At 35.5% G+C, this 144,179-nt stretch overlaps 5 protein-coding genes across 18 annotated transcripts in view; all 5 read right to left on the bottom strand.

Moving 5' to 3' along the window:
* si:dkey-13n15.11 overlaps positions 1–90 on the bottom strand; it is a 25,432-nt gene extending 25,342 nt beyond the window's left edge. For all 6 annotated transcript variants that reach the window (XR_012406808.1, XR_012406809.1, XM_009301436.5 and 3 more), the window contains exon 1: positions 1–90. This exon is cut by the window's left edge. The gene's annotated coding sequence lies outside the window, so the exon portion shown is untranslated.
* Positions 91–10,145: 10,055 nt separating this feature from the next.
* bmp10 (bone morphogenetic protein 10) lies at positions 10,146–13,382 on the bottom strand. Its single transcript, NM_001130600.1, has 2 exons — positions 12,936–13,382; positions 10,146–11,227 (listed from the first exon to the last, which is right to left on the bottom strand). Exons 1-2 carry the CDS (start codon positions 13,333–13,335, stop codon positions 10,170–10,172), a joined length of 1,458 nt encoding a protein of 485 aa, NP_001124072.1. The 5' UTR covers positions 13,336–13,382; the 3' UTR covers positions 10,146–10,169.
* A 3,192-nt stretch (positions 13,383–16,574) lies between these two features.
* On the bottom strand, positions 16,575–50,126 carry arhgap25 (Rho GTPase activating protein 25). 8 transcript variants are annotated; one of them, XR_012406019.1, is made up of 13 exons: positions 50,071–50,126; positions 49,874–49,939; positions 43,374–43,573; positions 42,648–42,729; positions 37,122–37,238; positions 34,033–34,237; positions 30,880–31,012; positions 30,724–30,797; positions 30,512–30,633; positions 26,959–27,113; positions 23,450–24,039; positions 19,932–20,602; positions 16,575–16,724 (listed from the first exon to the last, which is right to left on the bottom strand). XR_012406019.1 is itself a non-coding variant. In XM_073950652.1 (12 exons), exons 2-12 carry the CDS (start codon positions 49,935–49,937, stop codon positions 20,401–20,403), a joined length of 1,944 nt encoding a protein of 647 aa, XP_073806753.1. In that variant the 5' UTR covers positions 49,938–49,939; positions 50,071–50,126; the 3' UTR covers positions 16,575–20,400. The 8 variants fall into 8 exon arrangements, 5 of the variants coding, with proteins under 5 accessions (XP_073806753.1, XP_073806755.1, XP_005165226.1 ...); XR_012406018.1 differs by having other exon boundaries at positions 49,874–50,126; XR_012406020.1 differs by having other exon boundaries at positions 37,122–37,235; positions 49,874–50,126.
* A 2,226-nt stretch (positions 50,127–52,352) lies between these two features.
* cds2 (CDP-diacylglycerol synthase (phosphatidate cytidylyltransferase) 2) lies at positions 52,353–80,283 on the bottom strand. Its single transcript, NM_201186.1, is given in 13 exon segments — positions 52,353–53,862; positions 55,330–55,433; positions 55,637–55,756; positions 56,074–56,226; positions 56,388–56,456; positions 58,136–58,223; positions 58,354–58,436; positions 60,557–60,615; positions 62,450–62,589; positions 66,157–66,254; positions 70,090–70,186; positions 71,044–71,168; positions 80,108–80,283. Coding segments are annotated over 13 exon segments (1,335 nt in total). The 5' UTR covers positions 80,174–80,283; the 3' UTR covers positions 52,353–53,729.
* Positions 80,284–83,461: 3,178 nt separating this feature from the next.
* Positions 83,462–124,302, bottom strand: hs3st1l2 (heparan sulfate (glucosamine) 3-O-sulfotransferase 1-like 2). Of its 2 annotated transcripts, XM_068221238.2 has the most exons (3): positions 123,941–124,302; positions 111,740–111,849; positions 83,462–85,186 (listed from the first exon to the last, which is right to left on the bottom strand). In XM_068221238.2, exon 3 carries the CDS (start codon positions 85,081–85,083, stop codon positions 84,172–84,174), a length of 912 nt encoding a protein of 303 aa, XP_068077339.1. In that variant the 5' UTR covers positions 85,084–85,186; positions 111,740–111,849; positions 123,941–124,302; the 3' UTR covers positions 83,462–84,171. The 2 variants fall into 2 exon arrangements, with proteins under 2 accessions (XP_068077339.1, NP_001035015.1); NM_001039926.1 differs by lacking the exon at positions 111,740–111,849 and having other exon boundaries at positions 123,941–124,128.
* Between the last annotated feature and the right edge of the window lie 19,877 nt (positions 124,303–144,179).

Below are 144,179 nucleotides of genomic sequence, written 5' to 3'. Positions count from 1 at the left end.
AAGTGTTAGCATATACCGTCCTCTTTAAAAGTTCATAAGTGTTAAAGATGAAAAACCTGCTCATGTTTGTTTCTATAGTACAGTTAACTGGACACGTCCGGTTTACTAGTCGGTTAAAAGTGGCTTACATTATAGAGCCCTCTAAAGGCAACAACACGTAATAGCATGTAGATTAACGTTACGTAAAAAGCAATGCACATTCTGTGAACAAATATATGAGTATTATTTTTAGTCTTCATCAGGCCTACAGTATCATAGTGTTTGAGAGATGAGCTAAATGATGCAGTGCCAGCATTTTAACTCTGACTAATAATTATTAGTCAAATTCATGACAATATTAATTTATTAATAATTTACTATAAAAACATGTATAAAAACAATATTATTCATTAATTTTCTTTTCAGCTTAGTCCCTATTAATCTGGGGTCATCACAGCGGAATGAACCGCCAACTTATCCAGCATATGTTTTATGCAGCGAATGCCCTTCCAGCTGCAACCCATCTCTGGGAAACATCCATATACTCAATTTCACACACTACGGACAATTTAGCCTACCCAATTCACCTGTACCACATGTCTTTGGACTGTGGGGGAAACCGGAGCACCCGGAGGAAACCCACGCAAATGCGGGGAGAACATGCAAACTCCACACAGACATGCCAACTGACCCAGCCGAGGCTTTAACCAGCGACCTTCTTGCTGTGAGGCGACAGCACTACCTACAGTGCCACCGCCTTGCCACACAATTTAATATGTCTATTAAAAATATGTTTAACAAAAGAATTAAAAATAAATTTCTTTAATCTGGGAGATGTCTCTTCAATTTAAGTCGGTTTAACCAAGACTCTGAAGACTCTAAAGGTTCATAAAAAGATACGAACAGAACTAGCGAATTTTAATTTCCTAACCAGCAAATTTTACCTTGACCTTGACCTTGACCAGAACATCCATGTATTTCTTTTTATCCATATAATATACAAACACATGCATCTCAAATGGCCTGACAACACATGAATCTTAACAATCCTAACACATGTGCATTCATTCATTCATTCATTCATTCATTCAAGGATTTTCCTTCGGCTTAGTCCCTTTATTATTCAGGGGTCAGGTCGCCACAGTGGGATGAACTGCCAACTTATTCAGCATATCCAGCCGAGGCTCGAACCAGCAACCTTCTTGCTGTGAGGTGACAGCGCTATCCACTGTGCCACCACGCCGCCCGCAACCAATCATGAAAAAGGATATTTTAGATAGCTGATTATTACTAGTTCTGCTTCTCCTTATTGAGAACCAGAAAGTAGCAATATGGAAATCTCACAATAACTTTCTAATGACCTAATAACTAGGAAAAATCAGCAACTTGAATTAGGACAAGGATACAAACTCTCACAAAGGTTCAAAGGTTCTATCTTTACCGTCAAAAATATATAGAGAAATTTAGGCCACAGGAACAGTTCTTATGAAGGAAATATGTGTTAGACCAAGAAAGATATTTTAAAGGCAAAGACGAAGAATGGTTAGAATGGTCACAAAACACCTCCAAAGAGCTCCAGACATCTCGCTTCTGATAATGTCATTGTACATGATTCCACAGTATAGCGCACTCTTCACAAAGAACAGCTCAATGGAAGGGTGATGCAGAAAAAAAAAACTTTTTTTTACCAGTATTTGACTCTTGAGAAAAAAAAAATCTGGAATCTGTCAAGAGGCTGAAGGTACTTCAGGGTTTGATGCTTCAGCAGGACAATGACCCAAAGCACAACTCCAGATCTACCAAGTAATTTATGCTCGGACATAATACAATATTCTAGAATGACCATCCCAGTCCCCAGACTTGAACATTATCAAAAACCTATGCACTGATTTGAAAAGGGCTCTTCATGCCACGTGAATCTGACTGAATTGGAAATATTTTGCAAGAAAGAATGGTTCAAAATGCCTTCAGCTAAAATTCAGGGACTTATCCTTGGCTACAAGAAGCATCTACAGGCTGTTATTTCAGCAAAAGATGGCTCTGCAAAATTTTGATATCATTATTCAGTTGGGGTGCCCAAATTTATGCACCTGTCTGTTTTAGTTTGCATCTGTTCATTAAATAAGTGTTATGTCAGAACTGAAGTGTTGCTTTTCCATATGGGTATAAAATATATTCAAAAGAAGTTGCTGCTGTGCATAAAACTATATATTTAAAGTTTCTTAGTGTTTCCACCACTGATTTGGTAAATCTTGTACAATTGGAAAATCCTCAGATGCAGTACAACAGGTCATAGAATTTAACTACGAACACAGTTTTTCTTTTTACGAAAACATGTACTGTGTGTTCACAGTAAGTGCACAATAAAAAAGTTTCATATAATGCTGTTACCATCTGGGTATATTTACCATAAATATCATCCTAGAATTTTATATAATCCAAATGTACAAATCTTATTTTCAAAACAAAGTAAAAAGAAAGAGAGCATCGAAGAAACTTTGTATTATTGCATTATTGTATAAAATTTTCTTTCTAATGCACATTATTTGTTGCTTCTATGTTACATGTTGTCCTGCTAACAGTTAAAACTACACTTCCACTAAATTATCAAGCAATGGAACTCACTGGGCCATTTGTAGCTTGTGATGTTTATTCCTTTAAGACACTTGGCTTTAATATGATGCAATCAATTGTGTCTGGTATATCATCACCACGAGGTGGAGCCAAACATCAGGTATTTGCTTGTTGACACCGTGTCCATTGACCAAAATTATGTTAACAACAATTTGTTTTGCATCCATATTAAAATACATGGATAATTTTAATTAGCTTATAATTATTATTATTTTCCAGATAAAAAATATTTATCATTGTTTTTTATTTAAACAACAGACTGTGAGGCAGTATTTTGATACCTGTACAAATGTTACCCATGGAGTGAAACTGTGGGAATGTTAGCTGATATCTCTCCAAGCAAACAAATGAACAAATGAATTATTTTGATTTAGACAATCAGCCTCTGATTAAGTAAAATAATCAATAACATTAAAATGAGCTTAAATTTCCAACATGATTGCTGGTGACTTTCTAATATGTTTGTCTGTAAAAATATTGTGTCATTTTTAGATTTTCTTTAATACTTTTTATCTTGACATTTTTATATGAAACCAACTGTAGTGAAACGCTTGGTTTAATCCAAACAAAAATATATATTTGTTAAAAGACATATAACAAGTGACACATGTCTTTTTCACACAAAAACAAGTGACACATGTCTTTTATTTTTACTAACAATAGTATGCCTGTTATCACCACATGCTAATAACTTCCTCTGTCAACACAATAAATGAATTCCCAGAATTAGTTGACAAATTCCAGACGCAATTGCTTGTAAATAGCTCATTAATGGGCCGCAGCTCAAAGGCTTGTATGTATTTGGTCAGGAGGTCCTGAACGGTCATCATTTAAACTCAATAAACACACTGGAGGGTCTACATTGTTTCCCATCCACGATTTAAAGGGATAGTTCCCCCAAAAATAAAATGAATTTCATTTACTCATTTAGTCACTCGCTTAGTTCCTTTTTTCATCAGGGGTCGCCACAGCGGAATGAATGGCCATTGATATCCATTAGAGGTAAAAAAATAAAAACCTTGAGTACATTTCTCATTATTATTCATAGCGGAGATTTCTTATCCTATGAGAAGAGCCTGCTTCTTAATTCTTCATAAAAAAAAGAATTGGGATCAGAAGACATGGGATCAGCTTTCACTGCTATGCAGATGATACTTATTTATATATTTCAACTAAACCTGATGAGATGTCTAAACTGTCTAAGCTAACTGAGTGTATTAAAGATATTAAAGACTGGATGACCAACAATTTTCTTCTCTTAAACTCAGACAAAACAGAATTATTACATATTGGGCCTAAATCCTGTACACAGTAGATACACAAGTATCTGTACAAGTAGAGGGATACAAAGTTAGCATTAGCGCTACTATAAGAGATCTGTGTGTCATATTAGACAGCAATTTAACTTTTGAAAACTATATATCCCATGTTACAAAAACTGCTTTCTTTCATCTGAGATATATCGCTAAGTTACGAAGTATGCTATCCAAAAGCTAGTCCATGCTTTTATCACGTCTAGGCTCGACTTCTGTTTGCTGGGTGCGCAGCATCCTTTATTAACAAACTTTAGCTATTACAAAATGCAGCTGCCAGAGTTCTTACCAGGTCAAAAAAATATGATCATATCACCACAATTTTATCCTCCTTACACTGGCTGCCTGTTAAGTTTCGTATTGATTTTAAAATATTGCTTCTTACCTATAAAGCTGTAAAAAATCTAGCTCCTGTTTATCTAACCAACCTTTTGTCTCGCTACAATCCAACCTGCTCTTTAAGATCTCAAAACTCAAGGCTTCTGGTACCTACAATAGCAAAGTCGAGTAAAGGAGGTCGAGCCTTCTCATTTATGGCTCCTAAACTCTGGAATAGCCTTCCTAATAATGTCCGAGGCTCAGACACACTCTCTCAGTTCAAAACTAGATTAAAGACCGATCTTTTTAGTAAAGGACACACTAAGTGCATCACTTAGCTGTATGATACATAAATGTGCTCCACGCAGGTTTTTGAATCTCGTTTATATGCACTATAAACAGAAGCTACGCTAATTATTCTCTTTATACTTTATTTTTACCTGGGGATACTCATCCCGAGGCCCTCAGACTATGCAACGCCACTGATTCAATCCAAGACCAGCGACGAGAAGATCCCAAGGTTTACATACCCTGGACCAGACCGTATCCTGAACAACTGCTGTGGTGGTCATGGAGGAGTGGAGAGCATGAGACTGATTCCTGTGACGCTCCAGGGACAGACGAGTCTTAGCTGAGGTCCAGCTTTCTCCAGCCTCCGGTGCCTAGACTGCAGCTCTGCACAAGATGTTTGGCCATAGGAGAAATGGTCATGCCCAACTGGGCCTGGTTTCTCTTTTTTTACTTTCACCAATTGGTGAAGGTTTTTTTTCAGCACTGGCTTGCACGGTTCGAGATCTGTAGAGCTGCGCATCGATGGATTTGCTCTATAGTGTTTGGACTCTCAGTAGTGATTATTAACCACGCTGAACTGAGCTAAAGCAGCCTGATCTCACGAGAAAACATAAGTAATTAAGGTTTTGTCAGTTTAGTGGCTAATTCGAGTTCAGTTGTACGAAAATGTACGATTTTAAAAAGGAGGGGTGGCACCCAACCCAACTCAACCCCACCCCTAACCCCAACCGTCATTGGGTGATAAGCAAATCGTACTAAATTGTACGAATTAGATTGTACGAATTAGCCACTAAATCAAAAAGTTATGAATTGCCGTGAGATTGCGTTAGCTAAATTGAACTAAACCTAAACACTGAAAACTGAACTGACATTGTTTCAATTTACTATGATCTTCTATGTGAAGCTGCTTTGACACTATCTACATTGTAAGAGGGCTATACGAATTAAGGTGGATTGAATTGAATTGAATAAAAGCACATGCTTTCTGAAGGCAATGCAGATCGGCCAAGCTGTGAGACCTAATGACTGGGTGAGACCGTCTTCGTATTACACAGTATTTAGCTGATCATGAAGGTTTGTATTTGTTTATTTTCATGATCCACAGGGTTTGTTGCATGTTTTTCATGTTTTTGTCACAATGCTGTCAGGGCCGACACAGCAAAAGTGTACAGAGAGAGGTCTGACAGGTACATCTGACAGGTCCATTTGTGATACCACCCTCCCAATGGATATTGGATAAGATAAAATGGCCAATCATTCAGCCCCAGTCTCATTGAAACTCCAAGTGATTTTACAAAAAAGAAGTTAAAGGCCTACAAGTCTTTGGATGACAACAATTTTGTTTTGTGTGGTCATGTGCAAGAAATAATGTTCCATGATTCCCAGATTCAAAACCATGTAGTGCTAAAAACTGAGGTTCTGCCCCGCCAAAGACAGGCAAAGAAGACAGAACTGTACAAGGCCTGCGTAATCATCAACAAGCAAAACTACTGCATTCTGGCAGTGAACTGCACTTGTATGGCAGGGTATGTGAACTTAGAGTTTTACATTTTATTCTTAGCATTCAGTGTTCGCAGTTTAATTCACAATATTTAACAGTTTTTGTTAAAATCATTGCTGCAATCAAAAACGAGTAATGTGTACGATTCAGCATACCATGAATTAACCTGATATAAAATAGGAAGTGCAGTCAAGCATTTTAAATAGGTCCTCACTCCATTCAGCTCTTATGATGGCTGTTAGCCAAAGACGTCTGCAGTTGGCATTAAAAGCAGTGTGATGTATAGTAAAGTTTAAGTTTTCTATTTTTGGACTTTGAATTTGGCATCTCACCAATTTGGCATTGCAACCGGTCTTTTTTGCAACCAGTATTCGCGTTTGAAACCCGTGTGACATCATGTGTGATGTAGGTTTGGTAATTCTCCTATTCCTTTAACACTCCTGTCATGGCTTTAGTGACAATAAATGAGAGTTTGAACAGTAACAAGCTTATTAATTAATACTATTTGAGAGCTATTCTGGCGAAATTCAAGAGAAAAATGTGTTGAAAATTATGCTGGTTCACAAAGCAAGCCACACATACAGTTTCTTCAAAATATAATTTTATTTACACCTTCTGTGCGTTTGTACATGGCAAAATAAATTGTTTTACAATGGCACCTGGCATTTACAAACTTCACATCTTAAATACACAGTGAAAAAGTTAAAGATGTCCCCAGTCCAAACCACTCCAAAAACAGAAGGAAAAAAAAAAGAAGAAGAAACAAATACGTCTGCACAGTCTCAAGCCTCATAGCAGATGAGCCTGTGTGGTCATTAGTTTCCAGTCAGCTTCCCATGGATGTGGATCTGTTTGACACATGTAAACTATGGGCCTTTGAGCTGCTGGTCTTCAATGGGAAGTTACATTTATGAATTGCTCCCACACCCAATGTCTAAACAGCGAGCTCTGGACTGATCGTGGCTAAATATATCTTGTTAAGGAGTTCTGGAGTGTCTGGGTGCAAGGGACAAAAGGATCAACAACCTATTTAAAGATATACACAAATCATAACAAGACGTCAGTGCTTTAAAAGTAATTGATTAAACCATGCTTGAGTATTTCGACACAAACTAGATGAGGAAAGGATAAATTATTACAATTAGTAAATTGATTTTAAATTAATTTATATACTTGTATACCCATACTCTGCAAAACAAGATCTTACAGTGTCATTTTCTCTGTATAGTCTACGCAGTCATACTGTATGTACAGTATTGCAATACAAAGTCACCTAAATAACAACAAAAACAAATAAATTAATCAATAAATAAGCTTTATGATAAGTCAAAGCAGCAGAACACAAATTGTACTTCAACGACAGTGAAGTTAGTAGTGACAAAGTCAGTAATGCGAAGTATGCGTCAGGCATGGGAATAATCCTGGCAGAAATTATCAGTCTGAAAAGTCTTGTGAGGGATATCTGTGGGTGGCATGACCTCGCGAGAGTTTCCATTCATTCTCCTGGTCTAGTGGTGATAAGGGTCCGAAAGGAGGAGAGGGATGACAGAGGAGTACAGGAGGAGAGCGATGGGGAGTAAATGATGCGCCTTCGCTTTAGGGTAGATTGGGGTCATCCAAACGTTGATATGATATAAAAGCTGCCTCTCGTTGCCAGGAATCACAGAGTCTGTCTCTCACCCTCAGCGCAGCTTGGAATTGTCTTTGGTGCGCACACAAATGTTTTTTTCAGTCCTGACACCTTCTTATCACGTTCGTGCTCAGGGCACGGAAGCACAGCTCGCACGGCATGTGGAGCAGGAGGGGGTGAGCGCCCCTTCGACATCCCCCTTACTCATGCTGCCTGTCGCAGATGGAACGAGGTTTCCTTTTCAATGTCCCATTCTTACATCCAAGTAGTGATTCATGACATACAGACAAGGGTTAAAAAAAAGGGAAAAATGTAACCCAGAGAAAATATAAACAGCTTAATTCTGGATGGTTTTCAGAAAAGACTTTTTAAAAGTTCATACAAAACTTTCCCATTGACTCCCTATTTATTGTTTCATTTTTTGCAATTAGTGTCATTCACCGATCAAGGAGTCAAGAAGATCAAGAAGGTAATTAATTAAAGGGAATAATGTTTCAAATAATGTTCGGTTTCGTGCACAAACAAATGGAGTTGATTTATAAGATCTCAAAGTACACTACATGTAGACTTGAGGTATTAATATTTTTGGGCTTGACTGTATCAGTAAGAGTCACAAGTATTCATTTTGTTTTTTGACTCGATAAACTTTTGACCTACAGTTGAAGTCAGAATTATTAGCCCCCCTTTGAATTTCTTTTTCTTTTTTGAATATTTCCTAAATGATGATGAACAGAGCAAGGACATTTTTACAGTATGTCTGATAATATTTTTTTCTTCAGGAGAAAGCTTTATTTGGTTTTTTTTTTTTGGCTAGAATAAAAGCAGTTTTTAATTTTTTAAGAACCCTTTTAGGGACAAAATTATTTGCCACTTTAAGCAAATTTTTTTCTCGATAGTCTACAGAACAAACCATCGTTATACAATAACTTGCCTAATTACCCTAACCTGCCTAGTTAACCTAATTGACCTAGTTAAGCCTTTAAATGTCACTTTAAGCTGTATAGAAGTGTCTAGAAAAATATCCAGTTAAATATTATTTACTGTCATCATGGCAAAGATAGAATAAATCAATTATTAGAAATGAGTTAATAAAAATATTATGTTCAGAGTGTGTTGAAAAAATCTGCTCTCCATTAAACAGAAATTGGGGAAAAAATTAAACAGGGTGGCAAATAATTCAGGGGGGCTAATAATTCTGACTTCAACTGTACATTTTGAGATGGAGTTACTAAATTCAATGAAAATGCTTTATTTTAGGGGGAAACTATCCCTTTAATGAATTTCAGTGAAGTTTCAAAATAAGAGGCCAAATGCCCAAATTTTCATAAGTTGTCATTAAACACACGCAAACCAGTTGCTTTCCACATTAATCTTCAATTAAAGCCTTTTGTGATTCTCAAAAACAAACCTACTGTATGAGGAGCAAATGTCAAATCTCAAAACCACTTCAAACACCTAATACAGACCCAGATTATAGAACTCTCATAAGTCAGCTGGCATGTTCCTTGTCTATGAAAATCTATTTAAGATGAAGTATCTATATATTTAAAATGCCATCATTCATCAAGTGCATGTGATTTTTGCTAACGTGTGGTTCCAGTTTTTTCTGAATAATTGCTGAAGTACTGAAGTTAACATATGAATTATAAGAAAAACCATATGCTGGATAAGTTGGCTGTTCATTCGGCTGTGGTGACCCCTGATAAATAAAGGGACTAAGCCGTAGGAAAATGAATGAATGACTAACAAAACTGTACACTGATCACATATGAATTCTGCTACAGCCGCACTTGATGAATGAAACTTATTGTCCCTATTAGTGTTTACATAAGTCAGACTGCTAACCCGGATACATTCAGAAGTCCAGACTGGTCCATTCTGGTCTGTTTTACCCCTTCCAAGACTCTTCAGATAACACTTTGACTTATCCTTGGACAGTTTGTATCAAATGTATTCTGTTAGGCAGGAAACGGCGTATTGACTTGGTGGTGTCACGATACGGAGCTTGGTGGAAACTGGAAACAGGCAGTTTCACAGGCTTTTAGCCTCTGATAGGGTCACTGGACTGACCCGTGGTGCTTGAGTTCGCTGCCATCCCCACGAAACACCCACTTAGCTAGGACTCTGCTGACGCAAAACGATATGGCCAAGTATGTAACGAGTTGGAGTTGATATAATCTCTGACTTAAACTTCAGTCTCTACTGATAAGAACAGCTCATTTATCCCGAGGCGTGTCAGTGGTTCAATTATTGTCTTATGTTCCACCCAATCCTTATTCAGCAGGGATAAATTGGCCACCGTTCCCACTAAATCTTGCATTGTGGCTCCTTGTCACGTGGCTGATTCCACAACTGATATCATGACTCCTGCTAACTCCTGTTAAGGTTGGGAGTAAGTGCTCATCCACTGCCGCTTGGAATGTAGGCTATAGACAATGAATGTCTTTTAGTCTCCTTACAATCAATACTAAGCTTCACCCCACTTCCCCATGTCCATTAAATACTATCTGCATCCACACTTGGCCACTACCATTCCTTCAAATTTATACTGATACGTGACCACACCTGCGTCATCTAGGTAGAGCAGGGAGATGGGATCTAGTTCAGTGGGCACGCAACAAGCCCTGGACACAACTTGTGGACTTTTCAGACTAACCAACGTTTGTATAACTGCATGTTTTGTAGGTGTAACGTCTTTGGTTAAAGGGTATGTGCACACCCCTGTACACTCGAAGGCTTCATAACCAGTCGGCGCCAAGATCCAGCTGTCCCAGCCAATGTCTTTGAAGTCCACATAGAGGGAGCTCTTTTTACATTGGTTGCCTTTGGCATTGCGTCTGATTCTAGATGCTGTGTCATAGATGAGGTTGGAGCGCATCTGTAGGAGAGCCTCCTCGCTCTGCTCATCTTCTTCAATGCCATCTTTTTGTCCCAGGTCACCCCAGAGGCCCGTCATCTCCAGCTCAAGGTTGTCTTGAAGGCCTGGCCTGTTGGTCTCGTGCTGGATCAGCTCGTTCAGCTCTCGTTTTGCTCCACGATGGTCTCTGCTCTGGTCATCAGAGTACACAATCATTAAGGGTTTGTGTTTGTCCTCAGGGCTGGTGTCAATGTCCATGTCTCCCCCTATGGCATTGCTTATATTTTCACCTTCGGCCACACTCTGAGAGTCCAAACTTGCTATGTGGACCTCCAGCTTGTGCGTGGTCCCATAGTCTGATTTCCGCCAAAGGTGGACGGCTGCGGTCATGTCAAAGGATTCCCATGCATTATCTGTACCATAAACCTGTCGAGATGCTAACTCCACCAGCTCCGTTTTACTCGCTTGATCTCCTCCATCAACATCGTCTCCTCTTACTTGCTGGCTGCTGTTCGTTTCAAGCAGTTTGACCTCATATATGGTCACTTTTCGGTCAACACCAGCATATTTGTTGCGGTCAGTCTGGACCAGAGTGTACAGTCGGAGTTCAGCTGTGGTGACTCTCTCATGGTGTGGGATTGATACGTTGAAGAGAAGTGGGTGTCGTCTCACTCCACTAGGTCCCATACTGTATGAGGAGGAGTCTGGAGAGAACAAGACAGACAAATGTTAGGAATTCTAATTGCCACAACTTCATGCGTGTGAAAAACGTCTAAAATTATTACAAAATAAAAACTAATTTACATTTATGTAAAAAGAAAAAGTAGAACATAAAATTGTTTTATGTTTATCAATGTATACAATTTGTACATGTGAATTTAGACAATCTTTATGGTGTAGGTCAGTGGTTCTCAAAGTGGGGGTCGGGACCCCCCCGAGGGGTCGCGGGGCAATGAAGGGGGGGGTCGCCTGGTGATTTCCAAAAATCTATTTATGGTTATAAAACCATAAGAATTAACATATTTTATCCATAACTATACTGAAAATAAAAATAGTAGTTTATAGTTACTATACACTATATAGTTACTATAGTAGCTTATAGTTACTAGTTCTATTGGATTGCGACCCCTGGGGTAATTACATTATATTAAAGGCAGCAATAGCGTCAGATGCATTTTGATTTTATAACATCAGGTTATACTTTCTGGCACATTTAAAGCACTGACACAAATTTAATTGGTGTGTCTGCGTCATTGCATGCAAGGTTTCTGTATTTATAACCACCTCAGAGGATATTGGGGGTCGCGAGTCACTAGCATTGTTATTTTGGGGGTCGCAGACTGAAAAGTTTGGGAACCCCTGGTGTAGGTAACAAAAACGATAGCGAGTATGTTGGTAATAGACAACACAAGAATATTTCATTTAAATTGCTGCACAACAAAGCGCTTAAAGCCTCTTTTTAATTACCAAAAAAGCCACTATCGTCTCTATAAATTGCTCATAATTCAGCATGCATGAATCACAGTGCAATTATTTACTACAGTGCACAACCAAAAATGCTTTAAGACTCATTCATTCATTTTCTTTTTGGCTTAGTCCTTTTATTAATCAGTGGTTGACACAGTGGAATGAACCGCCAGCTTATCCAGCATTTGTTTTATGCAGCAGATGCCCTTCCACCTGCAACTCATCACTGGGTAACACCCATACACTCTCATTCACACACATACACTATAAAGACAATTTAGCTTAACCAATTCACCAATAGCACATCTATTGCAGCAAACTCCACACATAAATGTCAACTAACCCAGCCGTGTCTTGAATCAGCACCCTTTTTGCTGTGTGGTGATTGTGCCACCACACCGCCCTTTTTAAGACTCTTTATATATATATATATATATATATATATATATATATATATATATATATATATATATATATATATATATATATATATTTTTTTTTTTTTTTTTTTTCTTTCAGCAGAAACATTTGTCTTTCCCAGCTACATTTTTCACGAATTTTCAAGTAATCACAAATTACTTCATATTATTACTTGCATATTTAATTAATTACATTGCAACTAAATCTCATTGGATTATAAGTATTATAAGATTATTACAATGGGGCTAGGGTTACTGTAAGTTGACTTGTACTTGCAAAATTTCTTATAGTCAGTTAAATATCTGTTGAATGTTAAGCAGACAGTCTACTAATACTCAAATGGACTATCAAAATAAAGTGTTACCGTTACATTTATTATTATTATTTTGGAAACCATTATTTATCACATAAACAGTCGAAAAATAAGTTGTTGTTTTTTTCTTTTTTTCTTTTACAAAAAAATAACAAATTCCTACGATACAAATGATTATAATGCCCTCATTGAATAGGAAAATATGCAGTTACCTTCATTTTTAAAGCTGCGTATGATGTTTGCCGAAGGCATTGCTGTTCGGTCATTGGCGAATCGGTTGTAGAGTTCCAGCATATACTCAGGTGGCTCTACACGAGTGGCCCCTTGATGCGCAGGAGAGCTGGGACGGGTCAGATTGAAAGTCTGCAGAAACTGTCCCTTCAGGGTCTCCATCAAGCTCTGCATGTTCGCCTCACTGTCCTGCTCCAAGAGTGAAGGATCCAAAACGCCTCCATGTCCATCATCCAACCCTGGAGCAGTGCGGTGCCTCTCCGGGGAGCTGATGGGGCTACTTTGCACACAGAAAGGCCCCCAGAAAAGCAGGAAAAAGGCCAATAAAGCAGACGTGGCAGATGAAAATATAATCCAAAAGTGATTTCTGCTACCAGCCATGACGCAAGACAAATGTGTATTAGCTATAGGTGCAGGAGGTGAGATCTATAGATCCACTATCAAAAGCACTTAATTTCAGTACACAACTTTTCCTGGACAGAAGTTTAGTTGACGCTCCACTGCAAAACTTAAGATAGTAGACTTGTCCTTGCTGTTCTGGTTCAATATGTAGCCTCACACTGATGCCTGCAATAAAGTGCCTCTATTCCTGAACTCTGAGCATTTATTCTTCTTCTCACCTTTTGATGTCTGAAAAGTTTGAGGGTGGTTTCAGTACGTGAAAGAGATGTCCCTCTGTGCCATCTCTTTTCAAATGTTTTTTCCTCTCTCTCTCTTTCTCTCTCACTCTTGCTCTCTACTTTCTCTCTCTGTCCCTTATCTGCAAACTAGGAAGCTCTGCATTTCTAGTGTTCATAGTGTGTGTGTGTGTGTGTGTGTGTGTGTGTGTGCACCGTTATCGGCTTTCTTTTCCTTAATGAGGACTTTGTAAACATCTCTCTGATACGTGCAGAAGCCCCTTCCTTTGTTTGGGTGGGTGAGCCAGGGCAGATTTTGGGCCTAGTGTTTATTTGTTTTTCCTATGACTTCCTATGAGTGCTGGGACCTAAGTTCATTGACCGTTTCTTTTTGACAAACGTCTGAAGAGTGCCTCCGTATCTTTGATGCGACGGAAATTGAATTGCAATGAGGTGTAAGACGTTGCTGGATTGACTGAAAGCAGCTACTTTTATTGCCACTATAGTGCTGTTATCGGAATATCTGTCTGCCTCTGTAAGAATCTGGAAAGTATCCATTACAATGAAATACGTTTGCAGTACTTGAACAAAATTAAATATTTCCTTGTGGAAGAGGACACTCAAACTGTTCACAGATTACTATAACTCCAACACTAACCAATCATGCCAAAAATTCCGTACAACATTTTGTTTGCATTTTCACTGACTTCTGGAGCATCTTATCATCTGTAGAAGGGTGCCTGCTGAAGAGCTTCTGTGCTCGTGGCAAAAACAAACCGCTCATTCGGAAATGGAGAGAAGCCCTTATCACTGGCTCTGAGAGGTTGACACAGCTCCCTGGCCAATGGAAATGTCTCAGGAGGCTTAGGATGACAGTACGCAATAGATGGTCTTCATACAGTAGCACATCCCAATCAGACAAAACAGTATTGAGGCAACTTCCAGAGTAATGCTTCAGTACACTGTACTTTCCACTTACAATACCTCCCCCAAGATCAAGACCAGGCACAGGATCTACAAAACTAGTTCTTTTTATCTTCAAGATGCTTCATCATCCACAACAATAAGGTCTTTCTGTGGTCAACATTTGTTTTTAACCCTTGTGAACCCATAGAACTCAATATAAAAGCTACAAACTTTTTTCTAAAGGGCTAATAATGTCAACTGATGATCAAGTAAAAATTACACATTTTAACCACCAAGAATGTATGACTATATTCTGTCATGGCTTTGTAATAAAAAATGTCATTAAAAACAAAGTCAATGGGGGCAAATAAGTCACAAACATAATGAAAGTGTAGTCGATTTGAACAGCATGCAAGAGTTAATCTTAGAACACCAGTTTTCTGTCATTTAAAATAGGTAACCAAAACAGCATTGAATTAAATTTCATAACGTTCATGTTGAGACGGTTTTCAGAGATGTTCTACAGGATCACCATCCGTTTCATTTGTTTGTTTCCTGGAGAGGATTCTGGATAAAGGTGTCATTGAGTGAAGCAATGCTCACAGAAAAAATATTTGAAACCCAGCAGCTTTTCTATCAGTCAGTGTGGAGAATCTGCAGGACTTGGTAAGGTAGCAAACATTTTTCACTCTCACTCAAAAAACCGCAATCTAATTTGTAATAATTTGGTAGTTGGAATTAGGCGTTATACCAATACTGGCATATGAGAAGTTTAATACAGCTGAAAATAAGTCAAATTTGCTTTTTAGATAACTGAAGCCACCAATTTAATGTTATTCTAGTGATATTAAGACTCCCTGCATGTTTAAAATCCACTCTTTACTGCATTCAATCATCTTTAAAGCTCCAGTAAAAGGGCTAAAGGAACAATCAATCAATGCAAATTGAAAATGGTTTACTCACCAACATATTCTCCCAAGCCTCTTTTCTTTTATCTTGTCATGGAATACAAAAGAAGAAATTCTGAAGAATGAACACACCTACAGTACATTACATACAAACTGTTCACTGTTAAACGTTTAACCATTTGTTAATCATTTGGACAATTTACCCATATTATTTAATGATTTGTATTTGTTCTGTTTTCGAACAAAAAAAAACGTGTGTTTAAAAACGTGTTTGTGCATTACAGATAAGAATATCATTGAAAAAACAAACAAAAGTTACCTTAAATTGTAGCACTGAAACGTGTTTTTGTTTAATACAAATGGCAATCAACAAATAAAAAACCTTGTTTACTATATTAAACCATGCACTGTAAAAAATGCTAAGTTCCACACAATTAATATGTGTTAGGCCAACCTGAAAGAATTAAGTTAACTCATTAGTTTTTACAAATTTATGTGGATTAAACATAAAATTAAGCTGTCCCAAAAAAAGAAAAACCTCAATAATTGTGTTGCTTCAACTCATTTTAAACATGTAGTCTGAACAAACAGCAAATGTCATTTTGTTAATTGTGGTTAATTTTCTTTAAGCTAGGTTTATGTGTATGGGCACGAAATGTTGACCCAGTAACCAGTGGTGTCACATGCTGTAATGTTCACTCTGGCTCTTTTCCTCTTCAGATAATCTTTCCTGTATAGGAAATACACTTGATGACGGTGTTGTTTATCTTTGCAACTGCCATTACAGCAAGTGCACAAGAGAAACATCTGGTACTGTCCATCGAACAGCCCTACAGAACAAACTAGAATTCATGAATGATCCTGATCATATACCTAAAATCAACTTGCCGATTTAACGGCTCAATTTCTGTATAATCAAGACAGATCGGAAATAGGAAATTCCTTCCCTATCGTTTAATTATGACAGCTGACAGACACAATGCTATCTGGTCCTCTCTTCCTTACGTAATGCCCCGTGTCTCTTTACCCCTTCCTCTCTCTAAAACACACATGGTCTCTTGAGTGAATACTGATCTGAAAGCATTCTTCCAATTTCTCTCTCACACTCTGTCACGTTTTATCTCTTCTGACACACTATCTCTTTGTGACTGCAACCAGACAACAGAAGTGAAGGTGCAGGAAAGAAAAGCCAGATAAAAGCTGTTTATTTACTGACAGTAATCCCCATTCAGAGCATTTTGTCCTTTTCGCCAAATTGTTCACAGTGTAATACACTCCAGTGATCACATAAATAACACAACTTTTAAACTTCTCCGCACATTTTCAGTTGAAATCAGAAGTTTACATACACCATATAAAAGGCACATAATTATATATGTTTTTAAATGCCAGATGTTAAATTTGACTAAACTTTTTCTCTTTTAGGTAAATTTGGATTATCAAAAAACTTTTTTATTTGCTTAATAGCAAAATTTTGAGAGAGAAAGCTTTTGAGAATTGTTTAGAACTTTGTTTAGAAGTCAAAAGTTTACATACAAGAAAATGACCATGCCTTTGAAAAAGCCCAGATGATGCTGTCAATGTTTTGGATGTTTCTGTTTGTCTAATCGGCTTGTTAAGTGGTGACGTGTTTGTGACGTATGTAATACTGTTTCCGGGTCCAAGCCGCCATTCATTTGAGTGGAGAAATCATTCGTTTATGATCACGTTTTATTCCTATCACACATTAAAGTTAATTTTATATAAAATCATCGTGTACACAACAATTTCTGGCCTTGCTGCATAACAAATACCAAAATTTTACAATTTATAAAACAATGAATCACTTTTTGGTCATCGGATATTAGGCATGGACATACATACTGCGATCATGTATTTCGAAAGCCTTAAATCACTTTGTAAACGTTTATTATTACCATTTCATGAGTTTCCCCATTCAGTTGAATAGAGCGCTTGGACTCGGAAGCCGCTTCGCGTGACGTCACACTTAACAAGCGGATTGACAACATTCGAGTTAATTGGAGACACAACTGTAAACTGGTATTTAAGGTATTTAAGGAAAACCTCAAACACACTGCTTCCTTGTGTGAAAACATGGGGAAATCAAAAGAAATCTGCCAAGATATCAGAAAGTGAATTGTGGACCTCCACAAGTCTGATTCTTCTTTGGGTACAATTTCTAGATGCCTAATGGTGCCATGATCATTGGTTCAAACAATTATACGCAAGTATAAACAACATGGGAATGTCCAGCCATCATACCGCTCAGGAAGGAGAAAGATTCTGTTTCGCCAAAGACTTTAAACCGTGTCTCATTTCAGAGGCTGTATCCTCCGAAGGATGGATGAAATTTGTTCACTGTAACTTGTTTGTAACTTATTATAAGCAATCTGAAGGCAAATCAAGGTATACAGAAGCTGGAAAAAAAATTTTTTTGATCCATACATGTACACATAAACATGTAAACTGTCTATAAAATCCCTCTTTAGTTAGACATGTCATACTGTTTTTGTTTTTTAACATTGAGATATCAAAGTAAAAAAAAAACTGAATTCATACATTTCATCCAGAGTTTTCTTTTAAAAACGTCCTGCCATAATCAGTGCGCAATTAATTTTGGGACGTTCAAGGCCATGAAGGATCATGTATGAAGTTGATGAAGTTGAAATGAAGGCAATGAAGTTGTGTCCTTCATTATCGGGGAAACGAAGGACGTATTTTGAGGCTGCGTTTGAAGGAGCCTTTCGAAATTTTTTTAAACGACACAGCCTTCATCGTGCCGCGATGCCGCAGCGCACTTCACATGCATCTTTCGGAAGATGCAGCCTCTGAAATGAGACACAGCTATAGAATACACAAGACGTGTCACTCGTATACTTTTGAATGGGGAAAAGTGTAAATGTCAATATGGCAAACGAAGCCACGCCATCTAGTGCAGGAGCCGATTAGTGATTGCTATATGGCAAATAAAACCTATCTTCCAGTACAGGAGCCAATTAGTGATTGCTTTATGGCGAATAAAACCTGCCTTCTAGCACAGGAGCCAGTCAGCGATCACTATAGAATGACAATTTTCCGGGGGAGGGATTAGGACCAGACGCGAGTTTCTGCAGATTTTGTGTGATACGAACATTTAGAAACAAAACTAAATAGACAGATGTTGTTTCATTTTATTATTTATTTGTAATATGAAATGTAATTGTAAACTTGGCAAGTAGTTTTGGAGAATTTGATGTTTCCCCATTCAAACAGAATGCCTGAGCATACTGCCCGATAGGTGTTTCAAAGATGGCCGCCGAGAATTGAAATGATTTGCCTTAAAGCAGGGGTGTCCTGGAGAGTTTAGCTCCAACCCTAATCAAACACACCTGAACCAGCTAATCAAGCTCTTACTGGGTGTACTAGAAGGTCTCCAGGCTGGTATGTTGAAGCAAGTTGGAAACTAAAGTCAGCAGGACACCGGCCCTCCAGGACCGACTTTGGACACCCCTTCCCTAAAGGGACTTTGGTTTCGCAGAGTTGAACGTGCTATGGTGCGAACTGTGTGTATCAACCCCAGAACAAAAGCAAAAGACTCTGACTGCAGCTGGTAAGAGATTCATTATCCACAGTGAAATGAGTCCTGTACCGACATAGGCTGAAAGGCCACTCGGCAAAAAAGAATCCATTACTCCAAAAGCACCATAAAACAAGCCAGATTACAATTTGTAAAATCACACTGGGGAAAAGACTTTACTTTTACATGTTCTGTGGATGGAACTAAATTTGAACTGTTTGGCCATAAAAACCAGCTTTGCATTTGGAGGACAAAGGGGGAAGCTTACAAGCCTAGGAACACTATTCCAACTGTGAAGTTAGTGCATCATGGTGTGGGGCTGTTTTGCTTCATGAGGGACTGGTTCACTTCACGTCAGATGGCATCAGGAAGAAAGAACATCATGTAGAAATATTGAAGCAACATCTCCAGACGTCAGCCAGGAAATTAAAGCTTGGCCACAGATGGGTTTTCCAAACGGACCATGACCCTAGGCATACTGCCAAATTAGTTAAAATGTGCTTTGAGGACAACAAAGTAAATGTTTTGGAGTGGCCATCACAAAGCCCTGATGTAATTCCTATAGAAAATTTGTGGGCAGAGCTGAAAAAGAGTGTGCAAGACAGCCTACAAATCTGACTCAGTTACACCAGTTCTCTCAGGAGGAATGGGCTAAAATTCAAGCAAACTATTGTGAGAAGCTTGTGGAAGGATACCCAAAACGTTTCCCCCAAGTTATACAATTTAAAGGCAAAGCTAAAAAATACTAAGGAAATGTATGTAAACTTTTGACTATCGAGAAATTTATGAAAAAATCCCAAAATAAAAAATGATCTCGGTATTCTGGCATTTGGCAAAAGTAAATCATTTTGTTAAAATAGTAATAATCACCTAAAATAGTATATGACTAGTATGATTTAACATCAGACATTTAAAAGAATGGTTATGTGCCTATGTTTAGAGTGTATGTAAACTTCTGGTTTCAACTGTATGCTTGATTGTATATATAATGTTTAATCTTTAGTATATATTATTAATTTACTTCAAAATGACTATAAACAAGTTAATGTGTAAAAGATACCCTTTGGAAAAAATTTGCTCACTTGAAAAACTCTTCTCATCATTATTATTGTTATTATTATTAGGATCTTTTTTAAGATACTGTGCTAATTTAAATAAAATGTCATTAAATATTCTTTATAAAATCTCTACTGTTCAGTCCAATACTGCATCACTTCAGAGTTCAGATCTTGCCTTCTTGCGGAGCACAATCCCATTGTGTATGGAATAACCAGATCAACTCTGTCATTTCTGTACATAAGGTGTCATTTACTGTAGCGTCTTTACTGGACATGGACACATCTATCTTTGACCTTTCATTTTGAAGGTTCTCTGAGGAAATTGCTAGAGATATCCAGATTGCTGATCTTGTACAGCTAAAAAATGACTAAGCTGGCACTTTGTTCATTAAACAGTCTCACTATGACGGTCCAGCAGTCGGTTTGTTCAGGAACTCCTGGATCTCTCTGTTCAGCTGCTGATTGCGTGTGAGAGCTTCATCCCTGCTGCGCTCTGCATTGCGCAGTAAGATCTCTAATGCAGATTTAGAGCGCCGCTCAGCCTCTAGTGCTGCCTGCAACTCTGCCACTGTAGCACTCAGCTCTTTGTTCTTCTGCTGGAGACTGAAGGCAGAAAAATGTATTAACAGACATGTCTGCAATTTTTTTGCCATAATTTTATTTTCAACCAGGATGCATTCAATTGGTCAAAAGTAGCAGAAAATACATTTATAAGATTTTCAGTTTTTCCTGTAATTCTTTTAAATGTTCTATTCTTTAAAGAATCCTAAAAAAAACGAAACCATCAAAACTGATAATAATACATGTTTCAAGAGTTCACACTCAGCTGATGATTGATTATAAAGTGTGTTTGACATGTTCTCATAAGATCCTCGAGCCCAGGGCTCCCTCCTGTTTGCAGGGTGAGAGGGGAGTTCAAGCTCAGGTAGGTCCCAAGAACTGCCCTTCGGTCGCAATCTAGTGTGCAATTAGGGATTAAAGACATTACTAATTCCTAGGAGTGCCGATTGGATTAGTCAGTTAACTAAAGTTGTATGTTTCTGGATAGTGAGAGGAAACTAGGGCACCCGAGGGAAACCCACGCAAGCATAGGGAGAACGTGTACTCCGAACAGAAACGTTGATTGGCCTGGTAAGCACTAGAACCATTGACATTCTTGGTGTGGGGCAACAGTGCAAACCACTGGGCCGCCATGCCAACCATCTAGGAAAGGACTCTTCAAAACGAAAAGGGCTATGTTTTGGAACTTAGGTTATTTATGGAGACTTAGGAATCGTCTGATTGGTGAATCCTAAATTGATTAATGCGGGACCGGCCATGAGCAATCATAAGCATGTGATCCTCTCGAAATTAGTTATAAAAAATAAACTTCACTTCTTGAGCAGAAATTAACAAATGAACTGATTTTTTTTCACAGTTTGTCATTAGTGTCATTGCGTAAAATTTGTTATTTTGTGTAAAATTGGTGTAATCTGTTGTTTTATCATAAATTATACATACTTAGTCATACTTTTTTGCTCTTAATTTTGCTTTTGAAATAAAGATTAGTAAGGCTGTAATGCACCTTGAAACCAGTTGGCAAAATAATAGTTTATTCATTAATTTCATTTATTGACTTTCCTTTAGCTTAGTCCCTTTATTTATCAGGGGTCGCCACAATGAACGACTATCTTATCCAGCATATGTTTTACACCGCGGATGCCCTTCCATTTGCAACCCAGTACTGGGAAACACCTATACACACTCATTCACACACATACATTTAGTTTATTCAAACCACCTACACTGCATGTCTTTGAACTGTGGTGGAAATCAGAGCACCCAGTGCTAACCCCTTAGCCACCATGTCGCTGTAAATAATATACAATACTTTTAAAAGATCTCTATATGTGTCAGTGGACCACAAAACCTTAAATAGCACAATTATACTTTTAGAAGTAGCCAAAAAACATTGTATGTGTAAAAGTTAGTATTTGTTTTATTACACTAATCAATATTTATATAAAATATTAAGCATACTATTATTAATAAAGTTATTTAGTAAATTTCCTACTGTAAATTTTTCAAAACTTATTTTTTGATTAGTAGTATGCACTGCTTAGAGCAGAGACGAGTCCCTTGGCCTTGAGCAAGGCACCAATCCCCCGAACTGCAGCAATGCTGTCTACTGCTCTATGTGTCTGGGTGTGTGTTCATTATGTATGTGTGTGTGTGTGTGTGTGTGTGTGTGTGTGTGTGTACTTGAGTGGGTTAAATGCAGACCACAAATTCCGAGTATGTGTCACTGTACTAGAACACATGTCACAACTTCCCTTCTTTTTCCTTCCGTAATCTAAGAAAGGAATTTTAACAAAATGTAGATTTCCCCTTTTTTATAAAACTCAATTAAAAAAATTGCAAACATCACTTGTTTTGTGGTACAGGGTCACATACTGTATGGAAAAAAAAAAGGAGAAAAGACTTCTGAAAAAAGCGCTGCTAAAACAGTGGAAGGACCACATAATGTGCACTTTAATGATACTGTTTTCAGCATGTTTAGACATTATAATAAAAAACTGAATGAAGTTTGTATTGTGCAGCCGAGGCCAGTTAATCAGTGTGAAAATATCCATAAATTAGCAGTTTTCTATATTTTTTGATTCATGTATTTATTTTTCCACATTTATTCATGCTTTTAAATTGCATTATGGGAGACTAATCTTTCTTCCAACAACTTTTAACCTTGAAAAGTTTGAAAAAGATTTTCATTTATAAGACATTTACAGTAATATATCGTCTGGGATAGTGTTGTATATTATGAAAGAAAAACCTTGTACTAAACTTCCAGTACATTTTCTGTTATTCTACAGACTAATTTCTCTATATATGATTTCTTATACATTACATTATTCCAAACTGCTGAAATGTCAATAAAAGTCACTTTGTTAAACTGTACAATTGTATTTTCAAGATCAAACATTAATGGAACAGAAATCAAGGTCCCATAATGTACAGCAATTCACAACTGTAAATTGTGATAAACACTTGTGAATCACAAACTTAAGGAAAGTGTTATTTAACAGATAGTTATCACAGTGTAGTGAAAAGCTCTGCAAGTAAACCTCACTCACTCACATTTCAAAAGGTGCTCTATTGACAGACGCTAGAGTAATACGTAATATGTGATAAGTAATATGCAATTGTAACCCACCGGTCCCACAACACATCTACTCGGTCCTAGCTCGGAGCAAGTGGGGGGTGTAGAACTGGCGGGTTACAATGATATATTACAAATTTTCACTTCTGAAAAAAATCGATATTGTTTACAGAGTTAAAAACAAATACAGGTGAATTGACTAGATAATATTTAACCACTTTGCATGTAAAAAAAAAATGTCTGTTTGTTCAAATCCCTGACCCCACTTCTCAATGGAAGGAAAATAATTAGCACTTATATATATTGAGCCATACCTGTTAATGATGCTGGTTGAGTCTGTGTTTTCTGGTTGTACTGCACTGCTTGTCTGTTGAGCTGGATTCTCTTTACTCGAAGCTGCTGGACTCAACACTATTCTTGCCTGGGGTTTGGGCACAGGCGCCGTGTTCTGTGCCTGTGCTTTTGGAGCATCTATCTGTTGGACTACAACATCACTATCTGTCTTACTCCAGTCTGTGTTGTCTTTGTCCTTCTGTCCTTTTTCCTCTTTTTCATTTTCACTCTTCTGCACTTCAGAAAACAGTGTGACTTTCTGCAGGTCGAGGAGCTTAAAGATGTCCTCAGATAATGTTTTTTCATCATTCTCATTAAAGCTCTCAGGGAACCTGCTCCAGCGATCCCAAGCAGGCTCTCGGGCTATTCTTGCTACTGGTGGACAACCTAAACTGGGTAGAGTTTGTGTCCGCTTTCTAGGGCTCTCGGGCCATGTGTCTGTTGTGACCGAAAACTCAGTGGGAGAAAGAGTTGTGCTTTCTGACTCAGATGACCGTAGTTCTTTCCTTTGTTCTTCAGGGGTGTCCACTTCTTCTTCCTCAGGTGATTCAGACAGAGAGGACACCTCACACTGTGAGATATAGAAGAGAGATGCAATCAGATGAAACACACAGATGTGGAAGTAACAAGTGCATGTGCATCTACTCCCAATTTCAATAAAAAATGTGCAGCTATTTTGATCTCTTGAATTTGTGAAATAAATGACAATACATTATACATGATGTATAAATAAAACAATATCATGTAACTGCTTAGATTTTCTGAAGAACACATACAAAATGCTTTAATAAACTTTAAAACATTTATTACTTCTGAGAAGTAGTATTGTTTTCTTTTCTACTACAGCAGTAATGTCTTGACAGTCAAACATTTAATTAACAAAAGGTTTCTATTACAATCAAATTTCTGGAAAAAATATATAATAGCTTTTACATAAAAGCAAATCAGCATATTCTTATGATTTCTGGATGATCACATAACTTGATGCTGAAACTTGACATAGAAATAAATGTATGAAATATACTTAAAATGTGTACAGTTATTCATTTCTTAACAATATTGTTTTACAGCACCTTTTATTAACCATTGTGAGATTTTTAAATATACATGTTTTTATCTAATAAAACATACCAACCAAAAAACTATTAACTTTAAAAATATGAATTACTTCTGAGGATAAATACAAATTTGCATATAAAATCTATAGACACTAGCTTTTAACAGGCAAAGTGAGAGGTAGTATTATCTTCTTTTTTTAAGTAGTACTACAGCAAGAATGCATCTATAATGCTACAGATAGTTTCTATTACAATCAAACTTCTGGGAAAAAAATATATAATATATAGTTTCTACAAAAATAATTAATGCTTCTACAGAAGCAAATCAGCATATTGTTATGATTTCTGAATGATCACATAACTAGATGCTGAACATTGAACATCACAGAAATAAATATATTTTTTAAATTGACTGAAAAATGTTATTCATTACTTAACACTATTGTTTAACTGAACATTCACAAACTGCGTGGCAAACTTGGGCACTTGCAACTACCCCTCTGGAGCTGTAGTTAGAAACATAGTTCCTGGCTGGGTTCTATTGCCAGTTGTATGTTACGTCTTTAAAGCTTGTGAAAACTAAAAAAACATAGCATACATTAATACTTTTAATTTATAGTAGGTTCTTTATTAAGTATCTGTACTGTATATAATAAATAAATAAACAATATCCTACTCAATGATAATAATCATCATCATTAATATTTTATTTTTATTAAAGTAGGATTATAAATAATAAATATTAAATTTTATCTCTTAAAAAAAGCCTAGTTATTTATATGATTTATATATGATATTAGAATATGTGTTAGCTTTTGTATGTCATGTTCTCAATAATATTTGTAAGGAAAACATTGGCCCTATATGTGCCATTGACATATATTTTTTAATAAATATGGAAAGCGAGTGCATGTTTTTACCGAAGCTAATATTGGACTTTTTTTTTTAAATGTGTGTGCGTGTAAAACAATATAATTTGCAAAAAGAAATCATGTGGTTCTTCTCTAAAGAAGTTGTTAACACGCTGTTTAGAGCATCACTGTGAGCGTTTTACGTTATAATTAACATGGTTTAAGCGATGGATCTGCGACAGAGAAACTATTGGTTTTGGGAAACACTCGTCACTACATCGTTCTTTTTTTCCAAACGATGCATTGTAAAATGATATTTCAGCTGTGAGTTACATCATTGTTTGGGAAACGCACCCCAGTGTGAGAATTTATTTAACATTTTATTTAATAAAATATACCAACTAAAAAAAATATATTATATAAAATTATATATATATATAAAATTATAAAATATATATAAGGAGCAAGGAAATTTTCACAGTATTTCTGATAATATTTTTTCTTCTGGAGAAAGTCTTATTTGTTTTATTTCGGCTAGAATAAAAGCAGCTTTTAATTTTTTAAACACCATTTTAGGGACAAAATTATTAGCCCCTTTAAGCTATATTTTTATTTCGATTGTCTTCTACAGAACAAACCATCATTATACAATAACTGGCCTAATTACCCTAACCTGCCTAGTTAACCTAATTAACATAGTTAAGCCTTTAAATGTCACTTTAAGCTGTCTAGAAGTATCTTGAATAATATCTAGTAAAATATTTTTTAGTCATGATGGTAAAGGTAAAATAAATCCATTATTAGAAATGAGTTTTTAAAACTATTATGTTTAGAAATGAGTTGAAAAAATCTGCTCTCTGTTAAACAGAAATTGGTGAAAAAATAAACAAGCGGTTTAATAATTCAAGGGGGCTAATAATTCTGACTTCAACTGTATATGAGTATATATTTATATTATGAATTATAAATGATTGCATGATTGGATGCTGAAAATTTACATCCCAGAAATAACTAATGATATTCATTACTCAACTTTTTTTTTTTTACTGCACCTTTTACTAACCAGTGTAAGGAAAAAAATACCAGTATATATTTATTTTATTTAATAAAAACATACCAACCAAAAGTATTATACATTCATTTATTTTCCTTTTGGCTTAGTCCCTTTATTTTAACAATGAATGGCCGACTTATGCAGCATATGTTTTAAGCAGCAGATGCCTTTCCATCCACAACCCAGACCTAGGAAACACCCATAAACACTCATTGACACGCATACACTATGGCTAACATAGTTTATTAAATTCACCTATAGCGCATGTCTTTGGACAACAGGGGAACCGGAGCACCCGGAGGAAACCCACACAAACACGGGGAGAACATGCAAACTCCACACAGAAATGCCAACTGACCAGCTCGAACCAGCAACCTTTTTAGCTGTGAGGTGACAGTGCTAACCACTGAGCCACTAAATCACCCAGTTTTATAAAATTGTAACAATTTAAATAGCTTTGTATAATTGAAGTATTCTCTAGGTAAAATCAAAATTTTCCCACATAATTTTACAATAAACAGGAATACCTCTGCAGACTCCCATCCCACAAAACTGTTGCTGGTCTTCTTGCTCTTGTTCTTTCTGCTGGGAAGTGGAGAAGGCTTCATGTCTTTGGAAGGTGGGAAAAGCAGCTCATGGTGTCTGATCATAACTGTCATCACTTTCTGTATCATGGGAGTTCCTGTGTATGCGGCGAGAACATTGATCAATACCACAACAACGTGTTAACCAATAACACCTTACGATAATCACATTCACACATTTGTGCAGTTCCATTGAAATACACGATGAATGCATGTTTTCCTGTTACCGTATTTTGTGTTGAAACAGGAAGATGGAGTGAGGCAAGTTAAACAACAAAATATCATCATTAGTTTAAAGCATACACCTAGCTGATCATTTTATTGTACAAAATACTAATACTTTTAGCAAAAATGTGTGTATCATTTTACCAGAAACGACTCTGTAATAATGAACTGTTTGTATGCTATATAGACTCATTGGCCACTTTATTAGGTGTGGTACAATATGGCTGCTGGTGATTTCTCAGAAAGCTTTGATTAACTGAGATTTTCATGCAAAACTCTAGCTTAAAAAAAAAAGAAAATTTCCAGTAAGTGGCATTTCTGCAGACAAATATGCCTTGATGCCAGATATTAGACAGACAAGACAACCACTCCATACAAACAAATACCAGTGGTGTAAAGTGACAAATTTCCAATATAATACAATGATAATCCAATGACTATAATTTAGTTTTTTTTTGCTCAGGAATTACTTCACTAAGCAGTTTTTCAAATTTGTACTTTTACTTGAGTACATTTTAAGTGCCGCACTGGTACTTTTACAGTGCTATTTTCCTCACTTTGTAGTAAATACTTCATTTTTTTCTAGTCTACAGAAACAAATGATTGGGTAAGTAGAACACTCAGTCCTGGGATTCCCATCAAGTTGCACATAGAAAAAAAAGCATTCGCATGTCAGACAGGCCTCAAAACACTAACATTTTCATAAATGCAGTTTAGATATGTACAGTGTGCAAGCATCAACAGTGTCTAAGAAGATGCAAAGTCATTACACACGATAACTGAAGACATTTTAGACCAGGGGTTCCCAACCACTGTGTTGCGACCCTGTTGACTAGTATTGATCCAGTACAGAGTTTCTACCTGGCCACAAGAATGCAAAATTACTCCCACTTTATTATGATTTACCCGTTAAGTAACCAATATCCATAGTTCCATACAGTATATGTGAATATTGCAGACTGATGCAAATACATTGTGCCACTCCAATAATATAATTTGAAATATTTCTAAATGTTTTCTACTAGGTTATGTCCCGGTGGACAGCATTTGGCATCTATATGTGTTGGGATTGTTATAAGTACATATATTAATGTAATGTGATTTTTACGTTAAATTAATCTCACATTTTAAATTTATAGTGAATGACTGGAAAATAACTGAACATTAACTTAGAAACACACTTAAAAGAAAACGAGGCTGATATGAGCTACATTTTTAAATCGCAGGATATAAGGTGGAATCATTTTCAGTTTAATTCTCACTACTCTTGAGCACTTTTAGAGAGGCTAGTAACTAGTAAAGTTTTTGGCAAGTAATGGCAGTTTTACTTGGGTGTGATTTTGCAGTGCTCTTTACACCACTGCTGTATGCACAACACATCTAACCTTGAAGCAGATGAGCTACAGCACCGGGGCAGCACTCGGCATCTATTTGTGTTAGCAACATATTTACATATTTAGCAACATATTTACAATGTGGGGCGCAGTGCCTATCTTCATTCAATTCAGTTACAACAGCATGAGAGGGAAAAAAAGAGTCTCTCTATCTATTATGGTGATTTGTATTAGTTTGATGTAGTTTGTAAATTGTAATTTCACCTAAATACCAATCAAAATACATTGCCTAACACCCCTCCTAGGTCTGCAGAAAATGTATACAAACACCTGTCTGTGCTACGAAAAAGGTTGCAGATCCCTGGTTAGGGCTACTTGTATGTCACTGATGAAGAAGATAAGGAATGCTACTGTATGATGAAATCATGAAATGCCCTTAAACATTAGCTAAATGCACTACAGAATGTTCCTTTTACAAATTGCACAAATTTCATGTTTTCTATTAGCGGTGCATGAGCTTGGTTTGTAGCTCCAACTGCTGAACACTCTTATCTTGTTAGTTAGGGTTTAAAGAGCATTTACATATCACCACAGGTAGATTTTTGCCCCTATACCGAGATTTTGCTCCACCTGCTTAACGTATCAACCTGCTTTCTGTTGGCTTATTATAGGTACATATATTAATGTAATGTGATTTCACATTAAACTCATCTCACATTTTAAATTATTGATTGATTATTAAATAATTGAACTTTAATTTAGAAACACACTTTAATGGAAATAGTACTGATGTAAGCTACATTTTTAATTTGCAAGATAAAACATGAAATAATTTTCAGTGTAATTCTCACTACTCTTGAATACTTTTAGAGGCGCTATCTTTTGAGTAATTAGAAAAGGTGCTTTTACTTGTGTTTGATTTTTCAGTTCTCTTTACACCACTGCTGTATATACAACACATCAAACATTGAAGCAGATGAACACACCATTGTCACTTCATATGATCAATCTGCAACATTTCTTCTGGGACATATGGTTGCTTGGGCAAGCATTTACATAAGCAGCTTGTAAGCGAGTGGAGGTATTCTTAAAACATTTTGTATTAATAGTATTAGTATTAACCGAGCATCATTTATAAAACACAGACAACCTGAGTTGTTGATCATAACCATCCATTTATCATGCTAGTGAGTTTTTTTCAACATGACTGAGTTCGTAAGTTTATTATACCAAAATGTCCTCTACAGTCACCTAAAGTCAATCCAGTAGAGCACCTTTGGAATGTGTTGGAAAATTACAGAAAATCTGCTGTATGATGCTGTCATATTAATATGGGTAAAATATTTAATGAATGTTTTCAGCATCTTTCTTAATTTAAATAAAGACAGTACTAGCTAAATGTAAGTAATAGGGTGACCTAACGTCATCTTTTCCCCAGACATGTCCTCTATTTTAGGCTAAAAAAATGTGTTCAACCAGGATTTCTAAATCTCCACACATTTCTGAGATTCGGCTTTTGCCTTGTAAAATTGTCATTAATTGTATGGATCAGCTTTTACCTGTTCGTGGGTGCCAGGTGGTATATAGCTCCTGAGTAGTGTAAAAGTACTAAATAAAATAGTGGATTTTTGTTTATTTCTTCATTTCTTTTATATTTTAGTGTTTCTTTTTCAACAGGTTCGATGTCTTTAAGTTCAAAGCTGTTAAATACGTAAAAAAAAATTACAAATTAGTTTGTTGTATATTATTGGGGACCAAAAGTTGAATGGAAAGTTTGTTATTACTTTATGTATTTAAGTCGCTTAAATACAGTTTCATAATTTGTTTAAGTGCAAGTATTTTACAGCTCAAACAAGCAATTTAGTCTAGGAGTAACCTTAAGCCATGTCTGTAAAGCTTGGCTATAATATTTTATCCATTTTAGGATGATAACTGACCTTTCATCATACTAATAGCATCCTCGACTTGTGGTTTGAACAAGTTCACTCCCATCACTGTGGCCAAATTCTCAACACTCATCTTATTCACCTTTGAGTTTTGCTGGACCTCAAAAAGGAATCTGCAATAACAAACATGACCATACGTCATACGAGGCAGATGTTAATGTTATCAGTGCATTTTCTTTTTACATTTTTAGAATGATTCATACCTGCAGATGTAACTCAGGAGGTTGTAGTTCACTTTTGGCAGTAAACTAATTTGTTTCTCCAGCTTCTCTTTGCCCTTGGATTGATCAGATTAAATGCAGTTAGTCGTAAAATCAACACTCATCTGAAAGACAATGTTTTGTGAAGGTGATTCTCACAGCTGCGGTGGTGGCATCCAGCATCAGAGTGCTGTCAAGAAAGTCCTGATATTGAGTCCAGGGCACAACGGGTTCAGGAAGCTCTCTCAGGTACAGCTTGAGTAATGACGCCACCGTGTGGACATCAGTGTCACTGCATCCAAAAAGGTTTGAACGAACTTTTAATTTGATATTGATGTCTATGAACGTTGTTTTTTCAGTCTAAATATATGTTCATGTTTAGGATTGCAGTGGTTTGATATCTGATATGTGCGTGCGTTGAATGGCAAGATCTTTGTTAGTCAGGACAGGATGTGGCTCAGCCACAGTTCAATGCATAGAAGGTTCCTCTGAAACACTCTGCATTTGTATCTCCCTCTCAATCATTTTACCCAGCATTCGTTCTCTTGCTTTCACATGTCACTCTCTCTCTCCCTTGCTCAAATCTAGAACAAACTTTTTGGGTCAAACCCTTTACCTACACTACTTCCTCTTAAAAGCAGTCTGCATTGTGTTTCACCATAAATGGTCATGTAGTGTGTGGTTATCCACATAAAAGCCCCATTCTCATGCAAGCTTAAAAAAAAAAAAAATTTTTAAAAATAGAAGACTGTAAACACTGGCCATCTGACATAAAAAAAGAGGTGTGAAACATTTTAGAAGATGGTGATTGTTTCTTGATTTCTTGTTAGAAATTAATTTAATTATTTGTGTAATTTCCTCTTGACCAGGGAGGACTAATCCAACACAATTCAAAACAAATTAACTGTCAAATTTTTTAATACTATAACCAGATAAACAGTCATATCAATAAACTAATGGGGGAAAGAACAATGAAAGCATGTCAAGCTGAATGGGGCAAGAAAATGAAACAAGAAATCCATAACTGTAACAGCAGTGTACAAGACAATCATAATGTTTTATAACTGATCATTTTACATTAACTCTTCACTTTTGAGAATGATAATATGCATACTTCATATGCAGTATCAAGGTTTTTAAAATCAAATATATGCTTCCTATTGAACTTTCTCCTTATTAAAGAATCCAGACTATACAAAAATGAAAATAGTTTTCAACATTGATCGAAATCAGAAAACATGCAAAGTAGAAGAATCATGTGACATTGAAGACTGCAGTAATAAATATTTGAAGAGTTCAGATGCAAAAACATCTAAATGCCTTCTGAAATATGGCCTAAAATGACAACTTTTTTCAAGTTTATGTTCAGTTATTTCACCTGAAAGTCAATGAAAATAACTTGTTCGTCACTATAAAAGTAAAATTACTGAGCAACTGAGAAAAACTATAATTTTAGAAGAAAATATCAAATGGCTTTTAGAGGTTTTTGCATCTCTTCATTTATTGATGAAAAATGAATTCAAATTTTAAAATACTAAAATGGAAAATAGCTATTGAAAAGACTCAGACTCAACTTTATTATCACGTGTAGGGAAACTAAAACTGCAGCAAGGTGCTGTGACACAGACGAACTTCCATGTACACATTGATAAAATATTACCCCACAACATACAATAAATCACATTGTAGGTGCATCTCCCTCCCCCTGGACTCATTTAATGACCTAGTGGTCACTATTATAAAAGAATTTCTAACTCTATTTGTCCTACAAACTCTAAAATGACGTCCTGATGGCTAAAACACAGAGTACAAAGGGTGATCCAGGGTGCATAGGATACCCTGGGTTCTCTTTTAAACACCAGTATGGTAAATTACCGTTGGACCAGTTTGGTTAAAACCAATGATCTTCACTGCCACCTTCACCACGCTACTTAACCTGTTCTTGTTTAACACACTTAGATTACTGTACCAAGCTACAATGCAGAAAGATAAAACAGATTCAATTAATTGTTTCTGAAAAATGTCATCATAGAGGTACAAACCTGAAAAGATCCGAGTTTCCTCAGAAAAAAACAGTCTTTGTTGGACTTTTTATAAACAGCCTGAGTGTTAGGTTGAAATGTCAACATATTGTCAATAACAACCCCTAGATATATATGTGTGTCCACAATTTCAATGTCCAAGCCTTTAAGTTTTGTTATGTTGGGGGTAGGAGAAGCCTTCCTGTAATCTATCACCATGTCTTTTGTTTTATTTACATTCAACTGGAGAGAAAATCTATCACACCAGGAAGTAAATTCTTCTACAACAGGACCATGCCCCAAAATCCTGATCGCGGAGGAGACTCACAATCACCGAATCATCAGCATACTTTATGATATGACAGTTCCCGTACAGTATATACTCCGACAATCATTAATACACATGACGAACAGAAGAGGTGAGAGGCAACAACCTTGAGGGAACCCAGTAGAACAATACTGTAAGTTAGAAAGAGCACCATTGTCTCTGACACACTGCAAGCGTCTTACTAAAAAATCCAGAAACCATTCACAAACATTAAAATCCAAGTTAAAAAGAGAAATTAATTTCTCAACCAACAAATGTGGCTTCATAGTATTAAAAGCAGAAGAGAAATTAATAAACAACAATCTGGCATGGGTCTTAGACTTCACCAGATGATTAAACAGGTCATTTAACAGTGTAAGATTAGCATCTTCAACCCCCCTGCTCTGTCTGAATGCAAACTGCAATGAATTAAATTTGTCCTTTGACTGCAATAAAATCTCACCTTTAATAATTCTCTCGAAACACTTCATAACTAATGAGGTACGGGCAACAGGTCTGAAATCATTTGACTCCCGGGAAACTTACTTTTAGCTATAGGAACGATAACAGATTTCTTCCAAATTGTCATGTATAGATGTAATACTATTTAACAATATTTTTGATGAAATAAATGCAGCCATGGCAAGAGACATGAAAAATCTTACTGACCCAAACTGAACCCAAATAGTAGTGCAACATGGTAGTATCATGGTATTCTTTGAAGTACATTGTAAATGTCAGGATACATGACATTATATATTATAAATTATATATTATAAATTATATATATATATATATATATATATATATATATATATATATATATATATATATATATATATATATATATATATATATATATATATATATATATATTACTGGACAAGCAATACAGCAATATTTTGTTAATAAAATTCTAATTAGTTTTCTACACACATCTCTGAGTAATTTTGCACAAAGTCACCTAGACATGTGCAACTTTACCTGGGGAATGAGGGTCTTTCTCCAGCGTCAAAGGCTTCTCTGAACTGCTTCACCTGGTTGTCCTGTCCTGGCAGGCGGAAGATGCCCTCCTCAACCAGACCATGCTCTCTGATGAATTCAGCACACTTCTCTACCAGGATGGGCACCAGACGAGCCCCAAATTTTCTCTCATACACCATGATGTCTGAAAGGCTTTTCCCAAATACTTTGAAGAAAGAAAAAACCATTTTATTGCATTGCAGGCTTAGCCCTAAAAGGGGCAAAATTGATTTTGTTTATAAAAACTATAACGTTTTCTTTTAAAGTTAAGTGTTATCTAATCATGTGTATGCATATTTGTTTTAATAAATGTGTACATTATTCATAATATAGCTTTAAATGTTTGAATCTCAGGGAATACATAAACCCTTTTAGGGTTAAATCTATAAAAAGTCAAAACGTTGGTCCCAGACTAAAATAAAAGTCAGATTTTTTTATTTCAGACAAAAGAAACTTGCACAGACTGATCTTGCACGGACTGATCTACATACTACTCATTAAGTTTGTTTTGGATGGATACCAGTAATGTTTTTTCTAAGGAAAATTATTTTAAAAATGACTTAAGTGTCCTAACAGAACTATAGACTAATCCTGGCTTAGTCTAAGCCATGTTTGTGAAACCAGACTTTAGAGTATTACAACACAGCCAAGCTCTAGTTAACAAGAGCATATTTACATTAGGGATGCACAGATATGAGATAAGCACAAGATTTGGAAGATTTTAGCGCAAGATTTGGGCTAAAACCAGTAAACATTTTATTTGAAACTGATAACCGCTATATACTGTAGTCCGATAAAATATAATCATCTCTAAACCTAATTATGAAAGCAAAACTTGAACTGCAACAACTATATTTTTCTTTATTTTTTTTACAAAACCATTAACAAATTGCAATACAGATGTCCTATGTTTTTCATTGAAAAACTTGTATACTGCTGACATTGCGTTTTCTTCAAAAAAATCTTTTTTTAAATGCATGTTTGCTGGGTATAAAAATTTTATCATATGAAACACATCTAAATCGATTGAATAACCAGCGGAAATATCCCATCTTTTTAAATATTAAGAAAGAAGACTGGGCCAAAATAAAAACATTAAAAATAATAATTGAATGGATGGTACTGACATGCTGTCAATATTTTGTGCATACCTAATTTACATATATAATAAATTATTATAAACTGTAATGACAAACATGTATTTTAGGCTGGTCCAACTACTTCAAATTCATATTACAGTACATACCATACAAACAGGAGACTCACTAAAATGTAAGGTTCAGTTACAGCCAATATTATTAAGCATAGTTACAGTTCATTTGCTTACTGATTTGATAGATGAGGGGTTTTCATTGAATCATATTACAGTATAGAAGGGCTGGGCGATAATTCGATATCGATAACTATCAAGATATATAATTTTACGATAAACCGATAATGACAGTTCGATAATTGCTCGATAATATTTACGCACTATGCATAACGTTGTGCAAGCATTTTGCAGCTTGCCCTTCTGAATGTTGCACGCAGCCATACAGTGTTTGTTGCTCTTGAAGGAGTACGAAAAAAAATAAGGAAAAAAAGTCAGTCACAGACATTGTTGACAAGAAACGTCACTAGACTTCAGTAGCTCGGAGCTACTTAGTTTTTTGAAATCAACACAAAACAGAGCAACATGCACTGCGAACTGCGCAGACGACTTTTGCCTGCCATCAAAAGCAGGCAACACCACAAACCTGTTTCATCATTTAAAACAATACCACCCTTATGAAAATGCAAAGAAATTACAAACAACAAACATGTGTTGATAAACTAGCGCAACTACCCAGCAGAGTCTAATGTCATCATTTTCGAAAGCCGTGCCTTACAAGAAAAAAAACCCGTAAAGCCAGACGAAAGATATGACAGACAACACAGTCTCAAACACATCTCAATGAACACTTGATGATTACTGTGTTAAATCAGCTGCACAAAGGGATTGGCAGGTTAAAAATCTTATAAAATTGATAGATTTTTTTTATTTTACAGTTATCGCGATAATTATCGATATTGACCAATATGAAAAAAATTATTGTGATTTTTTTGTTGCCATATCGCCCAGCTCTACAGTATAGTGCATCATATTATATACTGTATATTAGCTTAAGTCCAGGTGAACCACAAGTAGCTGAGATTTTTATTTCAGTATGTTGACATTATTTGTTCAGTTCATTAACTTGCTCAGATTAATTGTTTGTGTTAAGAATAACAAAGTGCGCTAGCAAAATAAACATTGTAAATTTAGATTTTACACAGATTTTAACAATTCAGACTTTTATACACTCAAACACTAGTAAAAAGAGAGTTAATCCTATGCACTGTTAATATCTGCTTGTTAAGACATGATGAATTAAATTGGTTTCTGGGTCCAAGCCGCTACTCGGTTGAATTAAGGAAAGTTTTGTTAATGACCACACATTAAAGTGAATTTCTTATAAAGTCATGGTGTATACAACAGTCTCTGGACTTGATGCAACACACACAAAAATATTTATCAATTTCTGATTTTACAAAATCTAAATCGATCAAACTCTTTCTGGCCATCTGATTTTCAAAAGTATAACATCACTTTGTAAACATTTATTACTCCCATCTGTTAAGTCTCTCTGTAAAGTTTGGTAGAAGCTGCTTCACGTGACATTACACTTAACAAGCAGATACATTTTTTGCATAGATTTTTCCAAGGTTTTCCCCCTATTGATAAAAACACATACTGCAGTGTGTTTTAGATCCAAATAAAATATTAAAAATATGAGAGAGAACAGGCATATTTTCGAATTGAGTGTTTCTTAACCACGTTCCTGGAGGACCACAAACACTGCATGTTTTCGATGTCTCCTTTGTCTGTCACACCCATTACAGGTCCTTCAGTCTCTGCTAATGAGCTGATGATCTGAATCAGGTGTGTTTGGTTAAGGAATGTGGCTGAGAAACACTGTATTAGAACCTGCTCAATCAATGATAAACAACACAAATTGTTTGACGTTTTGTGTACGATGAACAACCGATACCTCCATTGGAGCGTGACCCTATGGCCTTGCGGATCCAGCGCACCCACTCTTCCATCTCACTCTGACTGGTTGCCATGAGAACATAAGCATCCCGTTCCCGATCCGTACTGCCACCTGCTGCATCACAGAAACAACAACTTTAAATAACTTTGCCCTGAAAATTTAGGAGCCCAAGAGAATGTAAACACTGTATTAATAACCAACACAGATATACTCACTTTACAGAGATGACAGTTCACACACAAATGAACATTTACTCACTATTAAATGATTTCAAGCTTTATTTGTTGAACTAAAAAGAAATATTTTGATGAATATCAGAATCTGCTAGCCATTGACATCCACAGAAAGACAAAAATTCTATTGAAGTCAATTACTTCTGGTTTCCAGCATTGTTCAAAAATTATTTTGTGTAGAACAGAAGAAAGAAACTCAAAGAGGTTTGAAACAAGTGAAGGGCGAGTAAATAATGAAAGAAGATTAAAATATTTGGATGAACTTTTCCTTTAAGGGGTTTGAAAACAATTAACCCAGGGTCATTGTATTCAGGATTTACAATGCACAATTCAAAAGACTGAGTACAAAAAAAATAACTTTAATTATTTTCATATTTAAAGTGTCTGTGAATGCACCATGCGACCTAGTTAAATAAAGACTCTAGTGTCAAACATCCTCATATTATTCCCAGGTAGCAAAGAATTCTGGACCAGATTTGGTATAAAGCTAACACAGCAAGCATTCATCTGGCACTGGCATACAGCATGTGGGCCAAACCTGGCCCAAGTTTGGCAAGATTTATGCCAGATGTAAAATGTAGTTTTTGGCCCAGATGGTAAAAATTGATAAGTGGTTCCCGTAAATTGATCCTGTCTTGACCCACATTTTTAAACTACATTTAAATTATTTTTGAGTAAAGAAAAAAATTCTACTATCAGGTCGTCTTAAGAAAAAGCATGGCTATAGTGTGCCTAAAGCGCAATGCTTCATGGGTTAGTTAATTTCATTTGCAATTGTGACACTCCAACCTTTCTGGCCCAGTTCAGGTCCAGTTATGAATTATTAACTCTGGAAGCCAGACTTGGTCCAAATATGTACCGCAATTCACTGCAGCATGTGGGCCAAGCAAAACCTGATTGTGTGGGCCATAGCTGGGCCAGAGAAATTTTGTTATGTGGGTTCCTGTACAGTTATATACTGCTATAGTGTTTCATTTTTTCCTTGAATTGACTTTTCTGACTATTAAAGTAAGAATGAGGCTTCCTCTTCATTACTGTTGGCAAGTTTGAGGAGATATTTATCTTTAAATAATAAGTGTTCCTGTAATTATCCAAAGCATGTGAACATGAGGCACATGACTGGCAGTATGTTTGGCACCACAGGTTAACAGCACAGAAACAAGGTGCTGACCATGCTAAATTTCAAGCATGAATAGCCGCATTTTCACTGTCGGCCAGTGCGAGCCAGGGCTTATATCGGGCCAGGTCATGCCAATAGCCCAGGAGCATGAGCAGTGAGGCTGAAATCATGTCGCATTTCCATGGTCGGGCTAGTAGCTTGCAGCGCATCACGCAAACCACGCCCCCAGAACATCCCCCGAATCAAATGTCACACAACCAATCCAGTTCAGCGGGATCAGGCAGGCAGATAAAGCACATCATCGCATCTTCACGAAACGATTAAAATGAAGACAACCGAAACAAACAAATGACACGTTACTGTACAGCATTACATTATATGTCATTATGTGTCTATACGCAGAGTTCTGTTTCCTTTACCCACAGTTACAAACTGTGTTTAGGCCATCAATCAATCCATCAATCAAATAAACTTTCCAAATAAATTAATGCAGTTCAAACTGCCTTAAATGCAGAAAATTGAACATTATTAATAGTAATAACACAAATTAACGCATAAAAAATAAAAATAGACACTACTAAAACTAAAAACAAAAACAAATATTAATAAGGTCAGTATAAATAAAGGCCACAATATCGATTAATAGGTTATTAAATAGGGTTTCAAATGTTGAAGATTTTCTGAACTCACTTACTCCAGGTTATTTCAGAGGCTAGGATTGAATCACCGAATTTCTTGGTTCTACTTTTTTTTTTTTTAAATAACAAGACAGTTTGAGAGTTCATCGAGTTTCATACACCGAAAGCAATTTTGACAGATAGTCTAGAGTAAAACCATGCCATGGCTTATAAACTAATAAAAGACTGGCTGCGTTTATTTGCACCAACTACTTTAGCAATGTGATGCTAAATTAAAAATAGGCATATTTTAATTCTATTTACAGCACATACAAACAGATACAGATGTAAGTGCAAATATCAAATTAAAGACCAAGTGAAAATAGCACTATTTTCTTAGCATGATTCAATTATTTATATACGGATATGTATTATTTAAACTACATGAAAAATTATATTATTCATTTGCAATTAGCAAGTTTATTTATATGACATATCTAGTGGAAGTAGTGGCAGATATCTGCATCAGTAATAAGGCTACATTATAAAATAGTATGTAGAAATATTATTTTCAGTCAGGGTTGCCAAGTCCATGATTTTTCCTGTTGAATTAGGCTAATTTTAACCATGCCGCAGGTTGTTTTTTTTTTTTTGTTTTTTTTTTTTGTGGTCAAAGTTCTGCATATTGCATCAATTACATTACTATGGTTGTGTTAAAATATTTTAATGTAACAGATTTATATTTCACCAATGATGAAAACCATAATATCATGAAGAAAGAGATTTAGCACACTTTTTGTATAGGTGCTACGAGACACTGTGGCTGTTTCTATTTCCACGATAATGTATTAGAAGGACTCTTTAGTATTGTTGCTAAAAAAATAACAAAAAAATTACATGTATTTTACAGAAGAAAGTTAATCAATTACAGTTAATTAGAAATATATTGATATTGAATTGACCTGCAATTAGAGGGATTCAAAGTTAGTATTAGCGCTACTGTAAAAGATCTAGGTGTTATATTAGAGAGCAAGTTAACTTTTAAAAATCATATCTTCCATGTCACAAAAACTGCCTTCTTTCATCTGAAAAATATTTTAAAGTTGCAGAGTATGCTATCCCTCACAGATGCAGAAAAGCTAGTTCATACTTTTATGACTTCTAGAATGGATTACTATAATGCTCTGTTTGCTGGTTGACCAGCATCCTCTATTAATAAACTTCAGTTAATGCAAAATGTACAGTTAAAGTCAGAATTATTAGCCCCCTTTGAATTGTTTTCTTCTTTTTAAAATATTTCCTAAATTATGTTTAACAGAGCAAGGACATTTTCACAGTATGTCTGATAATATTTATTCTTCTGGAGAAAGTCTGATTTGTTTTTTTTTTCGGCCAGAATAAAAGCAGTTTGAAATTTTTAAACACTATTTTAGGGACAAAATTATTAGCCCCTTTAAACAAATTTTTTTCTCGATAGTCTACAGAACAAACCATCGTTATACAATAACTTGCCTAATTACCCTAACCTGCCTAGTTAACCTAATTAACCTAGTTAAGCCTTTAAATGTCACTTTAAGCTGTATAGAAGTGTCTTGAAAAATATCTGGTAAAATATTATTTACTGTCATCATGCAAAGATAAAATGAATTCATTATTAAAAATGAGTAAATAAAACTATTATGTTTATAAATGTGCTGTAAAAATCTGCTCTCTGTTAAACAGAAATTGGGGAAAAAATAAACAAGCGGTCTAATAATTCAAGGGGGCTAATAATTCTGACTTCAACTTTAGATGCCAGAGTTCTTACCAGGTCAAAAAAATATGACCATATCACCCCAATTTTATCCCTCTTACACTGGCTGCCTGTTAAGTTCTGCATTTATTATAAAATACTGCTTCTAACCAATAAAGCTTTAAATAATCTAGCTCCTGTTTATCAAACCAACTTTCTGTCTCGCTACAATCCAGCCCGCTCTTTAAGATCTCAAAACTCAAGGCTTCTGTAGCACCTAGAACAGCACAGTCAAGTAAAGGAGGTAGAGCCTTCTCATTTATGGCTCCTAAACTCTGGAATAGCCTTCCTGATAATGTCTGAGGCTCAGTCACACTCTCTCAGTTCAAAACTAGAGTAAAAAGCTAATTTTTTAGAAAAGCATACACACAATGCATCACATAACGATATGATGTATGAATGTGCTTCACACAGGTGAGCGGGCTTGACAACCACCTGTAGGACACACTCCTCCTGTCTTAATGCACCAGACATTTTGTTAGAAACTCTCATATGCTTTACATGTTTGTTTTTATGTCTGTTTGCATAAGTACTGTTTTTAATTTGTAGCACTTCATTTTTGCATTTCATATTTAAAAAACACTATGAACAGCAGCTACGAAAACTATTTTCTTTATTCTCTATTTCCACCACGGGATACTCATACAGAGGCCCCTAGATATTATGCAGCACTATTAATGCTATCCAAGACCTTTGAAGAAATAATGACAAAGTATCCATAATCCTGGACCAGGCCGTATCCTGAGCTGATGCTGTGGTGGTCATGGAGAAGCGAGGTGCATGAAACCACAGTGACAGACGTCTTCTCATTGATCACGTGGGACAGCCTAAACACCTGCCGGTGACCTTTATACACCTGCAGTTCTCCACAATAAACGTCCAGCGTTCTCCTGCTTCCGGTGCCTAGACTGCAGCTCTGCACAAGAAGTTTGGCCAGAGAACAAATGGTCATGCCCAAAAGAGCCTGGTTTCTCTTGAGGTTTTTTTCTTCATTTCGTCAATTGGTGAAGTTTGATTCCTCAAAAATCTTGCCATTGGCTTACTTGTTGGGGACTTGTAGAGCTGCGCATCGGTGTATTTTCTCTTCAGTGTTTGGACTTTCAGCAGTGAAATTTAAACCACACTGAACTGAACTGAACTGAACTTCAACTCTGAAAACTGGACTGACACAATTTCAGTTTACTAAAACACCTATGTAAAGCTGCTTTGACACAATCTACATTGTAAAAACGCTATAGAAAATAAACATAATTTGAATTGAATCTTAATTAAAAATTTTAGATTCAAACCATGGATGGGTCATATTGTAAGGCTTGGTATTATTGGGCTAGTTTTGATTGGCCATTGGAATAGTTTTGTTGCAAAAACCGGGCAACCTCAATTCAGTATCATTGAAAATATTATCAAATTGATGCTGCCATTTGTGACGATAACGCCTATTCATATTAAATACTCAATAAAGAGTTTTGTTACAAATTTTAAAAAAGTTTTATTCATTTTTATTAAAAAATAAACATCTTTGCAATCTGTAATAATCCAAAAAAAATTCTTTTTCTGATTAGTAGGAAAGGTGAAGTAACCTGTACGATGATTTTAAAATAAGAGTAATGTGATCTCTCCTTTTGTTATTTGTCCTTCATGCTCTCAGTTTAGTTCCAGTATATTTAGTTTAGGTGTCAATTTCTCTCCACATTTTTGTTTTGGGTTTAGCATAGAGTGAAAAGCCATTTTGTGTGACAGAAGTAAAATCAAAAGACTCACCTGGGATAATCTCAAACAGGAATTTATCGTCTGCATTTGATGGCAGCTCATTAACTTGGCATGAGAATAAAGGTATGGTTCCCTGTGAATCAAATACACAATAGTTACAGAAATGTCTGATTGAAACTAAAGGGAAATTAATATTATAAATGTAATAATAATAATAATAATAATAATAATAATAATAATAATAATAATAATAATAATAATAATAATCATAATATTAATAATGAAATAAATTATCCTGATCATTATTTTATTGATTTTGATGGCATACAGTGAGATTAAAAAGTGTGAGGCTACACTTAAAACCTATCATTCAAAATACAATTTAAGCCTAGGGGTAAAAATAAAATAGAATAATATAAAATAAATTGATAAATAAATAAAATCCATGGGTGTAAATAAAAAAAAAATTCATTTTAGTCATGTTACTAGTTTTGATACCATTAAATGAAATTATTCTGAGACCTCATTTCTAAACGTAAAGTAAATAAATCTATGAGGTAAAAATTAATATAATTTAATTTGAACATTTTAAAGTTGACTTAAAAATTACTACTTTTAGTTTAGCTAACTGACTGACATTTATTTTAAATATTGCATGTTATTAAACCCCCCAGGATAGAAAAAATGCTCTTTGTAAGAAATTATTTTAATAGAAAAAAATTACAGAAAATAACAATAAATGATGCATTAAAAAATTAATATAATAAAGTATCCTACCTGGACAGTGCTCTCTTTGTCATCCTTATGGTAAGTGAGGCTGTTTCCTCTCAGCACAAAGAAGCGCAGCTGCCAGTTCTTCACGATGGATCTTTGCTTCTTCAGCCAGCCTGTTTTCAGAGGCTTCTCCATAGATTTTTTAAACCCAGAGTGAGTGGACGCAGGGCTTCCTTCCCCTGGAATAACACTCTTGGAGCGAGCTGAGTGGAAATTGATAAAAACACAGACAGAGAATTAGGCCTTCTGAAAAAATAAAAATCCCCTGTTAGTGGACTGTCTAATTTTAATGGACATACTGTATATATAGTGAAGAACATGTCCTGCTTTGGTTTTAGAGCTGATATATATAGACAAATAAAAATGAAAGCTCCACCTGGAACTATTTTATGCTTTTAAGCAAAAACAGCCTTCAATATTACGGTGCAATGCATTGTTCACTATAGGTCAAAGGGTACTATTGGAGTTTGACTTTTTCCTAGATTGATTTCGGGAACTGAAACATCAAGGAGGAACATTTTGTTATTTAAGGAGTGCTTTTTTATACCTCAAATAAGCTAATGGCGTTCTCAGCTATCATATATTTAAGCATTCAGCTTATTTAACACATTTCTTCTAAAAATTGAGATGAAATAAAAATGACAAGATAATATACAAAAAAAATGTCACTTAAAAAAAAAAATTCAACATATTTAAATGATAATCAGGTTTTAATAAAACCACGATTTATGCAATTAAAACGCTGCTCAAACATTATCAAATAATATATACAGTCAATGGCTACTTTATTAAGTACACCGTCTAACTGCTCGTTAACGCACATTTCTAATCAGCCAATCACATGGCAGCAGCTCAGTGCATTTAGGCATAGAAATGGTCAATACGATCTGCTGCAGTTTAAACCAAGCATCAGAAATAGCTGATCTACTGGGATTTTCACGCACAACCATCTCTAGGGATTATGGAGAATGATGCAAAAAAAAAAAAATATCCAGATCAAAATATTGATGGCAGTGATCAGAGGAGAATGGCCAGACTGAATATAGCTGATAGAAAGACAACTGTAACTCAAATAACACCTTATTACAAACGAGGTATGCAGAAGAGCAACTCTGAACACACAACATGTCCAACCTTGAGGCAGATGGGCTACAGCAGGTGTGGGGGATATTTTTTTGGCACACTTTGGGCCCATTAGTACCAGCTGAACATTGTGTCAATGCCACAGACTAATGTATTGTTGCTGACCATGTCCATCCCTTTATGACTAGTGTACCCATCTTCTGATGGCTACTTCCAACAGGATAACGTGCTATGTTGAAGTGTGAATCATCTCAGACTGGTTTCTTGAACATGACAATGGGTTCACTGTACTCAAATGGCCTCCACACTTAACAGATCTCAATCCAATAGAGCACATTTGGGATGTGGTGGAACAGTAGATTCACATCATGGATGTGATACAATACTTGATACTAACAAGGTATAAATAATAAAGTGGCCAGTGAGTGGTATATACTGTATATAACAGTGACTTTTTAACTAAACTTTTATTTAAATGGTTTAACCCTTACTACATTATTACAAGTTTTAGTTAAATATTAAGAGAAAATAACATTATTGTTGATAATAATACATAGATTGTAATTACCTTTAATATATTGAGAGACTTCTTAATATTTCATTAAAAAATGTTGTATTCTGCTCATTTTTGAGTGTGTCTGAGTGTGTGTGTGTGCACGCATGAATGTGTGGGTTCCAAATAAATAAAAAAGACAGAGGTTAATATACGATTATTGTACTTTGATTAATTTGGTTTGGAAAAAAAATAAAAAATCTAAAACTAAACCAGTCGAACATGGCCTGCTGGTTTTAGTACATGGCAAAGCCTGATCCCCCTATGACGATTGGATTTAGGGGTGAGATTTGGTGTTCTTTTAAAAATTGTACATTTTTATACGATTGAACTTGTATGAATTCGTACAAATTAGCCATTAAGCTAACAAAAAGTAAAATAGTTACGTTTCCTCGGGAGATTAGACTGGATCAAACTGCTCTGTTGGATAATTTTTTAAACCATCATAAGACCAACAAGTCAAAGAGTGCTTTGTTTCCCAGCAGAATTGACTTGTCTGACATTTTCCAGAGAATTTGACTTTTCTTGCTAAATTAAATTGAAGTGTCTTTACAACTTATTTACAAACTCTTTCTCAGATGAAGTCTCCGTTTAAGCCCATATGTGTGTGAAAGAAACAATTAGGATATCTCATGAGTGGTTCCAGCACAGGGAAAGTGGGGTAGAGACCCCTGTGATTGACATAAGAAAACATGCTTTTTTATATTGGCATTTTATTATGAATAAATCCTTGTGCATTCATCAAGTGTTCTTCACACAGGTGAGTGGGCTTGACAAACCACCTGTAGAAACACATTCTATCTCAAAAAACAAGAAAACCTTCTCCTCCTTACCCTAGCAGTGAATACTCTGAGCACTAACTGTTGCTTTGTACATTTACATCAACTTGTAGTTGAATCACCAAATTCCTCTTCATTCGTAAGTCGTTTTGGACAAAAACATTTGCAGAATGACTACATGTAAGATGCCTTAAACACCTCAATCATCACTCATCATAGTGAAAGTTTCGTCGTGGAGCTGCCAAACACTTGACTTCATGCAAATCACTTTGATAAGACAGCATCTATAATGAATACATCTCAAGGTCCAATCAAGAGATGGTGTGACAGTGATTTGAAGCAGCCTGGAGCTTTTGTAGTCAAATTCGCTATATAACCCATTGAGACGAGAGGAAAGGGCAGAAGAGAGAGAACTAAGATAAACAGGAAGTTACAAGCTCATCAACCACAGGAAGTAGCGTTTCTGAAAGATCCCCACCTAACGTCAGTCTCTTTGGTCTATTTAGAGAAGATCTTCCCTGATGGAGAGCACGGAGCGCGTGCTGTTCTCTCTCCTGGACCACCAGCCCACACACATCGGCCCGCTTCAGACCTCACCCATTGCTATGACACACGCTGGGATCAGGGGAGCTTTTATGGCGGGGAAGTGAAGAGAGTGGCTTCAAAAAATCTTCATGAATTACCAAGAAGATCACAGCAGAGATGCAAGCAGCCCTTTACGTCAGGCCAAGCTGCTCTGCGTCAGGGCCGAAGTGTGTGAAATTACAGAGCAGAATGATGATCTACTGAGCAGCTCAATCATTTCACTGTCTGCTTTTAGTCTGAAATTCATCAACTTTACTTTATGCATTGTGACTGAGACACTCAGGAAGCTACTAATGCACTCAATTAATTCATAAGTGTGCGTGGTATTTCAAACAAGAAATCTTTTAGATATTTATTAAACCATTTGACTTGCTCCACATCTAAACAATGTTCCTTCACATTCCCTCCATCTTTGAAAATCTCCCGTTCAAGCTTAACCTTACTCTCAAATAACAATCTAATTACATATACTTACTTTAAAAGAAAACATGCAAACCGATTGCCTTTTAAAACTAAGTAAATAAACAGCTTCTTCTTTTAAATTACATTGTTCTAAATTACACAGTATTTACCCGTAATATGAACTGTATTTTACTGTAAGTTAGTTATGTGGTTTATTACTGTATTTTAAATTTACATTGTGAAAATCGGTGCATAGTTCACAATACTGTAAATACATACAGTTGAAGTCAGAATTATTAAACAATCATTTCTTTATTTAATAAATGATGATTAACAAAGCAAAGAAATTTTCACAGTATGTCTGATAATATTTTTTCTTCTGGAGAAAGTCTAATTTGTTTTATTTTGGCTAGAATAACAGCAGGTTTTAATTTTTATAAAGCCATTTTAAGGTTAAAATTATTAGCCCCTTTAAGCTATATATTTTTCTGATAGTCTCCAGAACAAACCATCGTTATACAATAACTTGCCTAATTACACCAAGCTGCCTAGTTAACCTAATTAACCAAGTTAAGCCTTTAAATGTCACTTTAAGCTGTATAGAAGTGTCTTGAAAAATATCTAGTCAAATATTATTTACTGTCATCATGACAAAGAAAAAATAAATCTGTGATTAGAAATGAGTTATTAAAACTATTATGTTTAGAAATATGTTGAAGAAATCTTCTCTCCATTAAACAGAAATCGAGGAAAAAAATAAACAGGGGGGCAAATAATTAAGGGGGGTGGGGGGGCTCATAATTATGACTTCAACTGTATATGGCAAGATAATCGGTGCTGTAAATATAGTATTTTTACTGTATTTGATTTACAGTAAGTTACTGATGAACTGCTGCCAGTCGGTTACTGTAGATTCTACAGAAAATTGTTAACAGTGTATACCAGTTGTCTACTCCAAACTGACGAACATTTACACCGAGTAACATTTAGCAACAGTAACATTTACTGTCATTTTTCAGATTTTCACAATTGCATTTACTAGAATAATTATCTAATAATTATGTGTTAAAAAAAATATGCAAACCAATTGCCTTTACGAGATCAAGCATTACAGTAAAATAAACACTACAGTTGATCTTCTTGCAATGTGCATGTTTTAACATATACCAACACTATCAAACAGGGTGACGACTACCACATCAACAACTCTCAATATTGCTAATTAAACAGAGCAAAATATAGATGTAAAACCAAGATTCTGAATCATAGCATGGGAACAAGCTTAACAAAATAGTACTTGTACAAATTCATTTTTCCTTTCTAGAACTATAATGCATTGTACACAAATGGAAGCTATTACGATATGTTTAGAGGTACATCAATAATAGTTGTATATTAAGTAAACGGCTAGTTAGATTTCACAGCGATGTCTATATTCAATAATCAGCTTCATATTTTGGTGAACTTGGTCCTACATGAAGACAGATTGAGCTGATTTTGAAATGACATACATTTTTAGAATTTGAGGTCAGTGAGGTTTGATTTTAATTAATTTATTGTTTTTATATTACTACTTATGCTATGCAAAGTTGTAATAAATGTATAAATTGTGACAATAAAGACTTTCACTAAAAAGCAGCAACAAAATATTTCTAAATTGATTTAAAAAAATATTAAGCATTAAACCATCATATTAAAAGGATTTCTAATTGGTCTAAAGCTCAGCTTTGCAATATCAGGAGAAAATGCATTCAGAAATTATTTAATATTTTCATTATTACTACTCTTTTCAGTATTTATTGAATATTAGATCAAATAATTAAGCTTGGTTATAACATAATAAAAGCCTTTCAGAAACATACAGACGCCAAACTTATAAACATAATTAGATTATGTTAATAACTGACTTTTTTTTAATTAAACAGAAAAAAATTAAAAGCTGATTCAGGCATAACACGACTGTAATGAACAATATGAAATATGAAAACTCATTTTGCAAAAAAATATTTTACACTGTCATCATATTAACAATATTTACGACTGTGGATTAGAAAAATGTAAACATTAGAAAACATTCTCCTTATTAGGCGTTTTATAAAAAAAATTGTCAAACGTTAATGGACACTGACATATTTTTTGATAACAGCTGATAACTGATTTGATATTTTGTATAACATTAACGGTTTACCTTTAGTTTAAGCTTTAAAAAAAAAAATCACTCTATTTAAGCAATGTAACGCTATCTGGAAAAAAAAACCTAGACTCAAATTTCTAAGCATCACAAATAGGCCTATAGTCCATCATACAATGCCTCTTAACCACTGCATTTACCTGCTGAAAGAACGGCAACCAAACACTCTGCAATAGTCCCTGCAGCAGATAATGACCTAGCTTTTTTACACTATGCTGACATTTGAAGCAGAAAATAAATGTGTTTGTCAGAAAAAAAAGTGTTGCAGCGTCTTCCTGTCTGAAGATTACAAAGAGAGGAAATCAAGAATGCGTTTGCATCTCCACCAGACCAGAAAAAAACTATACAACCATAAAAGTCACTTTTTAATTATTCATTGCTCCATAAATCTGATGGAATACATCCTTTGAGCATCTCAATCATCATTGCTTCAACACTTAGCAAGAGTTAAAAACAGCTTGCATGGAGATGAATGGAGACAAATTAGGAAGGAAGCACTAGAAATAATCTCACCAAACTGAAAATCCAAAGGTTGGATTTGACAGAATGACAAATAAACAGGTTTAGAATAAAACAGAAGTGCTTTTATGAATTAGCCTCAAAGTGTATTTTCTACCATCTCCATGTCTCTGTGATTTACTGATATATCAAAATTTTACTTTCAAGTTACACTTATCACATCTGCACCATCACTGTCCTGTCAATTACACAAACATGTAAGCCGCACAGTACCAAAGACAGTAAATATCAAACCTCTTCTAGCTCCTAGTGTCAGGAGGCCTGCTGTGTCATTAAATACAGAGAATTACACAGAAAACAGCCCGCATGGACAAATAAAATTCCTGAAACTTGGACTAGGTGAAAAGACTTTGACCTTTGACCACACACACACATACACAGTGTCACTCACCGATCTTGGCAGTTTCAGCTCTGAAGGTGCTGAAGTCCCAGTTGCGAGGTAGTCTCAGAGACATTTCTTCAAAATTGGACAAAACAGGTTACACACACTCAATCAGACTGGCACACATTCTGTCGCTCACACATACACACACACACACACACACACACACCAAACAAACACAAAACACACAGTGAATTCAAGAGTACATTCTTTCCAGTCAGCCTCTCTGCTTCTCTGTACTTCCTCCTTCCTCTGCTGATCTGATTCTTCTTCTTGTTTTTTTTTTACACTTCCAAACACGTTGAATCTTGCCCCTCGGCTCGCCTGCAGATTTTGTGTGACCAAACCAAGTTATTTTGTAGTTCCTACATTCAGTGTGTCTGTCAGAATGCACAGAAACAGCAGAGTTGAACAGTCACCCATCAAACCCACAACCTTCAAGTGTTGAGGAAGTCGATGGCAAACATCGAGTCACAGAAAAAAATTGCAAGAGCTGATGAATTTACACACAGGCGAATGTTCAGACAACAACTGTACAGGATGTACCTCAACCAAATGGGGCCATTTTCTTCAAATGACATCTGTCATCCTTCTCTTGAAGAGATGCACCATTTGCTGATCGTATAAAAAAGCATTTGGGCATCTAAAATGGACACAAAACTGTTTCTGTCATCATTAGAAAATAACTGCATTCGACATAAATAGGAAGTTCAAGTAAGCAAGAGGAAGAGAAGAAGTTTTGATACTGTATATATATTTATACTGAGCTTTCCTCTTTATTAACCATTTACAAATGAGCAAATCACTGTACACAAAGCGACAGGGAAAGCACATTTATCTGCTTTATCAAAATAGTACAAAACAAAAAAGTACAACAGAAATAGCTTACAGATTATATAGTGACAAAACAACAACAACATATAGACCTGTTGTTGTTAGTTTGTTCAACAGAGCAACACAAACCAAAAAACAACACCGAGTGGGTTAATGTTTCTGTTTTAAATTAAGTTTGATGAATAAATTAATTAATCAATTAGAAAGAAAGTAAGTAAAAACCAAGAGAAAGCACAACCGCACTGCAGTCAGTGTCTCTCTGACACAAGAAACTGTTGCCAACACCTCAACTTTAGCATCATTGCTAATAAGGATCAAATGTCATGGTAGTGTTTACATATGATAAACAGCATCAGGCTCAAAACATAATGAACAATATATAATGGTCTCTTTCCATTTGAACTTTAAGCATATAAGATCCCAATGGTTTATCGCCCTCTAGAGGCCATAAAGAGTACGCGCATGAATTTGAAGCAATCGCAAAACGTAAGAAACCAACGGCTCCCTCTGACAGGAACACATTTAGCCATTTTTATACAAGACTTTTGTTAAATTTTATGGTTTTTGTGTATGGTACCGAAATCATTTCTAAGATCAGTCTTTTGATACCTGCGGTTGGCCAGCAACATGACGGGTGTGCAACACTCTTGTTTTGACACTACAGAACATTGACATTTAACGTCGAGTCGTACATTGTAAGCTGTTTCAGCACAAGGGCCTATGTACTTTACACAGAGCACAGACTGGCTTAAATACAATTTAAATACTCAAAAGTGTAATAATAAAATCATTTCTATACGTCACACATATGCATATGTAGCCTACTTTTAAATCTGTATTGTATGTGATCCTACACAAAACTAAAAAGATAAACGGAACTAAAATGCAGTGAAGGAATAATAATAATAATAACAAAATTAGCTTAGAAATTATTTATGCACCGCCAAACACTTAAAGATCCAAGTGTAATTTTTCCACTAGAAAAAAATGCACATGCATTTATGAAGGATCGTGATAAAATGGAGGGGCTTCAAATATTATACACTGATTGATGTTTTCAACAGTGTAATAACCACATGCAGGAGTTAAATGAAAAATAAAAAGACTCATTCAAGCTGTACAAGTATATAGCTTAGGTAATAAATTGCTTATAACTAGGGACATACAGAATCTGCAGACACGTTTTGCTATTTCTGCACTGAATTTTGTAAAAAAAATTGCAGATGTGGAATGATTTTTTGAGTATCATTACTTAAAAACTTAATATGTTAAATTAAAAAATAATACCTTTTTAACTTATTTAATGTTCACAATGCAAATCCAATTAGATCCACTTATTTGGTAAACAAAGTCTCTCATGTATTAGAGACCTGCAAAAGGACAGAAAATGTTAACTGTACTGTAAATAAATCATATGAACATTTTATATTAGTCAATAATATTACTGAAATTAATCTAATTTAAAAATTGAAAAAATATATAAATTTACACACCTTTACACAAGTAAATAAATACACTCAACAATGGATTTAAAAATCTGCAGATTACACGTGGGGCTACTTATAACTCTTTCAAGACCTGTGGGCACAGAAATAGTGTTACTGTATATTAATTCAGCATATCAGTCACATCAATACACAGGCCTGAAAGCTGATGTGCTCATGGATCTTTATTGATGTATGGCAGTGGACTGTACATAGACTGTGGCTTACAGACTAAACTGAGCCAATTACAACCTCAAACACTTGACTGTTTATGCACTACTATATTAAAGCTGCTCGATGACACTCAGTTTTTTCATGAAATATGGTGTATGGCACATGTCAATGACTAACGTATTAAAAGAGAATAAAATACCTTAAGCAAATCACAAAATAGACACTCGTTTTGGATTGAGTTTTTTTAGCTGATGCTAAGAATTCAACAGATGGGCCATAAAATATGAGGAAGACTTGGTCTCATGCAGTGAAAATGGTACCAAAGACATTGTCATACGAAATGAGCATGAAAACCAAAACCCAAGCAATGCGCAACCTGATTTTACCAACTAGCTTGTAACAGTTCACAAACACAGAAACAAAGAAAGATCTTAAATAAGAAGTGTTCGGCTTAAATTACAATAAAACTAAAAACAATACAATTTTGTTTTAGAGCTTAAACAATTTCTGAAATGTAACATTCAGTGTGAAATTTTTGTCGACATTTCACATTTCTTTTCAGTGCTGAGTAACAACAAATTATTTAACTATGCGTAACAGTTACAATAAAAGTTATATCTCATTAATTTGGCTTACGAAAACAAAGACAGGGCTTCATAACTGTTGTCTGACAAGGCCTGAACTTCCTCCTAAACACAAAATAATGGAATCTTTATCTTCAGGAGGAGCAGTATATGTACAGTCTCACACAGCTGAACTGTAACCATCACCACCTACTGAGCGGAAACATGTTTGATAACCATATTCCTCTTGGGAAAACAACATGAATTTATGACACTGCATTGGAATTGCAATCCTTCACGGAACTTTAACTGGGTATAGATACTCTGTTCATCAAAAAATAAAGGCTAGCCTGAGTTTGAAATGACAGTGTGATGAGCAGTGAATTAAAATCAATGTAAAACATAATAAACACTATAAAATATGCAGACAATCTATAGGTACAGAACATTTGTACACAAGTGGAAATATACAGCTCAACTAACAAAGAACTGTAACAACAATGGCATCTCAATATATATAATATTCTTTTGTGGCATAAGAGATAAACATAAAAAGTTCACAAAAAAATAAAATAAGAAGCAAAAACACTGATTTGCACATACACGCACGCACACACACACACGCACGCGCGCGCGCGCACAAACACACACGCACCCACCCACACAGAAAATGGAATGACCCAAGGTTTATAGTTCAGTTTTCCGTTGTTTCCCTTCTTTTGTTCCTCATCTCCCACTTGCATACATGCCTGGATCTGCTTAACTCTCCTCTCTCTGTCTACGGTGGGATGTCCCTGGTGGTCCCAGAAGTTAGGCTGCTTCTTCCAGGGCAGGAAGCAGGCCTTTCTCTGTCAGATGAGCCTTGAGCGAGTTGAAGATGTGGAGCTGTTGGTCTGGTCTCAGAGCAAGAAGCTGCTGGATGACTTTTGAAGGGTTTGGCCCTCTAAATGAGAGGAAGGATGAAGCACAATGTTTAAACGCTATAGGGCCCTATCATACACCTGGCGCAATAAGGCGTGAGATGTGTCTCAGTTAGTATTTGAACCAACGACCTCCTTGCTGTGGGGCAACAGTGCTAGCTACTGAGCCATCGTGTCGCTCAAACTTAGAATTGAGAAGGAGGGAGAAGGGATAGATGGGGGGTCCAAAACGAAGATGTGGAATGAAGTTTAGGCTGGATATTTATATTGAATTTAGAGTGATCCGATTGGCTAGTTAGTGATTAGTGATAGGGATCAGCTGTAGTCAATCCTATCATGTGCTCCTCTCAAAATTAGTTTAAGAAACTTAAACATAAGAATATAATGTTTTTTTGGACATAACTCAGTTTATCGACCACACCTCGTTATTATTGTTCATTTATTCATTTGCTGGAAATTAAGACTAAAATTAGAAATAATGTTGAAACAAATCTTTGCGCTTAATAAGCAAAATTAAATATGTAGGCTAATGGAAGTCTTCAGTGGAGTGAGTTTCCACCACTTCCTTATCCACAAAATTAAAGTAAAGAGTAAAAGTAAAGTGGCCGAATGGAGGAGGCTCATTCTTTATCACTGTAGATAGTCTGTATAACTGTTTTCTCGCTAGTGAAGCATTTAGTTTTTCCACTTACAAAGTTCGCCATGTAAATAGCAAATATAAATAGCCATGGTGCTATGCAACTGACTTTTAAAAGAAAATGGGAGATGAAACTTTGATTGGTTTAATGCATATTACACTCAAAACACACCTAAAACTCATTAAAAAGAATAAGCACAACCCTGTTAGACCATGTGCCAGGATGAAAACCATATTTTTTGGTCCTTAAGAAAAAGTGGATTCGAACACACCCTACGCTTTAGACTTTGCGCCTAGATCGTTAAAATAGAGTCCATAGTCTCATTTACATCTATAATACTCTGGATATTATAATGTAACTAAATATAAAATGAATGTAATTACACTAGCTTATTTTTTCATACAAGTGCATAGAAAAGGAAAATTAAGAGATGACTTCGAAATTCAAAATTTCTCTGGATTAAAATGTTACTTCAAAAATGTAGAGCAATTATAGTTTGCAAAAAATAACATAATAAAAATTCCATGAATTTATGTCAGAAATTTATTTAATCTTTAGATAAAACAACAACAATGTTTTAACTTAAAAATGTTAAGAAATCCAAATTTATCAAAATGTAATAAATGTTTGAGCTCCAAATCAACATATTAGAATGATTTTTGAAGTATATAAAATATGAATGTTATATGAAAATGATTAGTCAAAACTAAGTAATGACTTCTAAAACATAGCTTTTGCATTACAAAACTAAATATTATTACATTTTATTGTGTTTCAAAACATGAAAAATAAACAATTGAACAAACAACTGAACAATAATGATGCAATGTAAATTTAGAATAACAGTCGTACCTGATGAAGCTGGCAATATAAACATTTACGAATGTGGCCATGAGATACTGACAGTCAAAGCGGTCCATGATCCCTCCATGACCTGGAATGGTGTTTGCAAAGTCCTGCACAGATGGACAATCACGAAGACAGATTGAGCAGAGTGTTAAACACAGGACAGGAGCATCTAAATGAGTCTTTAAGGGCTGTTTTTTCATATACAGTGACCTATTGTATGTCAAAAGACTAAGATAAATGATTTCTCAATTCATGACTCCTTTAAGACTGAACTATCGTGATGATCTGTGAGAGTATGAATTAAACTCACCTTGATTTTGAAGGCCCTTTTGAAGCCACTAGCGAAAAAGCCTCCAAACGGTCCCATGATGGAGGCAAAACTAGACAAGGCGATGCTGTGGATCTGGAATGGGTACAGCTTCACTGTGGTCTATTAAGACAATGGGAGAGAGATGGAAATGTGTAAGACACTGACTCCATTTATTTTTCTACATTCAAATTATGCAGCACTCAAAAAAAGATTCTGCTAATGCAATTTTGTTGTACAAGCAATGTTGGCAGCGACAAACACTGGACAAGAAGCAGAGCCGTGACAGAATCAACAGATGGCCATGTCTGAGCAACTGGTAAACACAGACACAAAGATCAGAAAAAAAAAGAGAATGGTGAAGGAGAAACAAGTGCGAGACATGTGGAGTAAGTGTCAAACAGAATGTGTGCATGCGAGTGTGTATTTTGTATTATTACCCAGCCAGTGATGGACTGAAGTACAGATGGCAGGCTGTAGTCTTGAAGCTGGAAGAGCTCAGATGGCTGACAGTCCACTGTAAATCTGTTGGAGTCGTTGTTGAACTCTACCGGACACACAAAGTAGCTGTAACCTGCCATCACATAGGACAGCTAGAGAGAGAAAGAAATTGTTAGTATTCAGATGCATTTTATTAGTGTTTCGAGAACTTTAAAAGGCGTCAAACAAAAGCAACTGTTATTATTATTTTACCAAGGATTCCAAATCTACATAATAACATTCAGCGAAGAGCAGAAAGTGGATTAGTACTCACTAAAATTCCAAAAACAATAGTGGAGAAGAAGCCACCGATAAACCCTTCCCATGTTTTCTTAGGAGACAACTGTAGAGAAAAATCAATGCTAATAAAATTACTAATAGATCACAGCATTAGAGAAAGTATGCAGATATTTAAGCCACACACAAAAAAACATTAATAAGCTGCATTCGAAAAAAAAAAAAAAAAAACACATTTCAAAAACAAAGGATTTTTTAAACATCATAAAACAGAACTTACAGCGGGGAAAATGAGTCCTGTTTTTCCTGGGAATAATATTTCTAAATGAGCTGTTGACATTAAATGGAACCAGATTTTGGTAAAAATCCATACAAAACATAAAAATAAAACAAAACATATGTGTCTTATATGTGTAAGAACAATGAAATGACACAAAGTCAAAGTACTGAACTACTGAAACATTTATTACTCTATATAAAAGGCTTTTTTGGCTGAGGGTAGGGTAAAGACACTTTTCATATGGAGAATGAAGTCACATGCATTACTCAGGTGAGAGTTTCACAGACTTCAACAAAGTTTAAAAATCCTGATGGCACTCTGGTCTCATCAATCAAATCTGATCTTTAGTTTGTATTTTCTATTGGATTCAAGTCAGATGATTGGCTGGGCCATTCTACAGCTTGACTTTCTTTCTCTGAAAGCTTTGGATAGTTTCCTTGGCTGTGTTTTGGATTATTGTCTGGCTGAAATGTCCACTATGGTTTAATCTTTATCATCCTGATCATGTAGACGTTGGACTGAAGCAGCTAATATTCATTTACAATGATAAAGGGCAAAGGCATTGTTGAATAACTACTGAGAGATTTCAGCTGCTGTCTGGGCTTTCACTGCCTTTCTACACCTCCCTTTATTCATGTGTTCAATACTTTTTCCCTGAGCCATTTAATTTCAACATGCATAACTTAATTTGTAAGTTAATTCGATTTATTTCTTTGCATATATGGATTTTCTTGGTTGTTACCAACATCAGGGGAACATTTCAAGTCAACAGCACTTTTAGAAAAGTTTTCTGAGAAAAATGGTCATGTGTTATACAATACTTATTTTTCCTGCTGTATATATAAACCAGTCAAACTTATGTACACTACATTAGTGGATCACATTTATGGGTAACATGCTATCTAAATATATCAGCTAGGATGGTATACGTCCACATCCACTAAGACCAGCTGATTAAAAACACCTGCTAAAATTATTAGTAAGGCTTAATAGATTAAATACAACTTTAATACACTCCGGTTCAAAAATGTGGGGTGAGTCAGACTCACCGAATTGACAAAAAGCTAATGACCTATATTCTAATATATAAATAAAGACATGTGAAATTAAAAGAAAAAGAGTTAAAATCTTATGGACAAAAACCCAAAAATATAAATGCTGTTTAATTTTTTTTATATATATATATATATATATATTAAAAAAGCATTCAAAGAAGAATTGTGTTTCTTCATCACCAAATCAGCATTTTAGAATAATTTTCTATTAATAATGATCATGTTACATTAAACACTGAAGTAAATATGTTGAAAATGCAGCTTTTTAAAGGAAAATATACATTGTTATCAACATTTAAAAATAACTAACTGTATTTTTGAACAAATTAAAACATGCTTGGTGAGCATAAGTGTTTTCTGACAACCTTTTACTATAATCCAGAAGCAAATAGTATATGGATATTAAACAATACTATTTAACAGTAATACTGTGATGCTAAAAGCACAAACCTTGATGAGTGGGGTGCGACCGAAAAAGAAGCCAAACATGTAAGCCATGATGTCATTACAGATAACGCAGGATATGGGCACGATAAACCTGCGCACACAAACAGATCCTCTTATAAAAGATTAAACAACCATACTGTATCCAATGTTCAGAAATGACATATGGGTCAAAGGGGTTATATTGGGGGTTTGACCGAGGTGTGCAGCAGGCATCATCTTACCAAATCATTCCCTCGAATAGGTTATGAATGATTAAGTGGGACTGAGTCACTACGATCAGCAGGGTCACATGAGTCCAGCCGAACTGCGGAAAGAGAGAGACTGGATGAATAGCTCTATTCACTTTAAATCTGGGACAAAAGGCAGTGCTGTAACAGGGAAGAGATGTAAAGTTTAACTGACAATCACGAATACCAGTTAACATGTTATGAAGGCTGACATGTGTTACGTATAGTGTAGTATGTTGCATGTGGAACCACTGGGTGTGTCCATATTCGATTTATTCATGAAAGCAGTTCCCGAGGCTGTCCACAAACTCACAATTGTGATCATGGCCAACCAAGTACTTGCATAGAATATTTCCTGTATTTGGCTTAGGGCTGTGCAGTATGACAGTGTATATATTCTGTATTATTTTAAATGGACAATATCATTTAATATTATTATGTGGTGTTACATATGTTAATTTTACATAATTTATTTTGTGGTGTTACAAAATGCATTGTTTACAGTAATGGATGGTGTCCACCGAAGCGTTTTTTTCTGCAGCAAAAACACAAGAGCTGCTGTAGAAAAGAAAAGGCTCAGCTGTGAGTGCTTCTTTGACCATCAAAGTTTTAAAATACACAGCGCACTCAGAGAAGAGTGCAAGACACACAATCAATGCCTTTAAAACTCAATGTAGAACACTTCGGTGGACACGCACCTTAATACTTTTTCATAATTTATACAAGCACAATATTACAGACCATTATGGGAATGCAGACAGAAATATGAATAACAGCATCGTAATAAAGTAAAAATTCAGAAAGTACATTTTATTTATTCATATTTTTTTTATTTTAAAGTTGGACAACTAACCATTTTTTAATTTATTTTATTTATATTTATTTTATAGTTCTACATCTGCCCAGAAGTTCAAAATAAAGTGAATTAAGCCTGCATTATGTTGAGAAAAAAAACGATTTGCAATATGCGACATAAATATGATTTCATATCAACAATGACTCTATAAGGAAATAATTAATCTTTTTACATTGATAGGGAGGATTTTCTAGGGAAGTGAGCATCTGGATAAGATCAATTAAAGCACAGATGAAAACAGTAGAGCAAAGATAACATTTGCCTCTTCAACTGCTCCAGAACGCAGCAGCACGAGTGGTCTTCAATGAACCTAAACGAGCACATGTCACTCCGCTGCTAGTCCGTTTGCACTGGCTGCCAGTCGCTGCTCGCATCAAATTCAAAGCTCTGATGTTTGCCTACAAAGTGACTTCTGGCCTTGCTCCTTCTTATCTACTCTCACTTCTGCAGATCTATGTGCCCTCCAGAAACTTGCGTTCTGTGAATGAACGTCGCCTCGTGGTTCCATCCCAAAGAGGGAAGAAATCACTTTCGCGAACGCTCACGCTCAATCTGCCCAGTTGGTGGAATGAACTCCCTAACTGCATCAGAACAGCAGAGTCACTCGCTACTTTCAAGAAACGACTAAAAACTCAACTATTTAGTCTCCACTTCACTTCCTAATCTGCAATTGCCTCTCTGAATATCACACTAACTGTACCCAAAAAAATAATAATAATAAAATAAAAAAAATACTAATACTACTAATACTTTTCTTCTTAGACTTTACAGACCTGAAACTTGCCTATAGCACTTTTCATTGTTGCTCTTAGATGTGTAAATTGCTTCCTTGTCCTCATTTGTAAGTCGCTTTGGATAAAAACGTCTGCTAAATGACTAAATGTAAATGTAAATATATTTGTTCCAATATCGAAGTACAGAAATTGAATAATCAAATGTAAAAAACACTGAAAAGTCTTCATTTTAAAAGACACAATTAATCTTTATTAAAGTGCCTAACTTTTTTCATTTCTTGTGTCCAAATGGTTTTAATTTACTTAAATTCTGCAATGTGACTACTGCAGATTCAAACATTGTGATATCGATGCTAAAACAATACATAGTAAAGTGCTAGAGTGAATTTAAAGAAATGGTAGTATACCCATATAAATAAATAAATAAATAAATAAATATATATATATATATATATATATATATATCGTTATCAGAATAGAATATGAGATTTCGGTCTAATTTGGCTCATGTGTTGTAGTTGGCATAAAGATTGCAATTAAATGCTAAATGTCTTGGGTATTTGAAGCTGTAGAACAGGCTAATACTGCCACATTAAGACTCACTCACCATGTAAAACTGTAGGCGATAGTGTTTCTTCACCAGGCTCAGAACAAACATGCAGAACCCTGTAAAGGACACAGACATCTGGTAAAACAGACAATTCCACCAATGCCATCAGCACATGTCTATGTGGCTAAATTTAGATAAGTCACGCGGTCACTAATTATCCTGTTTCACAGGAACCAGCTAGAAGACAAAAAAAATCCTGTTCAAATCTCCACAGTATTAAATAATTTGGTTTAAAGGTTCATCTAACAAATGTATTTTATGGACATTGAAAGCATAATAAATGCAAGTAAAGTGTCTGCTTTAATGTTTAATGTCAAGTAATTTCTGCAAAAATAAAATGTTAAAATGTGTGTGAAAATGATTGTTCCATCATCAATCAAGGTAAATAATAATTTTATGTAAAAGCTAAATAAATATTTATGAAACCACACACTTATTCTCTACTGTACTTGTAAAAATTTGTATTGAGAACATTTATATACATGACATTCTAAATTATTTTGAAAAATCAATTTTGTCTTTGTATGTTTATTACTTCAACTAACAGTAGAGGAAAAAAAGCATTCAGCACGTCACCATTTTCTCAGAAAACATATTTCTAAAAGTGCTGTTGACTTGAAATTTTCATCAGATGTTGGTAACAACCAAAGAAATCCAAATATGCAAAGAAAACAAATCAAATTGGTTTACAAATTTGGTTATGTGAAATAAAATGAAATAAAAAAATATTGAACACATAAAGAAGGGGAGGTGTGTAAAGGCAGTGAAAGCCCAAACAGCAGCTGAAATCTCTCAGTAGTTCTTCAGCAACCCTCTGCCCTTCCTCATTGTAAATTAATATTAGCTGTTTCAGTCCAACATCTATATTATTAGGAAGATGAAGATGAAACCAAGGTGGACATTTCAGCAAGACAATGATCCAAAGCACAACCAAGGATACTCTCAAATGCTTTCAGAGAAAGACAATTAAGCTGTAGAATGGCCCACCCGATCACCTGACTTCCATTCAATGGAAAATACTAAATAAAGATTGAATTTGATAGACGAGACCCACAGAACCATCAAGATTTTTACACTGTTGAAGTCTGTAAATACAAATCACACCTGAGCAATTCATGTGACTTTATTCTCTATATGAGAGGCATCTTTAAGCTGCCATTACAAAAAAAGCTTTTCATATAAGGTATTAAATACATATCAGTAGTTCAGTAGTTTTTCCTTGTGTCCTTTTATTATAACACCTAACCATTTTTTAAAAGATTTTTTTGGTTTTGTTTTATTTTTATGTTTGTATTTTTACCAAAATCTGGTCAATTCAATGTCAACAGCTCACTTCACAAAAAAAAAAAAAAAAAAAAAACGGTGTTCAATACTTTTCCCATTGTATGTAAGCTGATACATTTCACAGTGTTTAGATACATGCACGGTTAGTGTATATGTTGAGTTTGGGGTGCTTAAATAATTAATCTTGTATAATTTTCTTTTATTTGCACATTAATTTTTCATATTAAAAAGCCATGTTTGCTGCGATGTACTAACTGAACATTCTAACTAAATTTTAAAATAATATGCGACTTGTTGCTTGTCATTTAGCTGAAGATGAAATCTGCTGTGTTGCATCATTCTGTAGTAGAAAAAGAGCGAGGGGTGCAGACGCAGACGGAGAGAGAGCATAACCACATCCTGAATGAAATAAACTTAAAAAAAAAAAAAAAGTCAGTTAAAGTCACCACTAGTGCATTAACACTACTGGTGTTAATGCTAAACACATCTTAAAGTCCTCATTTGAGAAGACTTCCAACATTCAGCATAGCAACCGAACTGGGCAGCAAGTTTTACTTCTAAAATGCCCTTAAAGCCTTCATTAACACCACTGGTGTGCATTCCAACCTGTGAGGTACAGGGCAAATGAAATGAAGCGATGGTATTTGCTGAGGATTCGAAGAGGCTCCTCCCGCTGCACCAGAGTGAAGAAATAATCTGTCACTGTTTCCCCATAGAAGAAGTAGTTCACACACAACAGGAAGTACCTGTGGAAAGCCGTTATGAACAGCCGTCAGACAACATTATGACAAAGGCTTTTCACATGCATTCATTAATCAAAGTGTTTCTAATGGTAATTATAATGGGCCCATGTGAACGCAATAGGAGATGTTGGAAATAGACTGTTGCTGATCAGCAGCACAATAGGATTATGAACACATGGCTCTGAAATGGTTGCACTTACATCTGATTTGACAGATAATTCATCTACAAAACCTAAAAACTAAAAGAAAGTTCACCAGTGTTTGAAACTGTGAATCGCTCATGAACGGAATTTTACAATTTTCCCAGACACAAGAGAATCGATTGAGAATTAGTACAGTAAAACACTGCAAAGTTAAAATGTGTCAATGTTTTCTGATACAGCGAAGTGATTTAATCTATAATTGAGAATTTTAAAGAAGTGATAGATTCCTAATTTAAAAGAGTGCCTGAGTGCCCAAAGTCACAAAAAATGACATCAAAAAAGTCATCTAAAACAGTGTTTGGCTTTTTCAAAAGTCAAACAGATTTTATTAAACTATTAGAATGACCATATTTTATCCATAACCAACTTAAGAACAAAATGGTAGTTCATAGTAACATTGTTGACATGCTAATATTAAACATTAAAAAAAACATGCAAATAAAAAGGCATCAGCCTTTCAAAAAATTTTACGACTATGTGATTATGTTATAATTAAAGACACAGCGATAGCGTCATATGAAGCAGATTGATTTGATGGCATCAGGTTAAACTTTCTGACACCTTTACAGCACTCACATACATTAAAAATAAACACATGCCACAACTGAACATGGAGGATGGTCTCCGAGTGGCGTTCTCCAAAAATAAACAATGAACAGACTTGGGCCTTTTGGTATGTGTGTGCCGTTGTGTGCAAGGTTTATTTATTTATTAATACCTCACAGAATTTTGGTGGTCGTGAGCCACTGCCATTGTTATTTCAGGGGTCTCGTACTGAAGTTTGGGAACCCCTGATCCAAAATCTTTCTATACTATTCTATATACTATTCTATAATAACTAACACTATAAAGTTTTTATTAAGCATTAGCAAATAGTTAATTACTCATTTGTAAAGCAATAACTCTCCATTAAAAGACATTAGTAAGCGGTTAATAACTACAGCTACAATCTTGATTAATAAGCACATTATATTATGTGCTTAATGATTGTATTTTCATTCTTTGCTAATGATTAATTTAACTTTGCTAAATTAAGTATTGCATTATTTACAGACCAATCATCAACCAAGTAGCTGGTGTCTTTATTAAGATCATTCAAAATAAGAAAGTAAACGCTCAATTACATATTTTAATGAACACTGATACACCTTTTTTCCAGGTATATAGTAAGAGTTATTCTGGATGTTAATAAATACTTAACACATCTTCATGCAGTTTTGTGACCTAATCTAACATGAATCATATTAAGCATGAGCAAATAGTTAATTAATCAATAGTATAGATATTAAAAAGTGTTACAGTTGTTTTTTCATAAAATTGGCAAAAAGTTTTCATAGTGAAATATGCCATTTCTTACTGTGATTCTCTATAAAACCTTGGTCACACTTTACAATAAGGTTCTATTAGTCATTCATTCATTTTCTTTTCGTATAAGTCCCTCCACTAATCTGGGGTCGCCAGAGCGGAATGAACAGACAACTTATCCAGCATATGTTTTACGCAGCGGATGCCCTTCCAGCTGCAACCCATCACTAGGAAACACCCATACACTCTCATTCACACACTACAGACAATTTTAACTTTGAACTTGTGGGAGGAAACCGGAGCACCAGGAGGAAACCCATGCGAACACGGAGAGAACATGCAAACTCCACACAGAAATGCCACCTGACCCAGCCGAGGCTCAAATCAGCGACCTTCTTGCTATGAGGTGACAGCACTACCTACTGTGCCACCGTGTCACCCAGGTTCCATTAGTTAATGTCTTAATGTTTTATTACTAAAATAAACTTATATTAAACAATACTTGTACAGTAAAGCATTAATCATAGTAAAACATTTAATAATGCATTATTAAAATCCACATTTGTGCTTATTAACACTAGCTAAAGTTAACAGAAATGAACAATAAACAACTTTTTTTTCATAAACTAACATTGACAAATATGAATAAACAGTATAATAAATGTGTTGTTCATTGTTTGCTAATAAATGAACTTACATTAACTAATAGAACGTTGTTGTGAGGTGTAACCAAAATTTTGAACTCAACTATATTTAATTAGGGATCTTTCACTCATTACTACTTATATTTGCCAGATATATCAAATGTTCAACCCAAACCCTGAATATTAAAAATGCATAATTAAGCGAGATTTTCACGTTTACAAAACATGGTGAAAAGTTCCAGAAAACACTAAAAACAACTACAACTACTCTACAGTTCGACAGCGGTCTAAACCAGAGTGATTTTCTCATACCTCTATACAGCTGGTGATAGATAGCATGTATAGCTGGATGAATAAACAAGTGCAGTGGTTACTATTTTAACAAAGAAAATGAAACAACTTTTAAGACATCAAGACAGAGCTGCATTGTGAACAAATGCAAGGGTCATGCTTTACAATAAGGTTTCATTAGCTAATGTATTTACAAAAATAACTAATAACGAACAACAATTATACATCATTTATTAAATATACAATTAATATTAAAAATGAAAAACTTTATTTTCATTTAGTGAAAGTAACCAAGATAAATAAATACTGTAATTAATGCTTGCTTGCACGCCAGCAATCTAGTCCTTGCAGATGGCTGGAAAACATTCACTATTTCCCGAACTACAATTCTGCCACTGAACTGCACTACATTTCCCATCGTTCACCTCACACACAAGTTCCGGAGCACCACTGATTACTTTCACACAGCTGTAGCTCATGAAGACTGATTAGTTGGACTATTTTTAAACCTCACTTTCACATACACATTGCCGTGTCTTGTTTTCCTGTAGCATTACAGTGCGTTTTATTGTCTAGCCTAGCCTTGTTTCCTGAACCTTGCCTTGTTTGTCGTTTACGTTGTTTGTCACTTGTATCGACCTGCTTGCCTGTGACCACGATGATGACTTTGAATTTTCCTCATGATTCTGTTTTTTCCTGTTTTGATTATTTCCTACATGACTCTGAGTTAATAAACTGCATTTGGACCCTCGACTCCATTGTACCTTGGCATGTTACTCTTTGTTTGTTTGTTTGTTTCTTTCTTTCTTTCTTTCTTTCTTCCTTTCTTCCTTCCTTCCTTTCTTTGATTTATCTTTTGATTTATAACAACTTTTTAAAACATTCTCTTATACTATTTAAAAGTATGCATTCTCTTAAAATATGTTTTATGTTAGTAAATACACTAACATGAACTAATACAACCTTATTGAAAGCGTTAGAAATGAGGGTGTGGATGATGATGATACCCTCATTTACAGACAAAGACAAGTAAACTATAAGGTAAGAAATAATAATGAGAGCAGGAACAGACAGGGAGACATTGAAGTGTGAAAGTAAAGGCGACAGGTGTGTTTTGGAGGTCTTACCAGCTTAGTGTTCTGAACCAGGGCAGGTCGTAGGAGTGATACACACTGTAACCAATTGTGATGATCTCCTGGAAACACTTGATCTGAACGCACAGCACCTGTGGAACACACACAGAGGACAATAATAAAACCAACAGGCCGCCTACTCTGCTGTGCTACATCAAGCTGTTTTAGAAAGTGAGAACGCATACTGCGTGTGTGTGTGTGTGTGTGTGTGTGTGTTGCTCTATTTGGCAGGAAATAATGCGTTTTAAATGATTTATAAACAGCTTGGATGGAATGATATACCATAGTGGTTTCCGGCCATTGTTAAAAATGTATAATTTTGGCTAATTAATTGTGGACAACATTTTTTACATAGTTCTGGATATTAGATTATCATTCATTCATTTTCCTTCCCTTAGTCTCTATATCAGAGGTCGGCAAAGCAGAATGAACATCCAACTATTCCAGCCTGTTGGATGCCCTTCCAGCTGCAACCCAGTACTGGGAAACATCCATACACACTTATTCACACACACACTCATACTCTTTGGACAATTTAGTTTATTCAATACACCTATAGTGCATGTCTTTGGATTGTGGGGGAAACTGGAGCACCCAGAGAATACCCGCATAAACACGTGGAGAACATGCAAACTCTACATAGAAATGCCAACTGGCCCAAGCAGGAACTCCAATCCGCGACCTTCTTGCTAAGAGGCGACAGTGTTAACCACTAAGCCATTGTGCCCCCCTGATATTAGATTACATTGCTCCAAACTAGTTTTATTACTAGTGTTAACTAATATAGTATTATTAGTGGAGAATTTTCTATTCCAGTTAATTTATTCAGTAGTAAACATTTTTAAATTGTCTAATATTTTATATATCCAATGCTTTTTACCTTATTATTAATAACAGTATCAGTGTTGTTGTATTTATGTTAAAGAAATGTTTCACTCAAAATTAAAAATATGTTCTAAAATAATGTGGTTCCCATTCTTGATGGTTTTTCTTTTACTGAAAAAAAAAGAAAATATTTTAAAGAATATTAAAGGCCCATAGCCATTGACTTCAACAGAATTTAGTTTCTATTATGGATGTCAATGGCTACAGGTTCCTAACATCGTTTAAAATGTATTCTTTTGTGTTCAACTGTAAAAGAAACTGCTAAGGTTTGCAACCACTTGCAGGTGAGTAAATATGAATTTTTGGTTGAACTATCCATGTAAGCATTTCAATAAAGCCGTTTTTTAACAGTTCTTTTACATTTAGCACTTCAGTTGGACTAAAGAAAATGAAACACAAGACACATCACTTGTATAGTTTTGAATAGGGAAAAGTGTAAATGAAGCCCCGCCTCTACTACAGGAGCCTATCATTGATCGCTTCAGACTGACGATTCTCTGGGGAAGGAGCTCAAACCAGATGTGAGTTTCTGAAGATTTTTGTGTGAATTAAACTTTTAGAAATTAAACTTAAGAGTAAGTTGTTTAAAATTTTAATGGTGTGTGCAAATATGAAATTTAACCATAAGCTTTGCTAGCAATTTTTGACAATTTGATGTTTCCCCATTTAAACAGAATGCCTTAGCATACTGCCTGAGATGTGTTTCAAAGATGGCCAGAGTGAAATTATTTGTCATAAAGAGACTTTGGTTTAACTCCATAATTATTTCTTACTTGTATTTTAGTTGCCCTAAAATTAGACTTTGATATCTAGCCAGCTCAAAAATAATAATTATTCATATTTGATACTACGAAGTAAAATGTAAAGCCTAAATTAACATAGGCACAGCTTTGACCATTTAAAGACTACTGAACTGGGTGTTTAGAGTATTTCATTCAATGCTACATAATCATATGCTAACATTGCTAGCAGCTATAACATGGAAATAATAATCAGCTCCAATATTCGCAACAGTCAATCATGGAATAAAGTGGATAGTGATTATGCAAAGAGACTAAAACGCAGTCTCATAAGCACATCTGCAGAACTACTCCAAGACAAGCGATTCTCCAGCTCATAATGAGCAAAATGTTTAATATCGCTAACAAAATAATAAATAACATCAATGTCCATCTGTCATGTCTAAAAACAAAAACACCAAAGAGAGGGCATGTCAACATTAATTGCTTTGCGACTCTCCTCTGAAATATCATCTTGTTTATTTCCTATCAGTGTCATCATCCATATTAATATATTCCAGAGCCAGGGCAAACACTCCTAAGTGAGTTTAAAACAGTCTGGGGAGACCGGTTTGGACAGCCTAAGGGTAAATTAGCAGCAGATTTACAATTTTGGTTGAACTATTCCATAAGATCTTCTCTTGCAATAAATTACAAATGTCTCCCTGCTTTCATAAGCAGCACTGGCTTAATTTAATCTTGCATTTTGCCTCTGTCAGGCTAATCAGATTTGTTAAAGGGATAGTTCACCCAAAAATGAAAATATACCCACTATTTACTCTCTTACAAGTGGTTTCAAACAAGGGCTGCGCAATGTATCATTTCAGTATGGATATCGCAATGTGCGCAACCACATTAGTCACATTGCAAGATATGCAATGTTGTGTCTGAATTATAGTTGAACAGAAACCATACAATTGCATTTAATTACTGCATTTATATAGAATATATAGGCCTGTCACAATAATCTATATATCGACTTATCGCACAACACATGGACATGACCTCAATAATTTTTTGGTGAAGCAATATATACCACCCATATATAAAAAAACTGTTCTAGCAACATTTTAGTTGATTGTGCAACATTGCTATCTCTATTAAAGGTGTCAGTGTCAGTATGGTTAAAAAAACACTCTTAATATGTACTATAAATTACCTGGGACCAGATATCACAGCCTGTTATTTTTACCTTTCACTTTTTGATTAAAATGTATTATTATTATTATATTATTATTATTAAAATGACTATAATTAAGTGAAATACTGTATTCTTAAGAATAAAATTTGCGCTCTTTTGGAAAGTGCGCTTGCATTGTGATGGTATTATATTTTCATTCTGGCATATAACGAATGGCATAAAATGGTCTTAAAATGATGATAATATTGTTTATCGCAATATATTTTGGTGCAATATATCATAAAACAAAAAATAGATATCGTGACAGGCCTAAGAATATATACAAACCTTGAATTTTTGCCTTGTTTCTAGTCCAAATATATTAATTTCAAAGTTAAAACAAGATTATTTTACTTATCCCACTGGCAGATCATTTTACTAGCTTTAAAGTAGGGTTAGGCGAGATGGCCTTTAAAAAAAAAAATCCAAGATTAAAAAAAAAAAAAACATTTATTATAATTATTTTTTTACCACACAAACAAAAAAAAGTAGGAAAAGCATTTATGTCATTAAATTTATTCATTTTCTAAACCCGAATACTGTTCAACTTCTCATACAAGTGTCAAATAGTGCTACTCAAACTATCTTATGAAACTGTATACCTATTTCAGAATATTTAGCTCAGAAAAATGAAACAATCGCAATATCAGATTTTTCTAATATTATACAGTCCTGTTTTAAACCATTATTTGTGTCTTTATTCTGCTGAAAAACAAAAGAGGATGTTTTGGAGAAAACAGAAAACCTGTAACCATCTATTGGAAGTCAATAGTTACCGGTTTCCAGCTTTCTTCAAAATATCTTCCTTTGTGTTCAACAGAAAAAAGAAACTCAAACATGTTTGAGAAGTGTGAGTAAAGGATGAGTGAAAATGCAAGCGAAGTACACAGAACTAATTTAAGATCAACACAAGGATGTGTGACACTAATTAATAATTTCTAAATGAGTACTAGTAAAAATAAACACCAAATGTTTAATGCTGCATTTGGAAGCTTCGAAACCAGCTGTTCCCTAAAATTATGGCATCTGTGAAGCTCATTTCTGGTACATGGCCAAAAATCTGGGTGTACAAATGATACTCACAATCATCATCAGCACCATCGGCCCCAGATAAATAATGAAAAAGAAGAAGGAGATCATGGCTAGAGTCAGGATGCCCCTCACCCACCAGTTCTTCCATCTGCAGGAGAGACAAGCACAGTAACGCAAAGCATATTGGTTGCAAATATAATCTTCCTAATGCGACGACTAAAAGCTTTTTTATTGAATGAATCATCTGATGTTTATACAACACTCTACTACTAATATGCTCTGGACTGGGGACGCTTTATTTGCTTTTATTAATATTAGATTACATGCAAATGTCTTATACTTTGCTTTACTGAAATGTAGGGTTACAATTTATTTCATGGTGTCCTTGTTTGTGTAACTATATGTTTAAAGGGATAGTTCATTAAAAAAATATACTTATCCACTATTTACTTTCCCTGGTATATAAGTGGTTATATTTTCTTTCTTCTATTGAAAACTAAAGCCAATACTTTTAAGAAAGTTGAAAACCTGTAATAACTCACTTACATAGTAGGAAAAACAACTACTGTGGAAGTCAATGGTTACAGGTTTCCAGCTTTCTTTAAAATATCTGTGCTTATGTTCAGCAGAAGAAAGAAACTCAAACAAGTTTAGAACAAGTGGAGGATGAGTAAATGACCAAATTTTCAGTTTTGAGGGAACCATTCCTTTAAGTTAGGGGTTTCCAAACTCTGTTCTGGAGGGCCGGCATTGTGCTGAGATTAGCTTCAACACACCTGCCAGGAAGTTTGTAGTATATATAGAAAGAGCTTGATTAGCTGGTTCAGATGTGTTTGATTAGGGTTGGAGCTAAACTCTCTAGGACACCGGCCCTCCAGGACCGAGTTTGGACACCCCTGCTTTATTATAATTACTACCTACTTTGGTATGTACAAGGATAACTAGGACATCACAAAATAAAGTGCTCCCAATAGTTATTTTGCTTAATGATTTAAAGATATGTACCGTGAAGAAAGGCCTGAGAGGGCTTTATTGAGAACCTCCGGTGTGTCATCGGCAGAAACAGGAACCTCTGGTTTCGTCTCACTGTCTGAAGCTCCATCTCTCTCCTTGCCCTCTGTCTCAGAGCCCTGTAGACAGTTAGAAAGAATAACATATAATAAATTGTAATTAATTCATGAAAAATAGTATCGGTTTACTTGCAAAGAAGTCTGCATATTTAAAATTTATAAGAAATGTTGTTTTTTCCCCATCGAGGATGCTTTTGTTGATCAAGTTAAATCTGTTAAAGAATCCAGAAAAATGCTTTTATGTTTAAATGTTTACAATAACAATAAAAGTTAAATCAAATGAGAACAATATAATGATTTGTGCTCCAGCTTTGTTTACTAAGGCTTGGTTGTGTTCATTGGTGCAAAGCAATGTGTGCTCATGCTTCATTTGTAAAATATAGCATATATATATATATATATATATATATATATATATATATATATATATATATATATATATATATATAAATGCGTTTTTTTTTAATATAACTTATTTGATTATATACAGCTACTCCGCTAACATGAAAACGTCTGTCATATTTCCTAGTTCCTCCAAAAGACTGCCATCAACAGGCTCTGATTGGTCAGCTAACATAATGTGCTGTGATTCGCGGATTGGCTTCATATCACCAGGAAGCATCATGCCTCTATTAGCACGCGTTTTGCCTCTGCTGTGTGTTAGCCATATCAGTTTGAGCTTGAATCAGATAGAAAATGGAAAGCACACAGCTGAACCTCACGCCTGCTCTCTAAAATAAAATCTGACAAGTGCCTTTCACATATATTCCGAATAAGCATGTGTGAGTAATATGAAACATTCTCATATATTAAGCGAGTTTGTTTTTTGAGATGTAGAACGCAGGAAAAGCGGCCGCATAGTGAGAAACTGAAAGCGGTCGCATAGAGAGACACTGCAGCGCTGGTAAAGATTGTGGGTGTTTACAGCTGTTTGACTGATAAATATGAATATGTAACTAAATCTGTAATGGTTCAAACAACATTTCCTGTTGTTTACATCCTTGTTTATGTCCTCGCTACAATAGAAAGTTAACGCTAGAAATTGTGCATGTAAGTAGATCAATTTTAACAAATAAAAATACCTTCTCAGCTATAACGGTTCAGCAACTTTGGCCACACCCATGCACGAGGTGTATGTGGGCAACCTGAAGGGTAAATGATCTCATTAGCCTGGATGTATTTTTTTGTAGTCCTCAAACTTCATTCGTTGTAGGCTTATTTTAAGCTAACTCTGTAAAAGCAAATGTCTCCTTTTGCATTGAACTTTGAAAGTGTTACACTCAGAGATGTTGTTTATGTTCACACATCTACATTACACATGAACTGCAGTTTAAAATATGATATCACAGTGGACCACCCCTTTAAAGAACATGGGACACTGATGACTGGAGAAAGAAGAGGACAATTCAAAGTTATAATCAAAGGAAAAATGAAAAAGTTTTACTGTATTTCTCATTAATAAAAACTGCATTCTCCTCTTCGAGACCTTATTTTTTCTGGATTCTCTGTTTTAACTCTTGTACATCCAATATAAAAAGCTGTGTATACCACATTTGTAAGTAAATGTGTGCAATTTAAAAAAATCCTTTGAGTACATTCCCTGCTATTTCAGACTAGTTCCCTGCATCTTATTTGACTGATTGACCACAGAAAATACATTTCAAATAATACAATGCTGAAACTGGACCTATATGCCAGCATCTGTATCCAAAAGAACTGCGTGTCTCAGTAACCTGTTGCACAATTACAAATGACCTGCCTTTGTCACCATAGCAACTGGCCATCATCATCAGATGGGGCTGCACCAGTTAGCCTAACAGTTCTGATTGTTCCAGAAACCTCTTTCTCTTGGTCTGACATAAACCATTAGGATCTGATTACGATGAGCGCCCTGAAGCTAATGTACATCTACTGCTGACACTCAACAGACAGCAGGAGCTCCGGAAGGATCCAGGGTTTCCATGGAGACGGACTACATCCTGGTATTCAAGATGTTAAAAATACCCCCCCCTTCCCTTCATTCTGCCCACCTCCTCCCCTGTCTCTTAAACGCCCTGCCTGCTACAAATAGCCCGTCAGGCACGAGGACAGCCCACGCTTGCTAATAGACACAGCTTCAGTATTCCTGCCAAACTCGGCCCTTGCTCGTCTCAGAGTATGAGCAACACTTCGACAAAACTGGTGAACAGCATTAGTCATTGTAAATGTGGAATTCCCTGACAACAAGACAACAGTGACAATATACAAAAGAGATAATGGGTATGAGTACTTGATAATTGTCATATTAATTTAAAAGGCCTAAAGTATCTGATGATTGGCCTGAGAGAGAAAGACGAACAAAACTGCTTCCATCATTCATATAAAGTTGTTGTTTAAGTCCATTGGGAGTTGAAGTGTATTTTCAATTTGGAGGGAAGGGAGGCAGGTACTAGGGATGTCTGATCAATCGGCTGGAGATCGATATCGGCCGATAATCATATTTAATGACTTGATCGGTACTCGCTGATTTGGCCGATCTCATGAACCGATCGCAAGTGTTTGTTAATTAGTTTACAAGCAGAGGAAGACACAAGTGCGCACCTGGGTTACACATATTGCAGCTACAACACAAGGAGGTAAATGATGCTTGGGGCCGTGAGCGATCGCTGCACTCATGTCACAGCAGGTAAAATATATATACAGATGTGGTGTTTACACAGTGTATAGGTGACTCGTAGGAGTGATAATCTCTGTTGCCAGTGCATCCATTGTATATCCAGTGAATTGAGCTGTTGTGACGCGAGCAAAGCGATCACCCCTATCTAGTGTTTTAACCATATGACCTCTCCCGGAAGCTCCCCGAGTCTCCTGCATTTTCATAGTGGCTCCGTGATCTCCAGTAGGGTTGGGCGGTGTCGACCAATTTGGCATCGTACAATGTCTAATGTGAAACACAGCGATGGACGATGGTATTGTCGTCGTAGGTGGTGGTGAATTAACTATTTGTGAATAATAAATGAACTCGTAATGAATTAATTATTTGTAGCCTGCTGTTTCAACTTCCTGATCTGCATGGTCTTTGTTTTACCCATAACCAAATCATAAATAAATAAAAAAAAGTTACACACAAATTACCACCTGTCAATCACTTTTTCCGTGGGACTCTGGCATGAATATGCAGAGTGATCATAATGGCGTCAACAAATTAGGTTGGTAAAAAAGGTGCCCAACCAACAGTATTTGAAGTTTTTACTAAAATTACTAAGTACAAGCGTGAAAGCGAAAGACTGAATCAGTGAACTGACGCTGTGAAACGTTACCTGATAGATTAAAAGAGTTGTTAAATAAGGACAAGATTAATTAAATATCATGTTTTAACACTTCAAACTTTTTCTTGATTGAAACACGTTTAATTCTTCTTTCATCATTTGCAATGTTTGCTAATTGCATTGTTAGTCATTTTTCTTTCCAATTTTATTTATTTTTTTGTCCTAGATATTATTATCTGCAAAGCTACTTCTGACCACGACATGTTCACAAGATCTAGGTTAGGCGAGATCTCCACTTAAGCATCATGGAGCATTAGAATATGTACTCCGTATCGGCCAATCACCATGACAAGGAATCGGTACTCGGTATCGGCTATAAGGATTCTGATCAGAGCATCCTTTGCACGTATAATTTGTAAGGGCTATAAGAAACTACTTCTACCAGTTTTAAGGATGTGCTAAATCTAAATGACATTACATTTACATTCAGTCATTAAGCAGATGTAAAAAGGTGTGACATCATTGCAAACTTAAACACTGTTCTTTGGCATTTGCATCATACTATAAATAGTGTAAGTAGTGCAACACTTTTCAGAAGAAGAGATGCACTTTAAATACCTAGATGATGCACTTTTCAACCAATAAAAGAACACTCTCCACAGTCACAGCTTTGCTCATGTAATGGAAGGAAAGAAGCTATCAGACTTTATTTATCTAGGATTGTGCAAGCTAAATTCTCCTACATAAAGGATTATGCCACCTCCCAAGGGGGGAAAGGTACTATGTAATTTAGGTACTTGGTAATTTATTTAACTAATTTGGAAAACAGTGCGAATTTGGGTTTCTAAAAAAAAAAAAAAAAAGTTAGCATTTTATTTGGGATGAAACTAAACTCAACCACTTCAGGGTTGAGTGTTTAAGTGCATAGTGTAGAAGTACACAGTGCATTTGGGTAATTTACGATGCAACTAGAGACAAATGAGGAGAACATTATGAAGTTACAATTAGGGCTTTGCAAAGTGAGAAAAAATTGCCTAGGCACAAATGCGACATACTGAAATACATCTCAGCATTCTGTACACTTTTATATATGGATTTTGAAAAGTAATTATTATTTTGTTTATATTTCATTATATAATTTTATTAATTTTCCTTAGGCTTAGTTCCTTTATTCATCAGGGGTTGCCAGAGCGAAATGAACCGCCAACTATTACAACATATGTTTTACACAGCAGATGCCTTTCCAGCCGCAACCTAGTACTAGGAAACTCTTTTACACTCATTCACACATACACTACGGCCAATTTAGTTCATCCTATTTACTATGTCTTCGGACTGAGGGGAAATCCAGGCCAACATAGGAAGAACATACAAACTCCTCATAAAAATGCCAACTGGCCCAACCGAGACTCGAACCAGTGACCTTTTTGCTGTGAGGTGACTGTGAAAACAACTGAGCCACCGTTTATTTTTATTTCCAGATTAAAGACTAGTGCATATAACCACATAGGCTATCGTACATATTATGACCAAAAAAAGGTTAAACAATCATGACACTGTAACGTAACATTACAATAGAAATACAACACCTTTAAAGAATGATTTAAATTCACTGTCTGACAATAAATATTATTGCAAAATGTGCATTAGGTAGTTAATTGTGCTTCACTTTCTAGGAATTCATGCACGCTGCAGCAGTTTACTGGAGTTTATGACGTTTAGCAGAAACTTGCAGACGGCTCATGTCCTCCTGTCACCTAAATGGAAATATTTTTATGACTTTGAAACATTTACAGATAGAGAGTGTACAGTTACTTAGGAAATCATCATATCTTAAACCAGCACAAGTAGCAAATCTGTCAGCTCAGCTTCACATTTATCAGTCAAAGGTAAACTGCTCGAACTGAATGTGTTATGAGTTATTTTAAAGCCCTTCATATAAAGCCTGACTCATGTTTAAGACATATTGGATTAAGCACTTTTTTCTGGAGCAACTCCCTCTCTGTACTCTAGTATTTTTCACATGCTCAAAATCAAACTATACCTAAGGTCTATAAAAATATATAGCGATACATAATACAAACTAGATACATCCTGCTCAGCTCTATAACATGACCCTATAATTCATAATACAGTTATGAAAACTAATATGTCTGAAAGGGTTTGGATTTTTTTATATCTATAAAATATGCAAATATTAAGGAACAGCAATAAGTATATTTTTACTCAACTTAATTTTTTGTATCTAAATGATGATTTTATTCCCTCTAAACAATGAATTCTGGCCCAGTTGTTTATCCATTTTTTGACTAATTTGAGAAATATAAGACCAGGATGTCTCGTGAATAATCTCAACTAAATTCCTGTATTACAGCACAAAATCAAATATATGCCACACAACCTCCCTAGACAAATATTTACATAAGAATGGAGCAAACTAAAAGAGCAAGGTGACTTTCAGTGGAACAGCGTCACAGTATGCAGCAAATTATTTAATATCCAGTAGAAGAATTTGAATAGACCAAACTTGAACTCCAAGGAACAAATTTGGGATGAATTGTAATGACAATAGAGAAGCTGTTATAGCCACAAATGAACTATTAATGCCTGTGGTTTTGAAATTAAACATTAAATCAAGCACATATGGAAGATGTGTCCACATTTGCAGTTTCCTTCAGCTAAAATCAACTGAGACAAAGTGAGGCATGCTTTCTTGGTTTCATTACAATTGCATAGTGTACTATAATTTAATAAACCCAGCAGGGCTCTCTTGCCTCTTGGATGAATTCTTACAATGCTCGAACTCTCACAGCAACACAAACACAAATCTGTTTAGTACCTTGGGAAAATCCAACTCAAAAAACCTTTGTATGCAAAATGGTGTGACCCAACACGATCTCATGGCAATTCGTAACTTTTTGATTCAGTGGCTAATTTGTATGAATTCGTATGATCTCATTCCTGCAATTCAGTACGATTTGCTCATCCCCCAATGATGACAGAACTTAAACAAATTTGTACGAATTAGCCACTAAACCGACAAAACGTATAATGATTACCTTTCCTCGTGAGATCAGGCTGTGTGACCACACAATTTTCATTCATTCATTCATTCATTTTCGTTTCGGATAAGTCCTTTTACTAACACGGGGAGAACATGCAAACTCCACACAGAAATGCCAACTGACCCCAAACAATTGTTTTTTTTTTTAAAATAAGAATTAGTTTTTTTAATGCCACCGACAAATGTGTCCACACAACAGAATCCAGTAATTCATGTATTTTTTGTTTTACAGGGTTTGTGTACCATAAGAGGGTTTATACTTATGCATCGAGTAATCGGCGTGACCCGTGGCGGCTGCCTTGTGCGTAGCATGCATTTATATTTCTGTGTGCTGTTTGTGTTGCTCTCCAGTAACACTAAACAACTGAAACGCTAGCTGGCAGTAGGTTTAAATGTTCCTCTGTGCAGAGTTTCTTCATTAATGTTTTAATTTTTTCTGAACGCAACCTTAATGTACAAGTAGCTAAAACTCACTCATTCAGAGCCAGGAACCGGCGGACATGCAATGACTTTAATTATAAGATAAACACAAAACAAAAGTTTCCGTTTGGAGCTCCTTTTCAGGACTCAACACTTGTGAGTCCTGAAAAGTGTGTGTCTGCGTCGCCATCAGCCACAGTGAAGCCGCCTTTCCACTACACATGACATTTAGACACGACTGTCGGAATATGCCGTCTTGTGGCAATCACACACACAGAATTTTCAGTTTTGTTGTGCACCATGGGAGAGAAGCTGTTCTAACAGAGTCCTAAATAAGAGTGCAAAACGAACCTTTATTCTCTGTGTGTTCACCATGGTTGAGTGAATGAATACTAGAAACTCATAGACCGCTAAAAATATTGGAGGGAATGTGGAGACAACATAATAAATTTTTTTTACTCATTTATGGATAGAAAAGTTTTTTTAAACAGACTTTTTCTGATTAAAAACAACAACAACAACAACAACTAATATTTGTCATCTCACATACACAGACCTGCTTGGACAACAATAAAATACATTACATCCAGTCAGCCGATCATATATGGTCTATTCTTAGGAGTTTCAACAGATCCACAGCTCAATTCGGATCCGAATTTTCCACATACGGAAATGATCTGAACTCCACGCAGCTCCCGGCCTACTCTCCATTGGAAATTAATGACTTCCGGTCTGTCGCTTGTCGTGTGCAGTGAAAAAGAGGCTTAAGGGCTATGCGACTGCACGCAGGCTGCACCGGAGCATATGCGTGTGCTTGACAAAGAAGTATAAATCAGCCTTAAGGGTGATTAAATAATATTTTTGGAGGAAACACCTCTTTAACAAAGTCAAAACTGATTACATTACATTAAAATTGAGAGAATCTAACATTGACATTAGCCTTAAAAAAAGATTCTGATTTGTAATTTCTAATTTTAAAAACTTAATCCACAATGATAGAAATTCTATTATACTCTGATATATTTTAGAATTTAGAAGGACTGCAAGCCTAGATAAGCACCAAAATGTAATGCAAACTTTCAAGTAAATTTAAAAAGAAAAAAGACAGACACTAGGCAGCAAAATACAATCCATTTGCCTGACCACTGAATCTGATATGCGAACGAAGGCAGCACAAGGAGAAATTTGCATGACCAAGTCATTTGAAAATTATTCTATTTATCATTGTACAAACTTACACTACACTAGCAAGGTAAAACTATGTTTAAAATATATATTTTAATAAAATTCTTTGATTTTTCATCTGCATGTTGGTTGCCCTAAAGATATAAGTGGTTGTTGTGCTTATTTCTCTATTTTAAAGTAAATTATAAAAGAAACATAACATACACATGGAAGATTTTTGCTGAGCCACACAAATCGAAATGACCAAGGAAATTCTCAGAAATTATTGACCATGGATATTGACATATACAGAAAACTGTACGCAAGTACTAAGAATTCCTAAGATTATAGTGCTTTATCACATCTGACTGATGAAATATATCCTGAAATATTCAATACACTAAAAAACAAATCTGTAAAGATTCCACAAATACAAAACATTAACTGATTATTACAAGCCACTCGGATGAGTCTTCAAGTATGTGAAGTCAAAAAGAGTATTTATACACTGTGATGTTGAAAGGTCTGAGCTCATGCCTACAGGTCAAGCACTCCTGACACATGAATGTTGACTCACCCATCTGCCCACATCTCTCCCATTCTCCATATTTTCAACCTTTAGATCCAGACAGTGTAAGGATCAGTCCATGTACTCCAGAAGCCCCCAAACTCTGCTGAAAGCACAGCTCACAGGGAAGAGTTTTAACCTCGCTGCCCTCAACAGTACTAGGATTGTTCATGCCATTTAACTTCATTTTAGCAACTGCAAGGAATACAGTGTTAGGGTTTGTTTTGCTGGGACATACGGGCAGGAAACCTTCAAGTATTTGAGCAGGACAGGAAGAACATCAGCTCGTGACTCATGATGATGCTCAGACTCTCAACATGAGCTCTAATCTGCTTTATTATCCTCTCATATAATACAATCACTCAGCAAACCAACGACTTAAACGCTTGTATTTTCCTGTCGTGCCGTGACATGACAACAGATTCATAAACATGACGATCTATATAACCGCTTGTGTCTTTCCATGTATGACAGCATGTAGCTCATATGAAAGCTATAACAACATACATCTCTGTGCCTCATTCTGAAACGTTACCTTATCCTCCGAGTGTTGATGCTTCAGCTCTTTATCCGTCGCTCCTCGCTGTCGTAATTCTGTCATGGTGGGCTCGGTTTGGTGAAAATAGAGGCCTGGCGAAGAAGCAATCTTTGGGGGGTTGCTGTTCGTTTTCAATGATTGTTATTGGGACGGGAAAGGGAGATCGAGACTGCGCATGCGTGCAGAGAGAACGAGAGCGAGTGAACGAGCGCCACCAGTGGTGAGTAGCGTCAAAACAGGCAGATAGATGAGGATAGATGAGGATTGTTAATGAAAAATGAGAAGGAAGATTGTGGACATTAATTAATTAGATATTTCGAGAAAAACGGCTGTTTTTCTAAAGTGGAAATTTAATTAAATCATTATTGTAATTTGTTTCATTATTATGCATTTATTCATCATCATCATGTACTTGTTAATTAAGCTAAATTCTTAGACTATTGCTATTATGCTATCATGAGCTCTCAATTTATAACAATTAAAAATTAAGCCTACAATAAGATTATAATTTTATATTAAATGATTTGACTGTCATTATTCAACCATGGTATTTTTATTGTAATAAATACTGACACATTGTATATACTGAGAGAGACAGAGAGAGAGGGAGAGAGAGAGAAAGAGATAACAGTTTACCTTAGTAGTGGGTTAAGATGCTTCCATTCAACTATTTTTAGCAAAAAATAAAATAAAATGAATTGTTTTCATTGTTATATTTAAAATATAACAACATATATTGAATAGATATACTAACATGCTATTGCTAATAACAAATCTTACAATTTAATCTGCACTTTCTTGAAAAATGTGAACTGATCCTAATATTAATTCCTTACATTTTATAAAGCGCTCCTATAAAAAAAAATCTCATCCACCACCATTGTGTAGGATCCATGTGCATGTGACGACAGCCATATTGCGCCAAACCGCACACCACACAGCAGCTGTTTGGTGGAAAGCAGACTAGGATGACATGGGGATGGTTAGAGGGCCATGATGGACAGAGGCCAGTGGGGAAATTCGGCCCTTACTCTTTTTTTTCTAAGGACTTCACTGAGCAGTATAGAGTCCCCATAGATATTTACATTGGATGTCCCATACGCTGTTGTTGTCTATTGGAAGGAATGCGTCAATAGAGCCGCCTTTTAAGTACAGGATAGCACTTCTTTGAAATGAATGTGAAATCAGGGTGCAGTGGAGGACTGGCCATCCAGAGCCAGAGATATATACACATATTTACATATAATCTATGATTGAGGGTTTCCGAGAGGGGTCAGGATACAGACCTGGTGCAGTGTAATCTGAGCTGCATCCAATGCTTTTTAATTGGCTCAGTTTACCCCACCCCTCAAAGTAATGCCACTAGCTCCATTAAAGTGCATTGTATCTGACATTGCATCGCTGAGTGATGCAATCTCAGCTTGCATCATAAAGACTGCATCCAGATACTATTACCCAGTGGTCAGTATATGCAATTTTTTTTAAATGACAAAATTTATCATTTTACATCCCTTTTCTGCATCGATGGATAAGTAACTGCACGGGCATTGCCGACAAAGAGCATGTGTTTGTGTGCATGGAAATGTATTTTAAGGATATATAAAAAAGGAAGCAATTCATTTGTGAATGAATTTCTGTTATGAACGGCTCATTCACTTAGCCGACAATAATACAAGTTTCTAGCACTGCAGCATATTGTTTTCATATTTCATTTACATTGCTAGCTAAATTTTATTCAACAAAATTAGCATACGCCTGATATTTAGTGCAAGTTGGTGCTACTTTGCCGTATGGTCAGTGCAGTAAGTGACCGTATTATCATCAATACTTATTTAGCACAAAAGTTTGTAACACAAAATTGTAAAAAACTAAATCTTACCAATGAAATGTTCAGCCTTCGCGCTTTGTTTTCTTTGTTTGCTCGTTACTAGACCCGTATACAGCGCAAAAGTCCAGCATCTTCACATTGGCTTTAGTCTTAGTGCAGTTGAATGACATTTGTCCTGGAAGAACTTAAATGTGGCAGTACTATTGACGCAAGCAATATCTAGTCTATATATCTATGTAGAGTCCCCATCAATACACTGGGGTGTTAGGACCCACAGAGACCACAGGTTGAGCCCCTCCTGCTGGTCTCACTAACACCATTTCCAGCATCAACTAGCTTTCCCATGAGGTCTCCCATCCAGGTACTGACCATACGCAGCCCTGCTTGGCTTTAGTGGGCAACCATGTGAGAGATCTAGAACTAGCTTCTGGCAAGTGTTGATGGGATGGTCCATTCAGAAATGGAGATTTGCTGTTCATTTACTCATTCTCAGGTCATTAGAGGTGAGTATTTTCAACAGAACATTAAAGAATATTTTTTAGCTGAAGACCGTGGTGATATGATGATACATTCTAGCAAGTATTGTTGAAAAATGGCACATCTTAAATGGTCTAAATTACAGCAGATTGGTCATTTAAGGGAAGCACCTCAAAGGGGTTTGTTTTTTTATTTATGTTAAACAGATGATTTTACAACAGTAATTGACTTTCAGTATTATATACATCTTCTTTTGTGATCAAAAGAATTTCATAAAAGTTTGAAACCACTTTGTGTAAGTAAATAGTAAGTAAATTGTCATTTTTAGGGTGAAATATCCCTTTAATGCCATTTAAAGCACCTCACGTGATCTAATGAAATTGGCCAAATCTTGGCCTCATCTTAAGTAAACTAAAATCATCTGGGCCTATAAAAGTTTTAACATTCAAACATTTAATTTCTGTTGATTTGAAATTGTTTTAAGCGTCAAATTGTTTGATTACGTGTACAGGGCGTTTCTGTTGACTTTCTCCTATACCAGTTACACATAAACAGATTAAACACCGCCATCTTCCGGACGTACATGTAAACATCATCCATATGATCCTACCTGCGTGTCTACGATTTAAGTAGCAAAATTTCAGGATTTCAGTCGCTCCTTTAAACATAAACAAAGTTACAAGCCACGAGCATCTTTTGTTTCTAACATATTAAAAAATGGCCTTTAAATATACTTCATTTAAACCTTTAAAAATAGGTCGTGGTGGCCGTAGGTGCAGGCCTTTTGAGTTAGACCAACTAAGCTTTTTGAAACATTTTTGAATAAAGTCATGTGCACCCACGAGATTACGGCTTTAGTCATATCAGTAGGCAGCAGCAGAGAAACATGAACAAAAATCACTGAGCGCATCATCTTTCATTTAATTTCACTTAAAAAAAAAAAAAAATCTTATAGTCAAAAGGTGGCTGAACTAAGCTTTGCAGTTACTGGAGCATAAGATAATACAGGCATGTGGATACCTGGAAAAAAAAAACAGACACAGATGTTTTCATGTAACAATGTGTTATTGCCTAATGCATGTGAAATTTCAGAGTTTAGATAAACAGATGTGAAATGTTTTATGTACATGTTTATTGAATAGAAAACAATTTTGTAGTGCAGTAACTTATGACATTAAGAAAGATCTCAATGTAAAGGACCAATTAATTTAAAAATAGACATTTCTATTTAAAACTGTAAATAAAATGCTCAGGTACAAATTAGTATATTTAACATGAGAATTAAATGATTAAACTACAGTAATTACAGCTGACAAAAGCAGAGTAGTTGATAAATGTTTCAAGTACCACTGGAAGAAACATTTCAGTTAATGAATGCAATTCTTAGTGCTTATCCACATTGTGTCTTCAAGCTTAAGTTTTCAAGTTCATTCTCTTCACAAACTGCCAATGCATTCATCCTCATTTCCGCATCAATAGTCTGTTTGAACGAAGACTTTCGGAGTTCAAAAGTGATTCAAAGAGTTTTTTTTAAAGCACATTAAGTCCTTCAGATCTACTCTGTTCTCCACAGAACATACTTCCACCAAAAATGTGGCATTCAGAGCAGTTTTGATGCTGTCTTTTTGCCTTGGTGTCTTGAAAATGTAACTATCAAGTCATTTTTAAACTTAATCCTCAAGACGATTTTTACAAAATGGTCGCCAATAATATTTTGATTTCTCAGTGAGAGCTGTCAATCCTTTTCCGTCTGTCTTTAGCACCAGTCAAACCTCTGTCCCACCATTCGGAAAAAGATTTGATTAGGTACTCGCAAGTAGCGGCAAAGCTTCTGGAAAGCCTCATTGCTAAGTGGAGCATGTGGCCTTCCTTTAGACTCATCCAGGCACTTGTCATGTCCTGCCGACAGCATACAATAAAAGCCCTTGGTGACATTAAAGTAGAAGTTGTCCGGCTTTATCTGAGGCGGAAGTTCCAAAAAAGTCTCTGCTTTCTGCAGCTCCGGGAATGGATTACGAATCAGTGCTTCTCCATCCACAATGTGTATCTGCTCTCGGGGGAAAAGCTCCAACCATCTGGCCAGGTGCTGGTAGTAAAAACTTCTCTGAAGGGCCTTGTATTTGGGGTTGATGTGTCCTTGTGAAAGCAGCAGCTCTTCCAGTGACTGGTATGGCTTGTTTTGCTGAATTCGGTTGTGGAGAACTTGCGTATAATCTGATACGAGCCTCTCTGCGGGGTCACGAATGATCAAAAGCAGTTTCACTGCTGGATTCATGGCCCAAATCCTCCTTGGGGCTGGTGGAGCTGTGAAGTAGCCAGGAGTCTTTTCCACTGTCAGCTGCCCAGGAAGGGTGATGGGCATCTGGGATCGATACCAATCCAGACCCTTCCGAAAGTTTTCATCCAGGTTGAAGTAATGGATCTCGGTCTTGGCGACTTCCACATCTGGATGGAGGTTGAGCATCTCCAGGAGGGCCCTGGTGCCTCCTTTGCGCACCCCGATGATGATGGCCCCTGGGAGACGTTGCAAAGTCGAAGCATTAGAAGGTCCAGAAGGTGTCGCTGAAGTCACTAAGTCCAAAGTGTCTTGTAGTTCATGTAGACAAACAAGCAGCTGCGCCTGGAGCAACAGCAGCAGGACCAAAGCCAGGAGAAGCGTCCACAGCATGGCGTCTGTCCAGTCAGGTCAAGGGCAGCTCACAATCCTACGCACGCAGCTGGAGATCACACACACACACCACAGCTGTCTGTTTGCGTCCTGAAATCGGCTTCTGAAACAGAAAGGAAATTAATTATTATGCAGAGAAAATAAATTGCAAGACCCACAGGAAGGTATTAATTATTCATGACATTAATCACAAGTTGAAAATCCCCAAAAAACATCAAGCGAATCATTGTCAGGCAAATTCGAGTTAGTAACATGACAAATGGAAACATATGGAAAAAGAAAAAACAGCAGGGCAGGGGTGTATTTCCTTGGTGTGATTTAATTAACGGAATTATTAAAACAGAGAGAGAAGATATGCATTAAACATTCATGAGCGGTAGTGCTTCAGAAATCTCTGTGGGTAAATGTACTCGTCCCAATCCCACTGCAGTCTCACTGCTCTCCTCTAGTGGACACTAATGGAACCACGCCTTAAAATAACCCACATTATGAGTCACAGTCATTCCAGTTGAGCTGCGTGAGTCACGCTGAGTTAATGGCTCAGTTCTGCAATAAAGGGTACATATTGGTACCCTTAATAGTATGTATTAGTACCAGAAGTACACATTATAGTACTTAAAGTGTACTAAAGTATAGTTTTAAAAAAGGTACTGCTCCAGTGACGGCTTTCATACCATTGTTTTCCATAGTAAACCTAAGACGAAAGATTGATTGGTAAACACTCGTACACTCAAAACTATTTTTTTTTTGTAACCCAGCATTTTTACAGTGTATGATTTTATTTATCAATGTATTTAAATGCAATGCAACTAAAATCTATCTATCTATCTATCTATCTATCTATCTATCTATCTATCTATCTATCTATCTATCTATCTATCTATCTATCTATCTATCTATCTATCTATCTATCTATCTATCTATCTATCTATCTATCTATCTATCTATCTATCTATCTATCTAAATACAGTAAATATTAATAAATCCAATCCTGAAAAATACCTACAAACAACATAGAACATACATTACATATGTTCACATACATATTCATTAAGCATATTTATTAATAATAAAAAGTTTTTCATTCTGAAAACTTTTTTTTTATGTTCAATCCACTTAAATTTGTAAAAAAAAAAAAAAAAAAAGATTACAGTAACTAAATTGATTTGTGTTGGGACAACAAAGAAATTGTGTGGACCTCAGCATTTGTACAACATTCAACATTGTAAGATTTTATTTATCAATGTAATTTAATGCACTACAACTAAAATCCATCAATCAATCAATATATCAATCTATCCATCCATCCATTCATTCATACATCCATCCATCTAAATAAATAAATAAAGTGAATATTACCGTTTTTCTCAGTCACTTTGGTGCTTTTCTCACAACACTATTTACAGTGTACACTATTCGCACAACAGTCAATGCATTTCTCAAAACAATTACTAATTTGTGCACATCATAGTAGCAGTTTCTCATTCCTTCCAACAAATTGCAAATGCTCAAAAGCTCAAAAAATCAAATGCTTTCATACAACTCTCTGCTGTTTTACTCAGCTGCTTTGGCGCATTTCTCGCAACACTATTTACATTTGCACAACAGTTAATGCATTTCTCAAAACAATTAGTACAAACTGCAAAACCTAGATGAAAATCTGCAAAAGCGTGTCACTTTGTCAAAATGGATAGCCCATTCCTCAAAAGCAAGTATTGATGTCAATGAAAGTGTCAGTGTCATCAAGATGAAAACACCTGACACCATTGCTTATGAACACGATAGTCAAATGGATTTGACATGTTTTCATTTTGACAGTTTACTCTCTACATTTTTTCAGTGCAAAAAAAAAACGTCAGATTTTGGTGACACTTCCTGAAAATGCTCAAGACAGCACTATCTACTATTTGCACAGCCATTTGAAAACTAGAGTAAAGTTAGACATCACTGCATTTAGTGAGGTATCTGAGTACAAGACACTAAATATGTATGTTTCACATTTTTACTCTGTGCAATTCTAATTAATTCACAGCATTGTACAGAAGAACAAATACACCCTTATTGACAACAAACTTAACTTCTTTTGGGTAGAGCTGTGCAAAACCATAAACAATATTACAGTATATATAGAAACTGAACCTACAACATACACAGGTCTGTAAATCATTCATGAAATTCTTCAGTTTAGAAGACATTTTCAGGACAAAAGATTGAAAGATTTTTTATAATATTTTCTTGACAGATTTTGACAACTAGTTCAACATTTTAGTCTGTAATGACTCAAGTAATGAAATGAGGACTATTAGTTTTATATGGGATGACTATTCAGCATTCACAAGTTTATTTCATTTTGACTGACATGACATAGGTAAATGATAATGTTATAAAACAGCAGAGAGTTGTATGAAAGCAGTTGATGCATGTCCAAAAGCATTTGCAATTTGTTGGAAGGAATGAGAAACTGCTACTATGATGCACACAAATGACTAATTATAATCTATCTAAAGTCAATATCAATAAAGTGCCAAATGATTTAATTGAAATGTAATGTAATGTGTATTTATGTAGCGCATTTATCACGTATGGCCATACATCCAAAGCGCTTTATAATCATGAGGTGGGGCCTCTCCACACCACCACCAGTGTGCAGCATCCACTTGAAAGATGCGACGGCAGCCACAGGACAACGGCGTCAGTGCACACACCAGCTATTGGTGGGGTAGAGAGACAGTGATAGAGCAAATTATGTGGATGGGGATGATTGGGAGGCCATGATGGGTGAGAGCCAATGGAGGGAATTTGGCCAGGACAGCAGGGTTACATCATCTACTTTTTTATGAGAAGTGCCATAGGATTTTTAATGACCACAGATAACAAAATCGACAGATAACGTCGATTTAACATGTCCTCCGAAGGATTGACTTATAAATCAAGAGTCCAATATTATGAAACCTACAAACAACATAAAAAATTTCAATCAAAAATACATATTTATTTATTAAGCCTCTTTTATAATTGTTTTCTTGATTGCATTGATTCAGCTGTCAACTGAAATTCCACATTTTCAAAACAGTTAACACACAGGCCTAAACAGCAGCACTCATGGTCAAAATGACACATTTTGTTTGCAAAACGCACATACCGCGTCAAAACCTTTAAAATATGCAACAAAAGCTAGTTTTACCTTCAAACAACACAACTTGAAAACAAGTACATGAGCTCTTTCAATTAATCATTACACAATAGACAACAAAATACAGAACTCAGTGTGAATCAGTGCACCATTGCTTGCTATTGTAGCCTATTGCCAATGCCATTTGTTGTCTTTCTATTTGGGCTGTCACATTTGCCTTTTAGCAAAGAATTGGATCCAGAATAAGAAATGCTTTCATTAAATTTATTTTGAATTCATGACATTTTTCAAGCTGTGGCTGAAAACTGAAATACTGAAAAAAAAAAAAGACAAAAGTAATAAAATACTATAAATATTAGAGAGAACACATGTAAACCAATATACAGTCAAATCTGTTGGGAGTATAGGACATAGCCACTTTTGACCTTCTCCATCCATGCTGGCACAGAACAACACAGACCTCCCAATGTTTTTAATGTTTGCAGAATGATTGTTAATTGAAGATTTGTGTGAAGGAGTGTCAAACCGGTTCTTGAGTGAATTCATACTGATCTTGGTAGTGTCAAATGTTTAGGAATAGATGGTTTCTGTTTGGTTGCCGGCGAGGCAGTGGAGCAGTAGGTAGTACTGTCGCCTCACAGCAAGAAGGTCGCTGGGTCGCTGGTTCGAACCTCGCCTCAGTTGGCGTTTCTGTGTGGAGTTTGCATGTTCTCCCTGCCTTTGCGTGGGTTACCTCCGGGTGCTCCGGTTTCCCCCACAGTCCAAAGACATGCGGTACAGGTGAATTGGGTAGGCTAAATTGTCCGTAGTGTATGAGTGTGTGTGTGTGGATGTTTCCCAGAGATGGGTTGCGGCTGGAAGGGCATCCGCTGCGTAAAAACTTGCTGGATAAGTTGGCGGTTCATTCTGCTGTGGTGACCCCAGATTAATAAAGGGACTAAGCCGACAAGAAAATGAATGAATGAATGAATGAATGTTTGGTTGCCATAGCTAAAACAATGGAGTTTGGATTGCTTAACTGACATCTGTGTTAACTGTTTTGAAAAATGGTGGGGAAAATGTGTCAACCCAATGAAAAAGGGTTTATATATTTGCAAGACCTGTCTTCTGTTCTGCTGGGATAGTGATAATGAAATGAAACCTAGTTTCTTTAACCAGGTTAAAGCAAACAAACAAACCAAAAAAACCTGTAATAACCATTTTACAAAGGGGAAAATATAAGATGGTTAAAATGGCTAATTTTGACAAATTTTGACTATTTTTATTGACAGTTATCCTTATTATCTTATGAGAAATGGTTGTGAGATCTGATGTAGAAATACAAAGAGCACAGTTCCTCTATTTCACATGCATTTCACAGTATTACAGTTATTGCGAACCTCACATCGCATGTAAGATACAGTATAAAGAGTTCATTACGACGCTTCATTCTTCAGATGAATAAAAGTTGTTTATGATCTCAGTAGCCATGAAAACTGATGCAATACTTGCCTTGAACTACAAGGCCCCACTAAAGCAATTTAGAAAAATTCATATGAAAAAGCTATAAATTATAGATTTGGAAAAATATAGTTCAAAAAGAAAAACTATTCTGATATAATTTACTCACCTCACGTCTAAGTAAAATTAAAAAAATAGTTATTCGTACATGTACAATCTGTTCTTTTTTCATATGAAGTGAAAGTGGTGACCACAGCTGTCAAGCAAGATTTCAGTCTTCCTCAAACAAAGGCTTCAAAAGACTATTTTTATGACCTTTCCACAGTGCATTTTTTATTCTTTTGAATTCTTTTGACATCTGCCATTTCCATCCACTTTCCTTTTTTTATAAATAGGATTAAATAGGCACTACTTTTTTATTAAATAGCATATATGAGCTCTTGAAATAAGTTTGAAACAATGAAGATGAATAAATAATCACCATTTTTGAAAAGCAAGTGCAAATGACTGAGCTACAAGAATACGATAACCAATATAAGAGTCAGATTAGGACGATTGACTCCATCGTTTCTGACCTCTATACGCTCCTCTGAAAATGTCTCGTCTACCCTGTTTAGGCACCTCACAGTAGTGCTGTTATTGTACCCTGCTGCTGTCGGAGTCACGGGTTATTAATTTGCTCCTCATCTAGTTTTGAGCAGTCAGCCTTTGTAAACGAGCTGTGGTGTTGCTCTGTACGCTGTATAATTACACAGTTGGGAGTAAGTGTCGAGCCCTGTGGTCTTGCCACTCCTGCTCCAGCGTCAGTGTCGTCATTACCGCTAAGCCTCATCAACTCTGCCATTACGGGTCTGAGTGTCTGTCTAATGTCTCCCGGTTTATTCCCTCGTCTCGCAGCTTTAATCTTCACAATGTGTTGCTCCTGTTCCTCGGGTTATGTTTTCTGCTGGTGCTGAAAGATTTGGTCAGAAAACATGAGAAACGGATTGCTGTGTATTCTGGATTGTGTTGTACAGATGAATTATAAGCCATGGGGATTTTGTGACAGAGCGGAAAGCTATGTGTCTGTCTAAATGTGTGTGTAGCTAATATTATTTCTCTGGTAGGATTTTTTGCAATGAAATCCTTTAAAAATGTTTGTTTTAGGCCCTTCTTGCTCACGACAGGTTGATTATTTAAATTTTTATATGTTTTTTTAAAATTAAACATTTTAAAATGCTGAACTATTTTTCACTTATTTCCAAATCATTCTATATATTAAACTTCCGCTCATTTTTAGTATCTATGTGGAAAATGGTTATGCTGCTCAAAGATTCAAGAAACCCTCGAGTACTTTTTAAAGATTTTAACAGATTTGTGTGTGTTGAGCATTAGTAAAGACAACGTTAGCACCTGTTAGCTTTAATTGTGTGAAAAACTGGTTAATTCTGAGCTTCTGTCATTTAATTTCATCTTTCGGGTTTAAAATTATCTTTGGTGCGGGATCAAAATCGGTGACATAGCGGCATTTTTTCTGGAGAGCTTTGCGAGAATTGGAGAATGGCAGACTTTGTCTTTTATCAGTTGAGTTTGTTACCATTCAGACAGATCTAATGCACTTGTGCTGCTGTGTTCGCCATGTGCCGGACTGTTTTTCTGTGTTTCGCTGTTAATGTCTTAAATTAAATAATTAATTAGGCCTGTTTAATTATTCGTTTATTGTTTATGTACAATAATTAAGACATAAAATGAAATAGTAAAATATAATCAATAACGAAAATGTGAATGAAAACTGCAAATGAAAACTTAACTGAAAATGCTTATTTATTGACTGTCTTAGTCCTATCACTTTAAAATAAAAAAATAAAAAAACCTATCTCTATATATGCTAAAACACTGCTTTATTTATTTATTTATTTATTTAGGGCTACTTATGTAAGTTTGTATTATCATTTTAGTTGTCTCTTATTTTTTTAATTTTACTTTCCAAAATGAATCCTCATTTCACTTACATTTAAAATGATAATAAAGCTTGTTAACAAGTTTTTAATGATTAATGAAAGAATTATATTCATTATCTTTATTTACAAGTAGCAGGGTATTTACAGCTACTGTATGTTTCTGTCCGTTCACATCCCGTTTCTTTGTGGCCCCTGCCGGCATAGTCACAAACTGCAGTTATACCTTAAAATACGTTCTTAATCCTTTAGTGCAGCGGCGGTGTCACTCACAGCAGTAATGCTCCTTTTAAAGTGTCACCCACTGTCTGTTTAAATTCCTACTGATTACCAGCAGGGTTAATGGTTGAAATAGGGCAAGAGACCTGCTGCGCTGCTATCCACTGTGTCTGCATTCAGACCTGTGATTCAGGAGAAGTCCAGTTCATTAAAAATGTTTTATAAACATGACTATCTTTATCATGATATAACAAATTGTGGTTATATGCAGCATGTGAAATTATAAATAACATATGAGGCAGGCCATTCAATTGCTTAATTTTAATTTCTTTGCATTTTTATTTTTTAACTTTGTAAACGATAAAATAATGTTCTCCTCATGGTTTGTGTCTCATCTTGTGAGCCAACTAACAACAGTTGTTCACTCCGCTCTTTTTCCCCTGCTCTGCCGGGCACACTCCTCCCTCTGCTCACAGCGCTCCACGCCCACCTAGGTTTTTTTTTTTTAATTCGGAGGTAGACTTGAACTGAAAGAGGGGGGTTTCATGGCCCTTTAAAGGGTTAGTTCATCTCATTTTGTTTTAAACCTTTATGGGTTTTTTGTTTTTTATTAAACACAAAAGTAGATGATTTTACAATCGGTGTCATGTTCAGCATTCTTATGAAATACAAATCTTATGTAAAATTACTATTATTTTAAATAATTGAATTTATTATTGATGCAAGTATTCATTTTTATAAAAGAAAAATGATTGACCACAAACTGTTGAATAATAGTGTAATATACATTAAACATTGCGTTACACCAACAGAGAAATGCTTATTAAGCAGGTAAAAAAGTTCTTAAACTTCAGGGGGTGTTTAGACAATTTTCAATCTGGTTTCAGAGCACATCACAGTACAGAGAGCGCTCTTATAAAGATAATCAATGATATACGCCTAAATACAGATTCAGGTAAAATAACAGTGCTGGTATTGTTGGATCTCAGTGCTGCATTTGACACTGTCGATCACACTATACTTCTGGATAGGCTGGAAAACTGGGTTGGGCTATCTGGCACGGTCCTCAAATGGTTTAGATCTTACCTTGAAGGTAGAGGTTACCATGTCAATATAGGTGACCATAGGTCGAGGTGGACACCCATGACGTGTGGAGTCCCACAAGGCTCGATTCTGGCACTTCTCCTGTTCAACCTTTACATGCTCCCTCTGAGCCAAATAATGAGAAAGAACCAAATCTCCTACCACAGCTATGCTGATGACACTCAGATCTACCTAGCCTTACTGCCTAATGACCCATTGACAGCCTCTGCCAATGCATTGATGAAATGAGCACTTGGATGTGCCAAAACTTTCTTCAGTTAAACAAAGAGAAAACTCAAATGATTGTGTTTGGAAACAAAGATGAGGTTCTCAACGTAAATGCATACCTTGGCACTAAAGGTCAAACGACAAAAATAAGGTCAAGAATATTGGTGTGACTCTTGAGTCAGATCTGAGTTTCAACAGTCATGTCAAAGCAGTCAGTAAATCAGCATACTATCATCTCAAAAACAAAGCAAGAATCAGATGCTTTGTTTCTAGTGAAGATTTAGAAAAACGTGTTCATGCTTTTATCAGCAGCAGGGTGGATTACTGTAATGGACTCCTCACTGGCCTTCCCAAAAAGACAGTCAGACAGTTGCAGCTCATCCAGAACGCTGCAGCCAGAATTCTAACCAGAAAATCAGAGCACATCACACCTGTCCTCAGGTCTCTACACTGGCTCCCAGTTACATTCAGAATAGATTTTAAAGTATTATTACTGGTCTATAAATCACTAAATGGCCTAGGACCTAAATACATTACAGATATGCTCACTGAATACAAACCTAACAGATCACGCAGATCTTTAGGATCATATAAACTAGAAGTTCCAAGAGCTCAGTCAAAGCAGGGTGAATCAGCTTTCAGCCACTACGCCCCTCGCTGCTGGAATCAGCTTCCAGAAATGATCAGATGTGCTCCAACATTAGGCACATTCAAATCAAGACTGAAAACACATCTGTTTAGCTGTGCCTTTACTGAATGAGCACTGTGCTGCGTCCGACAGATTGCACTATCATGCTTTTCTCTTCTTCTTCATTATTTTATATCACATTTTACCTGTTTTTATGTTTTGTTTTGTTTTTACGCATTTTTATTATTTGTTTTTATTTTTATTTTACTTGTTTCTTTTATTCTTGTTTATGTAAAGCACTTTGAATTGCCATTGTGTATGAAATGTGCTATATAAATAAACTTGCCTTGCCTTGCCTTGCCTTATTAGATTTACAAATATTCAACAAAGCAGTATAAACTATATAATTTTATCATAAATTATTGAACTATAAAAGGGTTCAGGGGCGTCACAGTGGCATAGTGGGCCTCAAATAACCATAATAGTGGGCCTCATAATAATCATAATCGCCTCAAAGCAAGATGGTCAGTTGGCATTTCTGTGTTCCAGTTTCCATGTTCTCCCTGTGTCCGTGTTGGTTTCCTCTGGGTGATCTGGTTTCCCCCACAAGTCCAAAGACATGCGCTATGAATTGGGTAGGCTAAATTGTCCATAGTGAATGAGTGTGTATGTGTGTTTCCAGTGATAGGTTGCAGCTGGAAGGGCATCCGCTGCGTAAAACATATGTTGGATGAGTTGGTTGTTTACCCAACTAATTAATAAAGTGACTAAGCCGAAAAGAAAATGAATGAATGAAAGGGTTCGTTATATTGTGATTTCTCAAAAATTTTGGCCTGTTTCACTTTTTTTGTATGTAGTATTGAAGAGACCAGAGCTACTGTATGCCTTCCTCATGACATCAGATCAAGTTGGAGTGTACAAAACAATGAATGAATTTAGATGTTGCGAATACAATTTGGTACTCACATCAGCATCACTAAAACAGCACAGCATACAAATCATTGTTTGTTGAAAAAGTCAGCATGCCCACTAGAACACAAGCGCAAATACAAATAATTCATCATGGGTTGTCAAGTGTGTGTATTTGGACAGGCCCAGAGTTTGTCAAAGTGAATTTTCTGGAAAAGTTGGTAAACACCTTAAAACTTTACCATTAAAATAATAGGTGTTTTGGTAAAGTTACTGAAGAGCTGCTTTTGTAGCTACTGAAGTGTAATTCAAAGCACTGTTTTTAATATTTAATATTGCAATACGGCTTGCTTTGAAGAAATTACCTCTAGAAAGTGCTTTTGAAAACATGAAAATTACTTGGCTGAGGTGTTAAATTGCAGAGCTAATGCGAATATCTGCATTGGTATGATCAGATGCTTTTGTAACCTTTTTTTTTTTCAATTCTGTAATGTTAGTTGTAAGTTTCTTTTGTTTTAGAGAGGAGAATGTGCAAAACATATTGGCATAGTCATCTAAACAAAGCCCTCTTCACCGGGATGTTTGCTAGCAGTATACATTTCAAACATTTTTGCCCAAACATTTCAAACTTATTTCCACACCAGTGAACAACAAAACTAAACTACTCTTAATCAATTAGTATTTTTTATGATCAAAACTATTAAAAACTAATATTTTTAAATAAATAAATAGTTTTTTCTAATTACTTTATCTGAAAGTAAATTAATTACTTGACTCAATACTACTTATAATGCTTATTTCAACTCGTATATTGTAGACAACAGAAATATATTTGTATTTTTAATTTGAGTCAGATCAGACTATTTTTAAAAAGCAGACACTTCAAAATGTAAAAAAAAGGTATTGAAATAACAGATGATTCAAATCATTGATACCATTCACACATATATGGACATCATTTTCTTACTAAAGTCATTGTTTATTAAGCATCAGTAATCTTTTTTTTAATAAATAAAATCTTTTTTAGATTAAAAACAGATCTATTCTGCAACTCTAAATTCATTTATAAAGAGCCTAAACAACCTCTTTAACATCATTAAACTATCTGCTGTTGCTTTCAGCAGAATGGCAATAAATGAAATGTAAAATGTCATTTAAACTCACATTGTTAGCATTTAACACTGAATAAAGCACATGAGGTGTATATGAGGTAAACAGCACTGTCAGTTTATCCTGTTTAGCTGCAAGAAATAGAATTTGTTTGTAATATATCAATTCGAGGTCTTGGCTAGAACAAAAAACTCCTTTTTTAATGGAAAATATTCCTTCTGCCGTTGCTTTTATTTGGAACAAAACTTAAATCAGCCTTTAGGGTCGACCATCAGTCTCACTCCTGTTGGTCAATCTGGCAATCTGTGCTTGCGTTTGTTTTGATTAAGTAATGTAATACCTAGTTCAACCACTGGATGTCCAATTTACATACTGCACCTAAATTCAACCCTTAAAAGGGACCCTTTATGTAAAAACAATCACTTTTATAATATGTTTAAATACGCGTGGCAATAGTATGTGAACTGTATATACTGTAAAAAAATAAATCTGTAAAATTTATGGTACAAAAACAGCATCCCCCCCCCAACCCACCCACCCCACCTCAATGATTGTGACCCACTTTGGATGTATGGCCACACATAATAAATGCGCTTTATAAATATACATTACATTACATACTGTTAACCAGGTTATGGATTTTTTCTGTTGAAATCACGCCCGTTTTTATAGCCTCTAATGATAAAAATATTCCATTTTATAATCAAACTTGATAAAAACTGCAGAATCACTTTGACATTTTCCCTTTGTACTTGTCATTAGGGGGAAAACCCCGCCCATTAGTGATGATCTCTTCCTCATTAGCATAGACAGCCTTGTCTCCCATGTGCGTTCACACCGAAAGCGATGAGAGCGTGAAAGGTCGCTCTGGACTCCCTGGTGACAACAATGTCTGCCTTCAGTTCCTGACGGCGAAAGCGTCAAAATTCACTACATTGATCTCGTATTTAAAGGGTCCGTTGCAGCATTTCAGTTACATTCCTGCATAAAACATGCTTTCTAGTGTGAAAATGTTGCTCACTTCTTATCAAATTCATTTAACAATAAAAGATCAAGTTGCGTGTGCTGTGGCTTTGCTCCACTTAATTATCCAATGTGTCCATATGTCTGAAATATCCTGAAGCAGCAATACTGTTTTGTATTGTCGCATGAGATTCCCACTTTTTTTAATGGTAAATATATATAACATTAATGCACATCAGTAACTTATATAATGTATGTTAGCTCTGTTTTCTCTGAACTCCTCTCAAGCGGTGGACTTCTTCATTCTGATTGCTTGCCGCCTACCCGCGTCATAGCTCATTACCATAAAGTTAACATGATTTCAACTCTCCTCAACGCCCACACCGGCGAAGACGCGCCGCGCTGCTCTTCGCCGCCGGCCCTTATTGAAAATGAATGACTTCCGGCTACTTTGACGCTCTCGCCACTTTCGGTGTGAACGTACGGTTAGAGTTTTAAATCTGTCGCTATTGTGACACATAGGCATTTAAAGTTGGAAGCACAATCTCATTTGAATTTAAAGCAACAGTCACCAACCAAAAAATGACTGAAATAAGCTCAAACCAATTCACCAAACTGTAAAAAATAATCTTGAAAATTGTCATGAGACTATTCTGAAGAAAATACTTTGGACAGACACTCTAATCGTCTTACAGGGATCTATAGTCTGTGTGTTTGTGTACGCCTGTGTACGTGAGCATGTGTGTGTGTGTGTGTGAGAGAGAGTGTTTCATCTTTATCAGGGTCTCGCAGACCTACTGATTGAGTCAGACTTTTAATTCGTTCACTCTCAGGCAAACAAAGCTAGTCTCTCCCTTTCTCACACACACACAAACTCCATAGCTGAGAACAAAAAAGAAAAACGCATCTCTAATATACACACCCTCCACTGTCACCTCACACTGTGCAATATAATCCGCTTTCCTGAATGCCATTGCACACCAAAAGAAAGCCCAGTGAGGCGCGCACACACAAACCTCTGTTGATTTTCTTACACATTTTTGCATTTAGGCTTCTCAGCTTAGTGCAAACTTAGTCTCGCCTCTGTTTCCAGCACGCAATAATCCCGCACAACGCCGTATGTGCCCAGAAAACTCAGACAACCACACACACTCGTCATGCAGACACGTTTAAATGCACACTCGCACTACAAGAGTGTTGCTTTCTCATAAAAAGACAAAAAATAAAATAAAAAATAGGACCTGCGGGGAATCGGATCAAAAGGCTTTCTGTTATGTATTAGCATTTTATCTCAGTTCCCGATCTGACTGGACTGTTTGAGCTCAGTGTCATCAAGCATGACCAATGCACATTAGTCACCTTTCTTTGGTCTGTGTATTTTTATTTGTTCATTTATTTTTTGGTAAACACGAAAACTAAAAGTGCGTTGTTTTCAAAAATGATCATATCTCTGCCATCTAAAGGCTTTATCATCTACGGTGAGAGCTTTGAAGGATTAAAGCATGTAAAAGGTCAAAAATAACTAATTTCACACTTTTTTTTTAAATGTCATCAACCGCACTGCTACATTCTCAGTTTATTTGTTACAATAGTAAAGCTGAAATGGATTGGTAGGGTGGCATGGTGGATTAGTTGTTAGCACTGTTGCCTCACAGCAAGAAGGTCGCTGTTTCAAGTCCCAGATGGGTCAGTTGGCATTTCTGTGTGGAGTTTCCATGTTCTCCCTGTGTTCGTGTGGGTTTCCTCTGGGTGCTCATGTTTCCCTTAAAGTCCAAAAACGTACGCTGTAGGGGAATTAAATAAACTAAATTGGCCGTAGTGTATGTGTGTGCATTTGAGTGTGTGTTGGTGTTTCCCAGTACTGGGTTGCAGCTGAAAGTGCCGTGTAAAACATATGCTGAATAAGTTGGCAGTTCATTCCGCTGTGGCAACCTCTGATAAATAAAGCATCTAAGCCGAAGGAAAATAAATGAATGAAAAGAGTTAAGTTGGTCAACAATTTACTTTTTTTTAAGTTCACTTAAAAGTAGAATTATGGGTCACTTTATTTTGATGGTTCGCTTGTTGAATTTTAGTTACATTGCATCTACTTGCCAACTAATTCTTATTAGATTATAAGTAGACTGTTAGGGTTGGGGTAAAAGTTAGTGTAAGTTGACATGTACTTGCAAAGTTTCTTATAGCCAGTTTAATGTCTGTTGAAGAAGCAGTATCAAAACATTAAGCAGAGAGTCTATGAACCATCAAAATAAAGTGTTACAGAATTATGTTCTTACTTCAAAAAAGTTACATGTATGTGTGAAAAACTGCATTTTAAGGTACAAATCCTGATATTGAACACACTTTTAGGTCAGTAATAAACTACTAATTTGCTGCTTATTAATAATCAGTAAGATTATTGAGTAGGATTAGGGATGTAGAATAAGATCATACTTTATATGTAACAATAATTAGCAAATATCTTAATATTATGCAGGTAATAATCCAATAGCTAGTATTGGAAATTGGTACTTAGATAAAAGTGTTACCATAGTAACTTGTCACTATATATTTCATTGAGTGAAATGGACCAAAATCTGCTACCCTATGAACTACTGAAGGCCAAGTAGTCATGTATAAACTGTGTAACACGTTAGTATGGGGAGTGGCTAATTACCTGCCAATGATTAAACTATTTACTCTTTATAAAAATTTAAAATGTACATATTCTGCATGATCTTATTCTACATCCCTGATCTTACCCTATTCCTAAATTCAACTATTACCCTAATAACTATTAATAAGAAGTAATTGAGGGTGACGCAGTAGATAAAGCTGTCGCCTCACAGCAAGAAGGTCGCTGGTTCGCTCAGTTGGCGTTTCTATGAGGAGTTTGCATGTTCTCCCTGCATTTGTGTGGGTTTCCTCCGGGTGCTCTGGTCAGTCAGTCAGTCAGTCAACAGCAGCCTCTGGTGGATTTACGCAGGAACAGCAGGCTCAAATGGCACTCAAGAGAGAAATTTAAGATCTAAAAAAGCGCACACAGTGGCCTCTTGTGGATTTACAGAAGCAAACTTACACTGCAAAAAAAAAAAAAAAAAAAAAGAACATAGCTCCTGGGACATATTTGGCACTCTCCAGAAATGTATATAGGGGTACGTTTTCAGAAAGAGCCTAGGTTCACCATAAATTAGATGATAATTCATAGGTTTTTGAAATATCTGGCAATAAAATTCCATTCAATGTATACAGAAGTACAGCATGTTAGTTACATTTGGCATTATTCTTTGTAGTTTGCGGATGTTAAACTGTATACAACTTTTTTGAAAAAAAGTCTTCCTTTGTCTGGAGGAACAATCTTTTTTACAGTTGGTTTACAAAAAGGCAGTATTATTTCTGAGACATTTTCAAATAACTTTCCCGTAGCGGATGTGTATCTGTAACAATGACAAGATTTGATTCTTTCAGGTGATTTGTTTCTCACACACGTACGCGCTCAACGATTCGTCATCCCCACTACGAGGAAAAGCCAAACAACTTTCAAGATTGCGCCAAGATTTCCTCCTCTTCCTCTTAAGTGAATACGAATGCAGAATGAATGAGAGGATTAATCGACATCTGAGAAGATCCGATTGTCTCACTCATCGGACTGAAAGACAAAAAGAGGAAAATGTGCAGAAAGTGTCCCTTTGGATGCTTGTGAAAGATCTCATTCAATCTGCCCAATAGACACTGACCTTCAGTAAATCTGCTCGGTTTTTAGCACACGGACGCCCCGCTAAGCCTCAAATTAGTCTCTTCATGAACCTCCCCGCACCCCAGCAGTCTCTCACTCTTCCTCTTTTCCGTGTCTCTCCATCCCTCCCTCTTTCTCGTTCTCGCTCTCATTTGCACTTGAAGATCTGGGTCAATCGAATCACACACTCCACACACCCCTCTGGTCTCCATGTTCCTCGCATTGATAATGAGGTGTGTGTGTAATGTGTGTGCGTATGTGTTAGGGTTGAATATGGGTTGGGATGGGAGTCTAAGGGGGGCTTCACTCTAATTAAAGAGGTTGTTGGCATGGAGAACATGGCAACATTATTGGCACAGAGTCTGATCAGGTTTAACAGCTACTTCGTGATCAGCACTCTGCTCGTACAGTATGTGATGTGGAAATATCAGATGACAAAGTAAAGAGAGCAAAAGTTGATGGAGAAGTGATAATGTTTGGTTTGATATGTGCGTTCAGGTTTGGTTTTGGCTGTTGTAAAGAAATTATATCAACTGTGTGTTTGTTCTATGTATTAGTATGTTTTATAAGAACTTTTATAAGAACTGTTATTTAGTGTCAGGATTTTGAATAGGTTCCTAAATAATAGTAGCTTTTAATTAATGAGTAAATTCAATTCTGACAGGTACAATGTACATTATTATTAATTATATATGATATTGTACCATAAATATACATTCTTGTAAGGTGTGTCATGTTGTCTTTTATTTTTTAGTTTAGTCTTGTCTCCCTGTTTTCTGCTTTTGTTTTGCGCCATGCAATCCTTTGTTCTTGGTAAAGTCTAGATAATATACATGGCCAGCCGGAAGTGCGATATGCACATCAATATAGCATCATTTTTAACAACAATGATTAATATTTTTACAGCACTGTGACAGTTGGGTTTTGGATTAAGGTGGGTGTAGACTTTAAAAAATACAATTTGTTGGGTAATTTAATAGATAACATTAATAATATTCGATACAACTACTGTTTTTATGTCACTGTGATGGTTGGGTTTATGGTTAGGGTAGGGATAGATGTTAAAAAATACAATTTATTGTCTTATTTAATGGATATCATCAATAATACTTGATACAACTGCTGTTTTTAGGTTACTGTGACAGTTGGGCTTAGGGTAGAGATAGATGTTAAAAATACAATTTATAGGGTAATTTAACATATATCATTAATAATACTCGATACAACTACTGTTTTTACATTTACATTACATTACATGTAAAGAACATTCATGGAAGACGAGGAGAAGACGAAGGAGTGAAGGTGAGAACAACTATCCGACTTCAATACCGGCAGATGAGTGGAAGAATGGGGTGGGTTTATATAGTGTCCTTGATGATGGGGACAGGTGCAGATGATTGGCAAGGGAGAATGATGATTGGGAGAGTAGAATTGAGCCATGGTGTGACAGGTAGATGTAAAAAAAAATACAAATTATTGGGTAGTTTAATAGATAACATTAATAATACTCGATGCAACTACTGGGCGAGGCAGGGGCGCATTAGGTAGTGCTGTCACCTCACAGCAAGAAGGTCGCTGGGTCGAACCCCGGCTCAGTTGGCGTTTCTGTGTGGAGTTTGCATATTCTCCCTGCCTTCGTGTGGGTTTCCTCCGGGTGCTCCGGTTTCCCCTAAAGACATGCGGTAGAGGTGATTTGGGTAGGCTAAATTGTCCGTAGTGTAAGAGTGTGTGTGTAAATGTGTGTGGATGTTTCCCAGAGATGGGTTGTGGCTGGAAGGGCATCTGCTATGTAAAAACTAGCTGGATAAGTTGGCGGTTCATTCCACTGTGGCGACCTGGAATAATAAAGGGGCTAAGCCAACAAGAAAATGACTGAATGAATGATGCAACTACTGCTTTTACATTACTGTGACAGTTAGGTTTGGGGTTGGAGTAGGAGTAGTGTCACGCTGGTAGACAAGGATGGTTATTGTTTATCAGTTTTATTCAAAACAAGTCACTGAATCAAAGCAAAGAAGACATTTCATAACAGTGTTTTAAAACATCTGCTTTGAGAGTGGTCCTAATTCCAAGAATTCGAAAAGCAGTATGCAAGAAGTACCCTGATGACCTACTGCTTCTGGTGAGATTCTGAAGTGCGCATCTAATGGACGCTAGGCTATCCCATTATGCCCTGCAAGAGAATTTATAAATGGCAATGAAGCAATGCAACTGATGCGGGTAGGTCACATGATTATGGCAAAAGGTGAATGTAATACGTCCGAGTTCCATTCATACTCCTCACATTAAATTTGTAGAGTACATACTTTTATAACGGTTGTGTAGTAAATTCAAATTTGAATGTTGTCCCTACTCGAGTAGTAGGCGATTTCGGAAACACCACATGTTGCAAAGTCATATGTTCATGCTAAGTCTAGTTCTGTAAGACTGTTTTATGCGCACTAGATTAGCTTATAAAATTGATTTCTAAATGATCAGTAAACACTGATGATTGATTGGAGTAATGAATCAGTCTTTACAGGAATTAAGGTTGTTCGCTGTCACGTAAAAAAATGATGGTCCATTAGTTAATGTATATACTAACATGAACAAATAAAGAACCATGCATCTGTTACAGTATTTGTTCATTTCAGTTAATCTTAGTTAATGAAAATAAAGTTGTTCTTTGTTAGATCATGTCAGCTAAAAACATTAACTAATGCTTACAACCACAACTTTGATTTTAATAATGCATTAGTAAATGTTGAACTTTTTAAACAATAAGTGTTATAAAAGATGGCTCATGCTTTGTTCATGTTTATTAATAGATATAACTAACAATAATTAATGAACCAATTATTCTAAAGTGTTACTTATTTTTCTTATTGACCGATAATTATGGCATAGAAAATATGCATTTATTTTAACGCTTAAGTGTTGTGCATTTCTAAATAGTTAATAGAAATACTGTTCTACCATAGTGATTAACTAAATGTGGCCTTGGTCAACATAAGATACTTCTTTCACAAACATTAAAACCATTTTGCTGACCCTAAACCCTGAATGGTAGTATATCTGACTAATCAAGCAACCGTAAAAAGTCCTCAAGGCTGCAATTTGCTTCTTAAAACCTCACAAAATGCTACTCAACATTCCAGCAGACAATACTTTAGGGAACTTGTGCTCAATTATTATTTTTTTTTTTCAGTTAGAAACGACATGACATAAAAAGCCCTGAAGAGGTTTAGGCATTTTAGTCTTGATTTTTTAGTTTTTTTTTTTTTTTTTTTGAGTGAAATTATTCCACTGGATGACATTACAGAAAGAGAAGATAAATTACACAGTTACTCTTCAAATGTAAATTTTGATTATGCCATGTGCTTTATAAAATTGAAATAGAAAATGCTACGAAAAACACAGATGTGAGTTACCTTAAGTGGCAACATTTTAGCAACTTGAATTAGAAACACCATCTTACAAAAGAAAGAGATGAAGTAAAGATCTAAAAACTTTTTAGAAATTTCAGAGGCAGGTAGGTTTTCAAGGTATCTAGAGTATGTTAATAAGAATCCCATATCGAAAACTGATATATGGAAATACGTAAATGTAAATTATATATGCCATACATGTTCATATTTGGATTTTATATGAGATTTACACTACCTGGCAAAAGTCTTGTCGCCTATCCAAGTTTTAGGAACAAAAAATAAAAATTTGACTTCTAGTTGATCATTTGGTATCAAAAGTGGCTTAATTGAAAGGCAAAGGCCTCTAGATTACTATTATATTACCAAAATGAAATATGATCATGCATTGATTTTTGCCCTGATATAAAGATATGGTGCAGTGGAAAACTAATTAATATTGTGTATGGCTCTCATGAGATTAGAAAACTGCATCCATACATCTCTGCAATGACTCAAATCATTTATTAATAAAGTCATCTGGAATGGCAAAGAAAGTGTTCTTGCAGGACTCCCAGAGTTCATCAAAATTCTTTGAATTCATCTTCAATGCCTCCTCCTTCATCTTACCCCTGACATGCTCAAGAATGTTTATGTCTGGTGACTGGACTGGTCAATCCTAGAGCACCTTGACCTTCTTTATTTTCAGGAACTTTGATGTGGAGGCTGAAGTATGAGAAGGAGCGCTATCCTGCTGAAGAATTTGCCCTCTTCTGTGGTTTGTAATGTAATGGGCAGCACAAATGTCTTGAAACTTCAGGCTGTTGATGTTGCCATTCACTCTGCAGATCTCTTGCACACCCCCATACTGAATGTAACTCCAAATCATGTTTCCTTCACCAAACTTGACTGATTTCTATGAGAATCTTGGGTCCATGCAGGTTCCAACAGATCTTCTGCAGTATTTGTGATGACTGAGATGCAGTTCAACAGATGATTCATCAGAAAAATCTACCTTCTGCAAATTTACCAACTAGAAATCAAATTATGATTTGTTGCTCTTACAACTGGGATCGACGACAAGACTTTTGTCAGGCAGTGTATAAGATATATTGCAAAAATTACAATTTACATATATAATTATGTAAGACCATATATATATATGAAAAAATACAATCAAGCCCAAAATTATTCATACCCAGAAGTTAAGGCATGACAAAATTATAGATAATATATATAAACATATATGTACATATTAGTAATTCCAGTGGATGAAAAAAATATCCAAACGCCCATTTTTGCAATATTTTGAAATGTATGTTGCATATACGGTACAGTTGAAGTCAGATTTATCAGCCCCTTTTGATTTTTTTCTTCTTTTTTAACATTTTTCCAAATGATGTTTAACAGAGCAAGGAAATTTTCACAGTATGTCTGATCATATTTTCTTCTGGAGAAAGTCTTATTTGTTTTATTTAATCTAGAATAAAAGTGTTTTTTTATTTTTTTTAAAAATCATTTTAAGGTAAATATTATAAGCCCTTTTAAGCTATATATATATTTTTAGATAGTCTACAGAACAAACCAGCATTATACAATAACTTGCCTGATTACTCAAACCTGTATTTAACCTAATTAACCTAGTTAAGACTTTAAATGTCACTTTAAGCTGTATAGAAGTGTCTTGAAAAATATCTCGTCAAATATTACTTACTGTCATCATGGCAAAGATAAAATAAATCAGTTATAAGAAATGAGTTATTAAAACTATTATGATCAGAAATGTGTTGAAAAAATCTTCTCTTCATTAAACAGAAATTGGGGGAATAAATACACAGAGGAGCTAATAATTCTGACTTCAACTGTTTGTACAATCAAGGACTTTTATGTCATGTATGTAATTTGCATACGTTACCAGTATATCGCATTTCAGTATGTTTCTCCTTTTGTTTGTCTGCCGTATGATCTTCATAGCTCAAAGGCTGTTGGTTAAATTATATATTGCCATTATGCCTCCATTTAAAATATATTATCTGAAATCGCAAGCCAACAGCCTTTAGCTATCAAAGTGTAATTTTCCAATTCAATATGACAAGCAAATCATTCAGTGATTAGCAGTCTGGACTGTGCCACAGGGGGCAGAGATCAGTTAGTAGTTCGCGTCTGTGTGACTTGTGTTTGCCTTTGACTGCAGCGGTGAGGATCTGTGTGTGTGTGTGTGTGTGAGTGTGTGGGCAATATCAATATAGCAGATTTGGAGAGAGGGGGTAAAGCCTGCGAGTCAGTGGTCATGTCAGCAATAATCTGTCTCTCTGTAGGGGTGGGTCGACAGATGGAGGTTAGACTGGTCTTCTCAATACAACTTACTACCACCACTGAGCTTGTGGGGCTGACAGCTACTGCAGGGTCACTGCAGGCACGAGCGCCAAAATGACATATTTAGTATGATTTCATGTCAGAGAGTGAAAGAAAATCAATGAAAGGGGAAAGATGCTGAAATCAGTGTTGGCTGAGCTTTAAAGCTGCACTGAAGTTTGGGGGTTGATAAGAATTTTGATGTTTTCGAAAGAAATCAGGTTGAGCTGCATATATTCAGCAGCGAAAATGTAATAACTAGTATATCAAAGCTATAAAGCTGAATTTTTAGTAGCCATCATTTCAGTCTTCAATGTCTTGTGGTCTTCAGAAATCATTTTAATTTAATGATTTGGTATTCAAGTAAAATGTCTTCCCATCAGTCATGCACAGATTTAAGATTTTTGTTAATACCGTTTGAAAGAATTTAATAATATTCATCATCTTCGGCTTAGTCCCTTGTTTATCAGAGGTTGTCACAGCGGAATGAACCGCCAATTTTTAATCATTTGTCACATTCTGAGGATAAGCAATGCTGAGTCTGGATTATAACAGTGTTCATTTTGTTTCCGAAAATTGTTTGGCATATTTTTCGTGACAAACAACTTGATACAAACGAGATGAAAACTAAATAAAAATTTAGTGACGATGATGACAGCTATAATAAAAATATAATGACATTTTCGTTGACTAATAAAAACGAGATGAGAATCTGATTGAGGGATGTTTTTTATTTTAAATATCCAATCAGAATTAATCTTGGTGTGTGATGCCTGATGCACACACAAACATTTGAAAAGTAACTGATCCACAGTAGATTCACGCTTGATGTCTTGAAGACTGTAAACCGTATGGGGAGGAAATAGCTGATAAAAACTAAATAGCTAATAAAACTAAATAGCTGATAAAAACTAAAATGATTCAGAAGACTAAAATATGGCTAAAACTAAGATGGAATTAGTCAAAAGACTAAAAACTAAATCAAAATTTGCTGTCAAAATTAACACTGGATTATAATTATCATTTAACATAGAATTTATCATTTTGTATTTTGAGGCCTGTGATTGTTTATAAAATTGAATTGTTTATAAAACAAGGGGTGGCGTGGTGGCACAGTGGGTAGCGATGTCGCATTACAGCAAGAAGGTCGATAGTTCGAGCCTTGGCTGGGCCAGTTGGCATTTCTGTGTGGAGTATGTATGTTCTTCCCGTGTTCATGTGGGTTTCCTCCGGGTGCTCCGGTTTCCCCAACAGCCCAAAGACATGCGGTACTGGTGAATCAAGTAAGCTAAATTGTCCATAGTGAATGAGTGTGAATGAGAGTGCATGGCTGTTTCCCAGTGATGGGTTCCAGCTGCAAGGACATCTGCTGTATAAAACATATGCTGGATAAGTTGGCGGTTCATTCCGCTCTGGCGACCCCTGATAAATAAAGGGACCGAGCCGAAAAGAAAATGAATGAATGAATGTAGTATTATTTTACATTTAATTATTCAATCACTGTATACCTGTATACATTTCAACATTTCATCTGAAAACAATAAGATGTTGTTTATTTAATTTGTATCTTTTGCTTTATTGTATTTTTCTGTGCTTGTAGATTGTTTGTTATATTTTCTGCACTCTAGGGGAGATCATCTCAATCACAAAATTATAATCTCTTTCCAAACAGTTATTCAACTGATGAAATTGTATTAATATCTCCATAAAAAAATTATGCAATTTATCGTGTAGCCCTATTTCCGGCATATGTTCTATGCAGCGGATGCCCTTCCAGCCACAACACAGTACTGAGAAACACGGATGCACACATGCACTCATAAACTACAGTATATAGCCAATATTGTGGGGGAAACCAGAGGAATCCCACACGAAAACATGGGGAGAACATGCAAACTCCGACATAATGCTAGACAGCCTTGAAATAGAAACCTTCTTGGTGCTAACCACTAAGCTACAGCACCACCCAATTCAATTTTAAAAAACAGATTTTTTTGGAATAAATAATATAACATTTATTCATTCATGTTCTTTTCGGCTTAGTTCTTTAAGTAATCTGGGGTCGCCATTTAGCCTACCCAATTCACCTGTACCGCATGTCTTTGGACTGTGGGGGAAACCGAAGCACCCAGAGGAAACCCACGAGAATACAGGAAGAACATGCAAACTCCACACAGAAATGCCAACTGACCATGCCGAGGCTCAAACCAGCGACCTTCATGTTGTGAGGCGACAGCACTACTGACTGCGCCACTGTGTTGCCAAATGATATAGCATACTCTCTAAAAACAACTTCATTTTAAGATTGTAATTTACATGAATACATTAATTTGACCCAGGCTTCTAAATGACAGTGTGTAAGGCAACTACTTTGTTTCATTCATTCCTTTTCCTACGGCTTAGTCCTGGTATTTTTTATTTATCATGGGGTTGCCACAGCAAAATGAACCGCCAACTATTCCAGCATATATTTTATGCAGCAGATGCCCTTCCGGCCACAACGCAGCAACGGAAAACACCCATACACTCTTGCATTCACAATCATACATTACAACCTATTTAGCTTATTTATTTCATTGGACTGTGGGGGAAACCAGAGCCCCCGAAGGACACCAACATGAGCTTGGGAAGAACATCCAGACTCCACACAGAAATGCCAACTGGCCCAGCATGGACTCAAACAGTAACAGTGCTAACCACTAAGCCACTGTCAAGCAAGTTTTTATCAGAATATCCTCACTGGTAAAGATAAAGGGTTTGTTCTAAAAAGTTTGAATTAAGGCTGAGAAAGAGAAAGATGTTGATTTTTCTTGACTGTAGATAATGTAATTAGATCATTCTTATTAATCTCTTAAAGGGTTAGGTTACCCAAAATTCTGTCATGTTTTTAATAAAATCAAGCAATTGATCTATTTCTTTTACAAATACACGTGCGCTAGTCACGAAATGTTTTAGATGATCAAAAATTAGGTTTTATAAAAAATACAATATGACTTTAAGACTTTAAATTATAGGAAACTTACAGTACTCAGCATATATGAGTACACCCGCACAAATCTCACATTTAAATGAAGATTTTCTATAGGAAGCTTTACAGTATTGTATTAGTGCACCTACATTACATTAGTCAGTACTGAAGCCAAGTCTGGAGCTAATCTAACAAAATAATTCACAAAAAGGGTTCAAAGATTAGTACACCCAAATTTATATGTTAGGGAAAAATATTAAATAACATTTTCCAAAAAATAGCAAAAATCTAAAGAAACAAAAAATATAAACAATTTAGTTGAAATGTTGTAATTTTTATTTGGAATAGTATGCAAGAAATTTAATTGTATTATCTTTCAATTTCTAAAGATGTTCTGTGACTAAAATATTATTGAATAAATATATATATTTTTTTAATGAATCTGTTTTTTTTTAAATGCACCAATATATATTACCCATATTCACTGAGAAATACAAATATTCATTTTCAAAATGGGATGTTGTCATTTATTCTGCTATCACATATCATGATTAATTTTCATGCTTTTATTAGTTTAAAAGCTTACTGTAAATACATTCCTAGACTCTAAGTTTGAGTTTAATTTTTGGGAAAATATATTATAGATCATTTTGAGGGATGTAAACAAAAGCAATGGTCCCAACGTATTTCCTGTTTTACAGTTTGAATTTCTATAGCTTCAGAGAATCCAAAAAGCTGCACATATTGAAAAATAATGCTATGATAGCTGTTTTAGCATAAGTCATAATTGAATTGCCTCTTGTTACAGTTATGAAAGTTTGATAACAAGCAAAAAATTGTTCATGGGCATCCCAATCAATCTAAAATTATAATCTCTTTCCTAACAATTATTCAACTGACCAAATTGCATTCATATCGCAATACATATCGCAGAATAATATTGCAATGCTAGTTTTTTCCAGTATCGTGCAGCCCTAATTCCGGCATAATTTCTATAGCTTCCAGAAATCCAAAAAGGTGCACATATTGATAAATAATGTCATGATAGCTGTTTTAACATTAAGTTATGATTGAATGGCCTCTTGTTACAGTTATAAAACAGTTTTATAACAAGCAGGAAATGTTCACGGGCCACTGACATGCTCACATTGAAGAGTCTATAGTGATGTTTGGAAATACACTTTTTGCAATATTGCGTCAAACATTTCAGTCCACAACTAGAGATTCTCACACTCTTTCTTACTTGATTCCATTAAAAACGGGCAGATAGATAAAGAGTGTGTCTACAAAGCAAACAGCAAAAGGGTGAGAACGAGCATGTGCCAAAAACTGTTTTTCCAGATTTGTCTGCGCAATTGGCAATTAATCCTTACAAAGAAAAAAGTTGTTTAGAGGCCAGATGAATGGAGCTGTCAGTCTCAGAGCAGGTGCTTCTGCGTCTGCGTGTGAGTTTGCCATCTTTCGACCGCAATCTCAGAAGTAACGTCTTTGGTTCTGCTCTTTGTCTTTTCTTGTGCTCGCTTTTCCACGCCAGGTTGTTGCTTTTGATTCGTCCTTAAATCCCCTCACATCGAAAGAACAGAGAAAACATCTTCTTTGTCCTTATTTTAACCGCTTATGCACTGAAAAGGCCTTGAGCGCGCCACTATATCCTTCGCTTATGGATATGTTTGCAGTGAATGAATGTGTTGTGCTTGGAGGGATTTTTCTGCATCACTGCCTGCTGGTTTTGTTCTTCTATATTGTGAGGGAACAGTGGTATGTTTTGTGTGTCTGTGTCTGGACAAGAGGGGGGTCCCGTCGGGTCCTGCTGTGTTTTGCCAGGCAGTTCTATACTTTGTGAGACATTTGGGAGTGAGATATTTTTCTAGTTTTGCAGTGAGTTTACTTTTTTTTTTTTTAAATCTATATGCAAGGGAGCAGAGACAGACCTCTGCTTTATTGTGGTGTGTGGAGAGGGTCTAATGCATAATTCTGTGTCAAGATGAGGTGTGCTCGAAGAACCAGTTGAATTTGCTATGTGTTTTCGGATATGTTTTGCAATGCTTTCGTCCCTTAGGACAGAGGAGTTTTCTCTGCTATGTTTTTTTTCTAGACAGAGATGAGATTAAATGGAATGTGAATGAAGAATTGGACTGCATCTGTCAGCTGCATCTCTCATGTTTCTCCCGACAAAATATTCGAGTTATCTGATGATGTTTTCAGAAATCTTAACAGCCTCTAATCTCAAACAGACACTGTGCTTAAAGAGTAGCCTATAAGATTTTAACATCAATTTAAATATTTATTATAAATATTAACCTTGTAAGCTGTCATTTGTTGTTTCAAAACAACCATAAAAATCTTTTACATTCGGTTTAACAGATTATTTTAAACAAGACTATCTGAGATAAATCATGTTATTCTAGTTGTACTTGGTCAACATTTTTTAAGAAAACAAATAGTCTTTTGCAGAAAGAAAGTGCTATTTTTGGTTCCCTTAAAAGGGTAAGAATCATCAAATACCTCATTGCAACATAGGCTCATTCTGAACATACATTTTTGGAGATCGCGTTTCTTTTTGAACTTACTAGCTGACTGCTTACCTCCGTATGGACGGCTTTTCCGCTGTCACCAGTTTGTCCGTTAGGTCAACATGTACGTTGGCAAACTTGAGATGCAAAGTGGAGTTGGCCACGACAAAGGGGTTTGAGTCCTGTAAAGAACAGTTCTAGAAAGCAGGTAAAACAAAAAAAAGCTAAAAATAAAATTAACGAGTAAATAAAAGGGTGAGAATGTGGTAAAATCTGAAAATGTGGTCAAAATTTGTGGGCTTTTCTTTTTCTTGACTGCTTTTCAAAACACTGTTGGTTGGGTTTAGGGAAGGGAGAGGGTGGGGGGGGGGATCAGTCGGAAGCGGCCCCTGTTAGATTTACATGGCCTCTGGTGGATTCGCGAAAACAAAAACTGCAAAAAAGCGTAGCTCCTGGGATGTATTTTGCTCTCTCCAGAATGGTATATAGGGGTACGTAATTAGAATGAGCCTGAATTGCACATTTTAAAGGTGCCATAAAGTGCATTGAATCAATTTGATAAATTGTTCTCTGATATCTACATTGTAGGTATTTGGATTAGGTAAGTGCAACAATTCTCCAGATACATGCTCCTATTTAACCAGATGAATTACCAAATTAATCTGGGGTCGCCACGGTGGAACGAACCAGGACATACACTACATACAATTTAGTTTATCCAAATAACCTATAGCAGTGGTTTCCAAACTGAGAGTCGGGATCCCTTGGAGGGGTTGCAGGACAATGACAGGGGGTCGCTTGGTGATTCCAAAAGTCAAATAAATCTTATTAAACTATTAGAATTACCATATTTTATCCATAACCCACAGAAGATTAAAAAATTTGTTAATGGTTACATAAAAAAGCAACAACATGCAAGTAAAAAGCCATCAGCCTTTTTTTTTTCATAGGATTGTGTGTTACATTAGATTGTACGTTAGATTAACAACACAGATCGATTTTATAGCACCAAGTTAAACTTTCTGACACCTTTATGGCGATCAGATACATTAAAAATAAATACAGGCCACAACTGAACATTGAGGATGATCTCTGAGTAGCGGTCTCCAAAACTAAACCAATAGACTTGAATAGACTTGTGCTGAAAACGTTCTCCTTTGGTTAGCTTAATATTAAAGTAAACAAATTATTAAATGAATATATAAATGATAGCCAATGATTGTTAGACAGTTGCACTTTTTTGCGTTGTCAATATGCTGGTGTCTATATAGGCCAAATGTTGTGTGTGCAGCATTTGTATATTTATAACCAACACAGAGGAATTTAGGGGTCGCGAATCACTCGCATTATTATTTTGGGGGTTGTCAGCTTAAAAGTTTGGAAATCCCTGACCTATAGCGCATGTCTTTGGACTTCTAGGGGAAACTGGAGGAAACCTACGTGAACATGGGGAGAACATGCAAACTCCACACAGAAATGTCAACTGACCAAGACGGGACTTGAACCGGTGACCTTCTTGCTGTGAGGCGACAACGCTACCCACAGTGCCTTCCAATAACATTCAATTAATAAATGGTAATATTATGTTAGGAAAACATCAGAGCTGCTGTTCAAAATCAATTGGAGTTAGCGTAAACAGAAGTTAAGATCACCTTTTTTCTCTTTGATTTATATCTGTGTGAAAAAGCATCTCAAATAAGCACCAGAAAACATGCCATCAAAGTAGAGAAGAGATTAAAGCTTACGAGGACACAATAATTGAAAAATAAATTGTTTACAGCAAATGCTATAATAGAGCAGAGCAATTTTTGGGGGTTTCATGGTTCATGAAATTACACGGCACTCTGGATTACCTGTCTTTGACTGGACAGAGGCAGCATTCAGAGGTCAAGCATTCCTGAATAATGATTGTACATAGCAATGCCGTGCTGCTCATCTGAGACAATTTTCCGCTGTCCTTGCGTTCTGTCTAGACAAGTAAACAATTGTCTCATGCATTTGCATTACAACAAAACACAAATCAAAGCTGATACTCAAATGAAGCATAACTGAGATCTCAGAACTAAATGAAGCGTAACCGTTGGTCTCCAGAGCTCTGAAAGATCAACCTCTGAACAATAACCTTCTCCTCAGGGATGTTCTTGGGCTTGCGGTAATGCGCTGTGTGCTGTTGGTGGTTTTTGCTGTGTTGTGTGCTTTCACTTTTTCCATAAACTATTTCTTACGCCGTGGTTCGGCTCTGTGAGGCTGCGGGGGAGAGCATTGCGTGAAGGGTGGTCAGCAGAAGAGAAGTAGCCTGTCATCCTAATGGACTAAAACTGTCAGCACTAATGACCCAAGAAACAAACCAAGAGGACTCTCCTATACACAAGCGCACACACCCGCATGCATATAAACACACACAAATCCCCATCTGCTTATCCAAGGATACACCAATCTAATATTAAAAGGATCAGCTGGTTTGTTTGTATGACTTTGTGGGGATTTTTTTCGCTGACAATAGGGTGGTTTTGTCTGGAGTACAGTGCCTGTGACGTTCGCAATGACCTCTGTGGCACAACACAACCTTCACTTGGATCTGTATGGTCTAAGGCTGCTCGTGTTACTGTGAAATTAATGGAAGTGGGATATTAAATGCATATTAAAGGGTCGCAACTTAAAACGATAGTGCCTTAAGTCCGATAAAAAGGAGACAAAATGGAGACAGACCTGCAACAGGTTCCCACAGGCGAGTCAATTTACTGTTTTAGCATCAACATCATCCTATCTGCAATCATAACACTCAAATCGCAGGATGTGTATTGTCAAGTAGAGATCTTATGACAAGGTAAAAGAGGTCTTAAAGGGGTCATGAACAGAGAAACCAAAATTCCCTTGATCTTTTGGTATATAACACTTTTTGGTTCCTTTAAAATATGTTTAAATTGAAGGCTATCTGACAAAAACACAGGTTCTGGAGTGATCTACTCAACATAAGCTCATTCTGAAAATGTAGCCCTATATACATTTCTGGAGATTGCGAATTATTTAGCCAGAAGTACGTATGGCTGCATTTTGTCTTTAAAACGAATGCAACGAGGGAGTATGATGCTGTTCCTTTTCTTTATCTCCATATGGACAGCTTTCCCGCTACCAGTTCATCCAATAGCTTGCCATGTATGTCGGTGGACTTAAGATACAGGTCAATCTGTGCTTTTAAAAACACTATTAGTTGGGTTTAGGCAAGTGGATGGGTCAATCGGTGCTTTTGAAAACACTATTGGTTGGGTTTAGGGAAGTGGATGGGTCAATCAGTGCTTTTGAAAACACTATTGGTTGGGTTACAAGGAGGAGGATTCGTCAGTCAATCGGTTAGTCATTTAGCTCTCTGGTGGATTTACATGAGAAAGCAGGCATGAATGGCACTCACGGGAGAAATTTGAGATCTCAAAAAGCATACACAGCGTCTTCTGGCGGATTCGCGAAAACAACACCTCTAAAAAACGTAGCTTCTGGGACGTATTTAGTGCGCCCAAGAAATGTATGTAGCGGTATATTTTCACAATGAGCCTAATTTGCAGAATTCCCTTGAGCTTTTGATATATATATAGCTTTTGATATATATATATATATATATATATATATATATATATATATATATATATATATATATATATATATATATATATATATATGAGCTCATTGTACTATAAAAATATCCTGTAAGATTCAGAACTCAACACTTTTGGTTCCTCTTATATCACTTTCAATTGTAAGCAGTGTGACAAAAGAGCAGGTTCTGGAGTGATCTAATTTATGATGTAATAGGGTGGATAAACAACTCTGCTTCTCTAGAAGATCTACATCTACTTCTACTTCACTGCCTGTTTAATACTTGAAATGCAAAACTGTTAGCCAATCAGAATCAGTTCTTATGAGGGACTAAAACAATGCAGAAAATAGTGAACTACTTAATTATGTTTTTTATATAAAATCATATAATAACATTATAAGTGGACTTATACAGAGCTATTATGAACAGTACAAGCATTTTTAAAACAATGGTAATCATATATAATTTATGGATTCATTTCAAAATGCAACCATATTAAAAGCCTAATGATCGATTAAGGTCTGTAATAAACAATTCAAAGCATTCATTTATTCATCCATTCATCCATTTTTCTTTCAGCCACAACTGAGTACTGGGAAACACCCATACACTCTTGCATTCACACACGCACTCATACACTACAGGCAATTTAGTTCATCCAATTTACCTATAACGCATGTCGTTGGACTTTTTGGGAAACTGAAGCACCCGGAGTAAACACACACCAACACAGGGAGAGCATACAAACTCCACACAGAAATGTCAACTGGTCCAGTCAGGAGTTGAACCAGTGACCTTCTTGCTGAGGTGATAGTGCTAACCCCCTCAAAGCATTCAGTGGCAGGAAATGATAAGACTGGTATGGATTTCTCATGCATTTGATTATTCAATTTCTGTATCTGAATACTCTTTCATTTCAATTGCATTAGTCCTATTGTATTTATCCTTCCAATTTGTTAATTACATTTAATGCATATGCACTTCTCTCAAAAATCACCCCAGTCATTGCAAAAAGAAAGAAATCTTTCCAAATATGCCTAATCGGGTCATCTGATGATTATTTATTTATTTTTGTTAAATATTGCAACCTATTTTGAAAAAATGCCACAATATCCATTTTTAATAATGTAGCACTAAAGGTGACAGAAATTAGAGACTTGGATTTTGGAAGACTGACACTGTTTTGTAGCTGAGCTAAATCAATAATGAAGCCACTGAATCACACCATTGTCTTCTGTAGAGCTTTTCATAGCTTAGCCTGATTGAACTCAAACATTTCACAGTTATTAAACCTAATTGAACGAACTATGAACCAACAGGAGCTAAAAATAGCATTATTCAATTTCATAGTTTTCAAGTGATGTCATACCCTAATAGAAAAGCCGACCTAAAGGGCAAAACAAAGCTCTCTTCTATTGACTGTCATTCATTTTTACCAGGCTTCTACAACAAAAAAACGAATGTGTTCAGAGGATAGTTCACCAAAAAAATTACATTCTGTGATCATTTACTCACACTTCACTTGTTCAAAAACCTGTTTGAGTTTTTTTCTTCTGTTGAACACAAATTAAGATATTTTGAAGAAACCTGAAACCCGTAAACATTGACTTCCATAGTATTTTTTAGAAGCCAATTGTTACATGTTTTCAGCTTTCTTCAAAATATCTTCTTTAGTGTTCAACATAATGAAGAAGCTCATAGAAATTTGGAACCAGTTGAGGTTCAGTAAATATGATAACAGATCTCTTTAATATAGAGCATTCATGTTCAGGGCTCATCTGCTTGTGTGTATATATTTTTGCATCATAAAAAATGTAAATTTTCTCCTTTAATACCATTGTCTTACACATTGAGCCACATTTTAGCGATAATTCTGCAGAAGTGAAATACGGTAGATCGCAAGTAGATCGACCAAAACTCATCTTTGTTAAAAACTTGATGCAAATGTAAACCTGACAGGTCTGTACTACAGTTCTGTGGGTGTTTTGCCCTGCAGGTCTCCACACCAGTCACATACAGCATGCATACAGCATGGCATCAATCTTTCAGTTTGAAAAGGGAAGCCCACACCACATTTGGCCATCTGTCAATCAATGGGGTTTCCAAGCTGTCCAGTCTTGGACTTGGCCCTTTCGGTGATGTAGTCCTTGTGTGTGGGTGTGTGTTTATTTTAGTTTACTACATGGTTTCTGTGTGAGTTACAATAACATAATGTCTGGGTAGGTGAGTCACGGACAGATTAATGACCCACCACACTCATTTAGTTATCAGTGAACTGCAGTTAGTCAGTTTACCATTATGTGTCAGTGTACTGAATAGAGATCGATCTATCTATCTATCTATCTATCTATCTATCTATCTATCTATCTATCTATCTATCTATCTATCTATCTATCTATCTATCTATCTATCTATCTATCTATCTATCTATCTATCTTCTATCTATCTATCTATCTATCTATCTATCTATCTATCTATCTATCTATTTATCTATCTAGCTATCTATCTATCTATCTATCTATCTATCTATCTATCTATCTATCTATCTATCTATCTATCTATCTATCTATCTATTTATCTATCTAGCTATCTATCTAGCTATCTTCTATCTATCTATCTATCTATCTATCTATCTATCTATCTATCTATCTATCTATCTATCTATCTATCTATCTATCTATCTATCTATCTATCTATCTATCTATCTATCTATCTATCTATCTATCTATCTATCTATCTATCTATCTAACTATCTATCTATCTAGCTATCCATCTGTACTGTATATACATGTACCTATCTATATCGATCCATCCTTTTTCTATAAACTGTATATCACAAATATTTGTGTTTATGTTGATCTAATTTAACTAAATGACTCAAATGTAAATGTTTTATTTCATAAAAATCTGAAAATAAGTTTCAAATGTATGTGTTATCATTTAGAGCTCTTTTATATACTAGAAAGTGACAACTGCTGAAAATAACAAATGTTCACAATATTGATTTTTAAGACATCTGATTTTCTGAAATAGTAAATATTGTAATCCGGGTTTAAAATTATTTAACTTTTTTTTTTCATTGGTATATATATATGTGATGTAAGGAAAGCCTAAAAGTGCTCTTCAAACGTACTTGTACATTCAAATTCAGACACAACATAGAATGTTATCCTTGTACAAGGTTCTCAGTGTTATAATATTTATGTTTCACGGGCTCATTTTTGTTCATGTCAAGTTGAGTATGCCTTCAAGCAGGTCCGCTTGTTAATTGATTTATTTTTTGCTTTTTAACCTACTTTTATTTGTTTTCTGATTCAAGCTGATGATCAGATTATGTTCCATTTTATTTCCTGCCCAATGTACATAATCATCTTTACACTGAAAAAAAATTCAAGCAGTACTACATACAATTCAAAATTCATCTTTCCTTTCACTTTAATATTATTTGTTTTATTTGTCAAGTAATATTGACTTTATTCTTCAATGCGGAAGTGTGGCCGTTTTTGCAATTGTTTTAGAACTTCTGATTCAGCTGCCTATGGGAAAAATAACTAGAAATAATAAACGGCAGAAAACGGTCAAAATACTTGCTCTACAAACAAGTGTTTGCATGACTATACAGACAAAATAGAATAATAATATAATAAAAAGAAAATCAGATCACCAAAAAATTGAATGGTTGCACCTGCTTGTACGCGAAGTATAAAGTAAATATTTCAAGTTCAAAACACAGTTCAATATAAATGTTTTATTTAAGCTCAAACTAAGTAATATTTGTTTTGACCAATGTAAAATTGTACGCTTACTGACACAGACCAGTACATATTAAACTGAAGCTCAATATGCTTTGTGCTTTCATGGACTATAAAAAATATAGATAAAGGCAAATAATTTATTTTTCATTGGCTCAAGTGATTAAATTTGGATGTGAAACCATTACCCTATTTTTTTTTATTGGATGAAAAAACATTTGATGGGAATTGTTGTTTTGATTAAAGCTATAACTTCTTGTTTAGAACAAAAAGAGAATATAAATTAATTGATTTTCTTTAACAAGAGAAATACGCTCCGTTCAAGGTTATATGAAATTGTTCTCATGGAGATAATATTGATTAAGGCAAATAAATTGTTTTTTATTGGGTCAAGTAATAAAATTTAGAAACATTACCCTAACGATTTAAATTGGATAAATGAAAGCTTTTTTTACCATGTATTTTATAAGTTTAAATAAGTGTTGAATTCGAAATGCTTTAGATTTTAAACTTACTAGTTAGTAAACTCTAAATAATGGATTTATACACTTTACTGGATGCACTTTAATATTCTCTATGAGCCAGTCACATTTTTAAAACACACTAAACCACAGTGCTACAAAGACATAGAATAGATATGACTTTGTTGAAAAAATATATTATATTGTATACCTGTATTGACAGCTATATTGTCTACCCTATACTCACACCTTCACATACTATGATTAGATCATAATGTGATAACTACATTTTTTTGAAACAATAGTTATTATGAAAAGCGCTATACAAACAAAATCTAACTAAAAATCAAACTTTCATAACAATGTATATTAATATTTCATATTGTAGATGCATGTGCATGTTTGGATGAAGCAGATCGTTCATGTAGAGTCAGAGAATGTAATTCTAAGAAGTGAACCTGTTTGATCTTGTTCTTAACTGAAAACTTTTGGATAGACATATATAGGCGACTCTCTCCCTCTCATCTCTTTCTCTTTCTTTATGTATGGTTCATTGCACTTAGTAGAGCGGTTCTGCGCTCATAAAATATGATATCTATTATTCACGTCTTCCTCTATCACTAATGCTCCAACATTTTATGCCCCCATGAAGTCCTGCTTGCTCAGAGGTGACAGAGATTCATCTAATCTCATAGTCAGCGTCAGGAGACTAGCTGAACATATCTAGATCCATCTGCTCTTTTCTCATTCCTTTGTCAACATCTTGCACTGAACATCTTAATCAAATATGTTTGCGTAAAGGAAAGCAGCTTACTGTGATTTTGCCATGTAGGACATGTTTCTGGATCGACATCCTTGTCAGTCCTTGAACAACATCATTTAAAAGCAATCAGTTTTTAGGGTTTGACCTAATGTTTCAACATCAGTTGTACCGCTAAATTATGATAAGGGGTGGACTATGCATTTTTGGACTTCTATTTTAAAAACTGTAGTATGGTAAAATTAATTTCATCCTTAGTAAAGAGAGAGTTGGTCCCCTTTTTTAATATACGTGAGTTCTGAATTTGGATTATGTGGAGTGTGAAGCCCCATATGCTGCATTTGGTGCAATTTGATACACATTTTAGCATCATGTGTAAAGTACACAGCATATTAGCCCTGTTCAATCATTCAACCATGAACCTTCTGTCACTCCCATGACCTCACAATTTTCCAGAAACTACTGACTCAGATACACAAACACTAAATGTAAATGACTTTGTCACTGCATTGAGTGCAGGTTTTGTATTCATATCTACAGTGGTAGTGAGAATGATATACACAAAATTGATCGGACCTCAGATTTGAAGTCATGGTTCGCTACATTTTCAGTACAGCAAGGGAAAAAAATGTAATTAAATTGCTTTTATTTATTCAATCTTTTGTTCTGTCCCTTTTTAAAAAGAAAAATAGGGTTTACTGAACAAATTTTTAAAATGTAACTCCTATTACAATTTCTCTTTTAAAGAATCTATCTCAGCTAATACTACTTGCAAGCTACAATTAGCAAGAGAGTAAAAACTATTACATTGATTTGATCACTAATTCTTTTATGACTTCAACAAAAAAAAATCATATATATATATATATATATATATATATATATATATATATATATATATATATATATATATATATATATATATATATATATATGGGTGGCACAGTGGCCCAGTGGTTAGCACTTTTGCCTCGCAGAAAGAAGGTTAAAATCCTGGCTGGTCCAGCTATCATTTATGAGTGGAGTTTGCATGTTCTCACAATATCTATGCTCTGGTTTTCCCCACAGTCCAGAGACATGCATTATACTGTATGTGAATTGTGTAAAACTAAAATTGGCTGTATGTATCTGTGTATGTGAAAATGTATGGAGGTTTCCCTGTACTGGGTTGCTGCGTGAAACAAATGCCAGAATTGTTGGCTGTTCATTTCGCTCTGGTGACCCCTCACACACACACACACACACATATATATATATATATATATATATATATATATATATATATATATATATATATATATATATATATATATATATATATATATATATATATATATATATACGTATACACATATATATTCATTCATTCGGCTTTGTTCCTTATTTATGAGGGGTCACTAGAGCGGAATAAACAGCACTGTTCATTCGAATTGTAAAACTGTTTAAAGAATTTAACATAACCCTATCCCTAACTTTACACTCAAGAAATATTTATGCCGAACCAATAAGATTTAGATATTCTGATTGCATATAAATTTCTATTCATTTGAATTGCATACTTTTAACATAATTGAACTAATAAACTTTATGTTACTGATGTTTGTTAGTTATTGAAATTAACATATATGAAACAAATAAGAATAATTTCTCCTGTAATAATATCAGTAAATCCAATGTGTTTTAAATGCTTCTTGCTAATTCATCGATTGAGTGTATGGAGCTTCATCAAATTTGCACTCAAATATGAAGTAAACCAATCCCATAGAATGTAACTAATTGAATCTGGCTTTTTTTCTACAGCTAGATATAACAATACCATTTTTTTAACTGATTCAATCTAATAGTTTTCAATTTTAGCAGATTTAGATTGATTTTAAGTAATCTGAAAAAAAACTGACAAATAAATTTTTGAGAGTAACTTTTTTAAATACAAAATATCTTGTCTGAGGTAAATATAACATCTGTGTGAGATGTAGTTTACAAGCTATTTTATTAGAATTCTTCCACAGTGGAAACCCAAATTGAGTGATTACATGAGATGTGGGATGTTCATTCATCTTTTTTTTGTTTTATAACTAGTAGTAAAGAGGGAAAAATAAACTGAGGCATCTTTTACGCTACATCAAAGAGTATCTAAACAGTGTTTGTTGTTTGACTTTCCTGATTAAATCAAATGAAAATAAAAAGAGAGGACTTTGGTTCTTATCTGAAGTAATAAAACTCAAAAATTAGCAATTATGGGGAGTGCGCTATATAATGTCAAATAATAATGCAATAATAATAATACAATAATTATAAATATAGCAAAGTCAATAAATAAAATGTCAAAGAATTAAAGGTTGATCTTAAAGATTGAAAAAGCACTACTGAGTCATTAAAATACCAGTTCCTGTTGCAGTGGTTAAAGAAACATTATATGGAAAACATTTTTCTGAAATTAAAGAACCTACCCGAAAAATGAATCAATTCAATTCAATTCAATTCAAATTTATTTGTATAGCGCTTTTACGATGTAGATTGTGTCAAAACAGCTTCACATAAAAGATCATAGTAAATTGAAATAGTGTAGTTCAGTTTTAGAGTTTGAGTTAAGTTTAAGTTAACTTAAGTTTAAGTTCAGTTCAGTTTAGTGGCACAAATATTGTATGACATCTATTTATCACACTCTTAAAACTAAATGTATCTTTTTGTCATTGATGGTTCCTAGAAAAATACTTTCACATCTGCAGTACCTTTCCATTCTACAAAAAGCTTATAGTATTAAAGAATACTTTTGATAATTAAAATGTTCTTTGCACAAAGAAAACATGGCTCTTAAAAGAACTGTTAGGTGAAGTGTTCTTTTGGGAGCCAAAATGGTTCTTTTATGGCATGCAAACAACACTCTTTTGGAAATGTTTATATTTTAAGACTAGGTGATTTAGCAAAGTAATTTCACACACATTTACTTGAGAGACTAAATACACACAGGTGTGTAATTATCCAAATTATCAGTGAAAAAAACACCATCTAATGATATCTTGAAGCAAACTTAAATTGAAAAGAATATAATCAAATGTTAGTTAATGTTCTGCTTTTTAGGAAGAATAGCACACATCTGTTTATCTTTCAGGTATATAAGAAGGCAGTTTCTGTATTTTGTTCTGTATTTTTATGTACAATTCACTTTATAACAAACCATTATATAAAAGTTTTAGCTCAATAAACTGCTAATTAGCTGCTTAGTTAGTAAGTCAATGGGTTTGGGGAGGGATTAGGGGTGTAAAAAAGGATCTAAATAAGTGCTAATAAACAGTTAATATATTAATATAGGTAATAAGCCAGTATTAAATGGTGTTTTTGTTATTTAAACTAAAGTGAATTAAACTGGGGATCTATGGCTTCCATTAAGTCTTAAAACCTTGGAAGCGTCCATGAAAATGTTCCAGTGCACAAAAGAGATTCGATATTATTTAAATATTCTGCACGCTATGAAAAAATGCTTGTTTTAACAACTTTTCCCTGAAGGATTCTCAGAGGATTCTACAACAGCTCTTTATATAGTGAGGACCCAGTTCGGAGACTTTATTGTTTGACTAAAATTGACATTTATAACTCACATTTGCCACTCATTCTGAATTCTGTCTTAAAACAGTTCACAGTTAAGTTCTCGTTTTGTAACCAAACACATAGAAGGACAGCAGTCACAGAGCGGGACATAGAGCTTACCTGAGCTTCGTCTCCTCCAGTCAGCTGCTCTCTGGAAGTGTGCCTGAACGCTTCGTTCTGATGTTTTCAGGGACTTTCATTCTTCTCTATTCCATCTTTCTGTAGCCCCTCGGTGCATTTCCAGCCTCTGTTTTGTTTTGTTCTGTTCTCTTTCCTTCTCTGTCTCGTAGCTGCGGTTTGAAGTTGAGCTGGCGCAGATTCTTCTCTAGACTCTCCAGCAGAGAATCTCAAGGTTGTAAGAAGAAGCTGCGAGTGAGTGTGTGAAAGAGAGAAAGGGAGGTGAATGAATTAGAAAGAGTGTCTGCATGCTGCGTGTGTGTCTGTCAAGTGCGTGTGCTCGGAGTGTGTGCGTATGAGTGAATGAACAACAGAGCGAGAGAGAGAGTGAGAAAGAGAGCGCACAAACACATCGTCCCTGAGGGAAATTCCTCCCTCCCTCGTGCTCTCTCTATCATTCTTTCTCTCTTTATCTGTTTCGAAACCCCCTCCTATCATCTAAACTATCTCTCTGCCTCTCTCTCCCTTTCTTTCTTTTCTTCATATTGTTTGATTTGTGCCTCGTTGTCTTCTTATGCAAATTCATGAACTCACTCTTCACTTTGTCTTCAAATGTCATTTTCCCCCATCTTCATATCTCATGTTAAGAACAGGCAGTTTCTATTCCAGCTTTTAAAAAAATGTCTGTTCAAGGGCTTTGGACTGTATTTGCCCCAGAAAATCCCCCAAATCATGAATAAGTTACAGGGTTCTGGCTTACAAACACACGGGGCACAAATAGTGGGCAGCTCAGGGCTCCAGTGTGTGTGTGCGTGTGTGTTAATCTCTAAATGCACAGCTCACATTTACTGTATGACGGTACATTACCCACGCTGGAATAACAAGTGTGTGTGATGCAGAAAGTACATTTGGATTTATTTTGTGTGTGTGTGTGTGTGTGTGTGTGTGTGTGTGTGTGTGTGTGTGTGTGTGTGTGTGTGTGTGTGTGTGTGTGTGTGTGTGTGTGTGTGTGTGTGTGTGTGTGTGTGTGTGTGTGTGTGGATGTTAGTCTGCACTTCATGTGCTGTAAATAAATCATGAACTGATTTTTGGCAATTCTCCTATACGCTTGACCAGCAGAAAATACAGACTTAAAAATAAAGGTTTCAATTTTCACTGCAAATTCATAGAACCATTTCTGATTCTTCATAAATAATGCAATAAAAATCGAAGAAAGCTTTTTCCACTGGAACACTTTTGCATTCAGATATTTGTTTTTAGATAAATATTTTTAGACCTAGTTAAAAAAAGAATGGTTATTTTTATATTAAGGGATTATATATAGATATATATTTTAAAGTAATATCTAAATTATATATATTTTAATATAGATTAAAATGAACTGCAGAATTTAAGATATAAATATGACTACATATCATTTTCAATATATAATTATGCTAATTATAATAGGGTGGCACAGTGAAAAGCACTGTTGCTTCACAGCAAGAAGGTTGCTGGTTCGAGCCTCAGCTAGGTGAGTTGGCGTTTCTGTGTGGAGTTTGTATGTTTTTCCCGTGTTCACATTGGTTTCCTCCGGGTCCTCCAGTTTCTCCCACAAGTCCAAAGACTTGTGGTATAGGTGAACTGGGTAAGCCAAATTGTCCATAGTTTATGTGAGTGAATGAGTGTGTATGGGTGTTTTCCAGAGATGAGTTGGAGTTGGAAGGGCATCCACTGCGTAAAACATGCTGGATAAGTTGGAGGTTCATTCCGCTGTTGCGACCCCTGCCTTAATAAAGGGACTAAAAGAAAATGAATGAATGAATGAATGAATGAATATTATTTGTAATTATAATATATAAAAGTATATGTTATTAATATTTGGAAATAGTACATTTATGTCTCTATAGAGTTTAATAGAGTTTAAATACAAATTTTATGATTTAATGTTAAATCTGTAATTTCATGTATATCTTCTTAATCCATATACAATATTTATAATTTCAATATAGCCAGGGGTACAAATAATAGGCTACATTTTAAATTTTAGTATTGAATAATTGGCATGACTCTATATAATGATATAAATAATAATAATAATAATAATAATAATAATAATTTCCTAATTAATCCTTACATTTATATAGCGCTTGTCTGGGCACATAAAGTGCTTTACACACATACTGTAGGGGAGGAATCTCCTTATCCACCACCAGTGTGCAGGATTCACTTGGATGACGCGACGGCAGTTATATTGCGCCAGGCCGCACACCACACACCAGCTGATTGGTGGAGAGGAGACAGAGTGACGAAGCCAGTTATGATATGGGGAGGGTTAGGAGGCCATGATGGACAGATGTCAGTGAGCAAATTTGGCCAGGATATATATTATTTTGGTGTATTTTGGCTATATATATTACAGTTATTAATAATTAATTTTTTTACTTTTAATTTTTTTAATTACCATTTATTTACACTGGTAATGTTTTTTTTTTAATATAAATGTAAGAAGTTTAAAAAAAATTCCAATAATGTAACCCAATTGTTTGGGTCATTTGTGCCACTTAAAAGAAGAACAGTAATAATAAATTAGCTCTACATAAACAACTTTACATTAAAGAGCACCTATAATGAAAATCTACTTTTCTAAGCTGTTTGGACAAAACTGCCTGTCTGTATAGTGTGTCCACTGTCATATTGGAGTGATATAAACCCAATAAGTCTCTTTTTAAAAAAAATTCCAGATGTCAAAATAGGACCAAATACCAGTGATTTTTAGGCCCACGCAAGGTAATAGGAGTGCAGTTTCCCCGCCCACTGAATGTATGTGTATCCAGAAATTGGTATTTGTGTGAGACTCATCATTTCAGAAAGGCTTGAATAAACTCCATCACAAATAAAAGAAATAAACTCGCTTAAACTGCTATAATAAACTTGCTATTTTTGTCTAATGATCTGTATTTCAGCTTCATCTGAGTCTGTCTTAGTCACTGTGCTGTTTATCTGACGCAATGCATGGTGAGAAGCAGACACGCATGTGGCAGCTCATTTGCATTTAAAGCCACAGGCTACAAAAGCAGCTACACTGTAGTCAAGACACCACAGTGTGCATATTCTGGAGGCTATAATAAATAATCTGATGGGTATTTCGAGTTGAAACAGACATATTCTGAAAACACCAAAGGCACTTAAATCTTGTAAAAGGGGTAAAATAGGTGCCCTTTAACATAACACCATTCATATTCATTTACATTTAGATTTACATAATTTGTTTTACTTGTTCAACTTTATCATTCTCTAACTACAAGCACAAAAACCCTCTAATCTTACCTGATATTCTCATAATAGCATATTCCCTAATAGAATAGGATAGTCTCTTCCATCTCATTAGTGACAGTAAAGAGGTAAAAGTCTTAGTAAGTAACACTAAGAGTTTGCAAAACCCTAAATTTGATTGCAATAATTTTTCAGAAACGACCGCGGCACCTCTCTGCCTGGGTCTGCTTGCACCTTCCTCCACTTTCGCTGAGGTCTCAGTCGGATTATGGATTACTACGGAGTCTTATTATCTCCCTCACCCATATGAGCGGTAATGCAGTGTGAAGGGAAGAGGTTGAGAGTTTAAATGAAGACCTCCTGCTGGTTGAGATCTCAAAAACGCACACCTCCTCCTCTCTCTTACCCTCCACATTCAGGTTCCTGCATCTCTGCTTCCAGACCTGGAGGGGGGAGGTAGTGAGGGGTAAAAAAAAAAAAAAAGTAAAAAAAAAAAGTGCTACCCTGTGATGTCGCACCATGAGGGGGTGAGTTTGCCTCCCGTTCTCCTCTTCCTCCTTTGAGACATCCAGAAGCTCTTCAAACCCCAAGCCTTGTTAGTGAGCATGTCTGATTTGGCCCCTTCTCTGTGTCTCACACTTTTTTTATCTTTACACTTTCGGTGTCGTTCTACAGAACCTACCGTCAGCTGTGATCAGAGTCGTCTTTTGTGTTTTTTTTTCTTTTCTCGATTTTTATATGACTATTTCATCGGTCTATATAGAGAATTGTTCATTCTGTCACCCTCTCTCAAATTGAAATTTTCATCGCTTCTTCCTTTAAGCAAGATGCTTATCTCCCATGGATTGTGAATTCCTTCCTTCCTTCATTAAAGTTTCTTTTTGTTTCTCCTCCAAAGGCTGCTTTCTGAGGGACTGGAGGGGGGTCAGAGCAGAGGGTGGTCGTTCTTCAGGTTCAGCCATCAAACAGAGCGATTGTTTGTGGAGTTTCACAATGTTCGTCTCATGAATCTGTTGCACGTCCATTTTTTTGGCCTGGGTCTCTGAAGATTAAAAGCCAAGCTTGAGATCTGAAAATAGCATTACATGGCTGTCAGTTCAATTTCCACTCTGCTCTGTCTGTTTTATTCTTTTCATTCAGTCGTCTTGATCGTCCATTTGCATTTCATACAGTAAATTAAGATTTAAAATCAGAATGTCTTTAATCGGGTCAATAAAAGCAGATGACAGAGTTCAAATGTGAACTTCCCTTTGGAAAACTCCCAGAAGTTGAGCAATATGGGAACATTATTTTGCAAGATCCCTCTGAAGTTTGCTTGAAATGAGGGATTTTTCTGACACATTTTTACTGTTTTGATGAGTCCTTGCTACACTGTAATTGTTGGTACAGTTCTAAAATAAATTTAACAATGAATGCTTGATGTAGGATTAGGTTTTGTCATTGTGCATATGATTAAGAGCTAAGCACTGAAGGTATGTTATCTTAATCTTATCATATACTCTTCCTCCTGAGTCTATGGCAGCAACTTTAGAAAGTTATGAAATTTGGTTTACAAATCGAGGGCAGTCTTTGGAGTCTCTAATTGAACACTTTAGCAGACCCAAGTGCCCAAATTTGCATTGACTTTGTGAAAAAAAAACATTTAAATTATTCAGAACATCTTCAGACCATGAAGGCAACAACAAAGCAAATACACATTGGAATTTAAGTTGATCAGTAAAATAGTTTTTGATTAATTTGAAAGACACATAAATGTATGAAGAGCTCACCAAAGTGGATATGAGGCAAAGTGATATCGCTGCAAAGTTGACCGTATTCAAACCAAACTTGGTGTGTTTTATGAAAACTTTAACCTGAGGTACAGTAATCTGCATAGCATTAACACTGTGCCTATTGGTTAGGACATATGAAAAACCCTGATTTTTGATTATAAATTTTATTATAAAAAAATGCTAAACTTTGCGAACTCGTAATATAAATTTCAACCTAGTATTGATGGCTTGATGCCAAACTGCATAAAAACCTTTATCTTTGACGTGTTGATACCTTCTTTTGTTTTACCTCACATTGAACACATTGCATCATTGCAGCAGGAGCAGTGATATTAGGCAGTGCCTGAAAATACTTTCCAACAAGGTAACTTCCAACATGACCTCCACTTTTTTGGAGCCTGTACTTTTTGCTTTGTGTAATATCGTTGCACCAGCTATACGGCAGCAAAGTTTCTTGATTGTTACACAGAAATAAGAGTATATTTTCTACGCTTATCTGCCAAGAAAATAGCAACTTTTGATTTCCTGTTGGTCTTAGTACAATACATAATTAAAAAAGAATCAAGCTTTAAATAGGAAAATTATTAAAACTTAAAACTGGTATTTTTTGAGTAAGATGTTAATAATCTATGATAAGCTACACTGTAAAAAAATCAGGATTCAACACAATTAATTCATGTTGTCCCAACACAAATTGATTTAGTTAAATTAACAAATTTAAGTTGATTCTACAGGCAGTTCATTCCACTGTGGCGACCCCGGATAAATAAAGGGACTAAGCTGAAAAGAAAATGAATGAATGAATGAATGAATGAATGAATGAATGAATGAATGAATGAAGTTGAATCTACATAAAAAATTAAGTTGTTCCAAAAAACTGTTTGTTTTTTTTCAAAAGTAAGTTTGAACAAGCAGCAAAAAATAAATAAATTTCAGACCCAGAAAATGATTGGATAGACATATAAATGGTCAAACTCAACTGTTTAACTCAAGGAAAGTTGCTGAATGAGCCTTTTTTTTCTATAAAAAGTGGATGTTTTGCATATTTAAAATCGGCATGCAGCCCATGAGAACAACATAAAAATTAGGCTTTGCATTCAAATGGCATAAAACCTGGTAAGATACATTTTTATGTCATTCATTCATTCATTCATTCATTCATTTTCTTGTCGGCTTAGTCCCTTTATTAATTCCGGGTCGCCACAGCAGAATGAACTGCCAACTTATCCAGCAAGTTTTTACGCAGCGGATGCCCTTCCAGCCACAACCTATCTCTGGGAAATACATTTTGATGTGTCATATTTAAATATGTGGGAATGTATTTTCAGGGTCCCAGATGGTGTAGCAGTGTCAGCATCAGGTTGAGTGTGAAAATATTTGATTAATAATGCAAGTCAGGAAACAACCTCCATACAACAGATCCTCTTCAGTGCCCACATAACCACCTAGGAAAGGTACCACATGTACACCATCCAGACAGAGATAAAACCAAATCCATTTGTTCTTATGAAATGCTTTAAGACCAAGACTATGAAATACTTAAGAACACATCTGCCATGAACATTCTGAAATGCATAATGTAAATGTATTTAAATCAAGCTTGTAGGAGCGAGAACAAATGCATAATCACATATTCAAGTCAGAGTTATCTTTCTAATCTATTTAAGACATGGCATGCAAGGAAAAACTATTAGTTTTAGTGTCATAAAATCATAAAAATAGGTCACATTTTTCACACATGAAGCTTTTCTGTATAAATGCATTTTGATCATGCATTGAATTTCTCAGTGTCACAGTGATTGTATGATTAATGGTTAATGTGTCATTGAGCGGTGTAGAGCTAGCAGCACTTTGAGATGTATGAATCCTTTCACCGTCAACATCAATTTATGGCATACGAAAACAAAAGCAGGAGAACGGCAAATGGGAACGGTAAAAAAGACCTCTCTTTGCGCTTGTATTGTAATGATCAGCATACATACATTATACATAGCAAATCACTTTGAGATTTCTACTATCTGCTTAATTTAAAAAGGATCCGCAGCTCTTTTACAGCCTGCTGTATGTGCATTAGCAGACCAGTCGTAAAATCTCTGCTTACATTGCACTGCCGACCAAATGTGCTGGGCAACAATAAGAAAATACTCAATGCGGTACGGCTTTACTTCCCGCCGAGACATTGGCCCTCATAAATAACGTGACTGCACAATCTTGCAAACGTGCTTAAATTTCATTTTTAAAAGGCGGTATCAGAAATGGGACAATAATGTGTGGATCGCTGACTCAGTAAGGATCATTTCTGCTCACACAATGACTTGTGATTGCTCCAAAGAGACCAATGGATGCCAGTATTGTAATATTAGCATAACATAAGCACATACTGGCAAAAAATGTAGCAAATATAAGACTAAGTGCATTAGCTCAAATTGTTTTTGGACATTGCATTGCTTCTTAATGAGATAGTTTATGCCGAAATGAAAATTCTGTCATCATTTGCTTAACCTTGACTTGTTTGAAAGCAATTTATTTTATTTATATATATGTATATTATAGGTGATGGTAGCTCAATGTTTAGCAATGTCACCTCACAGCAAGAAGGTCACTGGTTCGAGTCCCTGCTGGGTCAGTTGGCATTTCTGTGTGTTTTCATGTTCTCCCCGTGTTTGCGTGGGTTTCCACTGGGTGCTCAGATTTCCTCCACAGTCCAAAGACATGAACTATAGGTGAATTGAATAAACTAAATTGGCTGTTGTGAATAAGTTTGTATAGATGTTTCCCAGTACTGGGTTGCAGCTGAAAGGGCATTTGCTGTGTGAAACATATGTTGGATAATACGCAAATATAAAATATAAGTATATTATAATTTTTTATTTTTTTTTGGAAACCGGTAACCACTGACATCCACTATGAAAAACAAATGCTTATAAAAAATCCATTGTTAGTGGTTTCTAACATTCTTCAAATATCTTCTTTTGCTTTTAACAGAACAATGAACTCAAACTGGTCTAAAACAAGTCAAGGGTGAGTAAATGATGGCAAAATTTTTATTTTAGGTTGAACAATCCCTTTAATAATGCCCTTTTTTGGCAAATTAGTTTAGAAAGCTTGAACTGCAAACATTGTTATTATCATTCTAAATTAATTATTGCATAGGTTTTGTTATTGAGATCTTTACAGAATTCCTTAAAATGTATTTTAAAACAGGAATTTACTTATAAATGTCCTTTAATTGGGTTCCAAATGATTTGTTATGTTCGTTTAGCATTGCTATTTGTGCATATTTGGCTTGTAATTATGTTTTTGGCATTGATGCTGGCTCTGAAATGTGGACAGACATTTGTTTTAATCCTGTATTTTCAATATTTATTTTAAAGTACTAAAAGATTTTTCATACATTTCCATATAAATTTGCTAATATTATGATTAAGATTAAAGATTTAGACTACTATTTTAGACATTTAAACTAAGTAGTTATTGTAGAGATTAAATTGTGTGATTGTAAAATTACAAAATTGTTAGAGCAGAGATGTAATTAAAAATGTAAATACATAGGGTGAAAAGCACATATCCTGGTTATGGGAAACTATTAATAAACATTATATACTTTATATAAGAAATCCTATTAATAGGCCCACACGGAATCTGCACAAACACAAAAATCGGCAGATTTTTAGCTATTTAAAAGTCTATTTATTTATTTGTGTAAATGTGTGTAAATTTATATTTATTCATTTTTTAAAAATAAATTTCAGAAAAATTAATGACAAATATGAAAATGTTCATGTAATTTATGAACACAGTGTGTAAAGTAATATTTAATGTCTTTTAGTAGATATATTATATGCTAGCTTTGTTTACCAATTTAGTGGATCTAAATGGATTTGCATTGTAAACATTGAGTGAAGTTTATTTCTAAACTAATTTCGAGAGGAGCTCGTGCTTATGATTGATAGCAGCTGGTCCCTCCTTAGCTAACACACGATTCACCAATAAGACGATTCACGAGTGTTTGCGTGGGTTTTCCTCGAGCTCCTGTCTCCCACAAACCAAAAACATGTAACATAAGTAAATTGACAAAACTAAATCAACATCATAGACAAGCATTGAATTCAGCACACACTTTCTATAGCTTTTCATAATCTACTTTTACCATTATCAAGCAGAGGAGTTCACGAGACATACTCAAACTCAAACTCCCTTCTCGCCCTGCAACAGGAGGGAGCCCCAGGCTCGAGGATCTCACAAGCTCAGGGCTTTCTCCCGGAACAGCATGCCAAACATGCTTTATAATTAATCATCAGCTAACGGTGAACTCTTGAAATAAAAATTAAAAAGGTATTTTTTTTTAAAGTTTTTAGTTATGACGCTCCCAAAATTATTGCGCATAAATCCGCATTTTTTTACAAAGCATTATTCTTTCTTTATTATTATTCTTTCTTTCTTTATTACACATATTCAGAACACAATTTTATTTTTTTCCATTTATATATAAATAAGCACTGTTTACCTAAAACACTGAACAACGAGGAGCAGCCATGGTAAGCAGACAGCCTAATTTTATTCAAAAGAGGTGTCTGTATGTAATTTCTATTGATCATAGCAGCAGTAATTCATCAAAAGATGGAGGCATCATAACCAGGCAGTCTTCCAGACAAGCAGACATTTGCCATATCAAAGAGCTGATTCAGGTGTCTGGGTTCCAGAGAACAATGATTCAGTACAGCATGTCAGACCAAGATACACTACACTTTATTTTAATAGTGCCTTTTAGACATTCTGTTCACTATAAGTACCTTTGCAAATACTTATACAATAGCAAAGTATTAGTACTGACTACTTAATATCTGCTACAGTGACATTATGATGGTCTTATTCTATTATAGCCATAACAAGATGTAAATGAGTTATTTGGTTATAAATTTTAAATATTTAAGTTTTAAACCAATTTTGGGTAAACCATGGACAAAACCCTAATTGGGATTATTAAATTGAAAATATTTTTTAACCCAACAGTTCTGTGGTCTATGTTTGACCCAGTGTAAGGTTAAAAAAAAAACCAACACCCCTGCTTATTACATATTTACTGTTCAGTTTAACAAATTAACTTTTGTTGACATTTTATTTCATTCATTCATTTTCCTTCGGCTTAGTCCATTTATTCATCAGGGGTCGCCACAGCGGTATGAACCGCCAACTTAACCAACATATGTTTTATACAGCAGATGCTCTACCAACTGCAACCCAGTAATGAAAAACATCTACACACTCATTTACACTCATACATTACGGCCAATTTAGTTTTATTCAATTCACCTAATGTATACACATGTCTTTGGATAGTAGGGGAAACAAGAGCACCCGGAGGAAACATAGGGAGACCATGCAAACTCCACCCAGAAATGTCAACTGACCCAGTCTGGACTCAAACCAGCAACCTTTTTGCTGTGAGGCAACAGTGTAAACCAATGAACCACTGTGTCGTTTGACATTTTAGTTGTTTGAAACTACATATTGAATAAATAATGTAATAATAGAAAAATACTGACAGATTAATTCAGTACGACACCAATCCAGACAATAAATCACTTCTAATTATTAAAAATGTGAATAAATGTCACTTTTTTAACTTTTCAGCATTGAAAGTTGTTAGTGAAAAGATCAAGGTCACCACAATGCAGTTCAAAAGCATAAATAAAGGTAATTTAAAAAAAAAACACGAATCACAAAATACAGAATTTTTAAAAAATATTTTTACAATATAAAGCCTATTCATTCCACAAAATGTACTTTATGGTTGGAAAAAGCTCTTAAGATTATTGAAATAATGTTCAAAATGGGTATTGTTCGTGCTAATGGAAGTGTTCACTGAATGAATCTAAAGTAGTTCCTCAAAAAAAAATTACTCTTTGTTTTTTTCCTTGAGTATATTCTATTTGGTTGCACAATTCCCCTTGAGGGATGAATAAATCAGATCTCTTTGTCTATTTAGCTACTTTGACATTTGAATTATCATTCCATTCCAGTTAACATGTCTTAGCGTTCAAGTATAATTGCTTCAAGCCATTTGAGTTTTTTTATTACTATGAGGAAGACTGCAGTTGTGTATTTAAACTTAAAGTGCTCTTTTTCCTTGAGAAAACCATGCCAAGGCTTGTGTCCTCCGAGGTGCTCTTGACTCGCTCAATTCCCTCAAAAAAGCTTGTTGTCTATGAAAAACAAATGTAGGAGAGAACAGGATAATGCAGAGAATCTCAACAAGCTCAACACTCTTCAATTCAGTGCTGAACAGAGTAATGATTTGTCTCTTGACATACAGTGACTTCTAGGTTTAAGAAAATTTAGACTGAAGGCTTACACTGACCTAATCTTTCATCAGCAGAAACAATCAAGAGGAATAACTCCATTCCAGTTAATGTGTCTAATGCAGTTTCTAAAATCACCCCCTATACCCTCATTCACTATTCTCTAAATTACCTTACTAATATAGTCCACTTAAAGGAGTGAATGAAAACAACTGAGCACCAGAGGGGATGTTTTTTGTTTTTGCTTTCCTGGTTGATAAATTTCTCAGACAGATTAGAGATTTAGCTTCTTGGTCAGATCCTGTGCTAGCTATTAGTAAGTACTAAAAAAGTTGATTTCTGTCATGTATGTATAATAATAATAATAATAATAATAATAATAATGATAGCATATTTTGTTTCCTTTTGTTGGGTTGCGACTGCATATGTTTTATGCAGCTGCATAAAACATATGCTGGATAAGTTTGTGGTTCATTCCGCTGATTAATAAAGGGACTAAGCCGAAAAGAAAAATGAATGAATGAATGAATGAATGAATAACTTTTTTAGAAGATTATACCAGTAGTATTCCGCTGTGGGGCATCAAGAAGGTTGCTGGTTCGAGCCTTGGCTGCAGGCACACAACCTACCCTTTTTTAGTCTTGGATAAAAAGTGTCCTTCCAAAATGCCTCCGCTCCCCCAACCCCGACCCAACCCAACCCAGCCCCAAAAAACTCATTAAGCTGGATTTTTTATAAGCTAATTTATTTTGCAAAGCCCCTTTATTTATTTATTTATTTATTTTATTGAAATTGATCTATAAAGTTGTTGTTTATTTATTCTTGTGAGATGTGTTGTATGTTTGCCTATTTTGATACTTAACTTCGAGGTGACTGAATGTAATATTGTAAGTATGCACCATTTTGTTTCTGTTCAGCTTGAAATTATAATTGTTTTAAAATTCAGCCATTAAGTTCCGCTGACATTGTGGGATTAATTTGAGTGCATTTCAGAATGTACACTATGGTTTCAGATACCAGTTGAATTGGCTGCTTCCTCAAATAGTGCACTACTTAAAGGGACAGTTCACCCAAAAATGAACATTTAATGTTACTGTTTACTCACTGTTAAGTGATTTAAAAACCTAGGTGAGTTTCTTTACTCTGTTGAACACAAAAGAAGATTTTAGAAGAAAGCTGAAAACCTGTAACCACCCAGCAGGCACACAGCATCATATGATGCTGATCTTTAGTTCTATTTTGGTTGTGACGTCAGCTGACATCTATTACTAACATCAGCTGATGTTGATATTTTAGTTTGTGATGTTTGTTCCTCACCACTGTCACCACTGGCTTGCTTTGTGTGGGACTCGATGGTGCACATGGATAGATTTGTTCTTCAGTGTTTGGACTTTCTGGAGTGAAATTTAAACCACACTGAACTAAACTAAACTGAACTTCAACTCTGAAAACTGGATTGATACAGTTTTAAAATACTAGAACTTCTATGATAAGATGCTTCAACACAATCTACATAGTAAAAGCGCAATAAAAATAAACATGAATTGAACTGAATATTTGGTTGGTTTTACACTTTTTTGCTCGTTCAAACTACTTATTTAAAATGAGCTTAAACAACACAATTCTTGAGATTTCATTGGGACAACTTTTTTTTTTTCTTATTTCTTATCCATTTAAATTTGTTAAACGTGTTAACTTAATTAATTTGTGTTGGGACAACATGAATAAATTGTGTGGAATCCTGCATTTTTTACAGTGTAGGTAGTAGCATAAACTAACCAAAATCAAACATCAGCTTAACGTCATGATATGACATTCATACAACGTTAAAGTCTAACATCAGTAGAGATTTATCTTTGGTTGGTTTTATGTTGTGAAATCATCGTGACATTGGAGTCTAAGCTCAAACTGACGTTGGGTTCTGAAGTAAATCCTATTTTCATATACAACCAAAATTCAAAGTTAGTCTGACGTTGGAGTCCAACATCAATTTTACATCTGTGTGACGTCCAAACAGTTTTGTGTTTAATAGACATCTAATACACATCTTAACACAGCTTGGCTAAAACAAGGCTAAACTTGGGCTATCAGTGAAAATCTAATAGACATCTAAGAATAACCCATAACTAGTCATCAGATAGATAGAATTTTTATGTGTAGTCATTCATTTCTGTTGATTTGATGACTAGTCCAGTTTTGACCTATTCTTATACATCTATTAGAACTTTCACTGACAGCCTAAATTTAGCCTTGTTTTAGCCAAGATGACTATGTTTAGATGTCTATTAGACATTTTTTAAAAACAAAAAATGCTTGCTGGGTAGTTTTATGCCATGAAAACCCACTCATGCATTTGAGTGGGTTTTCATTACTGTTAAATACTGTGAGTATATGACTGAAGCAGTGTTTGTAAACCTAAAGTGCCCTCTTCTCTGGAGAACGCTGTGCTGAGGTTGTTATTGCATCAAGTTGCAGCCATTTGCCCAGAGCAGGTCCTCAGATGAACAGGCCCCAGGGCAATCAATGGACAATAAGCTAATAGGAAGCTAATAGCGCTAAGCTAATAGTTTCTGCCAGAAGACAGCAGATAACAAGGCTTTCGTTGCTATAATACACTCACTTCTGCATTTTGTTGTAGTAGGCTCTCGTTTCTACAGTCGATGTTGCTCGCTATCATGTGGTACAGCTACATGCTGGGATGCTAGTCAAGAAGGAAACAGGTTGGGTTTAGGGAAGGGGAGGATTCACACACCTGTGTGCAGATGTGTCTAATTACTTTGTATGTGTGCGAGTGTGTGTTTTGTGTCCCATGGGATCAGAAGTCATTTGGAGAGCTAGGAGCGTGTGTTCCTCTGCTCTGTCACTGGGGCCGATGCGGGGGCACTGCAGGGGCGCTGGACAATTACCACAACTCACACCGCATCACCTCAATCAGAAGTGGCCTGGAGCGGCGCGCTTTTCTGTGCCTCTATTTTTAGTTTGGTGCGTCAAAGGTGATACATGCAAAGTTCTGTCACCACCATCATTTTTGCTCCATATAGTACATACACATGTATGGAAAGCAAAAGCAGTAAAATGCTGAAAAGTTCCATGGCATTTACATGTTTTTGTATATTTGTTACTGTAATCATTGAGATGTATGATTGGAGTACCTTTATATTCACTGAATGAGAACACTGGGGCTTGTAGCACAACTATTATATCAGACATTCTAGTGATCTAATTTGTTTTAAATGCTGTAATCATTTTTAAAGTTCACTATGTACATTTTGTGTTGTCTCAAAACAATGGTTTGATGTTTTACAATTTTAATAATAGTTGTATGTATTAATTTCAGTTTAAAATTTTAGTTATTTACCATTTTGTGACTTTTTGCCTTCCTAAATAATTTTATATAGTTTTAGTTATGTTAGTATATCACATTTTTAATGAAGATAATAATAAAATTAATATTAAAATAGTTTTTATTTCAGTTGTTTTGTTGTAATTGTTTTATTTTTATTCTTCCAGTTTTAGTTTACTAGTCAAGTCAAACTTTATTTATAGAGCACTTAACAAACACAGAAGTGAGCCAAAGTGCTGTACAGAAAAATTATACAACAAAATAAGCATAATAGCATATAAAATACATCAAATAAAGGATAAAATATAGCTAAACTACCCAAAAAGGCACATGATTTAAAATAAACAGTTATTAAGATTGAGTGGCGTCACGGTGGCACAATGGGTAGCACGATCACCTCACGGCAAGAAGGTTGCTGGTTCGAGCCTTGGCTAGATCAGTTAGCATTTCTGTCTGAGTGCTCCGGTTAACCCCGCAGTCCAAAGACATACGGTACAGGTGAATTTGGTGAGCTAAATTGTCCATAGTGTATGTAGATATTTCACTTCACTTGTGTTACACTATGCTGGGTTACACACTGCATAGAAGGTCAATTTCAAACCCATAATAGGGGCTCTTGAAACTATTCAACATCAAAAATCATCAGCACAGTAATCAAGCCTTCATCATGCTATTTGAAAGTGTAAACTAAAGGAAACACCCATAAATCCCAAACTACTGGAATCTGTTAATTAATATACATATTTTTACAGTGTAACCATGGTGATGACAAGCCCCAGTTTCTCCCCCCTACCATAATAATGTCACAGGACTTTCATAAGGAAAAAAGAGAGTGGGAGTCTTTGTGCCTGTGCAAAAGAAAGAGCACAAGAGAAAAGAAAGCGGGCGAATTGTCAAGAGCATGATTGTGTAATGCTAATGGGCATCATTCCCCTTACAGCTGATTTCTAATGAGTTTCCATCAATCTTCTCACTCATTGCTTCATTTGAGGGATTTGATTAGAACGCTCTGAGTGTTTGTGTTGAAATCAGTCATCTGTTTCTGTGCTTCTTCAGAGCTTCACACTAAAGCCCCTAGACCTCTCGTGGACGTCATGCTGGAGCCGCTGCACGGACACCGACCCACACTGGAGCAGGTCTGCTGGGGAAATGTGTGAAAGTGTCTGTGTGTGTGTGTAATGGAAAAGGCGGGATTAGATTCAGCTCTCTACAATGTGGTTAGTGTGTGCAGATTTTCAGCATGTGTGTTTACAGTGGAAGGAGAAATTTATTTAGAAACACTTCATTTTATTCAGAAATAATATCATTGTTATTGTTATTTTTTAAAGGAACACTCCACTTTTTTGGAAATAGGCTCATTTAACAAGTCGCCTAGGTTTAAATAATTACGTTTAACCCTTTTTTGGGGAGAAACTGTGTCTAGTGGGAGCAATTTTAGCTTAGCTTATAAATCATAGAATTGGATTAGACCATTAGTGTTTCCTTCAAAAAAAATTAAAAGCTCGATTTTTCTGTATAGTTGCATCGTGTACTAAGACAAATGGAAAATGAAAAGCTGCTGTTTTCAATAAATAGGAAAATGATCGAAAAACAACTGCGCATAAATGTGCACAAATGTAAATACATTAAGATGGAAACACATTTACCAAATCAATTCCAGCATGCATATCAAAAAAGTCATGTGATTTTGGTTTAACAAAAACAAACACAATGGGAGAGCATTAATGGACAAACCAGTGGACCAACCACATTACACAACATCTGAAATGTTATTTTGGTCATTCTAAAATCCCTTAGCTAAAGTCTGTCATCAAATGCCGCCAAATTCAATAATTAGGAAAAAGGCACAAATATATTTTCCTAACCAGCAAATTTAATTTTTCTTTTTGATATTTGTCGACAATTCATGGGGAAGTGATGGTTTTGTTCTGTTTTTGTTCTGTAACGAATTTTGTTGCTCTTTGGATGAAAATGGTGCTTAATTCACAAATGCACTTTCAAAGGCAATTTGTAACTTTTTGATTTAGCTAATTTGTATGAATTCATATGCTCTTATTCATACAATTTAGTACGATTTTCTAATCCCCCAATGACGGTTGGGTTAAGGGGCAGGGTTTGGTGCCATGCCTTATTGAAATCGTACATTTTCATAGGACTGAAGTCATACGAATTCGTACAAATTAGCCACTAAACTGACAAAACATAAAATAATTACATTTCCTCATGAGATCAGACTGAATATTCCACTTTTCCAGTTAAATCTAGTTTGCATCTTTGGATGAAAAAAAGGTATTGGAGCTTGATCGAACAAGGCAACATAATTATTTTATGTTTTGTCAGTTTAATGGCTAATAATACAGTCATACGAAAAGGCATAGCACCAAATCCCACCCCTAAAACCAGCCATCTTTGGAGGACAAGCTAATCATAAAATAGACAAATGAGATTATAAGAATTCATACGAATTGGCCATTTATTCATTCATTCACTTTCCTTTGGTTTAGTTTCTATGTCAGAAGTCACCATAGTGGAATGAACCACCTACTATTCCAGCATATGATTTACACAGTGGAAGCCCTTCCAGCTGTAACTCTGTATTGGAATACACCCACTCACACCCCTTCACACATACACTCATACACTACAGACAATTTTAGTTTATTCAATTCACTTATAGCGTGTCTTTGGACTGTGTGGGAAACTGGAGCACCCGCAGAAAATCCATGCAATTATGGAGAGAACATGCAAACTCCACACATAAATGTCAAGTCACCCAGCCAGGACTCAAACCAGCAACAGTGAGAATTGTTGTGAGGTAGCGTTGGTAATTGCGTTGGTAAATAGTTTTTCACATAAGGAAATTACCACTATAGGTTAAGATTAACACCAATAACTTAGAGGTTTCTGAAAGTATCCTCTACTTTTGATCTGTGTTCTTCTTCATATATGCCACTTTTAATACTGTGTCTCAGAATATATCAAATGCATGAAATATGCTTAAAAAGCTGCTCTGTTACTTAGGATAACTTTAAATAGGATTAAGTGGTGACCTCAAAATTTAAGAAACTGCGAGTTGTTCTCTGATTTCGATCTCCACTGTGATATTTCAATATTACACGTGTAGCACACCGAATGTCCATTTCCCATGTGGTATTGTATCTGAGAAGAAGCTGCACAAGTGCTAAAAACAACTGTTGAAAAAAAATGCAAATGCAATCCCCAAGTCACTGCATCATAAATTCTCTCTCCCAACCATCAAAGGTTTTCAGAAATCCCTGGCAACCACATAAACAACCCACAGCTTGTGTGGATGTGTGTGGTTGTGCATGTGGATAATAAAGACAGACAGACAGACAGATAGATGAAGAGAGAGAGAGAGTCTCGTTTGGATAAGGGAACATAAGCATGTGTCACATACACCACCCTTCCTCCCCTTGAAGATTAGCACAGGAAGGCTAGAGTGTAAGCCATGCAATCATTTTCCAACATGACTTTTTTACAGGGATGTAGAGAGAGGGAGAGAGAGAGAGAGAGAGAGAGAGAGAGAGAGAGAGAGAGAGAGAGAGAGAGAGAGGGACTATGACCTTTTTAATGCTGCAGTAAGGGCTGGGCCGATAAACAATGTAATATCGAATCGAAATAAAATTTCTGTCAATAACAATAATAAACTCTGGACTTATTTTACTTTATAATGATCTAAGAGCCAATCACACATCAGAAATGTGCAACATTTGGGAATCTAAAAGTGTGTTGATATTGCCGTACTTCAAGGACTGTCTGGGAGGGGTTTTTTATCTCCTTTTTTCTCAATGTATCTTATTTCCAATTTTTCTATGCTACCTCTCGACTGACCTGTCTTCCCTTGAAATGTGTAATGTTTGTGTATGGGTGAAGGGGTCCAGCTTCGCTGCATGTAACAGTGTTGTGAAAAATAAAGTATCAAATTTTTGGCTACTAAAAATGTATCGGCCGAAAATATGTTGTGGCATCTAATGGACTCTTTAATTTTTGTGGCTTCAGTCATTGTTGGGACACTCTTTCATATCTGGAAGCATTTACAACTTATATTGATATTGTTTTCATTCGATGTGGAAAATAATTATCGATATTGCATTTATGCTATATTTCCCAGCCCTAGATGTAGTACTGTAGCAAGTAGGTATTTGTGCTTCAAGCATGAATGTGAAGAGATTGTTCAACTAACCCAGACAACTTCATACAAGCATAAATAATGTTTTAAGGATTCTTTTCAAGGCTATCTCATAACTAACAGTATTAAATGTTGACACATTTATAAGTATTACTTCTTTAGCACTGACTGTTCCATGCACTTAAATAATAGCTGAAATTGTGCAGTTTTATGAGAGATTTTCACATTTTAAAGAACGCCATAAAATATGAGAAAAAAAACTCATCTTGTCAAAAACATCTTGTTTCCTTCTATTTACTGTGGACAGTGTTGTTAATGTTAATGTTTTCGTCATTTGTTTTTTTAAATACTTTGTTTTTTGCAACATGTACTCAGTATTTTAACATTCATTAATTAATTTTCCTTCGGCTAGTCCCTTATTTATCAGTGGTTGCCACAGCGGAATGAACCGCCAATTATTCCAGAATATGTTTTACGCAGCCGATGCCCTTTCAGTCACAGCCCAGTACTAGGAAACACCCATACACTCTCACATACACACATACATACAGCCAATTTTAGTCACTTTCACACACTCATCCACTACAGCCAATCTTGTTTACCCAATTTACTTATACTGCATGTCTTTGGGCTGTGGGGGAAACTGGAGCACCTTGAGGAAACACGGGGAGAACATGCAATCTCCACAATGAAATGCTAACTAGCCAAGCCAGGACTTGAACCAGCGACCTTCTTGCAGTGAGGGGACCACTAACCACTGAGTGGCCATGCCGCCCTACTTTAGGACTATATACAACATTTATATATATACAAGTATGTGTATCACAAATGATCAGAGAAGCTAAGTTTTCCTACTGTGGGAATGCAGCAATTGCCTCTGGTGAAACAATGAACCAAAAATTGGCTACTTATCATTCCTTTTGGGAGGGTTTTAAACTGTCAGTGAGCTGGAAAATGTTCTTGGACTTGGCAACCCTGCTATCGAGTACCCTTTGAAGGAGAGACTTCCTTTCTGACACAAGAGCACATAGTGTGATAAAAGATTTTTTGCTGTAGTACTCCTGTTTACAGTTAAAATTACAAACTATAATTAAAACTATATGTCTTTGTGTATGAAAGTGAGGGTCAGGTTTTATGAAGTTTATTTTAATTTGCATGTTCAGAAGTTCTTTATTTCTTTTGTTTCGTATTCACATCTGTCACGTATTAGTGCTCAGTTAACAATCATATAAAATTGTAATAGATATGGATAGAATATCATCTCACTTAAAGGGCACCTATTAAGCAAAAAAAAAAAAAAAAAAAAAAAAAAAGAATCACCTTTGTAAGGGGTTTAAACATGTTTGTATGCAAACAGTGTGTGAATATAGCCAGCCTCTCATGGTAAAAAATAAATTAACTCTATATTTTTAGAATTACA

This window comes from Danio rerio, chromosome 5, assembly GCF_049306965.1.
Source record: "Danio rerio strain Tuebingen ecotype United States chromosome 5, GRCz12tu, whole genome shotgun sequence".
Taxonomy (NCBI): domain Eukaryota; kingdom Metazoa; phylum Chordata; class Actinopteri; order Cypriniformes; family Danionidae; genus Danio; species Danio rerio.
Note: the sequence above shows the minus strand (reverse complement) of the source record. Positions and strands in the feature narration are given on the sequence as shown.

Excerpts from the sequence above, each read along its gene's own strand:
- arhgap25 (XM_005165169.5), bottom strand. The coding sequence starts at position 49,937 with ATGTCTCTGAGACTACCTCGCAACTGGGACTTCAGCACCTTCAGAGCT. Across the intron at positions 37,239-42,647 it reads CCTGTTTGAGATTATCCCAG|CAGGTGGCAGTACGGATCGG; the intron begins GTGAGTCTTTTG and ends TCTGTGATGCAG. Across the intron at positions 31,013-34,032 it reads GAAAGACCCTCATTCCCCAG|TGACACTGATGTCCACACGG; the intron begins GTAAAGTTGCAC and ends TTTTGGATGCAG.
- bmp10 (NM_001130600.1), bottom strand. The coding sequence starts at position 13,335 with ATGGCTGGTAGCAGAAATCACTTTTGGATTATATTTTCATCTGCCACG. Across the intron at positions 11,228-12,935 it reads ACGCAGCTTTAAAAATGAAG|ACTCCTCCTCATACAGTATG; the intron begins GTAACTGCATAT and ends TGTTCTCTCCAG.
- hs3st1l2 (XM_068221238.2), bottom strand. The coding sequence starts at position 85,083 with ATGCTGTGGACGCTTCTCCTGGCTTTGGTCCTGCTGCTGTTGCTCCAG.